Source organism: Mobula hypostoma, chromosome 9, assembly GCF_963921235.1.
Source record: "Mobula hypostoma chromosome 9, sMobHyp1.1, whole genome shotgun sequence".
In the NCBI taxonomy this organism is placed as follows: Eukaryota; Metazoa; Chordata; class Chondrichthyes; order Myliobatiformes; family Myliobatidae; genus Mobula; species Mobula hypostoma.
Window position 1 is genome coordinate 112,116,225 of NC_086105.1, and position 144,179 is coordinate 112,260,403.

Here is a 144,179-nt window from a genome sequence, read left to right on the forward strand (position 1 = left end):
CCGTAAGGACTGTTTAATTACAGGGTAGAGATTTAAATCTGGAATTTTAGCAAGTTGTAAAGGTAATGAAGCTCCTAATAATGAGGTTAAATGAAATTGTTTGATAGCTTTTAATTCCAAATCAATCCAAGCTGGTTTTTGGCTCTTATCAAGCTAATATGGCCAAAAATGTAATTGTCAAATATTAACAGCCCAATAATACAATCTTAAATTAGGTAGTTCAAGTCCACCATCTTTTTTAGATTTTTGTAAATGATACTTATTAATTCTTGGTTTTGTATTATTCCAAATAAAGGACAAAATAATAGAATCAATTTGATCAAAATTTTTTTAGTTAAAAAGATAGGTATATTTTGAAAAATACATAAAAATCTAGGTAAAATAATCATTTTCACGGCATGAATACGACCTATTAAAGAAAGTGTAAGTGGGTTCCATCTAGAAAATAATTGTTTCATAGAGTCCATTAAAGGAACTACATTAGCTTTATAAAGATCTTTATATTTTTTAGTAATGATAATACCTAAATATTTAAAAGAATTCACGATTCTAAATGGAATATCGTTTATATTATAAAAACAGGAGCATTTAATGGAAACAATTCACTTTTATTTAAGTTAAGTTTATATCCTGAAAATTTTCCAAAATCATTTAATGTTTCCAAAAGATTAGGGATAGATTCTTCAGGGTTCGAAAAACCAAAAGATCACCTGTGTAAAGAGAAATCTTACATGTGGTCCCATATACAGTATAGAGATACCATGAATATTTTTAGCTTCATAGAGTATTATAGCCAAAGGCTCCAGTACAAGATTAAATAATAAAGGACTTAATAGACATCCCTGTCTAGTACCTCATGAGAGTGAAAAAAAAGGAGACCTGAAATTATTAGTAATAACAGTAGCAATTGGATTCTTATAGATCATTTGAATCCACTTATTAAAATTATTACCAAAGCTTAGTTTCTCTAATACATTAAACAGATATGTCCATTCAACTCTATCAAATGCCTTTTCTGCATCAAGAGAAATAACACTTTGGGGGTATCTTGGATAGTGATGAGAATATAATGTTCATCAAATCTCCAAACATTGGAGAAAGAGTAATGGCCTTTAATTAAGCCGGTTTGATCCATAGAGATGATTTTAGTTAAAATATTTTCCAAACGGTTAGCCATTATCTTAGAAAGAATTTTTGCATCCACATTTAATAGCGAAATAGGTCTATATGATAAACATTCAGTACGATCTTTATCTTTCTTAAGGATTAAGGAAACAGAAGTTTCATAAAAAGGAGGTAAATTACCTTTCTCAAAAGATTCATGAAATATTTCCAGAAGATATGGAGAAAGAAATTTTTCAAATTTTTTGTAAAATCCTACCGAATAACCATCAAGTCCAGGAGCTTTACCTGATTGCATTGACAACACAGTTTTCTGAATTTCATGCTCAGTAATTGGAGCATCAAGGATCTGTTGATCTTCAACAGTAATTTGAGGAAATTTAATCTTATGTAAAAAAGCCTTCATTTTGGAGGAGTCTGCAGGAAATTAAGATTTATAAAGATCAGAATAAAAATCCTGAAAAATATTATTAATGTCTTCATGATTACTTGCTATATCTCCATTATCTTTACGAATCCTTAAAATTTGTCTTTTCGCTCTAGCTGCCCTTAATTGGGAAGCTAAGAGCCTATTATTTTTATCCCCAAAAATATAAAACTGACTTTCTGCTATTCTGCTGCAATCCCTGCTAGTGTTCCCTTCCAATCAACTTTGGCCAGCTCCTCTCTCATGCTTTTTCAGCTTCCCAAATACCTCTACTCCACTGAAACACTGATATATCCAATTTTAGCTTCTCCATCTTAAACTGCAGAGTGAATTCTAACATATTATGATTACTGCTACTTAACGGTTCCTTTACCTTAAGCTCCCTAATCAAATCTGGGCCACTACATAACATCCAACCCAGAACTGTTGTTCCCCTAGTGGGCCCAATTGTTCTTAAAATGCCATGTCATAAGCATTCTACAAATTCCCTTTCTTGGGATCCAGCACCAAACTGATTTTCCCAGTCTACCTATATATTGAAATCCCCCATAATTATTGCAACTTTGCACTTTTTACATGCCTTTTCTATCTCTCTTTGTAATTTGTAGCCTACATGCTTGCTACTGTTCGGAAATATAGCATCTTATAAGCAGCATTCACAGGACAAACAAAAATTAATCATAAACTATACAAAACTTTACATGAAAACAAAAAAGAACCAAAAATAGTCCATTTTAGTGCAAGATGGTCAAAGAGGTCATAATGTTGCAAAACTGTAGCGATTAGGGCTTTGCTGGTTGGTTCAAGAACCGAATGGTTGAAGGCAAGTTGCTGTTTTTGAACCTCGTAGTCTGGGACTTCAGGCTTTTGTAACTCTTACCTGTTGGTAGATATGTTTAGATGGCATGGTCCAGGTGATGGAGATCTTTGATGCTAGATGTTGCCTTCTTGAAGCAGCACCTCCTGTAGATAATGCCAATGGTGGGAAAGGATATTCCTGTGATGTGTTGGGCAGAGTTCATTACTCTCAGCATGCTCTTGCGTTCCTGTGCATTCCAATCTCCGTACCAGACCATAGAGTCATAGAACACTTCAACGCAGAAACAGGCCTCGGCCCAACTAGTCCAGGTCAAACTATTACTCTGCCTAGTCCCATCAACTTAAGTTGGCAGCTCATTCCACACTCTCAACGCCTTCTGAGGGAAGAAGTTCCCTTTAAACATAGAAACATAGAAAATAGGTGCAGGAGTAGGCCATTCGGCCCTTCGAGCCTGCACCGCCATTTATTATGATCATGGCTGATCATCCAACTCAGAACCCAGCCTTCCCTCCATACCCCCTGACCCCTGTAGCCACAAGGGCCATATCTAACTTCCTTTTAAACATAGCTAATGAACTGGCCTCAACAGTTTGTTGTGGCAGAGAATTCCACAGATAAATTCCACATTTCACCTTTCACCCTTAACCCATGCCCTCTAGTTCTGGTCTCACCCTATCTCAGTGGAAAAAGCCTGCTTGCATTTACCCTGTCTATACCCCACATAATTTTGTATACCTCGATCAAATCTCCCCACATTCTCTTTTGTGACGTGAAATTTCAGAATCAGAATCAGGTATATTATCACCAGCATGCGACGTGAAATTTGTTAATTTAGCAGCAGCATTCAATGCAATACATAATCTAGCAGAGAAAAAAAATAATAAAGTAAAAATAATAGAAATAATAAACAAGTATATCAATTACATATTTTGAATAGATTACTAAAAAAAGTGCAAAAACAGAAATACCATATATTAAAGAAAAAAGTGAGGTAGTGTCCAAGATTCAAAGTCCATTTAGGAATCTGATGGCAGAGGGGAAGAAGCTGTTCCTGAATCGCTGAGGATGTGCCGTCAGGCTTCTGTACCTCCTCCCTGATGCTAACAGTGAGAAAAGGCCATGCCCTGGGTGCTGGAGGTCCTGAATAATGGAAGCTGCCTTTCTGAGACACTGCTCCCTAAATATGTCCTGGGTACTTTGTAGGCTGGTACCCAAGATGGAGCTGACTAGATTTATAACCTTCTGCAGCTTCTTTCGGTCCTGTGCAGTAGTCCCTCCATACCAGACAGTGATGCAGCCTGTCAGAATGCTCTCCACGATACAGCTATAGAAGTTTTTGAGTGTATTTGTTGACATGGCAAATCTCCTCAAATAAAGTATAGTCGCTGTCCTGCCTTCTTTATAACTACATCGATATGTTGGGACCAGGCTAGGTCCTCAGAGATCTTGACACCCAGCAACTTGAAGCGGCTCACTCTCTCCACTTCTGATCCCTCTATGAGGATTGGTATGTGTTTCTTCGTCTTACCCTTCTTGGAGTCCACAATCAGCTCTTTCGTCTTACTGATGTTGAGTGCCAGGTTGTTGCTGCAGCACCACTCCACTAGTTGGCATATCTCACTCCTGTATGCCCGCTCGTCACCACCTGAGATTCTACCAACAACAACAGGGAATATGGGAATAAGGTCTAACCTGTTCAACCTTTCCATATAACTCAGGTCCTCAAGTCCCAGCAACATCCCTGTAAATTCTCTCTGCACTTTTTCAATCTTATTGATGTCTTTCCTGTAGGTAGGTGACCAGAACTGCACACAATACCCCAAATTAGGACTCACCAACATCTTATACAACTTCAACATATCATCCCATGATACAACCAGTAAGGTTACTTTCAACAGTACATCTGTAGTTCATTAGAGTGTTTGATTATAAGCTGAACCTTTTCAACCTCCTAAGAAAATAAAGACGCAAATATGCTTTCCTTATGATTGCATCTATGTGTTGGGCCCAGGACTGGTCATCTATTATGTTAACACCCAGGAATTAAAATCTGCTAGCTCTCTCCACTGCAGATACCCCAATGTACATCAGTGCATGCTTACCCTCCTTCCCTTCCTGAAGTCAACAATCAGCTCTTTGTTTTGCTGGCATTGTGTGAGAGATTGTTGTTGCAGCACCACTTGTACAGATGACTTACCTCACTCCAGTGTGCTACTCCTCATCATTTGTGTCGTCCAACGACAGTAGTGTTGTTGGTAAATTTGTAGATGCCATTGCAGCTGTACTTAGACACACGTTCATGTGTACTCAGAGAGTAGAGCAGGGTACAAGTTGCGTTGCTGATCAGCAAAGAGATGTTGTTACCAATCCTCACGATGGAATGACTTGCTTGTCCATTTGATTTAATTACATTAGGTCTAGGGTCACAGCCAGAAGGATAGTAGATTTGCAAAGGGATATGGATTGAGTGAGTGGCAAAAGACTGTCAAATGAAAATTAATGTGGGGAAATGTTAAAGCATACACTTCAGTAAGGGAAATCACAAGGCAGATTATTATCTTAATGGAAGAACACTGAAAGTGAGCGAAGTGCTCAATGCCAGTAACATCATCCTATATCCACTCTTCCTAAGAGTTCAAGGGTTGTGATATACTGACAATGATCACCTGCATGAATGAATTTTAATAGCAGTCTTTTACACAAGCTACTGATTGCAGCGCATATAGTCTGTCCAAAACCAATTGCATTCTTACATCAGTATAATGAAACTATGGACCTGCAGGTAGGAGTCAATTTTAGAAAACCTAGCACACTTATTTCTCAACATAGTCCCCTCCTACATTTACACACTTAGCCCAGCTGTCATGGAGCATACGGGTCCCTTCTTTGTAGAAGTGGTCTACAGCAGGGGTGATTAATAAGTTCGTGGCCTAGGGTAGACGGCGATGAGTTATATATCTCTCATTAGTTACATGCATGTGCAGTTCAACTCTGAGTGAAAATGCAGAAAGTTTGAAGTTAATAACTCATCTCCTTCTACCTTAGGCCACAAACTTATCAATCACTTGTGGACCACTTTCTGGAGGTCCAAGACGCCGACTTCTACAAAGGAGGGATCTGTATGCTCCACGACCGCCGGACTAAGTGTATAAATGTAGGAAAAATAAATGTGCTAGATTTTCTAAAATTGACTCCTTCTACCTCAGGCCACGAACTTATCAATCACCCCTCGTATATTAAGGACTTAGATGAAAGGACCAAACATATTGTTGCAAAACAAAAGCTAAAGATGCTGGAAATCCCAAACTACAGCATATGTCATAAGTCAGGCAGTATGTGTAATGAGAGAAACAGAGTTTTCAGGTTGATGCATGAAGAAAACCCATTAATCCGAAATGGATGTAGCAGAGCATCTTTAACTTGTTAATGATTTAGATACCCAAAGACTGATCTGAGTAGCCACTAATTATTTCCATAATTTATTAATTCTTACATTTCCAGACATATTTCTGAACATTGAACATGAATCAGAAAATTTGTGGATGACACAAGATTGGGAGTGTGGTAGAGTGAAAACAATCAAAGCTTGCAGCAGGATCTGGGCCAGCTGGAATTTAATAGACAAGGTGTCGCACTTTGGAGAACTGAGTGATAGGGTGATCTGGGACTGCAGATCAATAATTCCTTGTGAGTCATCACTCGCAGATAGGGTCATAAAAAGGGCTTCTGCCACATTGACCTTCCTTTATCAAAATAGGGAGTACAAGAGCTAGGATGCTATAGTGGTACAGTTTATTGATGAGGCATAATAGTATTGTGTTCAGTTCTGGCCACCCACCCACAGGAGAGCAGAGAAAATTCCAAGGATGTTTCCAGGACTGGAGGACCCAAGTTGTAGAAAAGATTCAAAACAGAATATGGGAGATTTGATAATACACTTAATTCTGTGGGGGTATGGGTGATGCAAATGCAGTAAGTTTTTCCCCCACTGAGATTGGGTAGGACTAGAACTAGATGTGATGGGTGAAAGGTGAGAGTTGAGGATGAACTTCATCTTGAGGCTGGTTAAGTGTTAAACAAGCTGCCATAAGATTTGCTGGATGTAGGTTAAATTTCAACATTTAAACAGAAGTTTGGATTAAGTATATGGAGGAGTATGGTCCAGGTGTAAGTCAATGGCATGGACTGGACAGTTCATCGTGGACCAGATGGGCCCTAAGGGCCTATTTCTGGGCTGTATAATGGATGATCATAATTCACACAAATCTAAAGGGTAAGGTGCATGGAAATAAAGGTGAAGATAAATGAAAAAAACCTGCTAAACTAGTGTAATAACTGAAAACATCGCTATTAAACTATGCTTTAGTGCACTTTGATTCATTGATTTATTTTTAATATGCTTACATTTTCCCCAACTTACCATGCTCTGAAACAGGCAATTAGAGAGATAGTGACATTTGTACACTTTTGTAATAGGTGAAAGTTTTAAAAAGCTTCTTGACCACAGGGAAGAAATAACCAGTTAATCTAATTAATTCTTAACTTTTACACTGTTTAGTTAGCATTTGCTAACTAAAACAATATTTCTGAATGAAATGGCAATTGATATTCTGTAATTAGGCCGTTTACTATGGGTCCATTAATTGGGAGTTAGAATTCTGCTTCTTAATCCCAATGATCTAAGGCCCAAACTTGCCTAGATCTTCAGGTGGGAAAAATACCAAGCCTTCAATGCTTGGAGAATTTAAAAAAATGCCTGGAGAAGTTGGTCAATTCAGCAGCAGCTGAACTCATTCCCCCTTCGAGAGGACCACAACCTTGACATTCAGTTAAACAAACCCCCAAACACTATGACCCAGTGAGTCAGGACCTTGTTTTAGCTCTTGGTAGGGGCACCCACACCAAACAGGTCAGAAGACAGACAAGAAGTCGTCCTCCAGGTTCAGCTCAGCTAACATTGACTGGTCAAAAGCAATTGTTACAGAAAGAGCAAGAACGTTTGTTACTGCCTTTCCGTAAGGAAGCTCATTCCCACGAAAGAACACTGCAGTGGAAACAATTACTGTGAAATCTAAATATTAAGACAGCATTGCCTTTTCACTCTTTTGACCATTAGTAAGAAGAAAGAAGTCACCCCTTTGGGGTAAAGCCCCACGTGAAGAATGATGCATCTTCTACTCTATTGCCACAGAAGGGCACAGCAATAGTACAACTTAATATGGAACAAAGTAGATTAAATAGACCAGCCTGCAAACAAACCTGCATAAGGAATTCAAGTCAACACAATAAGACAGTTGTCTTAAAAAACTGCACAAAACTATTTTCCATTTAAACATGTGCACTTTATTGTATTAGTCAGTGTAGGTCCCACAATCTGGCATCAAGTTTTAAATGGTTTGTTTTGTGCCCAGGGATGTAAACCTCACTTGTGTTGTATAAAGGTAAAGCTTTTGCATACCAAAATCAAAGAGGACCGAAAATTTAAGGCGGAAGAGTACAAAACGGGACATTTTTTCGGTTACATAATTTACATATAAGCAATACTACACACAAGGTTAAGTATTTGCTCCCACTTTTGGGCAGCCTTCACAGAGGCTTTATAACCTTAAGACAATGCAATCCTTTACATCAATATTTGGAATGCCTAATGTACAATTCAGTCCTTGAAACTCATCGCAGAACTTCTGGGATGCTTGTTGCCAAAAATACCACCAACACTTTCACTGTTCCAGTTTTTATTCCTGAGACAAGCACTAAAGCCATGCCAATTCATCTCGCGCAATCATTTGTGACAGTTACAGTCCACTTAAAAGCATTTACGGTGGACAATGGAAGGTCCAGACTCATCATACTCTTGTTTGCTAATCCACATCTGCTGGAAGGTAGACAGGGAAGCCAAGATAGAACCTCCAATCCAGACTGAGTATTTGCGCTCAGGTGGAGCAATGATCTAGAAACAAAAAAATTCATTAGTACACTTTGTTAATGGCTGACATCAGACAAGCTTTTCACAGCCATAAATTTTAACCAACACTATACATTTCCTCATGACTACACAAGATTCACAAGCCTATAATTACCTTGATTTTCATGGTGCTTGGAGCTAAAGCAGTGATTTCCTTCTGCATTCTGTCTGCAATACCAGGGTACATGGTGGTACCACCAGACAGGACAGTATTGGCATACAGGTCCTTCCTGATATCTACATCACATTTCATGATGGAGTTAAAAGTGGTCTCATGAATACCACAGGATTCCATACCTGTTGGAACAAATCATTTTAATTAGCAAATTAAACACCCAGCATCTTAATCAGCAGTACCCAACCACTAGGACATTTACTGCTTGTGTCAGTTCATTCACATACCCAAGAAAGATGGTTGAAAGAGCGCCTCAGGGCATCTGAATCGCTCATTGCCAATGGTGATCACTTGACCATCAGGCAACTCATAGCTCTTCTCCAGAGAAGATGATGAAGCAGCAGTGGCCATCTCTTGTTCAAAGTCCAGTGCAACATAGCAGAGTTTCTCCTTGATGTCACGGACAATTTCTCTCTCAGCTGTAGTGGTGAAAGAGTAGCCTCTTTCTGTCAGAATCTTCATGAGGTAGTCTGTCAAATCACGACCAGCCAAATCCAGACGCAAAATAGCATGGGGCAGGGCGTAACCCTCATAGATGGGCACAGTGTGGGTTACACCATCACCAGAGTCCATCACGATACCAGTGGTTCTACCAGAGGCATACAGAGACAGCACAGCCTGGATGGCAACATACATTGCAGGGGTATTGAAGGTCTCAAACATGATCTGTAAAAGATAGTGTGATGGTTATTGGCCAAAATTTCAAATGGAATACCAAAGAATTAGGGGCATCAACATGCTAAACTTTGAGACAGTGGTAGAGCAGAATCAGAAGTTAAGCATGCAATGATTTATAGCAAAATTACTACTCTAGATAAAGAGCTAGTCAAGACTCTTGCAATTATTTACAAGGACTTAAATCCCTCCTCCCTGAACTCCTGAAATAATGGAAACTAATTAAAGTCAATAAATACCCAAATTCAACCTGTTATACCAACAGTATGCAATTGAAGATTAGAATAGCACACAAAACATGCATAAGTTAATGGAACTCAAAAGTGAGAAAGCAAATGAAACCTTGCAATTTCCAGGAAAGAATGTCATCTTTGAAAGATTCCCTGTGAACAAGGATAGGAAAGAATGAAAGGGAGTTTTCAGAAAGAAAAGTAGAGGGCAACAAGGTGGTATAATGTGGTCATTTTCAATTTCAGTACCTGTGTCATCTTTTCTCTGTTGGCTTTGGGATTCAGGGGAGCTTCTGTAAGCAGGACTGGGTGTTCTTCAGGCGCAACTCTCAATTCATTGTAGAAAGTATGATGCCAAATTTTCTCCATGTCATCCCAATTGGTTACAATGCCATGTTCAATGGGGTACTTCAAAGTCAGGATTCCTCTTTTGCTCTGGGCTTCATCACCAACATAGCTATCTTTCTGTCCCATTCCAACCATCACACCCTAAAAAGAACACAGGGACATCTCATTAGTAACTAGTCGTCAAAGAAATTGTACCTTGAATGCAAGCAGTCATTCCTGTACCTGATGTCTTGGGCGACCAACAATGGAAGGAAAGACAGCACGTGGGGCATCATCTCCAGCAAAACCAGCCTTGCACATACCAGAGCCATTATCAACTACGAGTGCTGCAATTTCATCATCCATGGCTGTTTATTACCTATAAAAGGAATGTACAATGCTCAACGTTCCAATTCATAAAAACACAGGGAATATGCAGGGAGAAATTAATTTCTAGGTCTGAAAGATGTGCAATTGTTGCTCGATACTAAGTCAATCAGTGCCAGAGATGTAATGGTTACAAGAGTTCCTTCCCCACCCGAGTCCTCTTCGGAGTGTCTCCGCCCGGACGCATGCGCGCACGAACACTAGAGGGCGCTAGCACTGCAGCGCCAACGTTTAGCCGGCAGACAAAGGAACGCCGCCGACTGCCCCTCCTGTTGCCATAAAAGGCAATGCTTGTACCACTAGAAGAAAGCAGTGGATAAGATCCAACACAACCTGCTGCCACTCCCTAAACGGAACAAAGTCCTCGCACCACGGAGTACGCTGCCGATACTCAACGCCAACTCTCCCAAGTTAGAGAGAGATGATGCCGGAGAGCTAGAAGATTCCACGCCACCCCGCCCCCGCCTGGCCCGCTGAGGTATGTAGTTTTACCGGTTTGACGCATGCGCCGAACGCAAGGTTGCCGCCCGCCAAGCAGAGGTACCGTGATCTGTGCTACAGCAGCCGCCCGGCTAAGGGACGCACTGGTACGGAATGTTGACGCTTCGACCCGGTCGGGAGTCCAACCACCCCGCCGCAAGTCCTGAGGGAGAACCACGCCCAGACGTGCTCCGAGTGGGAACCGGCAGATGCATCTCACCGCCCGGCATATTACACCCATCCCGGTGGCAGCCGCCGCTGGATGGGCCAACCGGCAGCGGGCATTTAAACACCTCTTCCCCCCCCACACACACATCTTTCCGGCGCACAGCAGGCCGGATACCGTCACCAGTCGGTCACTCGCTCCGTGGCACAGACTCCCAGTGGCTGGCGCTTCCAGAAAGATCCATCATCCCGCCCCTCAGCCACTCTATCCGCCCGTCCCACCATCCCATATAATCCACACTTCAACGCCATTGTCAATGTTTTTCCCTCTCGTTAAGACTTCCATTATTCCCAGACTCCAGCTTTAATTCGTCCCCGTTAACGCAGCGCTTAGTTAATACCCACCTCCAATAACCCCTCCCGGGAACGAAATACTCCATGATACTCCCCTGGAATCTCTCCTTCTCCCCTCCCCACTATGTTTGTTCCTGCAATCCCACAAACCTTTTTTTCTAAAAAATGATCTTATTGATGGGATCTTTCTGTTGCATTTTGAATCCTTACCGTTGGTTTCCCTTCACAGGTGCAAGCCTGGCTTCGCAATCAGCCGGTGAGTTCAAACAAGCCTCAGAGTGCTGCGAGCCGGCGTGTCCGTCCCTCTTATACCGGCTCCGCGCGAGGGTCCCGCCCACACCCTTCTGTAACCATAAAAGGGAAGGTTTGCGAAAGCGCAGCATCTATTGGCTGAGCGTCACCACCTTTCCCCCTCCCCACCGGCAACTCCCTCTCTCACTCTAACTCCCTCCCTCCACCCCCACTCCTTCCCACCAGTGACCGGGCCGGGATCATTGCCCTTCTTCATGGCCACCCGCCTGCGATATCCAAGGCTCCTATTGCCACCCAATAGATACATACAAAATGGGAAGGGTCGGTTTTGCCCCTCCTTTTGTTGGTGCTTTTATTGTCATGTAGTTGCCTAATATGCAAATAGGTGGAAGCAGGATGCGTTAGAGTTTTAGCGAAGGTCAGTGCATAAATAATTGAGGGATGTAAAAACAAAGGAATCCCAAAGAAAGGGCGGTGTGAAACTGAACTTTTTTATTTCAGTATTGCAGACACGATGGACCAAATAATCTTACGGTGCAGTTCTCCCATTCCACGTTTGATAATCACAGATCACTGCGCCGCACTTGAGGAACTGAACAATCAGTCGGGGCTTATTGTAAAACATGGTAGTTTACTGAAATGGGAAACCGGTAATACGTAGTAAAATATTACTGTTTAGTCTCTTAACATTATTTACCTAAGGATAGTTTATAATCAGTGTAACAGGATAAGATTAACCCACTATTATATGTTTAATATTAAACTACTTATGATTCTTAATGCAATGTTTCTGTGGGGAAGATAAGCCACTACTTTATGCACTCTAGAATTGTGAATCTGTTAACCACTTGTCCTGTTGCAAAAGAGGAAATTGAGGGTAATTGTGACAACGATAAAACATTAGATATAATACATTAAATATATATTTGCTGAGTATCTGATCAGCAAAAGACCCTCAAATTTCGAATGAAGTGCAATCAAAAATACCTTGGCAATTGTTCGTTGTCACATCAAAATAGTGGGTGTGAAATTTTTAAAAATATTTTAATTATTATTAACATAGATGAGCGCTACTATCAATATTTAGATTAAAAAGTATTTGTGAGATAGCTGCCCACTTAAACTACTTGTAAGCAAGTATGCACAAAGATTTTTCAACAAGCTAATACTATCTAGTATTTATAACATTAGAGCAACCTAAAACATCAAATCCGGCATTGGCTTGGGTTCTATCTCCAATAATTATAGAGAAGTCAGTTGAAATAATTGTCAATTAAGAGAACCACTTGATTTATCAATACCAGGATGGACCATTTTCACTTCTACGCTAACTATGGACTTGGGTTTCTCAGCAAGAAAGTATGTTACAGATAATTGTGTAATCTGAAGCGTCTTTCTTGTCCTCAGGATGTTCCAGTGGAGTGCAGAAAGATAACTATCCCAAAGTTATTTGCAATCCATGTACAGTACATAAAGGGCAGATTGTAGTGTATCCATATTTGTTGACAATGCAAAGCTTGTTGGGAAAGTGAAATAGATTTGCTAGAAATATTTAGAAGGTCATGGAGCGTCCATGGGGAGAGGAACAGGGTTAATATTTCATGTTGTTGGCCTGTAATTTTATCTCATAATTACAATGATACAGAAAGAAGCCATTTAGCCCTTGCTGGCATCAAGAGGAGGCATCCTATTAGTTGCATCTTGCTTCTAATTTCCCTGAACCCCTACAAATGATTTTCTCAAACATGCGCTTTAGCTTCCCTTTTGCTTCATTTCGCCATTAAGTTTCACAAATAAGTGATTTGCTTGAGCCAGTTTACCATATAAGAGGAAACCAAAGCACCAAAAGGAAACCCACATGGCCACAGAGAGAACTTGCAAACAATGTGTAGACAAAATTGAACCACTATACCCAGATCTGAGGCACTGTGCCAATTATTGGAAAGCGAGCTGAAAGAAGACACGGTTTACAGAGAAGTGAAAAGTGGTCAATACCATAGTAGATGGAGCTTAAATAGGGAAAGGTGAAGAATAGGTAATAAACTAGTAAGTGTGGTGTACAAAGAAATCTGGGTTTGCAGGTATATAAAATGTAGAAAGTCAGCATCCAGGTACAGCAAATTATTAGGAAGGCAAATGGTAATATTAGGTCTTATTGTAAGGGTATTGAAGTACTAGTGTAAATAAACCATGGTGAAATTATAAGGGAATTTATTGAGATTACAATTGGACTGATATTTTATGTGGCCGAAGAAAGCTATTACGTCTGAGGCAAAGAAGGGTAGATGCACCAGGTTCATTCCTGAAGAGAAGGGGTGCTTCTGTAAGGGTAAATTGTGTGAGATGAGTCAATTAAATTTAAAGGAATGAGCGATAATCTTACTGAAGCATGAGATACTGTTAGGGACTGACTGGTAAATGCTGAGAGACTGCGTTTCTTCTCCCTGAAGTGTTTAGATCCAGGAATTGTTGGCTTAAGCAATGTCTTACTATATTTTAGTGATGTTTAAATGGTATCATTTATTGCCTAAGTGTTGTTTTCTAAAATCCCACAAAGACAATGATCTTCAGTTGCAAATGTTTTACACCAGTCTTGTTTACCTGTGCAATACTATCCTGTGTTATTTTTCATTCCTTGTTAGGCTGTGAACAGACACGCTTCTATAGTAGTTTCCACTCTACAATGAGCATACTTTATGCTACTGGGACAGGCTTCTGCATAAAGAATGATGATGCACTAATGGGAATCAGAAGTTTGAGAGAGTGCTCCTAATGCTTAGAATAACCTGGACAGGCTGGTAAAACAGTGCAAAGAGGCACAGAGAGTTGTCAGGCACTCAACCATTTTAGATAATTACAGTCAATGGCTGCCTGCAATTCCTATGCTGCTGTGTGCAAAAAGAAAAATAGACAAAGTCTTCTTTGCTTAGAAATGTAGTTCAGGTGATCTATCTGATGCAGGAATAAGAAGCCTTCTGTCAGATTTGCTAGAGATCAGCGCAGTGGTCTGGAATGATACTTAAGCTCAAAAGCTGAGAGTAGCAAAACATTGACCTCCATAGGAAAAGCATTTCAGATCCATGTGTGATCTTGCATTTCAGATTTATGAGGCTACAGATCTCAGGATGGATAAACAATGCAGTTTTTAACACTGGCCCTTTAGCATGGTTTCGGAGAAACAAGTTTGGTGAAAGCTGTTTGTTTTGTGGGTAAACAAAAAGTTATTTTTCAGAAAACCCTCCAGTGGTAGTGTCATATTACGTAGATTTCTCAGCCTCAGCGCCTGGTGGGAAATATGAACTTTGTTTTTTCAATCAGAACTTTCATTAGCATTAGAAACATCTCCTATAAACTCCCACAAATGAATTCAACAATAATGTAATAATGAAAATTTGTCCCCAACCTCACTTATAAGTTCACAAGTCTAACTGATAAGTAAATGTTATTCATCTATTTGAAAGATTAATACACCTGGGACGCAGTACTTAGTACTTTGCATTAATGTCTTGAGGCTAGAATGTTTCACTTCAATAACACAACCACATTCCTTTGGTTGGGGAATGTTTTCTCATCGCCCATTATCTACAGTTTTACTAGGTCTCCATGATGACACACTCAGTCATTTTCTGCTCTGATGGTAGGGATGGCCATGTAATTTCTCCTGAGGAATTTGGCACTTTGGTCCATGTTTGGATTGGATTGAAGTCTAGAGTCAAGTGGTCCTTTCAGATCCTAGCTAAGCAGAGGTGTGTAAGTTATCGGAAGTAAGTACTACACATCATATAGATTAGAACTTTGATGATTCAGAGTAATTAGCTGGATTGGATTTGTTGTACATTTTATGGATAGGGCATGTTGGACAATTTACCATATTGTTAGGGAGATGCCAGTGTTGTAATGACTGGCAGCTTAGTGCTGGACAGAAGTCTGGATGTTGTATATATAGTCACATAGTATGTGCCATATTCTGGGCATAGTGATTTCTCTCACTTGAAGATAATTGATCGAAGACTGGTTTATGTGATGGTGATGATTTCACAAGAAAGCTGAAAATGTTCAATGTTCAACGTAAAATTTATTATCAGAGTACATACATGTCGCCACATACAACCCTGAGATTCTTTTTCTGTGGGCATACTTAGTAAATCTATAGAACAGAAACTGTGAACATCAGGAACTGTAAACAAACTGCAAATGCAGGTATTAATAATAAATAGCAATAAATAATGAGCATGAAATAACAATATAACCGGGTCCTTAAATGAGTCCATGAATGAGTGTAGCTCTCCCCTTTTGTTCAAGAGCGTGATGGTTGAGTGGTAGTAACTGTTCTTGAACCTGGTGGTGTTGGTCCTGAGGCACCTGTACCTTCTTCCTGATGGCAACAGCGAGAAAAGAACATGGCCTGGTTGGTGAGGATCTTTGATGATGGATGCTGCTTTTCTATGGCAACATTTCATGTAAATGTGCTCAATGGTTGGGAGGGTTTTACCTGCGATGTACTGGGCTGAATCCACTACCTTTTGTAGGATTTTCTACTCAAAAGCATTGGTGTTCCCATACCAGGTCATAATGCAGCCAGTTAGCACACTTTCCAGTACACATCTATATATGTTTGCAGTGGATCATTTATTTGGTACTTGTAGTTGAAGAAGATTGAAGACACTTCAGCTTTTTCATAGGTCATGTGCTGAGACCCACTACCATTGAGGATGTAGATGTTATAGAATCTCCGTAAGTCATAAGCTATTTAGCTGTTCACTACTATTGATGACTAGATTTGGAAAGGCCACGGAACTTCTATCTAATCTGTTTGTGGATTATTTAACTATGTCTGTTGCATGCAGTATTTGTTATTGAGCATATGTGTTGTCTTCTGTGCCAGTTTCACCGGCTGGGATCTCACTTTTAAATATATTTGGCACTACTCCCAGCGTGCGCTTCTGATACATTATAGAAAAAGGATTTGTCCCTGGTTTGAAAGTAATGGGTATCATTCTGTTGTTGATCTAATCTCTAGTATAACCAATTTAGACAGCAGTGTGCAGATGTATATGAGGAGCACTTTCGAAGGTCATCTGGACAGGAGTTAATTTTTGATTTTTGTTGCCTTCCGTTTGGGGGAGTTTCATGGGGAAATGCTTATGAAATTCCTGATAAAGTCAGAAATTCAATCTTGTGTTGGTGCTGGGTGGTCCATCCAGTCTCACTTTCATTCTCTTTTGAACAGCAGTTTTAAAGCAATTGGCTGTTTATATAGCATTTTATAGGATAATAAGCATCAATAGAGGGTGGATCCATGTCAGTGTTTTGTATCCATTTAATTTTCTCATTTAAATTTATCAGCCCAGACCTCTAATCTCTTTTTCCCTTGCATGCTTATGCAGCCTGCATTTAAATAGTATTTACTTCAACCATTCCTTACTTGACTGAATTTCCGACCAGATTTCTTGTTGAGTGTCATAAATTGATGGTCTCTATTTATGTCCCTTTTCAAAAGCAGAAATGCTTTCTCTGATTCCCTTCTCTGAAGCCATTCGTAATTTTGAACACCTCCTTTGGTCTTTTTCATAGAGGAGAGATCCAGTGTATCCATCCCTTCCTGATATGTTTATCCTTGTATTTCTGGTATTATCTTTGTAAATTGCACTGAATCACAAAATTATTGCAGCATGGAAGGGGGTGATCTATCCTACCAGATTATACTGGATACATGTTGATTATTTCCCCTACCTTGTCACCATATATCCCTGCAATTTCTTTTTCAAATACTTGTCCAGCTCCCTATTAAGCACTGCAATCAAATCGGCCATTTCTACCAGTCTAGGCAGTGTATTCAGACCTTTAACCATATGTGCATGCATGCATAAAATTGTATGTATCAGTTTTGGTTCTTTGTCAACACCTTCATTATACTTTCCCTGATTTTTGATCCCTTCACCAAATGAAGCACCATTCCTACTTCCAACCAATTTAAAGGCATGAAGAGTACAGACAGAATAACTTACTCTGTTCCATGAATCTATCCATAGAACTATAGTACCCTATCTCCAGAATCATTATCCTTAATCTCTTCTCTCCTCTTCATTAGATTAGATTAGATTATGAGGACACGCAGTCCTCTTTTATTGTCACTTAGTACTGCATGCATTAAGAAATGATACAATTTGTTCCTCCAGGATGATATCACAGAAACACAAGACAAACCAAGACTAAAAAAACCTGACAAAAACCACATAATTATAACATATAGTTACAACAGTGCAAGCAATATCGTAATTTGATAGAAGAACAGATCATGGGCATGGTAAAAAAAAAGTCAAAGTCTCGCGAAAGTCCCATCATCTCACGCAGATGGTTGAAGGAAGAAAACTCTTCCCGCCATTAGCTTCCAGTGCCGCAAACTTTCCGATGCAGCATCCTGGAAGCACCCGACCACAGTCTGACTCCAAGTCCGTCCAAAAACTTCGAGCCTCCGACCAGCTCTCCAACACCGAGCACCATCTCTGCCGAGCGCTTCGACCCCAACCCCAGCAACAGGCAATAGGCAAAGCCAAGGATTTGGGGCCTTCCCCTCCGGAGATTCTGGATCGCACAGTAGCAGCGGCAGCAAAGCAGGCATTTCAGAAGTTTCTCCAGGTGTTCCTCCGTGCTTCTCACGTCCGCCTCCATCAAATCAGGACTGTGCACAACCCCTATTTAACAAATACGATATCAATTTGGAGCGGCTGCGCACGCTGTGCCGCACTGCCATCTTCTCCTCTCATTTCATAACACTAAATTTCATCTACTACCTTTCAGCTAAAACCACCAGTTTGGTTATATCTCCAGTTCCATTGCTGTTCTGCTCATAGTTCATTCAATATACCTCCAAGTTCTGCAAATTTGGAAATTCTGCTCTGTGTTATTAATTTATAATAAGTATTATTAATGTATAAATCATAAATTTATATTAAGAAGACCAGTGGTCCTAGGAAACTACAATTTACTCTTGTCCAGCATGAAAAATAACCTTCAGTACTCTTATATAGCCATTCCATCTGCCCTAACACTTCTTGTTGTATGACCTTTAGTTATGATTACAGCTTATTTTGTGGCACATTAACCAACTCCTTTTTGACAAACGTATAACAAATTTCTCTCACCAATCCTCTTTGCTACTTCATTAAAAATTTAGATTTGATTAGCCTTTAAACAAACCACAGTTGGGTGATTCTGCCTTGATTATTGTTGTTAGAACTTCTCCATTGTTATGGTTAATTGATTGGTCTGCAGTTTGTTCCCTGTATTTTTTTGAACAAGGGTCTTAACATTTGAAGTTTCAGTAGTACTATCTCTGAATCTCTAGAAGAGAAGTTTAGCAAATTGCAGCCAGGGTTTTTGTAATTCCATCTCCCCACCCCCCACCCCTGCATGCCATATCACACCATACACGGCAACCTATATAGCATCTCATAAGAAGCAGGTCTAAGTACAGCTGGACTTTCTGGTAGCTCCTCCTTATCAAGTTTTATCAATTCCAGAATCTCAACCATATCTCTATCTTAACTTTAAATTGATTGACTAAATTGTCCTGCAGTATTCTTCTTGATCAATACTGCCACTTCCTCCAGTTCCCCCTTCCCAAATATCCTGTAACTAAGAATATTTACTGTATTTTTTTGCCAGCCTGTTGTTGGCATGGAATTGTGATCCCATCTGGTAAATTTTGCCTGCAACTCACCAGTCGGGTTCAGTATGCTTCTTAGGTTTGGAATATATGTACATAAATCATCTTAGATTTTCTTGTATCCTCATTATCTGATCCAATATAAAACACTAATTATCTCCTCCAATCCTTTTTGCGCCTGATTTTCATTTACCTCCTCATTATTGACTGTTATCACCTCAATTTGATATTATCTACAATTTAGAAATTATAGTTTTGATTCCACAATCTAAAGCTTCAATGTAAGTTGTGAACTACCATTTACTGTGGTTGGCTATCCACTACTCCCATGAGAACTCTATTCTGTTACTTGTCTCTTAATTCGGCATTCTGTGATCTCAATCTATTATGGAGTACCTTATCGAAGTTCCTTTTTATCCTAGATAACCGTGTTCATTAGTCATTATTAAACCTTTCTGCAAATTGTTTTATTCTGGTAAGGATTCTATTACTTATACTACTATTGAAGTTAAACTGACTGATTTTTAATTCCTTGAACATTAATCCTCTTATTCATTGAAGGTATTACATTAGCTATCCCTCAGTCATCAGGCATGACCCCTTAGACAAATTATTAAATATTTGCAGTAGTTCATCTTTTATCTCTAATCTAGATTTTTTGTAAATACATGGATGTAATCTATTTAATTCAGGGATTTTATCGTCTTTGATTTTGACCAGTAATCTGTGACTAATTATTTAATATATCCCCTCTTCCTATTAGGAATGCACTCATTTCTTCATCCAACGTCATGCCCACCTGTTCTTTCTCCATAAAGAGAGAAGAGATAAAGTTAGCATTACTTGTCACATGCACATCGAAACATACAGTGAAATGCATAATTTGCAACAATTCAAATTAGCAAGGATTGTGCTGGAAACAGCTTGCTGGTGTTGACATGGTTCTGGCACTAACACAGCATGCCCACAACTTACTAACCCTAACCATATGTCTTTGAAATCTGGGAGGAAACTAGAGTACCTGGAAGAAAGCCACGTAGTCACAGAAAGAACATATAAAGTCATTATACTCAGGGTAGGAATTAAACCTAATTTGGTGATTGCTAGCACTATAAAATGATCACATTAACCACTATGCTACCATGCCACCCCACGATAAAATAAATACCAAAACAAAATAATGACTTAATATTTCTCACATCTCCCTACCTAATATCTGTGGTATTATCCTTAATGGCCTTGTTTCTTTTTCTATCCCAACCTAATTTTTAATGTGTCAATAAAGCCATTTACTTTTTGCGTTCTGTTCCTTGATGCTTTAATTTTCTATTTACTCTTTGTCAGCCCATTATTTTCTTCTTACTTTTTTCTTCCTCACTTCATATTTTCTTTGAAGCCAAATTTGTCCTCGCGATGTCTTATACAACTTCAACATAACATCACAACTGCTGCACTCAGCACTTAAGATTTATGAAGGCCAATGTGCCAAAAGCTCTCTTTACGACCTTATCTACCTGTGAAACCACTTACAAGGAATTATGGATCTGTATTTCCTGATCTCTTTGTTTCACCATACTTTGTTCCATAATACTCTGCCATTCACTGTGAATTTCCTATGCTGGTTTGTCCTCTCAAAGTGCAACACCTCACACTCGTCTGCATTAAATGCCTTTGCCATTTTAGCAGCTTGTGCAGATCCTGCTGCAAGCCTTGATAGTCTCCCTTGCTGCTTACTGCAGCTCCAATCTTGGTATCATCCAAAAATTTGCTGATCCTGTTTACTACATTATCATGCAGATCATTGACATAGGTGACAAGCAGCAATAGACCCAGAACAGATCCCTGTGGCACACCACTAGTCATGGGTCTCCAGTCAGAGAGACAACCATCTACTACTATTCTTTGGCTTCTCCTGCTAAGTCAATGTTGAATCCAATTTACCACTTCATCCCTAATGTCAAGCTAGTGAACTTTCTTGACCAGTCTCCCACGTGGGACTTGGCCAAAGGCCTTGCTAAAATGCATGTAGACAATGTCCATTGCCTTTCATTTATCAACTTTCCTGGTAACCTGCTTGAAAAACTATAAGCCTGGTTAGAAATTTAATTGCACATTTTACTAAAGAGTTGAGTTGAAAGTTTACACTTCCACAGTGGAACACAAAATTGTGCCTTCAGATGAATACACTCCAATATTTAACCACTATGTTACGTATCCATTAATATTTGTAGCATCTATCTTTTGCCATCTTGTTACAGTTGAATTGAGTTATTTAATAAATAGGTTATTTCTGGTAAATTGTGTTTGTTAGTTGCGCTCAATAAGGAGTTGAAATATTAATTTCTTGCTCAACAATGTGTTGGATCAAACAGGGAGAATATCAACAGCTGCAGATTCAGATTTATTTATCACATGTACATCAAAACAGACAGTGAAATGCGCTGTTTGCGTTAACAGCCAACACTACTTAAGGACGTGCATGGGGTCAGTCTGCAAATGTCACTACACATACCAGCACCAACATAACATGCTCACAGTATTCAGCAGAACAACATAAGCAACATCAACAACAGCAGAACAAGCTACTTTCCCCACCACCCACCACCCCCCCCCCGCACTTGCACACACTGATAGGCTTCCAACCCTGGACAGGCCCCCTCTAGACCTCCGACCTCCAGTTGCTGGCTTGGATTTGCAGACATCAGACCCCTGATATCTGACAAGCCAATGCAGAGAAATTGACATTCGGGCTTCGACTTCCATACTTGAGGCCTCTGGACTTCGTGATCCTCTGGATATTGACTCCAGGACTTGATCGTGGCACTTTGACCTTTGGGCCTCAACCACCAGATTCACACGACCCTTGGACCCTGGAATTCACCGATCTGCGGGATGTTCAGCCCTCGTGCCATCTGCTTGCACGGATCTCCAACTGCAGGACTTGTTGACCTAAGGCAGTCACTGACTCTTGATTTCAGGACCTACCGACCTCACTCCTTGACCACATGGATCACTGTTCTTCATCCTCAGCATCTGCCGACCAAACCTCCACCCTCGGGGACTGCTGACCTTCAAATGGTCACTCTGACCTCGAGGGCCTGCCCCTGACTCTACATTTACTGTTCCTGACCTCTAACTTTCTCTCATCCCCGTCTCTAAACCTTAACCTAACACCCAAAATCGTCCTTACAAATCTAAAAAACAATTAAGTCTGAGTCACTACCTCCATTGACATCACAACTCAACGCCATCTTAATTGGAAACCATCCACTGCTGTCACTGTGCGGAGTTTTGACTCTGAGAAGAGAGTTTTTCACTCAAGACTATCCACTCATTAGGGACCAAAGTGACCTGAGGACCTAACTTATTTCTGGCCCTTGCAACTTCCTTCCACAACAGGAAAACATGCTTTTTGGTGGCTGTTAAGGTGATAATCATTATTTTACCACTGAAACATCCCAGGGTGCAACTCTAGAAAGCTTATATCATGCAGTCAGCAATATGTAAGCGTACCAAGAGGGATCATTCCAAGGAGTCATTTTGATTTTTAATGAGTGCCAACAGTGAAGGTGAAACACCAATAGCTGGCAACTCTGTGTAGAATGCTGCTGATTGCAATCATGGACAGCTGGCCTTTTGAATGGCAAGTTTCGTTCACTACCAATCCCATCTCATGGTATATATCTTCCAGAGGGATATCATCATCAAAGGTAACTTCATTTTGATTGAGTAATAACAGTCAGAATGACCCTGAGAGTCTACCCATATGTAATTGACTGAAGTAGCTGTGTTCTGCAGTTGCCTTGACTTGTAATTGCCTGTGGTTCACTAAGGGGTACAAGTGAAAAACAATTACTCTGTTCTAATGAGTCTCCAGTTTCTCTATACAGAATCTAAATTGCCTGCTTTTTTATTTCCCACTTATTTCCATCACCATCCACATGTAGGCCACAATGTTGGTGCTTCCTTTTGCTACATAGAGAGTTTTAGGTGGCAAAGAGGTGAGTTTATATTTTCAGCTTCTACATGCAATGTGTATGAAAAAGTTAATCACTTAAGTATTATTTGAAGAAGTGATATTAAGCAGTTAAGTGGTAATTGAAAGAGCAAGTGGAAAGTAAGTGCTGTAAGTAGAAACAATGAAGGTAGTGAACAGATAGATAGAAGTGTGTACGATGGATTCCAGTTGAGCCAGCGGTTAATTAGGGAAACCACTTATTTGGGACAACTCTTAAAGAACAAAAATTAATAATGAAAATAGCCAGAATTCCCTTTGTTTATTTGGGCCATTATGCTGCTTAATTGGGGCAAGAGACTGTTACCGAACAATCTCTAACTAGCATCAGACAAACGCACTTGTGTGGCCAATAGACACTACACAGTGCTTTGAGCGAACAGTGTTTAAATAGTGACAGATGTGTGTGCTTGTGTTCAAAAAACAATGATTTTTTTATCACCGATAGTCATGAGAAATAAGCAGTAAGACAATTCAGAAATGTTTTGCTCACTGTGATTTCAAGCATTCAAGTTTGTAGCTGTCAAAAACAGCCTGGAGTGAAAATGAAATGATCTCACTATTTCAACAAGTTAGGAACTATGAAGAATTTGATGTTATTGATAGTCATCTTGAATATTACAATGAAAATGAAGATTTGGAGGATGTAATTGTCGAAAGCATTGTCTGAAGGCAGTCCGTTATCTGCACTGACTTTGTTCATTTACAGTCAATCAAAAGTATTCGCCAGTGTACGCTGGATGAATCCCTCCATCAATAACTACTAGAAACTAATAAAGTCTAATAGTACTATAACAGTATTGATGGTGTTCTAATTTGTCCTGTATTTCATTTAAATACGTCATTTTTTTTCTTCAGTTAAATGGCAGTTTGACTTTTTTTATACTTTTTAAACTATTTCCATGAAACTTCAGCTAATTGGAGCAGCAACTTAATTTGGCCAAAATATTCTGGCACTGTATCTCAAATGGATGCAAGACGTAGCATAGAGTTCACTTGTGGTAAGATTGCTTATAGTTGACAAAGATAATGTACTAACCAGTTTCAATGACACTTACAAAGAACAATTATTTCCATGGGTGATGTGAGGTCATTGAGGCTCTATACTTAGAATCCAGATCTTTCGTGGGATTGATGCCCCTTTCACTTGTTTCCTAAGCCATTTGAAATTATGCACATTTAAAGAAACCAGTAACATCCTTCTATGTATAAGGAAGGCCTCTCCTTTTTTTCTCACCTTTGGCTGTAACACCTTCAGAGAGAGGCAACTTCAATTCCTCATTGCAGCCAAGTTCACAATCTGGCATTAAGAAGAATTGCAGCTGGAAAGAGCAATAAACCCTTTCAGTGGTTGCATATGCCTCTTAGCTGCTTTAGTTATTTACAAAAAGGTGTGCAAAGTGTCACCTTTGAACAAAAGCTCCAAAGCACCAATCAAATCCCCGATGTCTGCCATTCAAGAACACAGGCATATGGGGACACAGTCATCTACTAAATCCCTTACATGTCACACACCATCCTGAATCGGAAATAAATCGCTACTTATTCATCATTACTGGTCTAAACCTTGGAATTTCTATCATCATTCTAAGCATGCCCAAGGAATGGCTGCATTACTTCAAGAAGTTGACTCACCAATACTGTAAGGGCCATCGGGGAGGGGTAAATAGTCTTGCCAACAAAGCTGCAACCTGAATAATGAATAGAAGCAAATTCCAGCAAATCCCAAGAAAAGTATTCTTCTTGCCAAAACTTAATAAAAACCACAAAATTTGGGGGAGAGGTTTCCAGCAGTTCTTTTAAAGTGAATGATACACACAAAAGCCATGAAGCCTCTTTAGTATTCTATGTGTGATTGCTGGTCAGCTGACAGCAAAATACTTGCAAACTGATTCTGGCGGGTAAATGAATGCACCATTTCTAAAGCTTTTGTTGCTAAACATCGAAATGAGTGGCTGACAAAAATTCCTCTTCGCTCATGTTCACTCCATGTGGCAGCCTCAGCAAAACTAAAAGCAAGCATTGATGTGTATACTTTGAGAATTGAAAATACTGTATGTTGTCAGACAGAGGAGAAGGACAGATGATCACCAAGCATTCATGGTAGCCAAAGCATCATGACTTGACAATTCCTCCCACCCACAATCTTAAACCCGCCCACCCATGTGACCTCCCTGGCTAAGGCCAAATCCAAAGAAAAAGCAAGTACCAAGGGAAATAATTCTCTGGAAAATTCCCCTAGGCGATCAAAATTAGTTTAGAAGATCACGTGGACAATGTGATTTCTGTTAATTCTGCAAGAGTACTATAACCACTAGCAGAACTGTATTCCACAATCTACAGTGTCAGTACTGGATATAAACCAATTTGCTTACAGGCTTCCAGTGCTCAGTTTTACTAATACAATAATAGAAAAATTGCAGCAAGATTTGAATGTTCCCTAGATGCATACTGCAACTGTAAGAGAGGTGAGTGTTCAGTGAGTGATGAAAAAAACATTTAATATATAAAATCAATAAAATTCATCTGTCTGTTTTTCAAAGTAATTCAAAACTGGCTTCATGTTGCTCAGGAATTTAAACTAATTGACATCAAAGCCCTAACATGGAAATGCACAAATACAGGATATGAACTGGAGACACTGGTGAAACTCTTTCTTTATATGGACTTTTTTAAAAGTTGTTTTCTTTTGAAAAAGAGGCGGTGGTGTGAAGTACATCGGCCAATCAATATCATCAAAGAACCAGAAGTTCTTTCAAGCAGAAACTCACATCCTGTGGTAATGAAATTTTCAGCTCAGGCAGGGATACAATATCCTCTCATGATCTCTTGGAGAATGGAAACCTTAACTTGCTATTGTGCCTCTTATTTCTAAATTTTGTTTTAATTACGGCTTTATAAGAATTGGGCTTTTTAAAATATTATTGCACATGTTACTAGAAATAGCCTATAAAATGAGAGAATCACTCAGTCTTGTTGCAGGGGCATATAAATACCAATGCTCACAAATTGTTCAAAGGGCAATTAATTTATAAGTGATCAACATTGAAAGTAACTATAAATAATAACTGGAAAGTGCCGTTATTTAAACCTATTTCATAAAGCATTCCAGCTCTGTTTTTTTTAATTTTTGAAATAAACTATTTTGATTTTCTATAATTTTATATTTGCAAAGCTTGTCTTGTAAAATTGCAATCTTTTGCATGAATTTTACAAATGTCTAATAAGATTATGCATGTTTAAACCACTTCCACTGTATTTAATAGGTTAGTACTTTAATGCTTTTTACATTGTGCAGCTCAGCTGTTTCCTTTGTATTTGTGTTAAAAGAACAAAGTTCAAAGTAAATTTATTATCCAAGTACATGTATATTACCATATACAACCCTAAGATTTGTTTCAACACACTCAAAATACTGGAGGAACTCAGCAGGTCACACATCATCTATGGAATTAATAAACAGTCGACATTTCAGGCTGAGACCCTTCTTCAGAACTGGAAAGGAAGGAATCTGATATGGGAGGAGAGTGGACCATAGGAGAACGGGAAGAAGGAAGGAATCCAGAAGGAGGTGGCAGGCAAGTGAGAAGATGTAACAAGCCAGATTGGGGAATAGAAGAAAAGGGGAGGGTGAGGGAGATTTTTTTTACTGGAAGGAGAAATGGATATTCGTTCCATCGAATTGGAGGTTACCCAGACAAAATATAAGGTGTTGCTCCTGCTCTCCGAGGGTGGTGTCATCTTGGCACAAGAGGAGGCCATGGACCAATGTGTTAGAACAGGCGGAGGAGAGATTTGTTTTCTTGTGGGCATACTTAGTAAATCCAAGAACCATAATAGAATCAATGAAAGACGGCACTCAACAGGACAGATAAGCAATCAATATGCAAAAGACAACAGACTGCAAATACAAAAGACAGTAAAGATAAGCAATAAATATTGAGATCTTGAGGTGAAGTGTTCTTGAAAGTGAGTCCATAGGCTATGGGAACAGTTCAGTGATAGCGCATATGAAGTTGAGAGATATACCTGTTCCTGAACCTCGTGGTGTGAGTCCTGAGGCTCCTGTCCCTTTTACATAATTGGCAGCAGTGAGAAGAGAGCATGACCTGAGTGGTGCGGTCTCTCATAATGGAGGCTGTTTTCTGCAACAGTGCTGCATGTACTCATGATAGACTGAGTCGTATCCACTACTTGTAGGATTTTCCATTCAAGGGCATTGGTGTTTCCATACCAGGCCATGATGCAACCAGTCAATATACTCTCCACCACACATCTATAGACGTTTGTCAAAGTTTTTGATGTCATGCAGAATCTTTGCAAACTTCTAAGGATGTAGAGGTACTGCCAAGCACTGTTCGTAATTCTCCTTACCCAGGACAGATCTGCTGAGAAAAAATAACAGTGGAATTTAAAATTGCTGACCCTCTCCACCTTTGATTCCTCCAATGAGGACTGGCTCATGGAGCCTCCAGTTTCGACCTCCTAAAGTCAATAATCAGCTCTTTGGTCTTGCTGACATTGAGAGGTTGTGGTTGCAGCACCACTCAGCCAGATTTTCAGTCTACCTTCTTTCTGTATGCTGATTCGTCACCACATTTGATTCGGCCTATTACAGTGGTGACATCAACACTCAGATACAACATTGGGGTTGTGTTTAGCCACAAAGTCATAAGTGTGAAGTGAGCAGAGCGGGATGCTAAGTACACAGACTTGTGGTGCACCTGTGCTGATGGAGATTGTGGAGGAGATGTCGCTGCAAATCCAAACTGATTGGGGTCATCAAGTGAGGAAATCAAGAATCCAATTGCACTTATTGAGGCCAAGGTCTTGAACCTTGTTCATTTTTTTTGAGGGGATGATAGTGTTGAATGCTCCTGATGTAGCATTCTTTGCCGTCCTGGTGTTTCAGGGTTGAGTGAAGAAGTGCTGAAATGGCTTCTGCCGTGGGCCTTTTGTGCCAGTAGGCAAATTGGAGTGGATCCAAGTCGTTTCTCAGGCAGGGTTGCTATGTTTCATCACCAACCTCTCAAAACACCTCATCACAGCAGATGTAAGTGCTACTGGACGATGATTATAGAGGCAAGTTACCACACTCTTCTTAGACACTGTTATAATTGAAGCAGGTGGGTACTGCTGAAGCAAGAGGTTAAAGATGTTGATGAACACTCCAGCCAGTTGACTCCTTTAGTGTTTGGCCCAGTGCTTTCTATGGGTTCACCCTCCTGAAAGGTGCTGCCATGTCGGCCTCAGAGACTGAATTCACAGGGTCATCGGGGGCTGTGGGAGTTTATGAAGGTTCCTCCATGTTTTGTCGGTCAAAGCAAGCATAGAAGACATTAAGTTCATCTGGAAGCAAAGCAGTATATGTTATTTTAACCATAAACATGTTTTTCAACATTATTTTCATTCACTAAGAAAGTATGTTATTTTTGCATACCTGCACTCATACATATGTTGTATAGACACAAAAACACAGCAGTGATGAAGGATATTAGCTCCAAGGACTCTGGTGTAGAATTTGTCTGGGTGGAGCTAAGGAGCACCAGGGGTACAGAAAATGTTAGTTTGTATATTGATCCTGGAACAGTTGCTGTAATGTAGGAGATAGCATTAAACAAGATAAGTGTGCAATTGTAATTATCAGTGACTACCATCTACATAAATGTTATGCAAACTAAATACAGCAATAAAATTGTAGATAAGGAACTTCTGGTTTGTATTTGTAATGGCCTTTTGAACCAATATATTGAGGAATCAACCAAATAAAGGACCTTCTAAGAGTGGGTACTCTGGAAGAGGAAAAGATTAATAAACAGACTTATTATGCAGTGTCCTTTGGGGAAGAGCAATAGAAAGATGATATATTTCTTCAGTAAGATGGAGAGTGAGACTAGGGACCTGAATCTAAAAGAAAACTGTGAAAGTATCAAGTGGAATTCCCTATGATCATCGGGGAAATGTTACATAAAGGATTAACACTATGAGGGGTGATTGATAGGTTCAGTAGAAGGAGATGAGTTATTAAATTCAAACTTTCTGTATATTCACTCAAAGAGTTGTATTGCATGTGCATGTAACAAGAGCTGTATAACTCATCTCCTTCTACCTTAGGCCACGAACTTATCAACCACCCCTGCTGTGGACCACTTCTGGAGGTCCAAGAGGCCAACTTCTACAAAGAAGGATCCGTATGCTCCACGACCGCTGGACTAAGTGTGTAAATGTAGTAGGGGACTTCGTTGGGAAAATAAATGTGCTAGGTTTTCTAACATTGACTCCTTCTACCTTAGGCCCCAGACTTATCAATCACCCATCGTAGATAGTCAATGGCAAGTAGGGATGTATAAAGGTATGCACGGATGAATTATAATTCTTCACTGCTGTCCGGCATAAAACCAAAAAAATAGCAAAGCATAGCTGAACTGTTTTTCCATACTTCATTTGACGTGCAAGGAAACTATTCAGCCCATCAAGCCAATTCTGGCTCACAGAAAAATCCTATGCCCCACTAATTAAACCGTACTTTACCACTTTCCTATCAATTCTATCATCGATCTACACCAAGGAAATTATAGAGGCCAAGTAACCCATCAACTGACTAGTCTTTGGGAATTGGGAGGAAACATTAGCACCCAGGAGAAACCTAGATGGTCACAGGAAGTCCAGTCCAACCGGAGGTTAGGATTGAACCCAAATCACTAGAGCTTTGTGAGGCAGCACCTGTACTAGCTACGCCTTTGATTTTAAAATAAATTAGTAATAACATTAGTTCCAAGAGGAGAAAAGCAAAAAGGCTAGGACAAGTAGTAAACCTGAGGCTTAGGTGCAGTTTAGGATTCAGCAAAGGAGGGCTATATGATTGAATAGAAACAGGAATATACAGCATAAAAGTAAAATTACTGAAATCATGAAAACTGTAGATATATGAAGAGAAAAAACACCAGTGAAGACAAATGCATGTTCTGTAAATCAGAAATGGAAGTTTAATTGGGAACAAAGAAATGTAGATCAATAAAATACGTATACTTTGGTTTAGTTTTCACAAAGCACTGTACAAAGAATGTTCAAGTCACAGAGCAGTACAGCATGGATGCAGGTCCTTTGGCCCAATGAGTCCATGCTGGCCTTGATATAAAGTCTTGTCCCGAAAAGTCAACTGCTTATTCCTCTCCGTAGATGCTGCCTGCCTTGGTTTCTTAAAGTTGTCATAGCTGGTGTGTGGGTGGGGGGGGGAGGGTTGATGGGGGTAAGCTCCCACCATCTATTAAATGCTCCCAATGACAAGTCTCAAATAGCCTCTGACAACCGTCCATTTCCTGGCCTTCACATGTGGCTTAGCTAGTAAGCCCAGCAGAACCATTTCTGCTGACAGGAGAACGGGCAAAGGCAGGTTACTGGCACTTTAAAATCAGTCGCACTGGGCACATGGGGCTTGTCAGTCACGGCTGCCAGGTCATCTAGGAGAAGGGAAAATCTGATCTCAAACCTTCACTGCCTTGCGACTATACCCATTCATGAAGGAGGCTTCAGGAGTAAACTCCGAGGGGAAAAATCCAGAGCTGGAGTCCCTAATCCAGTCGTACGTGGAATTCAATGATCACTGGCAACTCCTGCGATGCCACTGGTGCCAAACTCTATCGATCTCTGCCATTCATTAGGATTCATCAGCTGCATGGAGAGGGGGAGCCTGCAGCATGGGCAACAGCTTGCTCTCCATATCAAATTGACTCAGCTTCCGAGATAGGATGCAAGATCCATGATCAACCCCTACCAACAGAGGTCTCAGAAGTTGCTGCCTGAACTGCTGAGTTCCTCCAGCATTTTGTGTGTGTTCTGGATTTACAACATCTGAAGAACTTCTTGTGTTTGTGACCTTGATGCCCACCTGTCTAGTCCTAATTTTTCATGTGCAGCCCATATCCCTCCAAGCCCAGCCCCCCCTACCTATCCAAGTGCTTCTTAAATATACTACAGGTGCACATTCCTTTATCCGAAATTCTGAAATCCAAAAAGCTCCAAAAACCGAAGATTTTTTCGCCAGCAGCTGATGTCACTCAGGTGTGGCGTGGCAGCACTAGCAGAGGCCACCAGACGTCAGTTGTGGCTCAGCGCTCATATTGGTTACCCGTGCATTTGCTGTTCGCTGATATTTTGTGTTCACTGTTGACTTTGTGTTTAGTTTCACTGTGAAAATGTCAAAAAGAGCTGCAGATATCCCTATGGGTAACAATGAGAAAAAGAGAAGGAAGCATCTGTTTCATTATCAATAATGCAGGAAGTGGAGTTATTGCAGAAGCTTGATCGTGGTGTGGCCGTGCGGCATCTTACTAAAGAAAATAGTATCGGAACTACCACTGTATATGATTTAAATAAACAGAAAGACAAGTTACTGAAGTTTTATAGTGACAGTGACATTCTACATTTATTCCAATAAGTCATTTACCATGTGTTTAATTCGGTTCATTTGAAGCTGTATATTTTTACGTTTTATTGAATGTTTTTGTTGGAAATAACTTTTTTCTTGTCATTATTTCCTAAACAATACAGTATAACAACTATTTACATAGCATTTACATTGTATTAGGTATTATAAGCAATCTAAAGATGATTTAAAGTGTACGGGAGGATGTGCGTAGGTTTGGTGTGCCACCAGGTCCTAAAATCCACCGCACTGAGTCAGGTTAAATAAGGGACTTAAGCATACGTGATTTTTTGGTATCTGGAGGGGCGGGGGGGGGGGGTCTGAAACCTAAAAAATTCTGAATTCCGAAATGCAACTGGCCCCAAGGATTTTGGATAAGGGATTGTGGACCTGTATTACACTTGCCTCAACCACTTCTTGTTTCATACATTCAATATCTTCTGCATGAAAAAGTTGCCCCTTGGGTTCCTTCTAAACCTTTTGCTTCTCACATTAAATCTATGCCCCTAGTTTTGATCTCCCTCACCCCAGGGAAAGGACTGATACCATCCACCTTACCTAGCTGGCATACTAAACACCTTTTTCACTCGCCTTTCTATCTGTGACATTGCATTCAATGAACTTTGTACTTGTACACCTTGGGCCCTTTGTTCCATTACACTCCCTAGTGCCCTGCCATTTGTAGTACATCCTAAGTGGGTTTGACTTTCTAAAATGCATCACTTCACACTTAGTCTGTACTGAAGTCCATTTGCTATTCCTCAGCCTACTTCCCTAACTGATCAAGATTAACGTTGGGGAGTACAGAGTCATGTGAGAAATAAATTAAGAGAAATCACAATTAGAAGGGGAATTATGTTACAGATACCAAAGGAATTAAAGATCAATAAATCCCCAAAGTCCAATAGTCTACATCCGAGAGTATTTGAGGAAGTGTCTCTGTAAATAGTGGATGCTTTGTGGTCATCTTCCAAAACTCTTTCAGTCTGGAATATTTCCACTGATTGGGTGGTAGTTAGTGTAAACCCAATATTAAAAAAAAGAAATTGAGAGAAAACAGTTAATTGTAGCCATCAGTGGTGGGGAAAATGCTAGAGTCCTTTTATAATAAGATATAATAGTAGAGCACTTGGAGAAGAGTAGCAGGATTGGACAAATCCTGGAAGACGATTCTCAGGGTTGTATACTGTGTATATAGTTTGATAATAAATGTACTTTGAATCTTTGAAAACCGACATGGATATGCAAAATTAGGGATTTTCTAAAGATGTAACCAGAATAGAAGAGGGAGAACTGGTAGATGTGGTATTAGGCATTGTTATAAAGAACTGGGTGGCTAACAGGAAGGACACAATAGGAATAAACATTTTTTTTAAATTTTGGAGTAACAGGCAGTGGCTAATGGGCTATTACAGGATTAGTACTGGGAGTCAAGGTACTTACAATATGCAGATGAGGGAATTAAATGTATTAACTCCAGGTTTGTGAAGGGCACAATACTGGAGGGAGAGTGAGCCTTGAGTTGGATGCAGAGTAGCTCCAGATTGATTTGAACAAATTGAGTGAATGGGCAGATACAGTATATGGCAGATGGCAGAAGAACATGGATAAATGTGAGGTTAACCACTTCGGAGTCAATAATAAAGAGGCAGATTATTACATCCATGGTAATAGATTGGGAAAGAGTATCTTGCAGCAAGACCTTGGCGTCCTTGTATATTAGTCACTGAAATTAAATGTGTACAATGAAGAGGGCAAATAATAAGTTGGTCTTCATAGCAATAGATTTCAAGTACAAGAACAGAGTTGTCTTTCTGTAATTGTACAGGGCCTTGGTGAGATTGCACCTTAAGTTTTGTGTGTAGTTTTGGTCTTACATAAAGAAGGATGTTCTTGCTATGAAGGAGGTTCAGTCATTGCACACATGGCTATTTCTTGGGATAATACGATTGATGTATGCAGAGAGATGGGGGATCAATTAGGCTTATAATCAATGGAGTTTACAAGAATGAGAACAAATCACATTAATTCCTATAAAATTCTAAAAGGACTGGATGCAGGAAGGATGGTCCCAATATTGGGGAATTCCAGTACCATAGTCTGCAGACTTAAGGATAGAAAGTAAGTCATATAAGACTGAGATTAAGAGAAGTATCTTCTTCCAGAAAAGAAAGCTTTGGAATTCTCCATAGCATTCAAAATAATTAGGGGTAGTTTTACAGAAGAAACTAATGAGGCACCATTCTATTAGATACCACAAATGCTTCAGTAAGAATGTACGCTAGGATAAGAGACCAAAATACGTCTGCAAGAGACATAAGATGGCTAACTTTACAATAAAAGATAAGAGCTAAATTTTAGATATTGAACAAAAAGTACTGAGTTTCAGTGTTGAAATGAGAGTGACTAAACCTAACTTCAAGACAGTATTGACCATGCAGCTTCAAGAAGCCCTAGCAAAACTGAGAATTTGAGAATCAAAGTTTGCACCTGGTGACGCCCTTCTTTGCATAAATGAAGATAGTTTGTGGTTTTTGGAGGTCATTAAAGAGATGGTGCAATGTTCTAGGCCCAACCAGCTCCACAGCCTTGTTAATAGAGTAGTAAGTAGCAACGTGTACTGATTTCAATTCCATTTTTAACTTAGCATATAGTGAAGCAATCCATGCCTACATGCAGCAAGAATTGGATAATATTTTCGTCGTGGGCTGATAAGTGGCAAGTAACATTTATACCACATGTGTGCTATAATAATTATCACCTTCAAATGAAAAAAAAAGAAACCCCTCAGCTTGATATTCAAGGGCCTCATCTTTGTCACATGTCCACTATCAGTATCCTGGGGGTTGGGGGAGGCGGGGTGCAGAATGGGAGGACGATGCAGGTAGGGAGGGATTAACATTGACAGAAACTGAAATGGAATACCCATAGCTATAAAATAATATCACATGCTGTCTATGAGTTAATTTATATCCTGATTCCCATGTCCTTCCTCCATCTACAAAGAGCAATTCAAGGCTGTGATGGAATACCCTGAATTCACCTGGTTGAATGTAGCTCCAACAATCCCAAAGAAGTTGGACATCACCTAAGCCAAAGCAGTGTCCTTAATTGGCACCCAATCCAGCAACATACAGTAATATTTCCTCCAATATAGGCATCTATCTAAGGTGTAGTAAAGTCAGTTGCCTAGTTTCCTGGCATTTTTGGAGTGGATGCACAAATGTTGATGTGGAATTTTCAGTCAAAAAGTTTGGGAACCCACTGCCTTCAATAAACGGAGAAAAAGTAAAACAGCATCATCTCAACAGCACCACAATTGTCTGCAAGGGTAGGAACAAGAAGTCCACAAGAATGTTCCTTGCACATTTTCCCTCTCAATTACTACCACTGTTATTTGGCTGACGTTGAAATATATTGACATTATCTGGTTGTTCTTTGGTCTAATTCCTAAATCCTAGAATCCTTCCAACCGGAATAATTGGAGTATCTTCAACGGTTGGATTGCAAAGATTCAGGATGTTAGCTCAATACCACCTTCTCAAGGCTACGTGGATCAGTAATAAATACTGCCCTCAATCTAAAAGCTAGTAGTTGCAACCCAGTGATATGCTAGCCCCACAAAGAGGGCAGCAAAGATTACGAGAGGCTTTAATAATATTGAGACAATATAATCACAAAGTTCACAATAAATGTTAAAATAGATATCTGCCCTGTTAATCGTCCTAATTTTAGAGCTGTCATATTGCCCTGGGAATTCCAGGGTAGTTCCAGGTTTTTTAAAGGAACAGCCCACAATGTCATCTGGCATTGTACACTGTACATTGTACCCAAAGTACACTGGTGTGCTTTGTCGCTGCTCTCGGAGAGGCCTCTGGTTCAAGTCATTTCCCTCGGAGAGGCTGTTGGTCCCAATGCTGTCAGAGATGTTATCGAAATTCTAAGAGTTATGGATTGGACTGTAGTTTATTTTGACCTCTTTCAGTTCTATGTTTTTTTCATGTTCTCACCCATTCTTTCTTGTTGCTGATCGGGTGGGAGGTTTGGGTGATCTGCTAGTTTTTGTGTGAGGGAGTGGTTGGAGGGGGGATTGGGGTTTGCGAGTTTTTGTTTCTTTTTCTTTTCGCGCAGGAGTGCGTTGATGTTTTTCTTTCAACTACTTATATGGTTTTCTGTATTTTATGGCTATCTGGAGAAGACAAATCTCAATAGTTGTATTCTGCATACCTATTTTGATTATAAAATGAACCTTCGAACCTTTGAAAAAGTTGGGAACCAGTGCACTAAATGAATGTAAAAAATGTCTTTGGGAACTGCAGCCGCCTCCCCCAACCCCCAGGATACTGATAGTGGACATGTGACAAAGATGAGGCCCTTGAATATCAAGCTGAGGGGTTTCTTTTTTTTTTCATTTGAAGGTGATAATTATTATAGCACACATGTGGTATAAATGTTACTTGCCACTTATCAGCCCACGACGAAAATATTATCCAATTCTTGCTGCATGTAGGCATGGATTGCTTCACTATATGCTAAGTTAAAAATGGAATTGAAATCAGTACACGTTGCTACTTACTACTCTATTAACAAGGCTGTGGAGCTGGTTGGGCCTAGAACATTGCACCATCTCTTTAATGACCTCCAAAAACCACAAACTATCTTCATTTATGCAAAGAAGGGCGTCACCAGGTGCAAACTTTGATTCTCAAATTCTCAGTTTTGCTAGGGCTTCTTGAAGCTGCATGGTCAATACTGTCTTGAAGTTAGGTTTAGTCACTCTCATTTCAACACTGAAACTCAGTACTTTTTGTTCAATATCTAAAATTTAGCTCTTATCTTTTATTGTAAAGTTAGCCATCTTATGTCTCTTGCAGACGTATTTTGGTCTCTTATCCTAGCGTACATTCTTACTGAAGCATTTGTGGTATCTAATAGAATGGTGCCTCATTAGTTTCTTCTGTAAAACTACCCCTAATTATTTTGAATGCTATGGAGAATTCCAAAGCTTTCTTTTCTGGAAGAAGATACTTCTCTTAATCTCAGTCTTATATGACTTACTCTCTATCCTTAAGTCTGCAGACTATGGTACTGGAATTCCCCAATATTGGGACCATCCTTCCTGCATCCAGTCCTTTTAGAATTTTATAGGAATTAATGTGATTTGTTCTCATTCTTGTAAACTCCATTGATTATAAGCCTAATTGATCCCCCATCTCTCTGCATACATCAATCGTATTATCCCAAGAAATAGCCATGTGTGCAATGACTGAACCTCCTTCATAGCAAGAACATCCTTCTTTATGTAAGACCAAAACTACACACAAAACTTAAGGTGCAATCTCACCAAGGCCCTGTACAATTACAGAAAGACAACTCTGTTCTTGTACTTGAAATCTATTGCTATGAAGACCAACTTATTATTTGCCCTCTTCATTGTACACATTTAATTTCAGTGACTAATACACAAGGACGCCAAGGTCTTGCTGCAAGATACTCTTTCCCAATCTATTACCATGGATGTAATAATCTGCCTCCCTATTATTGACTCCGAAGTGGTTAACCTCACATTTATCCATGTTCTTCTGCATCTGCCATATACTGTATCTGCCCATTCGCTCAATTTGTTCAAATCAATCTGGAGCTACTCTGCATCCAACTCAAGGCTCACTCTCCCTCCAGTATTGTGCCCTTCACAAACCTGGAGTTAATACATTTAATTCCCTCATCTGCATATTGTAAGTACCTTGACTCCCAGTACTAATCCTGTAATAGCCCATTAGCCACTGCCTGTTACTCCAAAATCTAAAAAAAATGTTTATTCCTATTGTGTCCTTCCTGTTAGCCACCCAGTTCTTTATAACAATGCCTAATACCATATGCTTTAATTTGGCATGCTAATCTGCCACAAGGACTCTTTTCAAAAGCCTTAGGAGTGTTCAAATGCACTACATCTACCAGTTCTCCCTCTTCTATTCTGGTTACATCTTTAGAAAATCCCTAATTTTGCATATCCATGTCGGTTTTCAAAGATTCAAAGTACATTTATTATCAAACTATATACGCAGTATACAACCCTGAGAATCGTCTTCCAGGATTTGTCCAATCCTGCTACTCTTCTCCAAGTGCTCTACTATTATATCTTATTATAAAAGGACTCTAGCATTTTCCCCACCACTGATGGCTACAATTAACTGTTTTCTCTCAATTTCTTTTTTTTAATATTGGGTTTACACTAACTACCACCCAATCAGTGGAAATATTCCAGACTGAAAGAGTTTTGGAAGATGACCACAAAGCATCCACTATTTATAGAGACACTTCCTCAAATACTCTCGGATGTAGACTATTGGACTTTGGGGATTTATTGATCTTTAATTCCTTTGGTATCTTGCAGTTGTACAAGGCCTTGGTGAGACCACACCTAGAATATTGTGTGCAGTTTTGGTGCCCTAATCTGAGGAAAGACATTCTTGCCATAGAGGGAGTACAAAGAAGGTTCACCAGCTTGATTCCTGGGATGGCAGGACTTTCATATGATGAAAGACTGGATCGGATAGGCTTATACTCTGGAATTTAGAAGATTGAGGGGGGATCTTATTGAAACGTATAAAATTCTAAAGGGATTGGACAGGCTAGATGTAGGAAGATTGTTCCCAATGTTGGGGAAGTCCAGAACGAGGGGTCACAGTTTGAGGATAAAGGGGGAGCCTTTTAGGACCAAGATGAGGAAAAACTTCTTCACACAGAGAGCGGTGAATCTGTGGAATTCTCTGCCACAGGAAACAGTTGAGGCCAGTTCATTGGCTATATTTAAGAGGGAGTTAGATATGCTCCTTGTGGCTAGAGGGATCAGGGGGTATGGAGAGAAGGCAGGTACAGGGTTCTGAGTTGGATGATCAGCCATGATCGTACTGAATGGCGGTGCAGGCTCAAAGGGCCGAATGGCCTACTCCTGCACCTATTTTCTATGTTTGTATGTTTCTATGAGACATTAAATTCCTGTACACATCATGGTATAAGAAGATAATGTAAAAAAAAAAGGTATATCAGCAGACAATGTAAAGAGATTCAAACATAAATGGTTTAGGTAAACTAGAGGATTGGACTATGCATAAAATTTAAAAGAATTGTAGAAAAAAGCCTAATTAAAATGGCTGGGGCACATAGTATTTGGGTATTATAAATGTAATAGAACCTTGGTGAGAATAGAAGGCAGTGAGTGTGATGCTGTTGTATCTTGGTGTGTTCCGGAGTTCAGAATTTAATTCTGGCACCATTTGTAAGGAGTTTGTACATTCTCCTTCTGACCATGGGAATTTCCTCCGGGTTCTCTAGTTTCCTCCCACAGTCCAAAGGCATACAGGTTAGTAGGTTAATTGGCCATTGTAAATTGTCCTGTGATTAGGCTAGGGTTAAATAGGTGGTTTGCTGGGCGGTGCGGCTTCTTAGGCCTGAAGAGCCTGTTCGCATTTTATCTCTAAATAAATATATCAAAGCATTGATATGGGTAAATTGTATTTAATATGAGAGTTAGCTCAGGAAAGGTACAACATTACACAGGAGAAACCGAGGGCCTGAGATTTCTGATGTTTGAAAAGAGCTATTAGTACTCAGAAATCAGAACATTGGGGTTCAGGACCTGGCAGATCAAAAGGTTAAGTCAGCAGGGTCTGTGCTTAGGCTGATCAAGGAGTGACTTCAGAGGGGATGGGAGGATGGGAAAGCTTCAAGGGCAAACAATGAGTATGACATGAAGAACTAGACCTGTGCTGCACCAGTAAAACACAGTTGTCTCGGAAGTACCTGATGATGGCCACTCCCAAGATAATTTGGAATAATAATACACTTCAAATAGAATTTTGCATGATGATATACTGTCTGTCAGACTTTAAAATCACCTAAATTCACTGTAAAAGTAATCAGTCCAATAATCCAGATTGAGAAATTAGTCAGGTATTGTTATCATGTTTCTCGTTTCATTCAATCATTTCCGTTCACATTGCATTTAATTAAGCAGTATTGCTCTAATCCGAAGATTGTATTTCTCTAGGATCCAGGTACAAGAAGTCAGTTATTTTGTGCTGGTTGGAGGGTTACAGAAAATTGGCAAGAAAAATAAAATAATTCTTGATTTAAAAACTTTATTACATGAGACATGCACATATGGAAAATTACAATGGACTCCTATTTGTTTTTATTCAAGGTGGTGTTTTATTTGTGATGTCAAGGGACTGTCATTATTTCCACAGATCTACACCTTCAGAACTGTCATAAGTATTTGTTTCAGTCCCTTGGCTCCTGTTGTGGTGATGATGCTGCAATAACAAAGTGAACAGTCAAATGACATTTTGCTCTTAAGTTTCCTTGTTAGACATTTCCCATTACGTTTAGAGAGCAGGAAAATCTAATCCCACTAAACAGGGGAGTAATTAGATCAATGTTATTGTGTTCCTAGGAGGTAGAAGGGCACTAGATAGTGCATAGCACTGGTTCTTCATGACTCTGAATGTATGACAAATAATATATCTTATACTCCAAGATAGTTGATTTGGCAATCCAGTGGCTGAAAAATGTGGGAACTTAATTACTGTGTCTGAGGATTTTCATCTCAATGCACACAGACATATCCGAGGTCAATCATAACTTTTTGTTACTTGAATGTACAGAGATCACGCAACTGGGCACTGGGCTGCAATTGAGCCATACTCTCATGGACCAAAGCATGCTGCATAAAATATTTAATATATAATTCCCCTTTGGACAATCCATCATCTGACAATCATGGAAATACCAAGCCACATGAAAATTTACATTCCAAACTGGTGAGCAGTTAGCACAGAGGGATTAACAAAACAAATAATTGGACTGCAATTTAAACAAATGGCAGTTTAAAGTATGAGATGAAATTTTTTAAAAATCTGTAGATGCTGTAAATCTGAAATTTAAAAAAGAAAAGAAAATGCTGAAATCATTCTGCTTGTCAAATCGAATTTGTGGAAAGAGAAACAGAGTTAATGACATTGAAGGGTTTTGACCTGAAAAGACTGTTTACTCTTTTCCATAGATGCTGCCTGGCCTTCTGAGTTCCTCCAGCATTTTGTGTGTGTTGGTTGAACAGAGTTAATGTTTCAGGTCGATAACCCCTCATTAGATTGCTCTGACAAGGGATCATTCACTTGAAACATTAACGGTTTCTCTTTCAATAGATACTGTCTATCCTAAATGTTTCCCGATTTTCCTAGCTTTAAGTATGAGATGTACTGGGTTCATAAATTCATTTTATTTTAATGGCTTGTTGTGTGAAGAAGAAAATAAGTAGCTGCTATAGTCCTGAAAGATAATTTAAGGTGTAATGTTGTCGAAAGCATTAGCCAAAATGCCTTCAATATCTGACTTAAGATTAGGGAATCATTCTCTTGAGACTTGACTGTCCAGATCGGTAATTGGGGAGGAACATGGTGCAGGATCTTAGGCTCTCTTTATAGATAACCTTCAAAATGTGTGTTTTGTTCATAGAAGCCCAGAAAAATGCAGAGGTAGTTGGAACACTCCTTCCTGCCTCAGTATTCAATTCACCTTGCCCTTTGTGGAGTCTTCAGAAATTACAGGGCATTGAAAAGGACTGGATCCTTGACTTTCTGTTCCTTGCAGGATACATTCCCTATGCCTGAATGGAATAGTCAGACAGGAGATGCCCATGAATGAGGCTCATTAGCATCAAGCTGGTAGGCCATGTGAAGAACCTGTCAGTAAAGCTGCTGATGTGGTGAAGAACAATAAAGAAGCCAAAGGTAGTGGAGGTTCAGTGAGGGACAGATGATTTCTGACAATGGGAAGAGATAAGACATAAACATAGGATATAGTGGAAGTTGAGGGTTGGGATTATCAAAAACCCAGTCAGGAAGGTCCAGGGACCTATTTTCTTCAAATGTGGTATCAGGAAGATTGCTGCTGCTTCTCCTGGTTCCACATACAGATATGCATATTTCAAAACATACTATATCGATAAGGTTCTAAAAACATCTTCAAGATAATCCATGGGCCTCAAGTACGTGCTAATGCCCTTTGTTATATATTTGAAAAATGGACACTGTATATTGATTTATTTTCCCTTTTCTGACATTGTGTGTAGCACACTTCTGGCCATTGTGGCTTGCAAACATTCCCTGCAATGCAAACTGTGGACTTAAATCTACCTGATTGTTGCAATGTAGCCTTAACTGCTCATGGTGCCAGATACTAAACTCTGCATCTTCCTATAATGGGAAAATATATACTGAGAAGGAATCCATATGTTAATAGGAATGAACTGACAACAAATTCTTGATGATGCATCTAGTTCAGGGATTGTTTGTGCCTTGTTTTATGGCATCATAGCCATATCTACCCTTTCAGAAAATGTTCTTTTTTAACAAACTGTCAATAACTTAAGTCTTCACAGGCCTGTAAAAGCTGAGGTTAAGAGAGTCTTAAAGTCATTACTATGTCAAGTTCCAAGATGATAACCATAGAAAGAAGAAAATACAGGTAAGCTCCTGAAGCTTGGTGATCAAAGGATCTACCCTTAACTACTTCCTCAGCTGAGAATTCTGAAATAGCTAAACTGAAGTGACTTATCTGCATTCCACAAAATAGAGTGGGTTTGCAATTCAACAAAGTTAACATTTTTTCTATTTTCTCCAATTTCCTGTTTTTTTGCTAAGTATTATTTCTAAATGGAACTTATTTACTTTGTTCAACTGGTCAGGCTTCATGCATGGGCCTAAAAGAGTAAAGGATTATTCTAAGAACATACTATACTACTAAATGAGTGCTATGTTATGGGATGTAATATTTCTAATTGAAACATGGCCTCTTCAGCCTTGTCAGGCAGAGGGAGAAGATCCTGCTGCATTATCTCAATGAAGAGTTAGGCAGCTATTCCCATTGTCATTCCCACTGTTTAGCTATCCATGAATCATTGTCACTTTGCATTTTATGTTAGCCCACTCTGAAGCTTGGTCATCCTTTTTTGACATTACAAGAATGACTTAATGTTTGAAGCATTTAATTGGCTGGAAAGTGCTTTGGGATGTCTTGAGGTTGTAAAATGCCTTCTGGAAAGGAAAGTCTACTTTCATTTATCATGGCCAAGATGTTTTAGGCTAATTGTAGCACTCACTGCCTCTTCTTAGTTAAGATCAATATCAGTAGAGCCTAATGTTTGAGAGTGCTAGCTTAGAAAAAAGCTTAAAAATTTGCAACAGTGTGAGGGAGATTAGAATGCCCACTGTTGCCTACTAGGTGATAGATTGGGAACTCTCTAAAATAAGCCTCATACTTAACTGTGATCCATTATCAACAAGCAATCAAGTCCTTGTCAAATGCAGCAGAAGAAAGCAGCAATTGGATTTGGATTAAAAGGAAAGACAACAACTGGGCTGCAAGATGAAGATAGGAGAGTATGGAACTGAGGGGGGTGTATCTGGGACGCCAGGTAGCACCGTTGAGCCCTCTGGAGACGTCGTGGGCTGATCAACGAAACGTCAAAGAAGGAGAGTACCCACCTGATGACCCCGATGACGTACCTACCCTCTCTCCTTGTCACCACTCCAAGTCCACTGCCAACATCGAGAGTGCCAACTTACCAAAGGGATTGAAACATCAAGTCCTAGTAGCTCTACTGAATTCCCTCAGTCACTCATCACAAGCACTATTGTTTTTAGTTCCACAAGGGCCAAATCACGATTCTTAGAGCTTCCAACACAACAATAGTACTGTCCCATCAACTACACTAGTAATAATTCTAGTAAGGCTCAAACTCTTACTCCTTGTATTAGACGCTCCTCCTTCATCCCTTCCCAGCTATATACCTTCTTGCTGACCAAATCCCCAGATCATAATCCTTGGTCTATAGCTACCAGCCCTTACCCACATCAACCACTTTATTCTCCCTCGTAGGCCGCTAAATCTCGCCTCAGTCCTGGATAGCTCATTTTCCACTGATATAAAATGCAACAGCCATAGGCTGTGGGGCCATCATTAGGGTATATAGGGCTCAATTTCAAAACATATTCCCTTAACATTTGCTTGCAGTTCTGCCTTGGGTAAGTACCCCCTCTTTTAGCAAAGTGAATTCAGGCTCCATGTAGACCAGAATGTAAAAAAGGAGAAGACATATTATATCTATTACTCATACCTCAAGCATTCACAGTGATTCATTAAGCATGAAGCTGCAGTTTTTATTGTCTGGTTCTAGCTGCTGCAGTGCATAATGACTATCCCTCTGTGTGAACTTCTGCTTTGTGCGAATTGATTATGTTCTACTCATTCTGAACCAGCAACAGACCATGAATATCTGAAGTCAGGATGCTGTGTGTCTCAGAAGAAACTTGTTCCCATGATTTTGTTCTTAGTGGTAATTGTATTTGAAATGGGAAGTGTATTGGAACCAGCTTTTCAGTGCATTTTGCAGCTACAGCGTGCTGATAGAGAGTAGAATATCAAATCCACTGACAAGAATCATATTTTAGGTAGAGACCAATAGTTGCCTGGGACCTCTGCCTCAGTACGATGGTGGCATGTTCGATCACAGTGGCTTCTACGGGTCTACCATTGGTGTTATTGTCTTTTTTAAATGAATTTTTTTACAATAGCAAGACCCTGCTGGCCATTAAGACTTAAAGTACTGCAGGTCTACCCCATCAGTGAATTGCTTGTTGGCAGAGAAAGTGAAGAAGCTGGACTTGGTGCAGACCATGATGCTGCCTGCATCAGAAAGACGTAGGAGAAATTGGTGCGTGAAGGTGGCGTGCAGTCTAGCAGCGAGTGATTGTCTTGGTCGCTTTTCTTGTGATCACAATACCCTGTTCAACATTGTTAACGTGGAATGCTACAAGTCCAATTCCCTAATTTACTTGCGAACATAGGAGCGGACGGCGAGGGAGCTGCGTGGCCCCAACTGTAGCGAGAACTGGGCCTCATGCCTCAGTGTCGCCTGTTTACAGCCAATCAAGAGAGAGGCATCAAAGTCGGTGCGCTCCACCGAAGGAGGTGTGGCACAGCATCCAGGCTGGAGTCAGTGTTGCCCCCAGTGTTCACTCGGCAGAGTACAAGCTATATTGTGTTCCACTGCAGACTGCTGCAACATTCATGGACTCAGGGTCTTAGGCTATATATTATTTTTGTGTGACTGTATTTTACTCCATTCTTATATGTGCTTGCTATTTTATATGTGCTAAATGTGTCTTGTGCTGTGTATGACTGCTAGTAAAGTGTTGTGTATCTTGGCCCCAGAGTATTGCTGTTTTGTTTAGCTGTATTCATGGGTATTCATGCATGGTTGAATGACTATTAAGCTTGAACTTCAATTTAAGTGGAACCTCTTAAATGTTAAAATAACTATAATTTCATTGAAATTATGCATATTTCATTCAAGTTTTAATGCACCGCAGAATGATAAACAGACTGAGGGAGTCAGAAAGTGAGCTACTTATTAGAATTCTAATTTGTCTTAGATTCATGGAGAAACAGGCCCTTTAAGCCACTAAGTCCACTCTAACCAGAAGCACTTATTTACCGTACGTCCCATTTTGTTTTCCCCACATTCCCATCAACTTCTCTTAGATTCCACTATTCACTCACACATTAGGGGCAACTGACAATGATCAATTAACCTATCAACCTTCACAGTTTTGAGATGTAGGAGGGAACTAGAGCACCTAGGGAAGTCCGCCTAATCACAAAGGGAAGAACAAACTCCACAGAGATAGCATTAGACTCAAGCTTGAATTGGCTTTGCTGGAGGTATCCTGTTATGTTGATAATATTGGCTAACATAAACTTCATCATGTTAATTCCCCAAAATTCCTACATTGAAAACTTGGTGGTAGTGTTTTAAGGAGATAACATGTTGTTTTCTTTTTGGAGATAATCATTCCAGATACTTGTGCACTCTGACCATTTCCTGATACTTGCTAACTTTATCTTGATGGTTCCATTATTGCAGAGTTTATGAGTTGTCTGGAGCATAGAACAGAATTGTCAACCAACATCTCAATCTTTTAGTGACTGATGTGTTTCAACTGCTATGAATGGCTTCAAACAACCAATACATTGTTTCAGTTATGTCTTGAGCCACCAGAGGCTTTTACCCTTTGAAACCCAGAGAGCTTGGTCTTTCTAGGGTTCTTTGATGGCATACTGAGATGGCTACCATGCTGATGTTGAAGACAAGAGATTTCAATTCTGACAATCAGCCTTTGTGTTTATATCTAAATCATTGCACTATAAGATTTGAAGCTGAGTGGTTTTGTTGAATCTGAACAGTGTCTTCTTAAGAAGTAGGAAATAAGTGCTGTTCCATTATTGATGATCTTAATCATTGCTTTTCTGATGACGGGAAAGAGGTTAATGGGGAAAGTTATGTAGTCCTATCGCATTACAGGAGTTTATTTTTAATTTAAGTCAAGGCCCTTCCTGCCTACACAAATGGACATTATTTGAAGGAAAGCACTTATCTCTCCCATTGTTTTGAATCAATGTTCATATCTCTATTAATCGTAAAAGAAACAATTAATTGCCAAAGACCTTTTATAGCATATGGTATTATGGGATATTGCTGTGCAATAATGTGTCACATTTTGCTTGAAAGCATTGGTGTCACATAAATAGTGGACTTGCTTTAGAAGCCATTGAAATCCTCAGTGGTTATGAAATGATACTAAAAAAGTACACTTTTGCTTTGGTACTAATGGTATAATCATCTGAGCCACTGGAGGATTAGCACAGCACGAGTGTAACATGGGATGAATTTCCAATAATTTCTACTATTCCCTTTCCATACTACTGATTCAGTGGCAACTCAGTTTGCATGTTTACACCATATTTCACTGAAGTAACATGGAATGGAACTGCCTTAAGGTGCGATAAACATGCAAGTTCTTCCTGAATTTAACAGGAGAGCTACCAGGAAATTTGTGAAAGCATACACCTTGACAACATTTTAACAGCATCCTTTGTGTACCTGACTTTAAGCCGGTGCCTATTGATTTAGCATCTATTCAGAAACTAAATGCATTCACTCCGTATGTTTGAATTTCTGCCATGTCTCTAGTTCAAATAATCATTAATTAATTTTGATTTTTTTCTTTTCCCTCACTATTTGAACCCCTTCAGTTAGAAGATCCCTCCACAAGGACCACAACCTTGTTGTGGTTTGGAGGCTGGCATGCCTCAATGACACAGAGGGCTACGTTCGCTGGAGTCAGGGCTTTAAGCCTTGGTTCTTGGTAGGGTCACTATGCCAAAGAGGTCAAAGGGTAGAGGCTAGACTAAGAGTGGTCCACTGATCCTCCAGGTTCAGGGATTCAGCTCGGGGCTAACAATCCTGACTGGTCAAACAAAACTGTTACAAAAACAGCAATGAAGAACCCTTCTACATCTCTGTGCGATGCTATTCCTGAGTCTCCACCTGGGACTTGCATGACTGACAGTAAACCAAGAGGAACCTACTGACATAATGAAGGAAGCCTTGAAATCCGCCAGAGATGGATGATTTGCTGCCCTAAATGCCAGTGGTGTAATGGGCAAAAGAAATGAAAGTTTGAAGATCAGATCATGATACGAATGAATACCCACTATGAAGCCTGTACTCTGATATCTTTCCCATGCTTCATTCATTGATTATATTTATTCAATATTGTGCCACACTGCCAAAACACACACAATTTACGACAGCAACTGAGGAAGAGCCTTACAAACTCCAAAGGGATTTTGTATCAAATTCTGATAGCCTTCAAATGTGTAGCTGATAGATTTAAGTTAATTGTTCTTCCTGTATTCTGGAAATAGCATCTAGAACAAGGAATCAGAGCAGTTATTGCCTTTGAATGCTAAAATTATAACTTTGCACTTTATCAATAACCATAGGATGAAAGAAGGACACTGCTATTGGTGGAAATAGGCACATGGCAAAGTTTATATTGCTGAGGATCCTACAGATAATTCCACTCATTGGAACCATTTACATGAGAGCGGAATTCTAATTTGTCAATTTGGTTCAAACTAGTCAGCATTACAGGTGTAGCAGTTTAAGTCATTTGTAATCAATTACAAGATTTATTGGAATATATGATTTCTAGAATCAGCCAGCATTTGGTGTGCAGGTAAAGTTTTTTTTTAAAAAAACTTCCTAGTCTTCCAATAGAAACAGAATTGCCACAGTTCTAGAATTCATGCACACTGAAAATCCACAAAGTTGGTTTCTCAGTTATTGTCACAGATTTTGATGAGGGCACAAGTGAACAAACCTGTGCATCCACATTAATGTATGTATATATCAATCAACTACAAGCAGATACAAAGCTGTACCTTTTCTGAGTTAAGACCACTGGTGTTAAAAATCTAACAATATAATTTGAATTTGGGGAGTGTTTATTTATTGCATAGCCTGAAATTTTGACTGTGTTACAGTAGTCTACATAGTTCACTGTCATGTGTTTTAAAATGATATATCCTTCAGTGAGTTGTGATAACAACCCTTCAAGGCTTGTTTTGCATCACTTCAGAAATATTTGGAACATAACTGGGGAAGTTAGAGGACATCATTCTGAGAAGTGACCATTGCTGTTCACCTGTATAACAACGAGCTTTCACTAACACGGCACTTCATTGAGTCCACTTAGGATAACACTTCACCCCTCCACCCCCATCCTACACCTCCACATCAGGAATTGGTAATGCTGGTGATAAGAGTGAGAGCATTGGTGATAGAGGAGAGGTCTGCAGTTCCGGATTGGTGGTGGAGGCCTGCAACCTCTGCACAAGAATGAGAAGTGTAGTGTTAGAACTGGTACAATTATATAAATAATCTGTCAAGGTGGGAAAGCAACGTGTTGGCTAGCTATAGCTGGAGGTGCATTGATGTGATGGTGTATCTGATCTAGTTAGGGTATCAGTGGATTGGTGGGGGGTGAGGTATTGTCAGGAGATCAAGTGTGGTGGTACTGAAAATCCTGCAGTGTACAGTGATGTTCAACATCTGTTCTATATTAATGGAGACCACAGTCATAACCAGAGTCATAATCCCCATTCATTACTTACCAAACACATGCAATTAAAAAAAACAGGGACTTCAAACTTCATGTGGTAAGTTCCCAACTCTCTTGTCTTCCTTTATTACTTGACACACAAAACACTTTGGTGGCCTTGTGGAGTTTGAAGTACAGATGCCTCATCAGCCCACTCTGATACCATCCTCACAATAATATGATTAACCGAAAGAGTTTGATTATGTGTATCAGAGCATGGGCTGAGAGAAACTTTAATTTTCTTACTCTCTTTTTCTGTGTTCACTGGCATTGTTTTCAGTGTAGTCTTGATATTAATACTCACAACACGCTGGAGGAACTCAGCAGATCGGGCAGCATCTGTGGAAAAGATTGGTCGACGTTTCGGGCCGGAACCCTTCGTCAGGACTTGATATTAATAGTTGGGAATACAGTTGGTATTCTGCTCAAGTACTAGTGCAGTAGCACATTAGCTGAAGGTACTAGTAGAAATTAGATCTGCTGAAAGGTTGCTTTATCACAGCTGCTTTGGTTCAGCATAAGCATGATGCCAATGTTTTATAATTGCTATAGCACCACTAGATGGCAGAATGATTTCTCTTCTCATTTTGACCACATAGTGGCTTTCAAAGCAAGAGAGACTTCCTTAAATGAAAATGAAATTTATCTTAGATGTGAAGATTCATAAGCGAAATTTATCTTAGACGTGAAGATTCATAAGCAACACACAAAAGTACATTTGGAATCAAACCCTCAAAAAGATCACAGGGACAGGCCAGGTTCTGGCAGAGTGGCCAGTAGCTAACGTTGTTTCAAATATTTAAGAAAGGAAATGGGGTTAATCCTGGAAATTATTGACCGGTGAGTCTCATGTTGGTGGTAGAGAAGTTACTGGAGAGGATTATGATGGATAGGTTTCATGAACAATTGGAAAACCATGGCCTAGTTAGGACATTCAGCATGGCTTTGTGGTGGTGGTGGAGGGGAAACAAGTTGTAACTTACAGACTGCTGACTGCAGGAAGAAGAAGTCAGAGGTCTGTGAGCCAGTCTTCCTTGGAGGAATGTAAGTGGAGAAGTTCAGTAACTTTAAATTTCTTGGCATTAACATATCAGAGGATCTGTCCTGGGAGAAGCATGTTTAGTGTCACCACAAAGAAGGGATGACAGCGCCTCTACTTTCTTAGAAGTTGCAGTCACCAAAAACTTTGACCATCTTCTATAAATGCACAATGGAGAGTATACTAACTAGTTGCATCATAGATCACGGTCTGGAATGGAAACACCAATATCCAGGAACGGAAAAGGCTAGAGAAAGTGGTGGACACAGCCCAGTCTATCACAGCAAAACCCTCCCACCATTGAATACATTTACATGGAGCGCTGCCACAAGAAAGCAACATCAATCATCAAAGTCATCGGCACTATTACCATCGGGCAGGAGGCACAGAAGCCTTAGGTCCCACATCACCAGGTTCAGGGACATTTATTACCCAACAACCATCAGGCTTCTGAACTGTTGCGGATAACTTCAATCACTACTACTCTGAACTGATTTTACAACCTACCAGTCTCTTTACAACTCACCTTCTCAGTATTATTTATTATTTACACTGTCTTCTTTTGCACAATGTCAGTCTTTGCTTATATAGTTTTTCATAAATCCTATTGCATTCCTTTTTTCCCTTAAATATGTACAAGAAAATGAATTGCAAAATAGTATATGGTAACATATAACTACTATAATAAATTTATTTTGTGATTTTGGTTGAGTTTTTTGAAGAGTTGACAAAGGTGATTAATGAAAATAGGGGTGTAGATATTGTCTACATGGATTTTAGTAAGATATTTGAGAAGGCCCTCATGGAAGACTCATCCAGAAGATTGAGATGCATTGGAATCATGGAGAATTCATGGTTTGGTTGAGAATTGGTTTGCCATCGAAGACAGGGTCGTGGTAAATGGGATTTATTCTGGCTGGAGGTCTTTGACTAGTGGCATGCCAAGGAATCCATATTGGGACTTAATACTGTTTGTGATATACAGTATATTAATGACCTGAATGAAAATGTACATGGGTGGGTTAGTAAATTTGCAGACAATGTGAAGATCGATGGTATTGTGGATAGCACAGTATACTGGCAAAGGGTACAGTGAGATGTAGATCATAGGTGTTTGAAGTTGAGAGGGTTGAGAGCTTCAAATTCCTATGAGCAAACATCAATAGTCTCTCCTGGTCCAATCACTTAGAAGCAACCACCGAGAAAGCTCACCATCACCTTTACCTTTACTCCCCAAGGAGGCTAAAGAAATTTGGCATGTCCTTGTTGACCTTTACCAAATTTTATCAGAGCACCAAAGAAAGCACCATGACTGGATGCATAACAGCTTGGTATGGCAACTGCTCTGCACAGGACTGCAAGAAACTGCAGAAAGTTGTGGACACAGCTCAGAACATCACAGAAACCAGCTTCCCCTCTATGTTCTCTGTCTACGATTCTTACTGTCTCAGTAAAGCAGCCAACATAGTCAAAAACCCCACCTACACTGAACATTTTCTCCTCTCCCCATTCCATAAGGCAAAAGACACAAAAACCCAAAAGCACGTACCACCAGACCCCAAGGGCATTTTTTCCTCTTCTGTATAAAACAGTTCCTTACAATAAGATAAAATAAGATTCTTGACCTCACAAAGAACTTAATTATGATCTTGCCCCTTAATGTTTACTTGCACTACACACTTTCATGTTGTGGCTACATTTCATTCTGTATTCTGTTACTGATTTTACCTTGTTTTAATGCACTGTGTAATGTTTTGATCTGTATGCACAACATGGAACTCATCATACCTTGGTACATATGACAATAATAAACCAATTCCAACCAAGTCCAATTCAGATTGCAGATATGGGTGGTGAAATGGCAGATGGAATTTAGCACAGAGATCTGATAGAGGTTCACAAAATCTCAAGAGGCATAGATAGACAGCTGGTATCTTTTTCCCATGGTTGTAATATCTTATAGCAGAGGGCATGTGTTAAAGGTGAGAGGGAATAAGTTTAAAAGAGATATGCAGGGCAGTTATTTTAAACAGAGGTGTGTGCTTGGTAAGTGCTGTGTGGAGAGGTGGAGGAAGATCCACCTTGCCCTCAAATTTAATTGAACATAAACCATAGAATAGTACAGTACAGGCCCTTTGGCATATAATGTGCCAACATTTTAAGCTACTCAAAGATCATAATCTAACCGTTCCATTTTTCTTTCATCCAGGTGTCTCTCTATGTGTCCCTGATGTATTCATCTCGACTACCACTGCTGGCAGTGCATTCCACAAGCCAGCCACTCTCTATGTGAAAAAAACCTACCTCTGACATCCCCCTCTAATTCTTCAAATCACCTAAGGTAGAAGGAGATGAGTTATACGGCTCTCGTTACTTGCACGTGCAGTTCAACTCTTTGCGTGATTATGCAGAAAGTTTGAAGTTAATAACTCATCCCCTTCCACCTTAGGCCACAAACTTATCAATCACCCCTGCCTTGGACCACTTCTGGAGGTCCAAGACGCCGACTCCTACAAAGAAGGGATCCGTATGCTCCACAACCGCTGGGCTAAGTGCGTAAATGTAGGAGGGGGCTAGGTTGAAAAATAAATGTGCTAGGTTTTCTAAAATTGACTCCTTCTACCTTAGGCCATGAACTTATCATTCACCCCTCATATATGTAAAGCAGGATCCTACTGCTCCTCAGGAGATACGACCTACACTGTGCAGTTTCCTAGTTGCTTTTTATTGTTCCACTATAGCTCAGTCAAACAGGTGAGTAAATAGGCTGCCAAAGTAGGTCTTGGTGCTGGTTAAAAAGAGCAAACTATGATTGCTGCTGTCAATCTCAACTGTTATTTAATGATTCCTGTTCGAGAATGACCTCCAAGAGAACCACAACCTTGAGGCTTTGTGTGCTTCAATGACAGGAGAGCTATAGTATGTTGGCTGGAGTCAGGGATCTATGCTTTGTCTCTTGGTAGGGTTACTCATGCCAAACAGGTCAAAGGGTAGAGGCCAGACTAAGAGTGGTCCACTAGTTCTCCAGGTTCGAAGGTTCGAAGCTTCAACTCACGGCTAACAACCCTGACTGGGAAAACAAAATTGTTATGAAAACAGCAATAAAGAATCTTTCTACTTCTGAGTGCAATGGTATTCCTGAGTCTCCACCCGGGACTAGCATGACTGACAGTAGTGAAAACTAAGAGGAGGCTACTGACATGATGAAGGAAGCCCTGAACACTACTAGAGATGGAGGACCTTCGTTACTGCCCGAAATGCAACGGCATAAAGGGCAGTAACACACATTGGAGAATGAACTTCACCAGAAAAAGGTGAGAAGAGAATCAAGCCGTGTCAGGCTAATAAATTGGTATACTTCGGTTGTCTGTCACAAATGACATTGATCACTTCATTAATATTCATAGAACTAGCTAGAAGTTTGCTATTTTTATATTAACTATTGCTATGGCCTTGGCTGGAATATTATGTTCAAATCTGAATCAGACACTTGAGGAAAGTCGCTTGGGCAGAATGCCGTAGATATTTATCAGAAAGGTGCATTCTTCTTAAGCTGTCCCTGGGGATCAAAAATGATTTGCAATAATGGTACCAATGGTGAAAGGCTTCAGGGTTGTTCTCTGCAGAACAGAGAGGTAAAGTTAATAGTAATATTCTAAATTAAGATAGTGTCTTTACAAAGTGAACATTTCTTTGATTTTCATTTCCAAGTGAGAGACAAAGGGTTGATTGGTTTAGGTGCAGTCTTCCTGATCTCAGTTGACTTGATGTAGGAAAAATGAAAAAATAAAAACACTGATGCAGGAAATCTAAAATGAAATCAATAAATACTGCAAATGCTCAGAAGGCCAATCAGCATCTGTAGAACAGGAAATATATTTCAGGATCAGAGTCAGGTTTATTATCACTGACATGTCATAAAGTTTATTGTTTTGCAGCAGCAATACTGTGTAAGACATAAAATTTGCTGTATGTTACAAAAATACGTAAACTGTGCGTAAGAGGGATATCAAGGAGGTATTCATGGGTTCTTGGACCATTCAGAAATCTGAATGCGGAAGGAGAGAAGCTATCCTAAAACACTGAACAACACACATGAAAGTTGCTGGTGAACGCAGCAGGCCAGGCAGCATCTCTAGGAAGAGGTACAGTTGAAGTTTCGGGCCAAGACCCTCTGTCAGGACTAACTGAAAGAAGAGTTAGTAAGAGATTTGAAAGTGGGAGGGGGAGGCGGAGATCTGAAATGATAGGAGAAGACAGGAGGGGGAGGGATGGAGCCAAGAGCTGGACAGGTGATTGGCAAAATGGATATGAGAGAATCATGGGACAGGAGGCCCAGGGAGAAAGAAAGGGGGAGGGGTGAAGCCCAGGGCATGGGCAAGGAGTACAGTGAGAGGGACTGAGGGAGAAAAAGGAGAGAGGGGAAAAGAGTATATATATATATACATACAATAAATAACGGATGGGGTACGGGGGGGAGGAGGGGCATTAACGGAAGTTAGAGAAGTCAATGTTCATGCCATCAGGTTGGAGGCTACCCAGACAGAATATAAGGCCTCCCCCTCCCACTTTCAAATCTCTTACTAGCTCTTCTTTCAGTTAATCCTGACGAAGGGTCTCGGCCCGAAACGTTGACTGTACCTCCTCCTAGAGATGCCGCCTGACCTGCTGCGTTCACCAGCAACTTTTATGTGTGTTGCTTGAAATTCCAGCATCTGCAGATTTCCTCGTGTCTGCCTAAAACATTGAGTGTGGGTTTTCAAGCTCATGTACCTCCTCGATGGTAGTAATGAGAAAGGACATGCCCTGGATCATGAGGGTCCTTAATGGTGGATGCTGCCTTCTTGAGGCAATGCCTTTTTAAGTTACAGAGCAACCCACACAAAATGCTGAAGGAACTCAGCAGGTTAGGCAACATATATGGAGGGTAATAATCGATGGTTCAGGCTGCGACCCTGCATCAATGCTACTTTAAGATGTCCTTGATGGTGGGGAGGGTTATGATAGTGGTACAACCCTCTGCAGCCTCTGATGATCCTGTGCCTTGGAGCCTCTATACCAGGCTGTGATGCAACCAAACAGACTGCCCTTCATCTGTAGAAATTTGCAAGAGTCTTTGGTGACATACCAAATCTCCTAAGACTCTAATGTGGGGAGCCTGGGTACTGTCCAACTATGAAATTATATGTCTCCATCCAAAAGTAAAGTAACAATGATGCTGAAAATCTGAAACAAAAACAATAATATTGGAAATACTCCACTGGTCATGGTCTATTATGAAAGGTCATTAGCCTAAAACATTAAGTTCATTCTTTCCAGATGCTACTTGGCTTTGTTTCAGACTTTGTGGACAGCTGGATTTTGCAGAATGGACAGCTAGCTTGTTCCTTGCTTTCTTTTGTGGCTGGTATAAAGAAAAACACTCAGCTTGCTGAAAAAAAGAGTCTTTGAAATTAAGCCAAAATGACAAGAGGGTATTATAAGGCATTTGTTTTGGGGGAAAATGGTACACTTCCCAAGTCTAACTTTAGGTTTTGATCAATGGTCTGAAGTAATTAAGGAAAATTTTCACATCTATCCTGTCAAGCTACTCAGAAAGAATACTGCATATTTATCTGATTTTAAAAGGCATATTTTTATTCAGATCGTATAGTTGTTGGGTTGAATTTTATTTTTGTGTGTTTTGATGTAATAGCAGCTTATTGCCTGTAGATGCCATGGTAGAGTTATTTCAGGAATGTAACCCCTTCAATCAGTACCAGCAATTTCATTTTGTGCATGTTGCATTAGGTTCATAGAACATAGAATAGTACAGCACAGTACAGGCCCTTCAGCCCACAATGTTGTGCCGACCCTCAAACCCTGCCTCCCATATAAGCCCCCACCTTAGATTCCTCCATATACCTGTCCAGTAGTCTCTTAAACTTCACTAGTGTATCTGCCTCCACCACTGACTCAGGCAGTGCATTCCACGCACCAACCACTCCCTGAGTAAAAAACCTTCCCCTAATATCCCCCTTGAACTTCCCACCCCTTACCTTAAAGCCATGTCCTCTTGTATTGAGCAGTGGTGCCCTGGGGAAGAGGCGCTGGCTATCCACTCTATCTATTCCTCTTATTATCTTGTACACCTCTATCATGTCTCCTCTCATCCTCCTTCTCTCCAAAGAGTAAAGCCCTAGCTCCCTTAATCTCTGATCATAATGCATACTCTCTAAACCAGGCAGCATCCTGGTAAATCTCCTCCGTACCCTTTCCAATGCTTCCACATCCTTCCTATAGTGAGGTGACCAGAACTGGACACAGTACTCCAAGTGTGGCCTAACCAGACTTTTATAGAGCTGCATCATTACATCGCGACTCTTAAACTCTATCCCTCGACTTATGAAAGCTAACACCCCATAAGCTTTCTTAACTACCCTATCCACCTGTGAGGCAACTTTCAGGGATCTGTGGACATGTACCCCGAGATCCCTGTGCTCCTCCACACTACCAAGTATCCTGCCATTTACTTTGTACTCTGCCTTGGAGTTTGTCCTTCCAAAGTGTACCACCTCACACTTCTCCGGGTTGAACTCCATCTGCCACTTCTCAGCCCACTTCTGCATCCTATCAATGTCTCTCTGCAATCTTTGACAATCCTCTGCACTATCTACAACACCACCAACCTTTCTGTCGTCTGCAAACTTGCCAACCCACCCTTCTACCCCCACATGCAGGTCGTTAATAAAAATCACGAAAAGTAGAGGTCCCAGAACAGATCCTTGTGAGACACCACTAGTCACAATCTTCCAATCCGAATGTACTCCCTCCACCACTACCCTCTGCCTTCTGCAGGCAAGCCAATTCTGAATCCACCTGGCCAAACTTCCCTGGATCCCATGCCTTCTAACTTTCTGAATAAGCCTACCGTGTGGAACCTTGTCAAATGCCTTACTAAAATCCATATGGATCACATCCACTGCACTACCCTCATCTATATGCCTGGTCACCTCCTCAAAGAGCTCTATCAGGCTTGTTAGACACGATCTGCCCTTCACAAAGCCATGCACAGAGACTTTAGATGAAAAGTAGTGAGGTATAATGTTCATTGTCCATTCAGAAATCTGGTGGCGGAGAGGAAGAATTATTCCTAAACTGTTGACTGTCTACCTTCAGGCTCTTGTACCTTCTACTTCATTGTAGCAATGAGAAAAGGGCATGTCCTGGGTGAAGGTGGTCCTTAAAGATGGATGCCGCCTTTTTGACCCATCACCTTTTGAAGATGTTCTCAATGCATGGACTGGTGCCCATGATGGAGATGGCTAATCTTGCAACTTTCTGCAGCTTTATCTGATCCTCTGCAGTTGCCCCTCCATACCAGACAGTGACACAACCAGTTGGAATGCTCTCCACAGTGCTTCTGTAGAGATTTGCCAGAGCCTTTGGTGACATACCAAGTCTCCTCAAACTCCGAATGAAATATAGCCGCGGTTGTGCCTTCGCTGTAATTGCATCAATATGTTGGGTCCAGCATAGATCTTCAGAGATGATGACACCGAGGAACTTGAAACTGCTCACAGTTTCCACTGCTGATCCCTGAATGAGGATTGGTGTGTGTTCTCTCAACTTCAACTTCCCCTTCCCGAAGTCCACAATCGATTTCTTGGTTTTACTGACACGGAAGCAAGGTTGTTGCTGCAACACAAAACCAGCCAATCTATCTCAGTCCTGTATGGCTCCTCATCACCATCTGAAATTCTGCCAACAATAGTTGTGTTGTGGCAAATTTGTAGATGGCGTTTGAGTTGTGCCAAGCTACACAGTCATGGGTGCAGAGAGAGTAGAACAGTGGGCAAAACACGCACCCTTGAGGTGTGCCATTGTTGTTTGTCAGGTGGGGTTTTATTTCCAATTTGCTTTAATTGTGGTCTCCCAATGAGGAAGTCAAAAATCCAGTTGCAGAGGGAATACGGAGGCCCAGGTTTTGGAGCTTATTGAATAGTACTGAGGGTTTGTTGGTGTTGAATGCTAATCTGAAATCAATAAACAGCAGCCTGACGTAGGTATTGCTATAGTGCAGGTGATCCAAGACTGAATGGAGAGCCAGTGAGATTGCATCCGCTGTAGGCCTATTGTGACGATAGGCAAAGTGCTGTCAGATACTTCTTATATTTGGAGTCTCAGTACCACCCTTGAAGTGATTGCACAGGGGACGAAACTGTCAATATTTCCTTTTGGACTGTTCATTTGCCAGGAATATCCAGAAAGAAATGCTGTGGTCATTACTGAGGTCCAGACATACAGCTATGTAACACATAACTTTAGACTCAATGAGCTATTCCTGGTGATGTATGCATAGTAAGCACTGACAGCTGCTGTAAGATCCCCAAGTGGGCAGAAGATGCCCTTCAGTCTGACTGAAACTTGCTCATCTTATAATGCAAGGAATGTTACATTCTGGCGCTTTCCCAGAAATGAGAGCATACTGATGCCTGAAGCAACGATTGCAGAAATGGGGAACGGTCCTCCCGCTGCTGCATGCTGAGAAGATGGAACTAGAATAAGCACCTCTTCTACTGTTTGGTCCTAGAACATACATAAAGGAAAAATTGATGTCATGCTGTTTATGAGTGCAGTAATAGAAATTATACTATGAATGGTGGCTTATGAATGTACTATATGTTTGCAAACTCTAAGAATGAAGCATAGATTTTGGAAAAAAAAGTCCTGCCAATGAAGTGAATGATTAGAACCTGAATGAAAAGGAGGATGGAAGCTAATTCTATAAAATTTTTGCAAAGGAATTTAGAATTTGAAAGGTGTAATTAACAGAACTGTAGGTAAAGTAGGGAAGTGTGTGTAAACACAAGAGATTCTGCAGGTGCTGGAAATCTAGGGCGACACACACAAGATACTTGAGGAACTCGGCAGGTGAGACAGCATCTATGGAGAAGAATAAGTAGGTGATGTTTTGGGCTGAGACCGCTCATCAGAACTAGAAAAGATGAGGAAAGAAGCCAGAATAAGAAGATGGAGGGAGGTGAAGGAGTATAAACTGGCAGGTGATAGGTGAAACCAGATGAGAGGGGAAATGGGTGGGGAGAGGAGATGAAGTGAGAAACTGGGAGGCAATAGATGAGAATCGATCTCCTTTTGTGCTGTATGATTTTGTACCGAATGAAGAAAAGACAGCCAAGTTGTTCTGTTATAGGAGGGGTTATTGATAAGTTCGTGGCCTAAGGTAGAAGAGTCAATTTTAGAAAACCTAGCACTTTTATTTTTCCTACATTTACACACTTAGTCCGGCGGTCATGGAGCATACAGATCTCTTCTTTGTAAAAGTCGGCGTCTTGGACCTCCAGAAAGTGGTCCACAACAGGGGTGATTGATAAGTTTGTGGCCTAAGGTAGAAGAGTCAATTTTAGAAAACCTAGCACTTTTATTGAGTTACTAACTTCAAACTTTCTGCACTTTCACTCAAAGAGTTGAACTGCATGTGCATGTAACGAGAGCTATATAACTCATCTCATTCTACTATAGGCCACGAACTTATCAATCACCCCTGCTGTGGACCACCTGGAGGTCCAAGATGCTCTCATTACATGCAAATCAAACAGGTCATCAACGACAGGCAATTCAAAGAACTTCTAGTGGAACCAGAAAAAAATCACATACCATCTTCAAGGATGTTGCTGAAAAGTTTCTTGGCAATCTCAGAGCACCAGATTATGTGCAGCTGGTTGACAACATGTTTCAAGTATACAAAACTTTTTACCGTCTTGTCGGAAGAACAAATAGGGCCAGGTTACTAGGGAGAGTACCCCTGTTCTCTTCCAAAATAGGGCCATGGAATTTTTCTTTACATCCATCTGAAAGAATAGATGCAACTTCTGTTTAACATCTCATTCAAAAGAAAGATATGAACTGTACCCAGTAGTGTTTAATGGTGGACAGACACAGGGTAGGTGTGAAATGAAGTGGGAAGGTTCAGTTAAGGTAACACCGGACAGCAATTTTTTTGGGGGGAAAGTGTTACTTACTCAGATTTTTTAAAATCAGAGACCACTTGAAGCTGAACACATATTAATTCAGATGACTTGTATCATGTAGGAATTTGGAGAAACAAGAAAATTATTTTCTTATTAAATATATTGTGTTTAATTGCATAACCATACTGATGCTTTGCAATAGTTCGACTAAACTAAAATGTTTTCTTGATGATTTTTGTTTGTACTAGTGTCTGATTCTTGGTTAAATGTCCAACAATAATCAGCCAGCATTGATGGATTCCAGTTGCCCTGATATTGTTTCTCCATGATCACAATGCCCTGGTGAAACCTTTCACCATGCTCGTCACTGACAGCACCAAGATTTATAGGGAAGACGTCTAAATGGGAAAGCAGAAAATGAATCTTCAGTGACGAGTTGCACTTCATGGTTTTGTATACTTGAAACATGTTGTCAACCAGCTGCACATAATCTGGTGCTCTGAGATTGCCAAGAAATTTTTCAGCAACATCCTTGAAGATGTCGATGTGATTTTTTTCTGGTTCCACTAGAACTTCTTTGAATTGCCTGTCATTGATGACCTGTTTGATTTGTGGACCAACAAAAATGCCTTCCTTAATCTTGGCATCAGTTATTCTGGGAAACATCTGTCTCAAATATTGAAATCATTTGCAGAAAAAATGTTGTGCCTGGTGACAGCAGATTCCATCGTTGCAGTCTTGAAGCCAGTATTTCTGCTTTTGCCTTTGACAAACCCAATTCCCTGAGCAGGTCATTTAACTCAGATTGAGCTATTAGATAAGGCTCATAGGACGTAAAGGGTTCAAAATCCGTACTGTGTTGTTTTCCATTTCTGGCTTGTACATCATAGTATCTTTGTCTCTTGTAAACTTCATGTCTCCAGTGGCTTTGATACTGGAAGATGATCGTCTTGGCTGAAGAGAGACTGGGATATTCAATGGATTTCTTGTTTTTAGCAGAGAACCCAGACACACTGGTCAGACAGAAGTAGCAGTCTGTCACATTATCCTTCTGCTCTCGCCATATCACTGGAACGGCAATGGCATTGACTTCTGAGTACCTCTGAGCTGTGCTCTAAGATCGACAGTGTATGTTGCACAACAAATGTGAGAAGCCCAGGCTTTGTCTTGGTCACCAATTTTACACCAGAAGTAGAGATGGCTTCTTAACAAGAGAAGTCATGCTCCATCTCTGAGATTTAAGTTTATACTCGCCACAAGTACAACAGAAAGTATCATGGCTGTTGCAACACTGGTGAGACATTCTGCTATTACAAATACTCCTGAAAATACAATTGCTTTATTATAATGAGTACACACAGTATGCTGTGCATGTAGAGCATGCGCATCAAAGTGATCGCAAACCAATATATGCATAGAACGGTGTGTGTGTGTGATGCTTTTCTAGCCTTTCTAAAACCATTCCTACCATGCAGCATCCACCTTGCTTAAGCATGCCAAGGCATGTCTGAACAAGGTAGAAAACTTCCCAGTTTACATTGTGGGCAATATTTTAGTTGACTTAAATTATGAATAGAAATAACAAATATTAAATTAAATTAAAAACAATTATTTAATTAGATTTTTAAAAATGGTGTGTGATAGGGAAATTTCATGGTGATTTTCATGATCAGCAGTCCAAAATCCATAAAGTACACCCAAGAGCGAAATCTTTGTTGTCCAATGTAATTGAAGGAGGTAGATTATAGCTCAACCATGGCAGATGCTTCCCCTCCCCCTTGCATTGATTGTCACCATTGCCAAAAAGCGTATTTGTATCAGTTCCAGTGGGGAAGTAATGAGATGTTGAAATTTCCATTGATGAAGGCCAGCTGCATCAACTGAGTGCTGGAGTAAACTACAGAAAGCATTCTGCTGATTTACTTTTTGGCACAATGATTGCAATTCATTGTATTTTGGCACAACTTGCATGTAAAGGTTTTATCTATTATTTCTTAAATAATTTCTGAAAAGAATCCAGTGACTAGGGTGCATTGCAAAGAGGAAGTGTTGTGAATAACATACTAGGAAAGCTGTTCAACTTGTAAACCATTTTGACTCATTCAAGATCTACTTCCTCAGGATAGCATTTCTCCAGTTCGTATTTGCGTTTCTGCCAATATGTCGTTTGGTTGAAAATGAATCAGTTGTGCTCAGTTTGTATACAGTGCAATATCAGGCTGTGGAGAGCAGGATGTTCCTAGCCAGGATGGAGTAAATGGATTTAGCCATTGCTAATGCGCAAGGCGCAATTGATCCCAGCCATCAAAACATTCCTTATGCAAAATGTCAAAGACCCAGTGTTCGTTGACATCATGGTGGAGGGGGAAGGAGGCTGCTGTGAGATGAAATATGAGGATACTACATTTTAAAAATCTAATTTTTTTTAAAGAATATAATAGGAAATTAAACTTGAAAGATTTTACTGTGTTTTGATATTTTAAGTGAGAATTTATTTTGCTTTTCTGTTGATGTCATGAAGGCACTAGAATCAGCAGGAATAAAGGATAATGTTAGACATGCCTACTGATAAATTGGCAAATTGCATCATTAAATTTTTGACAAGATAATAATTCAGTGTGTTTTTGCGATCTTGGGATGAAGGTTTAAAGTAGCTTTCAAAAGGGAATTGACAGGAAAGTATTTACTATTATGGGATTTAATCGATAGTACCTTCAAAGAGTCACCACAAGCAAAATAAACTGAATGGACTGTTGTATCAATCTGCAACTCTATGATTCAATTTTCTACTTAGAAGCGTTGCTATTCTGGTCTGTAAGGGAGCATGGCTTAGTGAATTAATGCCATAATGTTCTCTCCCTACTCTAGACGGTCTCTCTTATAGCACTTCTATATGCTGGGAACACAAAATCAGTAAACTTTCTCCTGCACACAATTCAAAACACAAGAGTTCAGCTGCTGCCACTACTGCTGTTTGGAAAGATGTATATTTAAATTTGACTAATCAACATTTATTCAAATTTGGGGAAAAGTTAATAGCTTCATCATCAGTTAATAATAGCACTGGAAGTTATTATTGGCATTAGCTACCACATCATTTCCATATATTGATGAAAATTTCATCCAATAGCAATTTTATGATTAATTACTTTGAAAGTACGTTTGTATATAATAGGAGAGACCACAGTGATTAATTGAAGAGAATTATTTAGTGCTTGTTATGGGTACAGAATGTTGAAAGGTTGAAGATGAAGTGGCAAATTATGCTCAGCAAGATCCTACAAAAAGCAGTGTTGAATGAGAGGTAAGTATTGGCCATTACCCAGGGAGAATACTCTGCTCTTCTTAAAAATGCAACCTGAGAGGTTGGACTCTTGGTTTAAAAAGGAGCACCTTTGGGAATACATCACATACTTGGTTCTGGATTGTCTACCTGCCCATTAGCTGAACAATCTAAGAAACCCCAAGATACTGATGGACACATATTCTTTATTATTTAAACACATATTCATATACAAACATTCTTCTCTTCCTCCATTTTTAGCCTCATCTCCTCTCTTGTCAACTCCTCTTTGTCAGCTTTTGTCAAAACAACCATGGAAGAGCTCAAACATCTAGGGTGTGGCTTCATACAAAACTTGATTCTCACCATATGCAGTGTCTGCAATCAATGAGCGGGGACAGAAATCACTGCTAAGTTTTCCTCTCCCTCATCAAGGGCACTATGATCATTTGATCATCTTTCTGCTACCCAGTTTAAATCAAGGAATATATCTCAGGTTGGCCTAGTTTATATGACTCAGTTGTTCCAGGCTTTCATCACTGAGGCAACTTGATAATATTAAGTTTTGTAATGCTAGGGCAAAACAAGTGAATGCAAGACTGGGTTGGAGTGTTCACATTCAACTAGAAGTATCAAGTGTCAAGTAGATGATCCATCCTGTCCTCCCCTGACTTCTGTATATTTAATTCATTCCACATGCTATCAAACATGCCTGACAGCTCAAGATACAGCACAGGAAAGGAAATGAGAAGACATCAAGACGCAGTACTGAACACCAGTGCTGTGGAACCAGCAGCATCTTTATCCATGCTGTACAGTTACAACACTGGCATCTATCAGCATTATGGAAAATTGCTAGGTGTGCCCTGTTGGCAAAATGCAAGATAAATCCAGTCCAGCTAATTTGCCTCCCATCAATCTACTTCAAAGACAAAATTGAGGTTATCGTAATATGCACAGGTGCAATTAAAAACTTGTTTGTAGCAGCATCGCAGGCAAATAGCATATAAGCAGCATAAGAAAAACTTAAATTATTCATAAATTACACAAAAATTTTACAAGATTGCACAATTAGAACCAAAAAAAAAAGTATTTCGGTGCAAGGTGGTCCAAGTGTTGCTAAACTGTAGTGATTAGGGTTTTGGCAGTTAGTTTGAGAACCAAATGGTTGCAGGGTAGTGGTAGCTGAGAAAAAAATGATTGATAGCAGCATTTCTCACCAATAACCATAAAACCATAAGATATAGGAGCAGAAGTAGGCCACTTGGCCTATCGAGTCTGCTCCGCCATTCAATCATGGGCTGATCCGACTCTTCCAGTCATCCCCACTCCCCTGCTTTCACCCCATACCCTTTGATGCCCAGGCTAGTCAAGAACCTATCTATCTCTGCCTTAAATGCACCTAATAACTTGACCTCCACAGCCACTTGTGGCACCAAATTCCACAGATTTACCACCCTCGGACTAAAGTAATTTCTCTGCATCTCTGTTCTAAATGGACACCCTTCAATCTTGAAGTCGTGCCCTCTTGTCCTAGACTCACATACCATGGGAAATAACTTTGCCATATCTAATCCATTCAAACCTTTTAATATGCAGAATGTTTCTATGAGATACCTCCTTACTCTCCTGAACTCCAGGGAATACAGCCCAAGAGCTGCCAGTCGTTCCTCATACGGTAAACCTTTCATTCCTGGAATCATCTTTGTGAATCTTCTCTGAACCCTCTCCAATGTCAGTATATCCCTTTTCAAATAAGGAGCCCAAAACAGCACACAATACTCCAAGTGTGGTCTCACAAGTGCCTTGTAGAGCTTCAACATCACATCCCTGCTTATATTCGATATTTCTAGAAATGAATGCCAACATTGCATTCACCTTCTTCACCACCGACTCAACATGGAGGTTAACTTTTAGGGCCCTGCGCAAGGACTCCCAAGTCCCTTTGAATTTCTACATTTTGAGTTCTCTCCCCATCTAAATAATAGTCTGCCCATTTATTTCTTCCACCAAAGTGCATGACCATACACTTTCCAACATTGCATTTCATTTCTCACTTCTTTGCCCGGCGGTCCCCAACCACCGGGCTGCAGAGCATGCGCTACCAGGCCGCAAGGGAACGATATGATTTGGCGATGTGAGTCAGCTGCACCTTTCCTCATTCCCTGTCACGCCCACTGTTGAGCCATTACGCATGTGTCGTCCATGTCAGCACGGGAAGGAGATCAACTCCTCGAGCTTGCAAATGACGGCGGGCTGAAAAGTATGTTTGACATAACATCTCTGCCGGCATTCTGGATCAAAGTCAAGGCTCAATATCCTGAGATAGCCACAGAAGCACTGAAATCGTTGCTTCCATTTCCAACATATCTCTACGATGAATGTAACAAAAACTAAATTGCGGAATAGACTGGACATAAGGAACCCCGTTCGAGTATCGCTGTCTCCAATCACCCCTCAATAGGCCCGTCTTGTTGCAGGAAAACAAGCCCAGGGCTCCCACTGATTCAGCGATATTGGTGTGTTGCAATAATTTTATATGTTCATATGGGGAAAATATGTGCTGTGTGTTTAATATCCAAATGTTACTTAAAATGTTATGATGCTATTGACTTATATAACCATGTAACAATTACAGCATGGAAACAGGCCATCTCTGCCCTTCTAGTCCGTGCCAAACGCTACTCTCACCTAATCGCACCGACCTGCACTCAGCCCATAACCCTCCATTCCTTTCCTGTCCATATACCTATCCAATTTAACTTTAAATGAAAATATTGAACCTGCCTCTACCACTTCTACTGGAAGTTCATTCAACATTTACTTCAAGCTCTCCTGTCCTCCCCTGATAATTGACTTATTGTTATATTCATGCGAGGAAAATATGCGGTGTGTTTAATATTAAATTCGTTAGATAAACCCTTCTAGAAACGAAATTGAGTGTATTAGCCACTTCTCACCTATATTTTGGTAGAGATTAACCCCCCCCCCCCACCGAACAGAATCGCCAAAAACGATTTGTAGAAAAATTTTCGGCGCGTGCACACATGCACAAGTCACACATGCGCACTGGTGCCTGCGCAAGGCTTCATGGTCATTGTAGTCTTTCTCTGGGTAAACACAACGTATTTGACTGCTACCCTTGTCTGTTGGCAACCCCACGCCCCGCCCCTGGTCGGCCGGTCCGCAAGAATATTGTCAATATGAAACCGGTCCGCAGTGCAAAAAAGGTTGGGGACCCCTGGTATACATCTCCCTGACATTAAATTTGACCTTTGAACCTTTGAAAGGGAACATTTGATATAGGCCTTTAGTTAGTTACTACCTCACTATCAAGGTTTGGCTTTTCAAGTAGGGGTTTGACAGCTGCAGTTTTGAAGGTATCTGAAAAAACTCTAGCTTCAACGGAGATGTTAATAATTTTTCTAACAGAATTGAGACCACTATTAAAAGAGTCCGTAAAAAGTGTGGTAGGAACAGGGTCGAGACAGCAAGTAGACAGTTTACTCTTTATTACAATCTTATACAGTTCTGAATCAGAAATACTTGTATATATTGACATGGTTGCTGTCTTTTTAAGAGGTTGGCTGTAGAGGTTACCGGTATCTATAGCTTTACTCCCAAAGTAAAGTCAAAGTAAAGTTTATTATCAAGGTACATATATGTCACCACATGCAATCATGAGATTCATTTTCCTGCAGGCATACTCAGTAAATCTATAGAAAAGTAACTATAACAGGATTGATGAAAGGTCAAGTAGAGTGCAGGTGACAACAAACTATGTAAATGCAAATATAAATAAATAGCAATGATGAGAACATGAAATAACAAGCTAAAGAGCCCTTAATATGAGATCATTAGTTGTGGGAACACCTCAATGGATGGGCAAGTGAGTGTAGTATTCCCGTTTGTTCAGGAGCCTGATGGTTGAGGGGTAGTAACTGTTCTTGAACCTGGTGGTGCGAATCCTGAGGCTCTTGTACTTTCTACCTGAAGGCAGCAGTGAAAAAAGAGCATGGCCTGGGTGGTGAGATTCTCTGATGATGGATGCTGCTTTCCTATGTCAGCATTTCATGTAGATGTACTCAATGGTTGGGAGGGCTTTACCCATGATGTACTGAGCTGAATCCACTACCTTTTGTAGGATTATCCATTCCAAGGCATTGGTGTTGCCATACCAGACTGTGATGCAGCCTGTAATACACTCTCCACTACACATCTATAGAAGTTTGTCAAAGTTTTAGATGTCATGGCAAATCCCCACAGATTACTAAGGAAGTTGAGGAGCTGCCGTGCTTTCTTCACGATTGCACATATGTGTTGGATCCAGGACAGATCCTCTTCCCTAATGGAAATAATTTTGTTGATAAAAAAATATATTGCAAATTTCTCACATTTTGTGACAGTTGCTTAACAAAGGACATGATAGGTTGGGTCAGGGATCAACGGTCGGGTTCATAGTTGAGAATAATATTCTTGACTCACAGTTATTTTCTATAATAATCTTGGAAAAATGGGCTTTTCTTGCAGAGCCGATAGCAGCAATAAAGGAGCCTTGTTTTTCCTTGAAAACACTATGGTGGACTTCTAAGAAACACGTGCAAAATGCTGGAGGAACTCAGCAGGCCAGGCAGCGTCTATGGAATAAAATACAATCAATGTTTTGGGCTGAGACCCTTCAGCATAACACTGTACGTCGACAGTATTTTATTCCATAGGTGCTGCCTGGCCTTCTGAGTTCCTCCAGCATTTTGTGTGTGTTGCTTGGATTTCCAACATCTGCAGATTTTCTCTTCTTGATGGTGGACTTCCAGTTAGTTTTCCTCCATTTTCTCTCAGCTGTTCTGCATTATCTATTGACTTCAAGGACAGAATTGTTTAACCATTGTGACGTTTTACTAAGTGATCCCTTTTTAACCCATAGATAGGTACCCCATCAATTCTGGAGTCAGGCACAGTTACCCACTCTCTCCTGTCTTGTTTGTGTGCTGTATAGAACCCAAAGGTCACTCAAAGTGCACCTAAAGAAAATAACAAATAAAGTTCAAAATACTATAGTTCCTGATAGGCTTGCCAATGAAGAAACATTTCTCAGGATAGAATCAAATTCCATCATGTCTTTCCAATTAACAATTTGTTTAGGATGTTGGAAAGTTTCACTTGTAGCATACATTAATTATTTTTGATTAGAACAATAAAAAGAAGAATGAACAAGGAGTTGTGTTGTCTGAGGGATATCTTGATCAGTCCCTGGTTTACATGTGATCATTAATCAGATTTGTCAGAACTTTTTTAATAACTTCTACAATTGTTGGCTCACAGATCTGTAATTGCCAGGTTTTTCCCTGCTGCCTTTCTTGAAAATGGAAACCATTCTCCAGTCTCATCTTCATCTTCTACTTCGCTGAGCTCTACAATGACAAAGTCCTTTTCCTTCATGAATACTGATGAAAAGTATTCATTTAGATCATCACCTATATCTTCTGTACGAAAATGTGAGGTGTGAGTTTAATGCATTGAATCTATAGAGGAAAAGAAGATCGAAGATTCTCTGATCTCCACATGGCAGTTCTCTGGGCATAACATGGCACTGGACTCTTCTATCGAGATTCAAAATGTACGTCACAGGCTCCAAAAGTTTCCATAGCACATACAAGACAAAAATAGCAAGCAGCATGTGTAGAAAAAGTGAAATAAGTGGAAAGATTTACTATCTGGAAGATGTCACCCAAGGAATCACCTGAGGACTGGGAGAAATTCAGAGTTCAGCAGAGGAGGACAAAGGGCTTAATTAGGAAGGGGAAAAAAGATTATGAGAAAAAACTGGCAGGGAACATAAAAACGGACTGTAAAAGCTTTTATAGATATGTAAAAAGGAAAAGACTGGTAAAGACAAATGTAGGTCCCCTGCAGACAGAAACAGGTGAATTGATTATGGGGAGCAAGGAAATGGCAGACCAACTGAATAATTACTTTGATTCTGTCTTCACTAAGGAGAACATAAATAATCTTCCAGAAATAGTAGGGGACAGAGGGTCCAGTGAGATGGAGGAACTGAGCGAAATACATGTTAGTAGGGAAGTGGTGTTAGGTAAATTGAAGGGATTGAAGGCAGATAAATCCCCAGGGCCAGATGGTCTGCATCCTAGAGTGCTTAAGGAAGTAGCCCAAGAAATAGTGGATGCATTAGTGATAATTTTTCAAAACTCGTTAGATTCTGGACTAGTTCCTGAGGATTGGAGGGTGGCTAATGTAACCTCACTTTTTTAGAAAAGGAGGGAGAGAGAAACCGGGGAATTATAGACCAGTTAGCCTAACGTCGGTGGTGGGGAAACTGCTGGAGTCAGTTATCAAGGATGTGATAACAGCACATTTGGAAAGCGGTGAAATCATCGGACAAAGTCAGCATGGATTTGTGAAAGGAAAATCATGTCTGACGAATCTCATAGGAGGATGTAACTAGTAGAGTGGATAGGGGAGAACCAGTGGATGTGGTATGTTTGGATTTTCAAAAGGCTTTTGACAAGATCCCACACAGGAGATTAGTGTGCAAACTTAAAGCACACGGTATTGGGGGTATGGTATTGATGTGGATGGAGAATTGGTTAGCAGACAGGAAGCAAAGAGTGGGAATAAACGGGACCTTTTCAGAATGGCAGGCGGTGACTAGTGGGGTACCGCAAGGCTCAGTGCTGGGACCCCAGTTGTTTACAATATATATTAATGACTTGGATGAGGGAATTAAATGCAGCATCTCCAAGTTTGCAGATGACACGAAGCTGGGTGGCAGTGTTAGCTGTGAGGAGGATGCTCAGAGGATGCAGGGTGACTTGGATAGGTTGGGTGAGTGGGCAAATTCATGGCAGATGCAATTTAATGTGGATAAATGTGAAGTTATCCACTTTGGTGGCAAAAATAGGAAAACAGATTATTATCTGAATGGTGGCCGATTAGGAAAAGGGGAGGTGCAATGAGACCTGGGTGTCATTATACACCAGTCATTGAAAGTGGGCATGCAGGTACAGCAGGCGGTGAAAAAGGCGAATGGTATGCTGGCATTTATAGCAAGAGGATTCGAGTACAGGAGCAGGGAGGTACTACTGCAGTTGTACAAGGCCTTGGTGAGACCGCACCTGGAGTATTGTGTGCAGTTTTGGTCCCCTAATCTGAGGAAAGACATCCTTGCCATAGAGGGAGTACAAAGAAGGTTCACCAGATTGATTCCTGGGATGGCAGGACTTTCATATGAAGAAAGACTGGATGAACTCGGCTTGTACTCGTTGGAATTTAGAAGATTGAGGGGGGATCTGATTGAAACGTATAAAATCCTAAAGGGATTGGACAGGCTAGATGCAGGAAGATTGTTCCCGATGTTGGGGAAGTCCAGAATGAGGGGCCACAGTTAGAGGATAGAGGGGAAGCCTTTTAGGACCGAGATTAGGAAAAACTTCTTCACACAGAGAGTGGTGAATCTGTCGAATTCTCTGCCACAGGAAACTGTTGAGGCTGGTTCATTGGCTATGTTTAAGAGGGAGTTAGATATGGCCCTTGTGGCTACGGGGGTCGGGGGTATGGAGGGAAGGCTGGGGCGGGGTTCTGAGTTGAATGATCAGCCATGATCATAATAAATGGCGGTGCAGGCTCGAAGGGCTGAATGGCCTACTCCTGCACCTATTTTCTATGTTTCTATGAATCATTGTCCGCTGGTGTCATCTTGACCAGAATTAAACCCAGCATGAGTTGGATATTGGAGCTTTCTCTGACTGTCTGACAACCTGAGTGGTTGATATCTGCTCTGACCTGTGCCTTGTTGTGATGTGAATTTGAATAGAAACACACCCAGAAGATATGTCTCAACTTCTTGTGAAAGACATAAAAAAGCCACAACTTTAGAGCACGTACAAACACAACCTCTGGAGTTATGCAACCTGTCTGCAGGAAGTGAGACATTCATGACTTGATTCATGGCATGAATCAACTCCTGTCTTAGAGGTGTTCCGGATCCACTCCAATTTACCTTCTGCTACAACAGGTCACCAGCTGATGCGATTTCTCTGGCTGTCACTCTTATGATCTGGACAACAGGAACTCATGTAGGCTGTTGTTGAATGACTACAGTTTGGCATTCAGCACCATCATCACATCTGAACTCATTGACTAGCTTCAGGGCCTGAGCTTCTGGATCTCCCTCTGCAAATCAATACTCAATTTCCTCATCGGCAGACCTCATTCAATGAGAAATGGTAACATCTCCTCCACGCTGACCATCAACACAGGTGCTCTTCAAGGCTGTGTGCTTAGCCCTCTGCTGGATTCTCTATGTACATAATTGTGTGGCTAAACACAGCTCTAATGCCATCTTCAAATTTGCTGATGGTACTACTTTTGTTGGGTGAATCAAAGGAGGCAATAAGTTAACTTACCAGAGTGAGATAGGATACCTAGCTGAGTGGTGCTGCAAGAACAACCTCTCAGTCAATGTTAGCAAAACTAAAGAGCTGATTGTTGAATTCAGGAAAGGGAAGGATGGTGACTGTCCATGTTGGGGGATCAGTCTTGGAGTCAGCAGCTTCAAGTTCCTGGGCATTAACATATCAGATGCCCTGTCCTGAGCCCAGCACATAGATGCAATCACAAGGAAAACACGTCAGCATCTTTCTTAGAAGGTTAAGGAGATTTGTCGTGTCACCAAGCACTCTAACAAGCTTTACAGACTAACCATTCAAAGTATCCTGACTCGTTACAGCAATTAGAATGTGGAAGAACTGAAGAAATTTGCAGAGAGCAAGCCAGTACAGCATGGACACATTCCTCCCCACATTTGGTGATGTCTACAGAAGATGATGCCTCAAGAGGCAACATCTATCATCAAAGATCTCCACCATAAGAGCTGGACTGTTATGATGAGGTTGTATAGGGCATAGGTGAGGCCGAATCTGGAGTATTGTGTTCAGTTTTGGTCACCAAATTACAGGAAGGATATTAATAAGGTTGAAAGAGTGCAGAGAAGGTTTACAAGGATGTTGCCGGGACTTGAGAAACTGAGTTACAGAGAAAGGTTGAATAGTTAGGACTTTATTCCCTGGAGCGTAGAAGAATGAGGGGAGATTTGATAGAGGTATATAAAATTATGATGGGTGTAGATAGAGTGAATGCAAGCAGGCTTTTTCCACTGAGGCAAGGGGAGAAAAAAACCAGAGGACATGGGTTAAGGATGAAGGGGGAAAAGTTTAAAGGGAACATTGGGAGGGCTTCTTCACACAGAGAGTGGTGGGAGTATGGAATGAGCTGCCAGACGAGGTGGTAAATGCGGGTTCTTTTTTAATATTTAAGAATATATTGGACAGATACATGGATGGGAGGTGTATGGAGGGATACGGTCCGTGTGCAGGTCAGTGGGACTAGGCAGAAAATGGTTCGGCACAGCCAAGAAGGGCCAAAGGGCCTGTTTCTGTGCTGAAGTTTCTATGGTTCTATGGTTCTCTGGTTTCATCTGAGCCATGCTATCTTTTCACAGCTACCTTTGAGTAGGAAGTACAGAAGCCTGAAATCCCACACCACCAAGTTCAAGAACAGCTGTTTCCCTTAAACCATTCAGTTCTTGAACCAACTGGCAAAACTCTAATCACTACATCAATGCAGCAACACTATGATCACTTTAACCACTTTTTGCCAAAATGGACCTTGCTGTTTTAAAATTGTGTTTGTTATGTTTATGTTTGCTTGTGAACACTGCTTTTATCTTGTTATGTGTCTGTGATGCTGTTGCAAGTAAGATTTTCATTATACCTGTGTATTCAATCACTTGTGCACATGCCAGTAAGCTTGACTTTGACTTTGATGCATCCCCAACAACCGTGGTGTGTGCATCAAGATGCACAATCATTTCACAGCATGATACAATAGCATAATATTTCACCTGCTAATTTGACAGTAATCATGTTTTACATCCTGGTGAAGTTTCTCAATAAGACATGAACATATGAATTAGGAGCTGAAGTAGGCCATTTGGTCCCCAGAGTCTGGCTGCCATGCAAGAAAATCAAAGTTGATCTTATGATAATCTCAATTCCACATTAACCTTTTTTACTCCATGCCCACACTTACCAAGAATGTTATCAAGTCAAGTTTATTGTCATTTAACTACATACAGTGAGGTCGGAGATGGTATTAAACAGGAAATTAGAAATGTGTGCAATAAAGGAACAGCAGTTATAATGGGTGACTTCAATCTACATGTAGACTGGGTGAACCAAATTGGTAAAGGTGCTGAGGAAGAGGATTTCTTGGAATGTATGCGGGATGGTTTTTTGAACCAACATGTCGAGGAACCAACTAGAGAGCAGGCTATTCTGGACTGGGTTTTGAGCAATGAGGAAGGGTTAATTAGCGATCTTGTCGTGAGAGGCCCCTTGGGTAAGAGTGACCATAATATGGTGGAATTCTTCATTAACATGGAGAGTGACATAGTTAATTCAGAAACAAAGGTTCTGAACTTAAAGAGGGGTAACTTTGAAGGTATGGGACGTGAATTAGCTAAGATAGACTGGCAAATGACACTTAAAGGATTGATGGTGGATATGCAATGGCAAGCATTTAAAGGTTGCATGGATGAACTACAACAATTGTTCATCCCAGTTTGGCAAAAGAATAAATCAAGGAAGGTAGTGCACCCGTGGCTGACAAGAGAAATTAGGGATAGTATCAATTCCAAAGAAGTAGCATACAAATTAGCCAGAGAAAGTGGCTCACCTGAGGACTGGGAGAAATTCAGAGTTCAGCAGAGGAGGACAAAGGGCTTAATTAGGAAGGGGAAAAAAGATTATGAGAGAAAACTGGCAGAGAACATAAAAACGGACTGTAAAAGCTTTTATAGATATGTAAAAAGGAAAAGACTGATAAAGACAAATGTAGGTCCCCTGCAGACAGAAACAGGTGAATTGATTATGGGGAGCAAGGACATGGCAGACCAATTGAATAATTACTTTGGTTCTGTCTTCACTAAGGAGGACATAAATAATCTTCCAGAAATAGTAAGGGACAGAGGGTCCAGTGAGATGGAGGAACTGAGTGAAATACATGTTAGTAGGGAAGTGGTGTTAGGTAAATTGAAGGGATTGAAGGCAGATAAATCCCCAGGGCCAGATGGTCTGCATCCCAGAGTGCTTAAGGAAGTAGCCCAAGAAATAGTGGATGCATTAGTGATAATTTTTCAAAACTCGTTAGATTCTGGACTAGTTCCTGAGGATTGGAGGGTGGCTAATGTAACCCCACTTTTTAAAAAAGGAGGGAGAGAGAAACCGGGGAATTATAGGCCGGTTAGCCTAACGTCGGTGGTGGGGAAACTGCTGGAGTCAGTTATCAAGGATGTGATAACAGCACATTTGGAAAGCGGTGAAATCATCGGACAAAGTCAGCATGGATTTGTGAAAGGAAAATCATGTCTGACGAATCTCATAGGAGGATGTAACTAGTAGAGTGGATAGGGGAGAACCAGTGGATGTGGTATATTTGGATTTTCAAAAGGCTTTTGACAAGGTCCCACACAGGAGATTAGTGTGCAAACTTAAAGCACACGGTATTGGGGGTAAGGTATTGGTGTGGGTGGAGAATTGGTTAGCAGACAGGAAGCAAAGAGTGGGAATAAACGGGACCTTTTCAGAATGGCAGGCGGTGACTAGTGGGGTACCGCAAGGCTCAGTGCTGGGACCCCAGTTGTTTACAATATATATTAATGACTTGGATGAGGGAATTAAATGCAGCATCTCCAAGTTTGCGGATGACACGAAGCTGGGTGGCAGTGTTAGCAGTGAGGAGGATGCTAAGAGGATGCAGGGTGACTTGGATAGGTTGGGTGAGTGGGCAAACTCATGGCAGATGCAATTTAATGTGGATAAATGTCAAGTTATCCACTTTGGTGGCAAAAGTAGGAAAACAGATTATTATCTGAATGGTGGCCGATTAGGAAAAGGGGAGGTGAAACGAGACCTGGGTGTCATTATACACCAGTCATTGAAAGTGGGCATGCAGGTACAGCAGGCGGTGAAAAAGGCGAACGGTATGCTGGCATTTATAGCGAGAGGATTCGAGTACAGGAGCAGGGAGGTACTACTGCAGTTGTACAAGGCCTTGGTGAGACCACACCTGGAGTATTGTGTGCAGTTTTGGTCCCCTAATCTGAGGAAAGACATCTTTGCCATAGAGGGAGTACAAAGAAGGTTCATCAGATTGATTCCTGGGATGGCAGGTCTTTCATATGAAGAAAGACTGGATGAACTGGGCTTGTACTCGTTGGAATTTAGAAGATTGAGGGGGGATCTGATTGAAACGTATAAGATCCTAAAGGGATTGGATAGGCTAGATGCGGGAAGATTGTTCCCAATGTTGGGGAGGTCCAGAACGAGGGGTCACAGTTTGAGGATAGAGGGGAAGCCTTTTAGGACCGAGATTAGGAAAAACATCTTCACACAGAGAGTGGTGAATCTGTGGAATTCTCTGCCACAGCAAACTGTTGAGGCCAGTTCATTGGCTATGTTTAAGAGGGAGTTAGATATGGCCCTTGTGGCTACAGGGGTCAGGGGGTATGGAGGAAAGGCTGGGTTCTGAGTTGGATGATCAGCCATGATCATAATAAACGGCGGTGCAGGCTCGAAGGGCCGAATGGCCTACTCCTGCACCTATTTTCTATGTTTCTATGTTTCTATGTTTATATGTATATTGTCAAATAAGACAAAAGTTTCTCCAGACCAGGGTGTAAAGCAATGTAGTATGCACAACACACAATACGCATGATTACTTATGAAATTAAGGATGAAATCTGGAGATGAATTACATATAAATAAACAAACGAAAGTGCATAAATTAAATATTGCAAAGTACAGTACAGATTAACAAGTGACACTTTGAATACGATGTGTCAGGGAGTTCAGAAACCGAATGGCCTGAGGGAAGAAACTCTTTCCCATCCTGACAGTTTCTATGCATTGGAGTCTTCTGCTGATGGTAGAAAGTCAAAGAAGATGCTGGATGGATGGGTGTGATCCTTAATAATACTAAAGCCCCTGCATATGCAGCACTCCTAAGAAATGTCCCTGAATGGTAGTGAGGGAGGAAGTTTAGGGGCTGGTGTGGCACTTGTTCCGATGGCAAGGATAAGTAACTGGAGAGAGATCAGTGGGGAGGGATGAATAGGGAATCACGTAGGGAGTGATCCATGCGGAAAGTTGTGGGGGGGGGGAAGATGTTCTTGGTGGTGGGATTCCGTTGGAGATGGCGGACATTATGGAGAATTATTTGCCAAGCGCAGCAGCTGGTGTGTTTTTATCATAAACTCACAATTCCAGCAGTGAATCCTCTTATTTTTACCCCTAATTTATGCAACATCTATCCTCGCCCTCTCCTTTACTTCATCAATATACCAACCCCTGCCAATGCACTGAGTTGGATGATCAGCCATCATCATACTGAATGGCGGTGCAGGCTTGAAGGGCCAAATGGCCTACTCCTGCACCTATTTTCTATGTTTCTATGTTTCTTTCCCGAGATTGAGTTCATGTTCCATACATGAACTGATGATATTCTGCCTCAACTATCCATCTTCTTTCATCATCCCTGTAAATCTCTCTGCTGTCAGACTGCTGATCTCGCACTTTGTTTTGAAAACACAAAATTTCCTCTGGGCTTAATAACCTTTTACCATGATGCTATGGTAAAATCTTGGGATGTTTTTGTTTCAAATATGCATATTCCAGCTTAAATCACCACAGCAATGTTTTCATTTTGATTAGATGGCAGCAGCTTCAGAGTTGTGAACCAGCATCCTGAGAGTTTATCATGCTGCCATCATTAATCCTCTCCCTGGGAATTTTAGACTTCCACAGGTTTGGACTGGAAATATGCAGTAAGCTTCTTGACTTGTATGACAGATCCTGAGTTATTAGGCTTTGGCAAATCTGCTGAAGCTACTTATTTACCTAATTCCTGGTTTAGGGTGTTTTTCTGGAAAGGGAAGGAATATCCGAGGTTACAATAGGAAAGGAAAGGTACGTCGCATCCGGAGTTTCTCCGGTTAGCAGACAATTTCCCTCCACGCCTCTCTGACATAGTGGGGAACCGCGTACAAGGCAAGTTACAGCAGTGGTTTGCCATTGACTTCTGCCGGGTGAGTTTCCAAAGAGATCACCAGCTTGTAACCCAGCATGGATGAGAGAGGTTACAATAGCTCACCAAAAAAATGTGTCCTCACATTTTGGACTGTATGTGAATCAACCAACAAAATTAACATTTAGTAGACGGAGTTATGCCACCTCACAATCAACAGATCACGTATAAACTCTGCAGTCATGCAACACCTAATTAGAAATGTTAATGGATAATTTAATATTATAAAGAGGTGGAGGCTCCAAGAAAATCCCTATCCCCAGTAATGGCAAGGCCCAGCATATGAATACTAAAGAGAAAGCTGAAACATTTGCAGCTGTGTTCAGCCAGGGGAGCTGAGCATATGATCCATCTCGGCTTCCTCCTGAAATCTTCTCTGTCACTGAAGTCAAACTTAAGCCAAATTTGACTTGCTCCATGTGATACCGAGAATGACTAACAGTAAAGGCTACATAACCAGATAATATCTAACTTGCACTCCTGACCCAGCATCTCTAACAAGGCTGTTGCAATACAGTTACAATGCAGCATCCACCTGACAAAGTGATACCTGTCAAGTATGACCTGTCCTCAGAAAATGGAATATATGCAATTCAGCTAATTAGTGCACAATATCAATTAATAGTAAAATAATCAAAGGTGTTGTTAAGATGTATTCTGGGGTTATGAAATATAGCAGGTATTATTTTCAACAGCAACCAGTCTTCAGATGTGAATGTGGATTGTAGATTGAATTTAAAATGAAGCTCAGAACAATAGTCTTCTTGGAGCTGTAGAATGGGGTCAATTGTAAACGAGGAAACACCCCATTGACCTGAGATGTCTGCATATGCATGAATGCAACTGAGATAGCAGGGATTAACATTAATTTAGGGTGTCTGCAGTGTTGGTGTGAAGATCTAGGTAACTCAAAGGATGCATTGTGGATGCATTATAACTATAGAATTGTCCTGCCATTACCTATAAAGGGGAGGGAACGTCAACTCAGACCATGAGAGGCCTGCGTCAGGCACTTTCATGCCTTACAAGGCACAGTGGGTGAGAGAGACTCTACCAAGTCTGTCTCCATGAGAATGCCTCCTTGTTGTACTAAATAAATACTTCTATATCACCAGCTTTACTATTTCTCCAGTGACTTCGATCACAGTCACGACAGTGTGATTAACAATCACCTTTTCCCCAATGCCTTGGCCAAAAGCACTTGGCTTCAGAACACACCAACATCTAGGTCCAAGCATTGATCAAAGGACTGAATTCCGGTGGTGATGTGAGCATGATTTGCCCCAGACTTCAAGGTAGCATTTGACAAAATGTGGCCTTAAGGATTCATGGTAAAACTGAGTAAATGGAAATCAAAAGAATAATGCTCCAATGATTAGATTCATACCTGACAAATAGGAAGATGGTCATGATTGTCGGACCCCTAGGACCCCATAGGTAATGTCTGAGGCCTGGCCATCTTCACTTGCTTCATCAGTGAACTTCTTATGTTTGGACAGAAATACCTACGTTAGCTAATGAATGCATAATGTTCAAAAATCTCATTCAAACTTCACTGCTAATAAAGCAGTCCCTACCTACATTAAACAGCTATGTGACAACATTCAGGCTGATACGTGGTAAAATTAGGAACTATCCTTTACTAAGCTCAACGCCATCTAGGACAAAACAGACTGCATGGTATCACTCTAAGTCAGGGGTTCCCAACATGGGGTCAACAGACCCCTCAGTTAATGGTAAGGCTCCATGACAATATCTGTAGTGTGTACCATCGACAAAATGCATTGCAATTAATTGCCTTGGTTACTTCTACACCACCTTTCAAAGCTGCAACCACTATCTACCACCAAGAACATGGGCAATAAGTGCATGAGAATACCATTCAAGTCACAGACCATACCGTACTGAAAATCCCTTCATGATCATTAGGTGTAAATCTAGGAACTCCATTGCGAACATGGATCTACCTTCAGCGAAGGATTGTAGTGGTTCAAGAAGGTGGCTCACCACACTTTACAATAAATACATGCCACAACAGCAAGTAAGTAACAAACAGCAACATTCGAACAGGTAAATAAACTAAAATAAGAATAAATAGGCTACCTTGGTAATGCCAAACCTGTGAATTACACCACTTGAGATGGACATGAGAATTGGCACTGTTTGTTTCTAAGTAACAGCCCATCCTGATATGGTCAGAGAATATTCCTTCAATATGATGAGACAAAATCTTGCTGCTCCCAATACAGTAGCACTATGGGAGCATCTCTACCTTACAGCTGCTGTGACTTATAAGCAACACCTTTCTTAAGAGCAAGTAACAACAGAAAACAAGTGCTAGTCATGTTGATGATGCCCAGGCTCCTAAAAGAAACATTTAAAAAATAAGTCACTGCAAGTCAGTGTTTAGAGAATAGACAAAAACACACTAGTCACTGATGTTGGGCTTTAAATTTGTTAGTTTGACTGTTAGCTAAATGATGTCATTTGAGAAAGCCTTGGTGAGTAGGGTAAAGGAAAACCCCAAGGCATTCTTCAATTATGTGAAGAACAAAAGGATGATGGGACTGAAGGTAGGACCGATTAGAGATAAAGGTGGGAAGAAGTGCCTGGAGGCTGCAGAAGTGAGCGAGGTCCTCAATGAATACTTCTGTTCAGTATTCACCAATGAGAGGGAACTTGATGATGGTGAGGACAATATGAGTGAGGTTGATGTTCTGGAGCATGTTGATATTAAGGCAGAGGAGGTGTTGGAGTTGTTAAAATACATTAGGACGGATAAGTCCCCGAGGCCTGACGAAATATTCCCCAGGCTGCTCCACGAGGTGAGGGAAGAGATTGCTGAGCCTCTGGCTAGAATCTTTATGTCCTCGTTGTCTACAGGAATGGTACCAGAGGACTGGAGGGAGGTGAATGTTGTCCCCTTGTTCAAAAAAGGAAGTAGGGATAGTCCAAGTAATTACAGACCAGTGAGCCTTACGTCTGTGGTGGGAAAGCTGTTGGAAAAGATTCTTAGAGATAGGATCTGTGGGCATTTAGAGAATCATGGTCTGATCAGGGACAGTCAGCATGGCTTTATGAAGGGCAGATCGTGTCTAACAAGCCTAATAAAGTTCTTTGAGGAGGTGACCTGGCACATAGATGAGGGTAGTGCAGTGGATGTGATCTACATGGATTTTAGTAAGGCATTTGACAAGGTTCCACACAGTAGGCTTATTCAGAAAGTCAGAAGGCATGGGATCCAGGGATGTTTGGCCAGGTGGATTCAGAATTGGCTTGCCTGCAGAAGGCAGAGGGTCGTGGTGGAGGGAGTACATTCGGATTGGAGGGTTGTGACTAGTGGTGTCCCACAAGGATTGGTTCTGGGACCTCTACTTTTCGTGATTTTTATTAACGACTTGGATGTGGAGTAGATGGGTGGGTTGGCACGTTCGCAGACGAGTCAAAGGTTGGTGGTGTTGTAGATAGTGTAGAGGATTGTCGAAAATTGCAGAGAGACATTGATAGGATTCAGAAGTGGGCTGAGAAGTGGCAGATGGAGTTCAACCCGGAGAAGTGTGAGGTGGTACACTTTGGAAGGATAACCTCCAAGGCAGAGTACAAAGTAAATGGCAGGATACTTAGTAGTGTGGAGGAGCAGAGGGATCTGGGGGTACATGTCCACAGATCCCTGAAAGTTGCCTCACAGGAAGAAAGGGTAATTAAGAAAGCTTATGGGGTGTTAGCTTTCATAAGTCGAGGGATAGAGTTTAAGAGTCGCGAGGTAATGATGCAGCTCTATAAAACTCCGGTTAGGCCACACTTGGAGTACTGTGTCCAGTTCTGGTCGCCTCACTATAGGAAGGATGTGGCAGTATTGGAAAGGATACAGAGGAGATCTACCAGGATGCTGTCTGGTTTAGAGAGTATGCATTATGATCAGAGATTAAGGGAGCTAGGGCTTTACTCTTTGGAAAGGAGAATGAGAGGAGGCATGATAGAGGTATACAAGATATTAAGAGGAATAGGTAGAGTGGATAGCCAGTGCCTCTTCCCCAGGGCACCACTGCTCAATACAAGAGGACATGACTTTAAGGTAAGGGGTAGGAAGTTCAAGAGGGATGTTAGAGGAAGGTTTTTTACTCAGAGAGTGGTTGGTGCATGGAATGCACTGCCTGAGTCAGTGGTGGAGGCAGATACACTAGTGAAGTTTAAGAGACTACTAGACAGGTATATGGAGGAATTTAAGGTGGGGGGTTATATGGGAGGCAGGGTTTGAGGGTCGGCACAACATTGTGGGCTGAAGGGCCTGTACTGTGCTGTACTATCCTATGTTTCTGTTTAACTCCTTTCATTATATTCCACTCCAGGTAAATGGTTAACAGGTTTTTCATTCCAAAGTGTTGTATTTGATGTACTTGGACAGGGGCAAACTAATTTTCACTAAATGTTATCGGAAACAACTTCCACATTTGGTACTATTTGGGAAAAGAAGGGGAAAAAAATTGGTGTCAGTTATGACTTTTCTTCATGTGTACTTGAGATTTCCATAAGGAGCTTATTCAGCACAAAGAAACCATTTGGTTTCACTTACTGTTAAAGATTTAAGACTTCCTGTGGAAGTCGATGATTCAGATCACAACTATGTTTAGACTGCACAAAAGAAAAAATTTCTCTGTGTATTTTCTAAAGGCACTTTTAGGTTTTATATAGTCTCCACTATATTTATAACATGGACGTACATGTTTATCTTTTTTAAAAGTTATTTATATCTCATAATGCATCAAGGAAGGAATGTAGAAATTACTGTGATTACTTTTTAGGTGAAACTGGGCACTTAACATACACTTTTTTTTTCTTTTGTCTACTTTCGGCTTGTGCTCAGGTACTTAACATGGATGTGGTTCTAAAGGATACTAGGAGCCCTCCACTTTCTATCCAAGGCAGCGTTCCAAACTCTCTGCTGGGTGAACATTTCTAAAGATGGGGAATCCAATACAGCACGGCACCATGGCACAGCTAATGAAGCTGCAGCTGCCTCATAACTTCTGCAACCCAAGGACAACCCTGGCCTTTGGTGCTGTGTGTTTGTGGAGTTGCCATGTCTGCATGGGTTTCCTCTGGGTGACCTGTGTGGGTTGTTGAATTTACCTTCAGATGAATGGTAGAATCTAGGGGATGTTACTAAGAATGTAAGGAGAATAAAGTGGGATCGGTGTAAAACTGGTGCTTGACCTTCAGCATGGACTTGATGGGTCAAAGGGCGTGATTATATCCTATAAGTTCTATGATTTATGGGATTAAACAATTTGTAGACACTGTTTTATGTAGCTAAATGAAAAAGTTCTGTAATTAGAAAATACTAACAAAGAAATCTGCAAAATGATTTGAGAGCCACTATAGTTACTTCCTCAAGAGATCATTTTAATGCCTGTGGTTCAGATTGGATTTTAAAAATTGCATTGACTGAAGGATTTTTTCAGAGCACTGTTCAGGGTCTGTGAGATGCAGTGGTTGCATTCTTGCCCCTAAATGCTCATTAATAAAATTAATGGTGGCTCAATGGCATCAGCGCCGGACTCTGGAGCGAAGGCTCCCGATTTCAAATCCAAGTCAGGCCACCCCCCCGAGCATGCTTTCCATCTGTGCTGAGTTGAGCGTCGAGCTAGCCACTCGGCCTTGTAAAAAAAAAGGGTCGAATCAGGAATGTTCATATCATGACTCCACGCGCCAGACAAGAATGGCTGACTGTCTGGTGCGACACGCTAAAAAAAAATTAATAAAATCAAGGGTAATGGACAGAAGAGATACATTTTTATCTCTTGACCAGTTTAACTTGAAAACAAATTATTTTGTTGTTTGTGAAGGTTTGCTGTGCCTCAGCGATCATACTTCAAAAACGGTTTGCTTCCAAATGCCTTGGAACATCCAAAGATTTTAAAAGATTTTAAAAGTCTTTTTTTCTGTATCCACACAAACAGTACTGCAGTTCTGGAAAAAGCCTACCTCAGGAAGGATATAGCTGTATATAAAAGATGCAAAAAGGGGCTATAATAATGAGCCAAGTAAAGAACAATGCATACTGCAGTAGGATATGACTCAAACATGAGTGAGATTCAGAGATTTGGATGATCACTTGGTGCCTTCAGGTTACATGTAAAAGAGGAAGGGTGAAACTCAAGCTGATTTGCATGAGGAATAATATCGGTTATTCTGTTCGAAGTCCAATTAATATCAATGACTGACATGTCACAATTATCAAGTAGGCCTGCTGGAATATTCTGGTTGTAGATGGTAGGCCTGTTTCTAGAATTAATACGTACTTTGAAGTCTAATTTCAAAACAAAAGGTGGTCCAAATGATCAACTATTCCTTTCCCTCCATTAATGTTGCCTGACTCAGTGAGTTCCTCCAGCACCTTTGGTGTTGTTCACTGCATCTGCAATCTCTTGTGGCTCCTTTTTTGAAGTTCTATTGTTGGTCAAGGATAGAGCTGGTTTGCACATGCAACAACTCTCTGAACGATTTTAGCTGTGAAAGACCAAAGGGATGTTTTAAGATTGCATTGAATCATATTTTTGTTTAGTTATGAATTTTATTGACAGAACAATATTACTATACACTTTGTTTGCAATGGGTCTGCTTGTGATGCCCAGAGCCACGTCTGGGGTCCACCTACAGTATGTCATCCTTTCTTGAAGACTCCTTGCATCTCATAGCGCAGCAATGTAGACTGGATGACAAGTAGCTGTAAACTGCAAAGTATGGGGGCCCTGCTCCTGAAATATCCCGGTAGAATTAGGGCGGGCCTTGCCTGCTTTGACATCTGTAAGTGATTTTAATGGTTTTCCAAATGTCCCTGACATTCAGGGATATTATAAAAACCATTAAAGTTGAAGTAAATAATAAAAAATAGGATGCACTCCTGAAACAGTTTTAAAATGATTTAAAAACTGAAGCACATAAAACTACTCACAAATAATTATAGTTATTAACAAAAGCAAAACAATGTTTTGACAGTGAGGATAGGAATAAAATGAGGTGGCAGATAAATGTGTGGCTGAATATTTGCAGCAGGGGGCAGGGATACAGTTTTCTGAATCACCGGGACCTCTCCTGGAGCAGGTGTGACCTATACAAAAAGGATGGGTTGCACTTGAATCCGAGGAGGACCAATATCCTTGTGGACAGGTTTGCTAAAGCTTTTTGGTGTGGTTTAAACTAATATGGCAGGGGGATGGGAACCAGTATGATGGAGCTGAGGATGAGCTAGAAGGTTTAGAAGTAGATGATGGGTGTAATATGAATGTTAGGAAGGCCAAGCCAATGATTGGGTACAAATACAGAAAGTGCAAAGAGTTAAGTCGTACCACAGAGGCAAAATTCAAAAGGGTGAAGAACGTAGGACGGAAGGTGCTATACTTAAATGCACATAGTATTCAGTGTAAGGTGGATGAACTAGTGGTGTGATTGAAGATTGGTTGGTATGATGTGGGCATCATTGAGTCATGGCTGAAAGAAGTTCATTGGTGGTAGCTTAATATCAAAGGATATACTTTGTATCAGAAAGACAAGCAGGAAGGCATAAGTGGTGATGTGGCTCTGTTGGTAAAAGAAGGAATTACATCGTTCAAAAGAGGTGATGTAGGGTCAGAGGATGTTGAATCTTTGTGAGTGGAGTTAAGAAACTGCAAGGGGAAGAAACATTATGAGAATCATATATAGGCCTCCAAACAGTAGCCAAGATGTGGGGTTAAGATTGCAAAGGGAGCTGGAAAAGGCATATATTCCGTTTGAGTGGCCCCCAACCTGTTGACATGAACATCGAATTCTCAAATTTCTGGTAATGCCCCAACCTCCCCCACTTCACCATTTCCTATCCCCTTTTCCCTCTTCCACCTTATCTCCTTGCCCGCCCATCACCTCCCTCTGGTGCTGCTCCCTCCTTTCTTCCATGGCTTTCTCTCTCTTTCACCAATCAACTTCCCAGCTCTTTACTTCATCCTTTCCCCTCCAGGTTTCACCTATCACCTTGTGTTTCTCTCTCCCCTCCCTTCACCTGTTAAATCTACTCCTCAGCTTTTTCTTTCCAGTCCTTCCAAAGGTTTTTGGCCTGAAACATTGACTCTCTTCCATAGTTGCTGCCTGGCTTGCTGTTCCTCCAGCATTTTGTGTGTGTTGCTCAGAAGTCTATTATTAAGGATGAAGTTTCGGGCTACTTGGAAATTAATGATAAAATAAGTCAAAGTCAGTGTGGTTTCTGTAAAGGGAAATTTTGTTTGGCAAATCTGTTAAGAGTTCTTCGAGGAAGCTAACAAGCAGGGTGGACAAAGAAGACACAGTGGTTGCTATTTACTTGGATTTTCAGAAGGCAATTGATAAGGTGCCACACGTGATGCTGCTTTACAAGATAAACTCCCATGGCATTACAGGAAAGATACTGGATTAGATAGCGGAATGGCTGACAGCCAGGAGGCAGTGAGTGGGAATAAAGGACCTTTTCTGGTTGGCTGCCAGTGACTAGTGGTGTTCCTCAGGGTTCAGTATTGGGACGGCTACTTTTCACGTTGTTTTTCAGTGATATAGATCATGGAATTAATGGCTGTGTGGTAAAGTTTGCAGATGATACGAAGATGGAGGGGTAGGTAATGCTGAGAAAATAATGCGATTGCAGAAGGACAAGTTGGAAGAGTGGGCAAAAAAGTGGCAGATGGAATACAGTGTTGGGAAATGTATGATAATGCATTTTGGTAAAAAGAATCAAAAGTGCAGACTATTACCTAAATGGGGAGAAAATACAAACATCAGAGGTGCAAAGGTCCTCGTGCAGGACTCCCAGAAGGTTAATTTACATGTTGAGTCTGTGGTAAAGAGGAAAATGCAATATTGGCATTCATTTCAAGGGGAGTAGAATATAAAAACATGCTGAGGCTTTATAAGACACTAGTCAGGCCACACTTAGAGTATTGTCAACATTTTTCAGCCCCGTATCTCAGAAAGGATGTGTTGTCATTGGAGAGAGTTCAGAGAAGGTTCACGAGGATGATTCCAGGAATGAAGAGGTTAACATATGAGGAACACTTGGCAGCTCCGGGCCTGTATGCACTGGAATTTAGAAGAATGCATGGGGATCTCATTAAAACCTACCAAATGTTGAAAGGACTAGATAAGGTGGTTGTGGAGAGGATGTTTCCTATAGTGGAGGTGTCTTGAACTAGAGGGCACAGCCTCAGAATTGAGAGGGTGACCCTTTTGATGATGATGATGGATGATGGAATAAATGGCTGATGATGGGATGATTTAGATGATGGAATAGATGGTTTTGTCACCAAGTTTGCAGATGATACAAAGATTGGTGGAGGGGCAGGTAGTATTGAGGAAACACAAAGGCTGCAGAAGGACTTAGGCAGATTAGGAGAATGGACAAGAAAGTGGCAAATTAAATACAATGTTGGAAAATGCATGGTCATGCACTTTGGTAGTGAAGAAGAAAGCCCTTAACCCCGAGTGGAGTCACTGGGACGCCGTCATGATGGCATTTTTTTTGGCAGGCTTTCTTATTTTTATGAGGCCGAGTTGCTAGCTCGACACTCAACCCAGCACGGATGGAAAGTGTGCAAGGGAGCCGGCTGGATTCGAACTTGGGCACCTTCACTCCGAAGTCCGGCACTGATGCCACTACGCCACCATGCACTTTGGTAGTAGAAATAAATGTGCAGACTATTTGCTAAATGGGGAGAAAATCCAAAAATCTGAGATGGGTTAACTTGTGATAAAGGTTAAGTTGCAGGTTGAGTCAGTGGTGAGGAAAGCAAATGCGATGTTTAGCATTCATCTCAAGAGGTCTTGAATACAAGAACAGAGATGTGATGCTGAGGCTTTATAAGGCACTGGTGAGTCCTCACCTTGAGTATTGTGAACAGTTTTGGGCTCCTCATCTAAGAAAAGATATGCTGGCATTGGAGAGGGTCCAGAGGAGGTTCACAAGGGTGATTCCGGGAATGATATCATTGTTATCATACAAGGAACGTTTGATCAGTCTGTGCTTGCTGGAATCTAGAAGGATGAGGGGGGAATTTCATTGAAATCTTTTGAATGTTGAAAGGCCTAAACAGTATAGATGTGGAAAGGACGTTTCCCATGATGGGGGAGTCTAGGACAAGAGGGCACAGCCTCAGGATAGATGGGTGTCCATTTAAAATAGATGAGGAGAAATTTCTTTAGCCAGAGGATGGCGAATTTGTAGAATTTGTTACCACAGGCAGCTGTGGAGGCTATGTCGTTGGGTGTATTTAAGGCAGAAAACTGATTGGCTCTTGATTGGACATGGCATCAAAGATTATGGGGAGAAGGCCAGAGAATGGGGTTGAGGAGGGGTAAAAAGGACCAGCCATGATTGGAGGCGGAGCAGACTCGATGGGGCAAATGGCCTAATTCTGCTCCTATGTTTTATGGTCTTATTATAGTCTTTATAACAGAAATAAGGAGGAATTGTTTTACACAGAGAGTGTTAAATCTGTGAAATGCTTTGCTACAGACAGCTGTGGAGGCTAAGACCCTGGGTATATTTAAAGCAAAACTTGATAGTTTCCTGATTGGTCAGGGCATCAAAGGTTATAGTGAGAAGGTAGTTTTATGGGGTTGAGTGAGATCTGGGATCAGCCATGATGGAATGGTGGAGCAGACTCAATGGGCTGAATAGCCTAATTCTGCTCCTATGTCTTATGGTTTTTTTGTCTAATGTTAAAATTACCCAGGTATGGCCTCTTCAATAAAGCAGGGCAAATCTAATTAGTCTACTCCTAATCAGCAGCAAAGTGTTGGAAACTCTCATCCAACATGTATCAAGTAGTACTGACTCACCAATAGGTCGCTCACCGTTGTCCAAACTGGGGTTCACCAGAACCTCTCCATTCCAGACGTCATCACAACCTTGATCCAAATATGGATGAGACAGCTGGATTTCAGATTGGCACTTCACCCAATGCCCAAAACATTTATTTCGTCCATTTCTGGGGCATAGTGGTTGTAATGCAAACCATCTGCAAAATGCACTACAGTTACTTGCACAGGTTATTTCAGCAGCATCTGCCATACCATAACCTGCACCACCATAAGGACAAGAGCACCAGGGGTGCTGCAGCAGTTCCAGAAAGTGGTTCATACCTTCAGCACTGAAGACTATACGTATTCAGTTAGTCAATGTCCTCTACCTCTTGCCAATGTATTCTTACAAGGACTTATACTGTGACTGTACCAAGTGTCATTACAGCTCATTTTTTTCTTTGGTATACAAGCAGAAAATACGGTAGAGAGCAGACATGTTCAAACAGAGAAATAAAACAGCTAACATTTTGGATGTGGACCCTTGGTCAGAACAAATTACTAAATGAAGACCTCCATTTAAATAAGACTTATCTGACTTAGATTGTTCCAAACTAGCATTAATGAAATGCTGTGACTATTGTAAGATCAGTCTGGATTTTCCCTTTTGATCTTCAAGCCTTCTGTGTTCTATTTTAAAAACTATTTCCATTTGATTTTGGATTTTTTAATCATTTTCTAAAACTCATAGTTAATATTATTCAAGTATACAGTGAGACTTGAATTTATTCCTTGGTCAAGGATGTCACAGCCTATGATTCATAGTGTATAATTTATCTGTGTAGATATAGTCTTAAAACATTAAGACACTCATTTTACTATAACAGTAACAACACTGTACATGTTGTTAGTATTCAAGGCACTTCACGGGGGAATTATCAAAGGAAATTTGACCCTGAATAACTTGAGGTAATAGGAAAGATGTTGGAAGGCTGAAGCAATATTCTAAAGAATTATAGAAAGTTGGAACACTTTAATGGAGAAATTGCAAATCTTGGAGCCAATACATTTAAAATTATGATGAGAAAAAAAATACTGGGAATTCCCGGAAGATCAGAATTGGCAAGAGCTTGAAGGGCTCACAAGATAAACAGACGTCTAGCACAGTTACGTATATAATAGAAGGATATGAGAACAAAGAGAATCTTGAAGCATTACAGGAGAGCTAGTTAATGCAGGTTAGTCTCAGTGCAAGTTGGAACATGAGCAGCAGAGATTTAGCTGAGTTCAGATTTATGGGTGTTGTGAGGTTAGGGCTGGGCTTAGTGAACACTGTAAAATCCAAGTCTAGAAGTAACTAGGGTAGAAATGATGGTTCCAGCAGCAGAAAATCTAGAGTATACAGTAGATAAAAACTAGAGGAGGGCCAAGGATAGTTGCTTGGAGGACACAGAGATACTTGCGAGGGAATGAGAAAACAAACCATTACTAAAGAATCTCTGTCCAAGACTGGATAAATAAGAATGAAAGTCAAGAACGACTATATATTCAAACATATTAAGTCTTGCAGACCAGCACAGAAATGCAAACTGATTATCATGTTCTCAGTCACTTTGACCTTAAGTAAGTCTCATTGTGTTTTGATTCATGTTTCAGTTATTAAAATGATACATTGAAGTTAAGACAAATTTCTTTAATACTTAGCGTACCACAGTCTTCAACAACAGTAAATACTTCTAGACCAAACCCTTATGAAATCACAGCAACAGCCAAGAATGTTCAAAAAGCAATTAAGCCAGATGTAGTTGATGATTGCTTTAAATATCTTTTGTATGAATGAGTGTACTATAGTGCAGAGAGAGGGCTTTAATTAGAGCTTTGAGCTCTGCTTTAGCATGGCAGGCAGTAAATCAGCATTGTGTGTTGAAAGCCTGTATGAAGTATCATGTGCTACAAATGTGTTCAGCTACGTTGTCACTATATTGGAGACAATTCAGCAATCAGCAGGCCCAAGTAATAGACACCACAAAACTAACATTTGCTGCCATATTCTTTATAAGAAAGCATTAATTTAAAAGATTCATTGTACTAGTACAGTGAATAGAATTAGGATTTATGATCACTTCCTATGCAACTTTATTCTTTAGCATTCTTCAATCCTGGTTGAAGAATCCTATATAACAATGGTGCATAGGAAGTGAAGGCAAATCTGAAATTCAATATATAATTCTATACTCTCCTTGGTCAACAGATGGCAACTGAACTATTAGAATCTATTACTAAACAAGCCAGAAGTCTGATGTTCTGCCTCAAGAATACATGTGACGAGATTATCTTTTTTTTAAAAAAACGCTGAAAATAAAAGATTGACATTTCTATAAATCCTTCCACATCTTTGTCAGGGTCTCCCAAAGCATTTTACAGCCGATGAAACATCTTTGAAGAATAATTACTGTTTTGATATGGAAATTGAGGCAGCCAATATAAGATCATAATACTATAAGATATAGGAATAGAATTAGGCCATTTGGCCCTTCGAGGCTACTCTGCCATTTCATCATGGCTGATCCATTTTCCTCTCAGCCCTAATCTCCTGTCTTCTCCCGATATCCTTTTGTGCCCTGACCAATCAAGAATCTATCAACCTCTGCCTTAAGTATATATAAGGCCTCCATAGCTGTCTGTGGCAAAAAAATCTACAGATTCATCCCTCTCTGGCTAAAGAAATTCCTTCTCATCTCCGTTCTAAAAGGACACCCCTCTATTCTGAGGCTGTATCCTCTGGTTCTAGATTCTTCCACCATAGGAAACGTCCTCCACATCCACTCCATCAAGGACTTACACCATTCAATAGATTTCAATTAGGTCAACCCTCATTCTTCTGAATTCTACTGAATACAGGAATACAGCCATCAAACGCTCTTTATGTGACAAGCCAATCAATCCTGGAATCATTTTCATGAATCTCCTTAGAATCTTTTCCAGTTTCAGCACATGCTTTATAAGATATAAGAGTTGGCGGGAGGAGAAGATGGTGGCGCGACGCAGCTTGCAGCGGCCACTCTGGTGGTGATGTCTGTTATTTGTCAAGTAGGGTGCCGTGCACAATCCTGATTTGTTGGAGACAGATGTGAGAGCATGGAGGAACATCTGGTGAAACTTCTGAAATTCCTGCTTCGCTGCTGCTGCTACTGTGTGGTCCAGAATCTCCGGAGGAGAAGGCACGGAGTCCTTGGCTTTGCTTGTTGCTCAGCGGCCGGGGCGGGGTCGAAGCGCTCGGCAGAGGATGGTGCTCAGTGTCGGACGGGCTGGTCGGAGGCTCGAAGTTTTCGGACGGACTCAGAGTCCGCTGCAGTCGGGTGCTTCCAATGGTGCTGCATCAGCAAGTTGGCAGCACTTGGAGGTTCATGGCAGGGAGAGTTTCTCCCTTCTGCCGCCTGCATGAGATGATGAGTCTATCGGGACTTTGAGACTTTTTTTTACCGTGCCCATGGTCTGCTCTTTATCAAATTATGGTATTGCTTTGCACTGTTGTAACTATATGTTATAATTATGTGGTTTTGTCAGTTTTAGTCTTGGTTTATCCTGTGTTTTCTTGTGATATCATTCTGGAGAAACGTCATATCATTTTTTAATGCATGCATTTCTAAATGACAATAAACGAGGACTCTGTGTCCTCATAATCTAATCTAATAAAGGGCCCAAAGCTGCTCACAATACTCCAACTGAGACCTCACCAGAGCTTTATAAAGTCTCAACATTACATCCTTGCTTTATATTCTAGTCCTCTTGCAATGAATACTGTGGTAACTTCTACCTTGAAAAAGGCACACTCGATGACTTCATGCCCAAAGAAACAACTTTATCTGGAACATCAAAACCATTATGTATATACAGAGGCTTTCACGACCCATACAGGCATGGCAGGAACACTATATACAAAAGCACACCGGAAGTAAAAACCCCCATTATCCTAATTAGTATTAACTTACTTTGTAATAATTCTCACATTACAACACTTCCCCCCCTTTAAGATCCAACATTCCCCAAATGTAAAAAACTAGGAAATAAAAACAGTGTTGTTATTAATTTACGTACCCCTGAAAACTTATACTAGTACCTCAGCAACAGTTTACCAATACAAAACATCTGGAAAGCACGACAGATTCAACATTCAATTTAACAACAAAAAAAAACCATCTCGTCAAAGATTCAGTCTCTCAGGAGGTTTGTGAGTGCGCTGTGATCTGCGCACTGCCCGCGGTGACCCAGCAGGCACCACTGGTGAGGGTGTTTTGGGTAGATCTGGTTTTGGAGGCATGAGAGGGGTCTGTGTGTCTGCGTGAGAATGTCCACCCTCTTCAGGGGACCCTGACCCCTCTGCCAGCGTTCTGCCCTCTGGCAAAGTCACTGGTGGACATGCTTCCACAAGCATGGCAGACAGGGTCTTTGAATTTGCAATCATTTGCATAGTGCGTCCATCCACACCAGAAACATTCCACCCGCTTTGCCTGTTTACCAGTCTCGGTCCTGAATTGGTGCACTGCTGCCAAATGCGACCCCCCCCATGTCCTTTCTGGATATCCTTGACATTATTAGCAGCCATCTCCATGCCTTGGGCAATCTCTAAGGCTTTCTTAAAGGTCAACTGTGGGGGTCTCCCCTAACAGGCAGTGTTGTATGTCGTCATTATTAATGCCGCATACCAATCAATCATGGAGCATGTCATCCAACACCACTCCGAAATCACAATGCTCCGATAACTGCTGAAGCTCGGCCACAAAATTGGCCACAGACTGACCTGGCTTTCTGAAACAGCTGTGAAACTTACACCGTTGGACTATCACAGAAGGTTTCGGATTTTAGTGGTTCCCCACGAGCTTGACTAGTTCGTCATATGGAATGTCCCCCGGTTTCTGCGGTGTGGCTAAATTCCTTATTAACTTGTAAGTCTTTACCCCACACACACTCAGGAGAATAGAGTGCTTCTTAGCCTCCTCAGTAATTCCATTAGCACAGAAAAAGCTTCTTAACCTTTCATCATACTCCGGCCAGTCTCCTGTTAACTCCACAAATTCACCGATAGTCCCAAACATAGCCATCTGAACGTGAGGCCCTTATTGGCACTGCTGCTCCCGCTCAAAACATGCCAACACGTCCACAAAACCAGTTTACCTCATCGCCAAAAATATGTGGTAACTTCTACCTTGAAAAAGGCATACTTGACAACTTCATGCCCAAAGAAACAACTTTATCTCAAATGTCAAAACCGTTATGTATATACAGAGGCTTTCACGACCCCTACGGCATGGCAGGAACACTATATACAAAAGCACACCGGAAGTAAAAAGGATGGAAGGAAAACCCCCCATTATCCTAATTAGTATTAACTTACTTTTAATAATGCTCACATTACAACAAATACTAACATCACATTTGCCTTCCTCACCACAGACTCAACCTGCAAATTAACCTTTAGAGATTCCTGCACAAGGACTTCCAAATTCCTTTGCTCCTCTGTTTTTCGTATTTTCTCTTCATTTAGAAAATATTCAACCCTTTCATTTCTTCTACCAAAGTGCATGACCATACACTTTCTGACACTGTATTCCCTCTACCACTTCTTTACCCATTCTCCTAATCTGTCTAAGTCCTTCTATAGCTTCTCTACTTCCTCAAGAACTACCTGCTCCTCCACCTATTTACAAACTTTGCAACAAATCCATCAATTCCATCATCCAAATCACAAGTCATCTTTGGAAACAGCTCTATTTCTAACTTTAATATCTCTTTTTTCCTATTTAGGGTTCTTTTGAAGACCCTGACCTGGAGTTAAACTCTGACTTCGGTTCTTTGCAGGAATGGTACCTGCTCTCGAGGTTTCACGACTGGTCACTATTCGATATGCCAAGGACGCGGCCTAGAAGACTAGCATGCCTTCAGGATGCTGGATTTTCATGGCTCTGGAGGCAGGCGGACTCGAGGACGGTGCTGCCACCTGGTGCATTGTGGGAGACAGAAGATCGAAAGCAGCAAAGCTCTGTGCCCGAAGACCCGAGTTCTTTGGGCACAGAGCTCGGCAGAAGTGATGCAACAGACTTTTAACACCATAAACCAGTGAGTTGTTTTGTTATGTCTCCCCTCTCGCTGTGAAATGGGGACACCTCTTTTTCCCTTATTAAGGGGAGAGAGAGAGCCTGTGGTATGTCGAATTACTGGATGAACGAGTAGTCTTTGGGGTACTGCAAGTCTGTGTCTTTATTGATGCTTTGCTGCATGCTTGAGTGCTTGGTGGAGGGTGCTGATGCTTTTTTGCTGGTGGGGAGGGGGGTCGTTGCTTTGCTGCTGCTTATGCGTGGGAGGGGGAGCTGGGGGGGGCTTTGGGGTTCTAACATTTAACTGTCATTCATTCTTTGGGCTGTTTCCATGGATGTTTGTAAAGAAAAAATAATTTTAGAATGTATATTGTATACATATTTTCTGATATTAAATGTACCTATTGAATTGAAAATCCAAGTACACAACATCAACCAATTCTCCTTGTCTATCCTGCTTGTTGTTCAAAGAATTCTAACAGATTTGTCAGGCAAGGTTTTCCCTTGAGGAAACCATGCTGACTATGGCCTATTTTATCATGTAACCAAGTGCCCTGAGACCTCATCCTTAATAATCAACCCCAACATCTTCCAAACCACTGAGGTCATACTAACTGGACTATAGTTTCCTTTCTGGTGCCTCTCTCCTATCTTGAAGAACGGAGTGACATTTGCAGTTTTCCAGTCGTCTAGAATCATTCCAGAATCTAGTGATTCTTGAAAGATTATTACTAATGCCTCCATGATCTCTTCAGCCACCTCTTCCAGCACCATCTTGTCCAGGTGACTTATCTACTTTCAGGCCTTTAAGTTTCCCAAGAACGTTCTCCCTTGTAATGGTAACTTCACACACTTCATGGCACCTGGAACTTCCATCTTAATGCTGGTGTCTTCCACAGTGAAGACTGATGCAAAATACTTACTCAGTTCGTCTGCCATTTCATAGACCTCATTACTACCTTTCCAGCATCGTTTAATATCTGATATCAAGTCTTGCCTCTCTTTTTCTTTTCATGTGTCTGAATAAACTTCTGGTATCCTCTTTAATATTATTGGCTAGCTTACTTTTGTTTTCCATCTTTACCTTCTTAATGACTTTTTTTAGCTACTTTATGTTGGTTCCTAAAAGCTTCTCAATCCTCTAACTTACCTCTAATTTTTACTCTATTACATATACAGCATGCCCTCCCTTTGGCTTATATATTGGCTTTTACTTCCCTTGTTAGCCATGGCTGTATTATCTTACCTTTAAAATACTTCTTCCTCTTTGTGATGTATATATCCTGTGCCTTCCAAATTGCTTCCAAAATTTCATGCCATTGTTGCCCTACTGTCATCCTTGCCAGTGTTCTTTTCCAATCAATTCTGGACAGCTCCTCTCTCATGCCTCTGTAATCCCCTTTAATCCACTGCAGTACTGATACATCTGACTTTAGCTTCTGCTTCTCAAATTTCAGGGTGAACTTGATCATATTATGACCACTTACCCCTTAAGGATTTTTTACCGTAAGCTCTCTAATCAATTCTGGTTCATTGCACAACACCCAATCCGTGATAGCTGATCCCCTAGTGGGCTCAACCATGAGCTACTCTAAAAGCCATATGATAGTCATTTTAGAAATTCCCCCTCTTGGAATCCAGCACCAACCTGATTTTCCCAATCTACCTACATATTGAAATCCTGCATGACCATTGTAACATTGTCCTTATGGCATGCATTTTCTATCTCCCATTGTAATTTATAGGCCACATTCTTACTACTGTTTGGGAGTCTGTTTACAACTCCCATTAGGGTCTTTTTACCCTTGCAGTTCCTTAGCTCTATCCACAATGATTCAGCACCTTCTGACTCTATGTCACCTCTTTCTAAATATATATACATAGCAAGCTCTATGTCAAAGTCATGTTTATTGTTATATGTACAAGTACAGAAGTGCAGTGAGAAACGTAGTTGCAGCAATATCACAGACATAGCATCATATAAGCAGCATTCAGAACCTTATATTTCATGCAACTGTCTGCTATCTCTCTACAAATTTGCTAACTCTACTGAGCCTGATTCTGATATTACATTGCTATTCGCAGGAGTTATCAAAAACACCTACTGCTCCATTCTTCACCTGCACTTTGGTAAATCTGACCACCTCGCAGTGCTTCTACCAGCATACAGACAGAGACCGAAGAACGTGGCAGGAGCACCTGTGTAAAAGACTATGATGGACTGTACGGCAGAAGTGGGGGAGTGAATTCAGGATTGCTTTGAGTCGGTGGGCTAGAACATGATCAAGGATTCAAATCAGCAGACGTAAAGAAATACGCTGCAATCATCATGACTTCATAAGGACACGTGTAGATGCGTGTCATAAGACCATCTTGAGTCTTCCCCAGCCAAGAGATTCATTTGTGAATCCAGCTGAGGGATAGATCTGTGGCATTTAGGGCTGGCAACTCAAATTTATATTGGAAGCCAGGTACGACCTCCAGAAGGTCATTGTGAATGCAAAGAGGCCATTTCAGACTAAACTGGAATTATAGATGGACACTGTTCAGCCATGCCAGGGTTTGCATAATATAAATTCATACAAGGCAAAATTGGATAGCACAAGTAACATTGAACCATCCTTCTGAATATGCTCAATGCCTTTTATGCATGTTTTGATCGAGAAAACTATGACACACCCAGATAAAACCACAACAAGACCAGATGACCCTGTAATTTCAGTCTCTGAGGCTAACATCCGGGCAACCTTTAGGAGGGTAAATCCATGAAAGGCATCTGATCCGGATGGCTTCATACTTCATCCCCCCCCCCCCCGCCATACAATCTCACCTATCACCGCCAGCTTGTATTCCTTCCCCTCCCCCACTTTCTTATTCTGGCTTCTGCCCCCTTCCTTTCCAGTCCTGATGAAAAGTCTCAGCCTGAAATGTTGACTTTTATTCTCCACCTTAGATGCTGCCTGACCTGCTGTGTTCCTCCAGCATTTATGTATTTTGCTCAAGATTTCCCGCATCTGCAGAATCTCTTATGTTTATGTGATTACCATGTTTGTAATTTTGTCTGATAACTAAATATTGGAGGGGACACCAAGATTAACTCACATACAGATTATTGCCCTGGGTTTTTTTCCGACCACCTAATGCCCTGAGTTTAATATTTATCCAATTGATGGTAACTTCACCAGTGCAGTTCTACACCCTGTACTCTCATGACTATGTGTCCAGATTTTCCTCTAACTCCATCAAAGGCCCCACCCACTCTGGATATTTTCTCTTCTCTCCTCTTCGAGCTTGAAAGCGTGCACCTTCAGGCTTAAGGACAGCTTCTACCATGCTGTTTTAAGACTATTAAATGGTTTCCTAGTACTATAACAAGGGCTGTTGGCCACACAATCTACCTCGTGAAGAGCTTGTGAGCCATATCTCAAATAATAATGAGTCAGAGTACAGGAAGGAGTTAGAGAGCTTAGTAACAGAGTGTCATGGCAACAACCTTTCCCTCGATGTCAGCTAAACAGTAACTGGTCATTGCCTTCTAGAAAGGGACCTGAGCACATGTTCCTGTCCAAATCAATAGTGCCGGGGTTGGGAGGGTTGAAAGCTTCAGGTTCCAATGAGTGAATAGCCTTTCCTGGTCAAACCATGTAGACACACTGGCCAAGAAAGCTCACATTCCTTCTACTTTTGGCATGTCCCCATGGACCCTTACCAATTTTTATTGATGCACCATAGAAAGCCTTCTATCGGAATACATACCAGCTCGGTATGGTAACTGCTCTGTACGTGACTGCAAGAAACTGCAAAGGGATGTGGACACAGCTCAACACATCACGGAAACTAGCATCCCCTCCATGGATTCTGCCTATACTTCTTGCTGCCTGCATAGTCAAAGACCCCAGCCACTCCAGCTATATTCTCTTCTCCCCATTCCATCGAGTAGAAGATACAAACATCTGAAAACATGTACCATCAAGCTCAAGGACAACTTCTACTCCGTTGTTATGAGATTATTAAATAGTTCCCTAGTACGATAAGATGGATTCTTGACCTTGCAATCTATGTTATTAAGAGCTTTCACTTTACTGTATAGCTGCACTGCGTTTTCTCTGTAGCTGTTACACTTTATTCTGCATTGTTATTGTTTAACCCTGTTCTATCTCAGTGCCCTGTATAATGATTTGTTCTGTGCAAACAGTACGCAAGTGAAGCTTTCACTGTATTTCAGTACGTGACAATAAACCATTTCCAATTCCAGCTCCCTCATTACTGTATTAGAGTATCAGCCTGAAATATTTGAAGAGAAAGTTAGTTCCACATCCTAATTATTATGATGCTCAGACTCCACTCACCTGGGTTACTGCAGATATTACATTAATTTATAGTTGCAGAGTATCTCCATGTGAAGAAAATCAGTTAATTTTGCGAAGAGGTTAAAATGCTGAGCAGGAAATGGAGAAACTTGAAGAAAAGGGAACTAAAGGTTTGGCCTTTTTCCCTGTTGTTCTTCATTCATTCACCATTACAGAATTAATTTCCAAGCCTCTGAACACACGTTAAACTCTGCTGCAGAAAACAAACTGCTTAGGCTTAGGCTAGCCTCAGTTCCAGAAAACAATGGGATATTTTGTCAGTCACAAGGGCAACAAATTTTAAAATATCAGTCTGATTGTCCTTAACATTTTATAGCTAGTCATTATCCATTGATACTTGTTAGAAGATACGCCTATTTTCTATGAGATCAATATCAAACTTAGACCAAAGGCTTCCAGCCAGTACCTGGTGCCAATATTCCTACCCAAAGCTTGTATGGTTAAAAAAAAGTCAAAGTTATAAGCCAAACACAACATATTCATCAGACGTTAGGCTCTCACAACTTGGCATGTGTTCCTCTATCACAAAATATGGAACACTCAGAAGAAGTTTCTGATGTTGTTGGTAATTTAATGCAGCACCCATGTAACTAAAGATAATTGTGTTTCTCATTTATCATTTTAACCCCACACTGCAACCTAAACAGGAACTTCTTAGGATTTTCCTTCTTCAGTTAACCAATACATAATAAAGAACCTCAAATATAGATGGTAGAAATTAGCTGCTTAATCAAGCACTCATTGTTTTAAAGAGGAAACTAAATAAAGAATCTCTGGTGGAAAAAGTCAGCTTTGCCAAAATATGGGAAATTGAAATCAATGTAAGGTGACGGGTACATAAGAAGAATGTTTAGTCAATTGACCTTAGCATATCTTGCAAGTAGTAATGCTATTTGGAACTGAGTAAGCCTGCTTGACAAACACTGGGCTTCAATAACATATTTCCTGTGCATTTTGATTCGTGGCTACCAAATGTTATTTGCATGAAGGCCGAAAGCCTTCAATTTTAAGTCATATCATTTTGTACTTATCTGCACTGTACTGATTTCTAAGCCATCTTCCTCTTAAATGAAATTTTAAGCTAAGTATTAAATGGAAGAGAAGGAATCGGTTATAAACAAATTATTAAAATTATCTCTCTTCCTCTCCAGAAGATTTTGACTCTTTAGTCCTGGGTGTTTATGACCAGGAACGGCACATGGTAGTCAATTCATTTTTAGTCCTTGTGAAATGGTCCACGTATTTCCCCTCCACTTTCATGCTGGGGCTTAGAGGCTTAAGTTATGAGGCAGGTTGCATAAATGTAGCTTATGTTTCCTGAAGCTGAGAGACAGTTTAATGCAAGTGGTTAAAATGGCAAAAGTAATTGATGAAGCAGATCTACGGAAGCCATTTCTGCTAGTACAACATACAGTAAATTTAAAAAGACAGCCAGGCAGCCCAGGAGTGAAATCAAGGAATAGTTCTTGCCACAAAAGGTGGTGGGAAGCACTGGAACCCCGTCTATCATGAGGATGTGGGACAATTAAACCTTCCAAAACTAATGTTGACAGTTGTATGTTTGGAAACTATATTAAGGTGACAGAAGCAAAATAAATGGATATGCTTTATGCTTCAGTCAAAGTTGAACAGATTGTGTTTTATTCATCTTTCAAGATCTTGGCTTCACTGCCCCAACCAACGCTTCTCACCCATCCCTAACTGCTCCTGAATTGAGTGGCTCGTTAGGCTATTCCAGAGGTCATTTAAGAGTCGAGCACATTGCTGGTCCTGGAGACACATATATGACAGACCAGATAATAAATTTCCTTGCTTAAAGAATATTATTGAACCACGTGAGTTTTTCCAACATTTGGTAGCATTGTGGTTAAAATTACTAATGGCTAGTTTTTCAATTCTAGGTTCTTAGCTGAATTTAAATTCCATTATTGCCACAGTAAGACTTAAACTCAGATCTCTGGAATGTTAGTCCAAGCGTCTGGATTAACTGTCTGGTTATTTAACTGCTACATCATTGCAGTACCCAGCTGAGGTACCAAATGCCTGTTCATGCTTCTGTGTTGCTTGCCAAAGAAGCAGCATTTGGGATAGCATTTAGAACCTTGAATGCATAAATCAAGAGTACAAAGAAGGCCAGTGTAAATATACCACCTCAAAAACTATTCACCTACCCACTTTCAGCTCCACCTGTGGCAAAATTTGCAGATCGCACTTTGGCTTCATTAAACTATAGAAGCAACATCTCTGGGGTGAAAGAAGGTCATCCTGAGCCCTGAGGAACCATCTAAGGAAAGCAAAAGAATAAAGCTTGCAGAATTGGAACAAGGAGTTTGGATAGTCTTGGATAAGTTGCAGAATTACATCACAGTTAAATGAACCTCAATAGTATGAGGTGACATTTTTATGATGTAGCAAATGCAGAGGCAACTTCTGTTAGCAGAAGAAATTAAGATCTCTCAATAAAATCCTGAAATTAGTTGGTAGGACAATTGAAAGAGAGCTGTTTTTGTTCCCATAGCAACAAGTAAGTCCTGAGATACGTATTCACAATGGGAGCTACAAGGAATTGCCAAACCCGCACCATCTTTGCCATACTGTGTGCAGAGACGGTCTACTGAATGTGGAGGCCATCTTGCCAACAGAATAAAAACATATAATTGAGATGAAGAACAAATGCAGAGGAGGTACATGTGGGGGTGCAGGGGTGTAGTGGGGAATGTGAGCTTCAGTGTACGTGGCTACACATGACCCACAGCCGTAACAGACTCCTGTGCAGAAAATGGCCTCCATGTCAGTGTGTGCAGGATATCCAACTAGGTAAGACTCACAGGAAAACTATTGAGCAAATACTTTAACCACATCAATATATCAATCAAATTTTGACATTGAATAAACGTGAAAATCAAAACGAGTCTGGACACCCTATAATACATTTCTCATACATTGTTCCTGATTTTTTTTTTGTGTGTGTCAACGATCACTCTCTAAACATAGGAATTTTAGATGCAGATGGCAGGTGGAAGCACATCATGCAGTGACAGGGTAGTAGGAGGTGGGAAAATGAAATCAATTAGCAGTTTTGATGTACGGAACTGAGATCATTGTGATTCCTGCAATTACTTCTTTGAACTTGTATCATTGTAGCCAGGCACCAGCACTTCCATCATGCTTTGAGCATTCAGAATAGTTGTAGTGTTCCCAGGAAAGGCCTAAAAGCTGCCTAATTGCATTTTAGGGGAGTAATCAAGATTTGACATGAAATACTGAAAATGAAATTTCAAAGCAAACATAATTTTGATGTATTGGCATTCAACAAAACTAAAACAATCCTTGATCAGAACTGGAGACCAACATTTTTAGACTCTGAAGGAATTGTGGTACATCAAAATGAGGCAGGAAAGTGGATTCAGTATAAATTAGCCATTATCTTATGACTAGCTAAAATTGGGTGCTGCTGGCTCATTGGGCCATAAGGATCTGTGAACCATACTTTATCTCCAAATAAATAAACCTAACGACAATTGTGGAACATAATTTCTACCATATCTGAGATCAAGTCCTGCAATCTTTCCATGTTAGCAATCCACATACCACCATCAGCAACCAACAAATGCCTGTTTAGAATGCCTCATTGTATCATTTTTTAATGCATGCATTTCTAAATGACAATAAACGAGGACTGAGTGTCCTCATAATCTAATCTAATCTAATCTAATCTAATGTCATGTTGCTGAGTCAGCATTTTGTTATGGACTCAGATATTCTTGATCAATGCGTGGATAATAAAAAGCTACCCCATAAAAGCTTACTTTACTGAAGAAGGTAATAAATTTAAAGAGGAGAAAATTAACAAAATGCAGTTTAAGCAAAATAAATTCCCTCAAAGCTTTGCTTACACATGATATAGGGAAAAATTAATGCACAGCTAACTCACCAGTGTTGCTATAGTCTCTAGAAATTTAAGATTAAGCTTCTAGATACTGCTACAAGCAATGAAAGACAAAAATCATCAGGATATTTGAAATATACATTTTTCTTTTTAATTTCTTCAATGCATTTGTATATTAGTCATAAAGCGGCGACATACGGACAAGGACATAGGCTGGAGATTATGTGATTATATCTAAAAATACAAATATCCGCTGTTAGCAATCTCTTTCGTTCTTGTTACCTGTACATTCAACATGAATATAAAACCCTTGCATCCAAATACCTTAAAATCCGAAAGTAAGACAAAGTTATTCCAAAATGGGCCAACAATGTGAAACATGAAGAAGTTTAGACCACAATCACAACCACAAATATGTTGAAATATTACATTAAGTACTTGGAATTTCTGCAATGAGATGCATGAGATCGCAAGGAACCTCAAAAACACACTATATATGTAGCTGAATTTGTGTAAGTCCCTCCTGCGATGATGGTGATAAGCAGTATTGGTCACTAGATTCCTCTGATGTCTGGATAGGTGAGGTCCATAAGAAACCTTTTATTTATAGAAATGTGTAGTAACTCATAAAGGGATACTAATCGTTTTGCTGTTAAAGAAATGAATTCTCAGGTATACTCATATCAAGGGCAGAATCATGGTTGAGGAAATTTTCAAAGTTCCTTATTCAGCAGGCACTGATTTGTTCCACTCTTCTATTTGTGTTGGAGGTATGATTAATTTATAATAGGCACCTCAAAGCACCCGAGAAGTACCAACCCTTGTAAACTCCACCGTGTCCTCTGGCAGCATAAACCAATATCAGCATTCTCTTCTAGGCTAATAAAGTTTGAAGAATGCTTCTAAACTTCTTTCAAAAAGCACCCTCACTGTCTCATTAGAGTGTTTGACCCAAGACAACTCAAATTGACAGAGCAACATCCACTGAGTCATAAAGTCATACTGCACAGGAACGTGCTTGTCAGCCCATCATGTCTGAGCTCTGATTACAATCATGCCAACTTTGTTCTCCTCTTACTCACTTCTACTCATACACTAGAGGGGATAGTGGCAAACTAACCTGGACATTACTGCTATGTGGCAGAAAACTGAAGCACCAGAGGGAAATCCACATGGAGAACATGCAAACTCCACACAGACAATACTGAAGTCAGGATTGAACCTGAGTGTGAGAGGGCAACCCCACCAGCTGTACCACTGTGCCTCCTGTAACAAAACACCAAGCACTTTGAGTTTCTTCATTCGGAGCTTGTGGAGGCCAAGAACAAATAGTGAAGGGATGTATACCCAGCTGTCCCAGCAGACCCTCACCTTACACACCCACAGAAAACTCGTTAGTAGCCTCAGACTCCCAGAACACGTAAGGAAAAGCCTAAGAAGATGATTCCAATGAAGTATCTTAAATGTACACACAAGAAATTGTAAATGCTGGAATCTGGAAGATCTCAGCAGTTTGAGCAGTATTGATGGAAGAAATGAAGTTTTGACATTTCAGGTGAAACCCCTGCATCAGGACTGAGAGAGGAGAGCCAAGAAGGCCAACAGAGAGGGAAAGGGGAGTGTCAAGAACGCTGAAGTGATTGGTAGACTACAGAGGGGTGTAAGATGACAAGCAGGGAGTGTCATGGTCCGGTCCGTGAAGTCCGCGTTCCGGATCATGGTCTGGTCTGTGGACTCAGGACTCTGGGTCTTCCAGCTGTCCCTCATTTGACTGAGTTAAGCATGGGCACCTGATTCCCATCTTGGGGCTTGGAATATACATAGCCAAGGAGTTGAGTGTGGGCTGCTGGTTTGTCTTGTCAGTTCCCCTGGGAGCAACCTGCTGGTGGAAGGCTAGAGTGGCCACTTGTCATCTTTAGGCCGTGTTGGAGAACCATCGCTTCCTGGAGCCTTACTGTCGATAGTTGGAGCTGTTTTTGTGGTATGGATTCGGCTGTTTCCCAGGCCAGCTGAGTGGCTGCCAGCCACTCCGAGCTAGGTAGGGATCTGGCTGTTTCCGTTGACAGCTGAGGTTGCTGGCTGAACTGAGACTTGGAGCTACCCTGGAGCAGAGATGGAACTGTCTGTCGTTCTTTGGAGTTTGTCTCTTCTTGTCCTTGCCTCTGTGGGGTAAGTAAGGCTGTTTTGCTGTTGCCCTGTGGGGGCATCTGTCTTCTCTTGTCCTTGCCTCCGTGGGGTAAGTCAGGCCGTTCTGCCGTTGCCCTGTGGGGGGTCCTGTCTTGTCTTGTCCCCGCCTCTGTGGGGTAAGTCAGGCTGTTTTGCCGTTGCTCTGCGGGGGGACATGTCTTGTCTTGTCTTTGCCTCTGTTGGGTAAGTCCAGCCGTTCTGCCGCTACTCAACAGGTGGACCTGTCCCACCTTGGTGTGGAGAGGTTGAGTTCCTGCTTGTCTAAGTATAAGTCCCGACTCTATGTCTATGTACTGTCCTGTCTCATGTTGGTGTCGTGTTAACGATGAGTCCCGTCTTTTCAAAGTCGTGTTAACGATGAGTCCCGTCTTTTCGAAGGACAAGTCCCGGCTCTATGTTGATGTTCAGTTCCCAGTCGGTCTCTCAGCTCCAGCCTCCGAGTTAGCTGCCTCCACATTCCAAAAACCCAAGCCTCGGCGATCCCGCAGCCAAGCCCCAAGAACCCAAGCCTCGGCGATCCCAAGCCTAGTTCAAGATCAAGACCCCAGCCTGCAGCCACGCCTTCAAGAACAAGACCCTAGCCACGTCCTGTCCCGTAGCCATGTCATGTCCTTGCCTGGTTCTGGGGTCTGAGCCCGAGGCAAGACCCAGGTTCTGGGTCCTTGTCCAGTCTCTGGCTCAGACTCCAAGCACAGGCTTCTAGTTCATAGTTCCTTGTCCGGGTTCCCTGTCTAGTCCATGTCCTGGCCCCAGTCTGCGTTCTTGTTCCTGCTCCTTGTCTGTACCCTGTCATGTCCCTACTCTAGTCAAGTCCTGTTCCTTGTACTTCAGTGTCTGTGTCTTGCATTTGGGTCCGTTCCTAGCGCCCCTCTGTGACAGGGAGTCCCAGATAGGGGGAGATGAGAGAGTTAAAATTGGAAGTCTTCAATGAACTTGGATTTGGACATTGACTATTTCCTTCCACCAAAGCTGCTCGAATCCCTGAGTTCATCCAGCAGAGCATGTCTTTAATGGACGTAAGTTTTAATTCTTTGGAAATTGGTGCCTTTGTTAAAATCGACAATTTTCAACTTAAAACGCTCCACTTATAAAACAAAGTACATACTGTAGTATACAGTACAGGCTTTTCAGCAGACCGTATTGTGCCAACCTTTTAACCTACAAGTTCAATCTAAACCTTCCCTCCACCATAGCCCTCCAATATACAATACTGTGCAAAAGTCTTAGGCACATATTTGTATAGTACTGTATTTGTTAACATGGAGTGGAGAGTGAGTTAGTAAATCTAGCGGGAGCATTGGGAATGGTGAGGGTGGGGCACTGCAGGAAGGGTGTGGGACCACTGGCAGACAAGGAGTGCTGAGTCCAGGGGATGGTGCAGGTGCAGACGCACCCAGCCCTGAGGCGCCAGGATAGGTCATTTGATTCCATGCAATTGTTTTATTGTACATTACAGAATGTCTCTCTGGTGCTTCCCCTTCCCCTTTCCACATCTGTGATTCCCCTCTCCCTGCCCCCTTCCCACTCCCAGTCCTCAATAGAGACCCAAATCAGAATCAGGTTTATCATCACTCACATTTGTCATTAAATTTGATTTTTTTGGCTGCAGTATAGTGCAATACATAAAATTACTACAGTACTGTGCACAAGTCTTGAGCACCCTAGCTATATATATACCTAAGGCATTTGCACAGTACTGTACATGTGCCTATATAAGAGACTTGTATGGTAACTTTATGATGCTGGGTGCCCAAATTGTTTGAACGTGTACTCTCATTATAATACAAAAACTACGACAGTCAGAGTTGGCACAGTAAATTCCACAGACAGCAGGGAGGTAATGAGCAAATAATTTCTTATGCTATCTTGATTTAGGGATAATATTGTGCATGGAACAGGGAATTACTCCCTCATTCAACTTTAAAGTCCCTAGAAATCTCTTACATTCAGCCCAAGTCTTAAAATCTCTTGCAAGCGATGCCAACTCTGATGTTATAGCATTCATTCCTGGGAATTCTTCAGATTTGACCTGCAATCTGGTTCCATATGAAAAACGCTGGAGCTCCAGATCCCCATCAAGGATATACCTCACAGAGCCAGGCGTAGAACACTCAGTTTTACAGCTATGTCTGTGTCCACTCGGAAGAAACTTATTAAAAATAATTCTACAGAAGTGCAGCAGACAGCATCCTAACAAGCTGCATTACTGCATGGCATGGAAACTGCACTACAGGACAGAAACTGCACTATGGCCGATAGGAAGACTCTGCAACGGATAGTCACAACGGCCCAATGCATCACCAGCACCAGCCTACCCTCCATCAAGGATATACGTATATACAGAAAGGTGCCAGGAAAGGGCCCACCCACCCTGCTCATGGACTGTTCGTCCTACTCCCATCAAGGAGGAGGCTACGTAGCATCCATGCCAGGGATGCCAGACAGAAAAGCAGTTACTTTCCCCAAGCAATAAGGCTAATCAACACGTCCAGTTGATCAGCCTCTAGTTCATCAAGTCAAGTGAAATTCATTGTCATTTAACTACATACATATATATAATGGATATAACCATATAATGTATATAGAAACGGGATAACTTATCTCTGAACCAGAGTGTAAAGCACAGTAGTACACATAACACACGATATCTTCTGAAGGTAAGAATAAAATCCACAGATGAATCACTCATAAATAAAATAAAGTGCATTAATATTAAATATTGTAAGATACGGTTCAGATTAACCAGTGACCACATCGAATACGATGTGGCCGGAAATTCAGAAGTCTAATTGCCTGGGGGAGGAATCTACTTCTCAACCTGACCATTCTTGTTTTGATGCATTGCAGTCTCCTGCCTGATGCTAGAAAATCACAGAGGTTGCTTGGTGGATGGGTGGGATCCTTAATAATACTAAGGACCCTGCATATGCAGCATTCCTGGCAAATGTCTCCGATGGATGGTAGGGAGACCGCTATGATCCTCTCAGCTACTCTCACCGCCTTTGTAGGGACTTCAGGTCTGGTGCTCGACTGCTCCCGTGCCAGATGGAGATGCAACATGTCAGGATGCTCTCAATGGTGCGCCTGTAAAACACAGTTAAGATGGGGGTGGGGAGCCTTGTTTGCCTCAATCTTATTTGAAGTTGGAGGCGCTGCTGTGCCTTTTTGTTCAGGGAAATGATATTAAGGGACCAGGTGAGGACATCCGTGATGTGAACTCCCAGGAACTTGGTGCACTTAACACTCTCTACGGAGGAGCCATCTGTTTGCAGAGGGGAATGGTTGGTCTGCGCCATCCTGAAGTCTGCAGTGATTTCCTTTGTCTTCTCCACGCTGATGGCATGGTTTGAGCTGGATCCTGCGACACAGTCATACGTCAGCAGTGTGAACAGCAGCGGGCTGAGGACACAGCCTTGAGGAGCGCCAGCGCTCATCGTAATGGGATGAGAGATGTTGCTACCCACATGGACTGACTGTAGCCTTACTGTTAAGAAGTACAGTGTCCAATTGCAGAGGGAGGTGTGGAGACCCAAGACTAATCTCCCTTCCATACCCATAACCAGCACTACTTCATTAATCCTGGCACTGTTCATGGCATTAAAAATAAAACAGCATCAAGTATTGCAAGATAGCTCACACTCTCTCCTCTTTCTCACATACACAGCTGCAGTCTGGAACGTATTCTGGGTGAGGTTTATGAATGCATCAGGGCCACTGGGAACACAAGATTCTGCAGATGCTGGAATCTGGACAAACTGCTGGAGGAACTCAGCGGTCACTGGGCCTCCCTTCCTCCTATTCAGTCATCTGACTGCCTCTATTGTGAGGGGTAATCATCATTTCTTACATTGAACTGCCTTGTTACCATGGGAAACTGCCAGTGCCCCTCCCCCAGTACCTCAGATTGCTAGCCACCCCTGCCTGGGGATTTCTCACTAGGAGTTTTGAAATACGTATTTAGTTGCATCAAACCTTTTCATGTTCTTTTTACCTAAAATATTCCTTCTAAAAGCTCTTACTTTATAAGTTTTGATAATAATTATCATGACTGCCTATTCAGTATTTTTCCTCTGTCACAGGGGATGGCTGTAATTCAGAGCTGCTTTCATTTTGCTACATTAACTGGAGCTGTGCAACTTCAGGACAAATCCCTGTGAGATGTTACTTAGTTCATGTCATCCTGATTCATGCTGAAAGTGATCCCTTCAGGGGCCATACAATAAATGGATTGGCTGCTAACGATTGAATGGCTTTATGTTATGGCATAGAACCATGTTAATAAGATTTGACCGTGCCAGAATTATAATTCAAGGGCTGAAATTTTTAGTTTGCTAGAAGTGACAATTTGTTCTGTTATTGTCGAAATATAAGTGTCTTCCACCCCTCCCTTCTTCAATGTGAATGAAAACGTGCTCTTTGCAGCTGCCAACATAATTTGTCCTCTGATTCTTTGTTTTAATTTCTCAACAATTATTTTTCAATGGCAATTACTGGTATTTATATGGCATTTTCAACAAAGTATACCACTTAACGTGAGCATCATTGAAACACAATTGGTACATGAAGGGATTTGAGAACAAAAGTGAAAGAGTGCATTTTGTATGGAATTTTACAAGAGAAAAAAGAAGTCGAGGTAATGAGAATCAGGCCTACCATTACTGGAGTGACAAAACAGAGGATGAACAGGAGGCTGAAATTGGAGGAGAGCAGAGATCTTATTGGCTGGAGTTTTAAAATTATGTTGCAGGCTGTCTCAGGTTTCAAGTTTACTAATTACCAATTACTGGCAGATAACTCAGCCAATGTATGAAATGCTGGCTAAAAATGGCCAAGGCTTGTCAATTTCACCTTCAAATGCCCTAGCCATTGCATGATACTGTCGCATGAACTAAGTCACTGGAGAGAAGTACTGGTGCATTTCAAACAGTCTCTTTATTCAACAAAATGCACAACAGCAGGCATCATACTGACACCACTTTCAGAGGAAAAGACCTCCCTGACCCAATCCTACACAACATTATATGTGCTACAGATCAAAGGACAATTCCATATTTATAGTCCATCCACAATGCTCTCTTTGAGCGACACACAACCTTCACAGCTTCTGCTTTGCTCCCACATGGCAGACACCCATGAATTAAAATCAGCATTGTCTGGTCTTCCCATTAACTGTGATTCACGGCTCTTGTGAACCCATTGTTCAGAGCTGCATTTTAAATTTAATCTACAGTCTATATTCAGATTTGAAGACTGGTGGGTGAAGTTAGTTGCTGAAGTTATTTGCAATACGTGCTATCCCCAACTAAGCGGGCACGTGGCCAAGTGGTTAAGGCATTGGACTAGCGACCTGTAGGTCGTGAGTTCGAGCCCCAGCCGAGGCAACATGTTGTGTCCTTGAGCAAGGCACTGGGTCCTAAGCTGTATGGGTCCTAATGCCCTTCCCTTGGACAACATTGGTCTCGTGGAGAGGGGATGCTTGCAGCATAGGCAACTGCTGGTCTTCCATACAACTGCTAGAGAGTGAAGACTTTCCAGGTGCAGATCCATGGTCTTGCAAGACTAACGGATACCTTTTTTATCCCCAACAATACCCTAACATCAAATACATTATGAAACAAATCTTTCCCTTATCAGAATACCTGAAATTTCTTGGAAATTTCAAGAAAAGCTTTAGAATTTTCCTTTTTCATAGATGCATTAGTATCACATACTGTATTCCTTTCTTTCATAGAAGCAAAGAACATAGAAAACCTACAGCACAATACAGGCCCTTCAGCCCACAAATCTGTGCCGAACATGTCCTTACCTTAGAAATTACCTAGGGTTACCCATAGTCCTCTACTTTTCTAACCTCCATGTACCTGTCCAGGAGTCTCTTAAAAAGCCATATTGTATCCACCTCCACCACCGTTGCCAGCAGCCCATTCCACGCACTTACCACTCTCGGTGTAAAAAAACTTACACCTGACATCTCCTCTGTACCTACTTCCAAGCCCCTTAAAACTTTTGCTTTTTTTCTCCATCAACTCACTTTATCATAAACACAAGAGATTCTGCAGATGCTGGAAATCCAGTGGAAACACACAAAATGCTGAAGGAACTTAGAAGCTAGGCAGCATCTATGGAAATGAATACACAGTTGACGTTTCAGGATGAGACTCTTCATCAGAACTGGAAAGGAAAGGGGAAGAAGCCAGAATAAGAAGGTGGGGGTGGGGATGGGGTATAAAATAGAGAGTGATAGGTGAAGCCAGGTGAGTGGGGGAGGGGTGATGAAGTAAGAAGCTGGGAGATGATTGGTGGAATCAGATTCAGGTTTCATATCGTTGGCATATTGTTGTGAAGTTTGTAGTTTTGTGGCACCAGAACATTGCAATTTATAATGATAAAAACTACATATAATTACAATAATAAATAAATATATAAATATTTAAAAAGAATGAATTAAGTAGTGCAAAAAGAGAGGGAAGAGTACTGAGGTAGTGTCCATGGGTTCATGGTCCATTCAAAAATCTGAGAGCGGAGGGGAAGAAGCTCTTCTTGAAACGTTGAGTGCATCAGTTGAGGTTTCTGTACCTCTTCACTGATGCTAGCAATGAGAAAAGGGCATGACCTGGATGATGGGGTCCCTAATGATTGATGCCACATTTTGAGGCATTGCCTTTTGAAGGTGTCCTCGAAGCTGACGAGGCTATTGCTCATGATGGAGTTGGCCAAGTTTACAACTTTCTGCACCTTTTTCTAATCCTGTGAGGTGGCCCCTCCACACCAGATTGTGATACAACCAGTTAGACAGCTCTGGAAGGTACATCTGTAGAAATTCGCAAGTGTCTTTGGCAAAATGCAGATTCTCCTCAAACACCAAATGAAATATAGCTGCTGTTGTGCATTTTTTGCAATTGCATCAAAATGTTGGGCCCAGAATAGATTCTCAGAAATGTTGACACCCAGGAAATGTAAACTGCTCAAGCTTCCCACTTCCGCTCTCCGGGTGAGGACTGGTGTGTGTTCCCATGATCTCTCCCTCCGTAAGGCCACAATCAATTCCTTGATCTTACTGACACTGAATGCAAGAGTGTTGCTGTGATACCGCACAACCAGCTGATCGATCTTGCTCCTGTACACATCCTCATCACCATCTGAAATTATGACATTAGTTGTGTCAACAGCAAATTTATAGATGGCATTTGAGTTGTGCCCAGCCATACAATTGTGGGTGTAGAGAGAGTGGCTTATCATGCACCGTCAAGGTGCACAAGTGATGATTGTCAGCGAGGAGAGGATATAATTTCCAATCCACACAGTCTCTAATCTTCCAGTGAGGAAGAGAAGGATTGAGTTGTAAAAGGAGATACAGAGGCCTAGATTTTGGAGCTTGTTGCCAGAAGAAGGAATGTGATAGATAGAATCCCTCACCACTATTCAGGGATCCAAGCAGTCCTTACAAGTGAGGCAACACTTCCCCTTTGAATCTTATGGGGTCGCCTTCTCTCCAGTGCTCCCAATGTGGCCTCCTCTACATCGATGAGATCCAGCATAGATTGGGGAGCTGCTTTGTTGAGCACCATTGCTCCATCTGCAAAAAGCAGTATTTCCAAGTGGCCAACCACATTAATTCCAATTCCAAATCCTATTCCGACATGTCGGTGCACGTCTTCCTCGACTGCCATGACGGGGGCAATCTCAGGTTGGAGGAGCAGCGTCTCATGGTCCATCTAGAAGGCCTCCAGTCTGATGGCGTACACATCAATTTCTACAGCTTCTTGTCATTTTATCCCCTTTCCGCTCCTACCTTCTTCGATTCCCCACTCTGGCCTCTCTCCTGCCTCTTCTCTTCTTCTCACTTGCCTGACTCCTCCTCCTTCTTCCTTTTCTCCCACGGTTCACTGTTCTCTACTATCAGATTCCTCGTTCTCTAGCTCTTTACCTTTCCCACCTATCTTCTCCTAGCTTCACTCGTTCTCCATCCGCCTGGCTTCACCTATCACCTTCTCTCTTATACTCCTTCCCCTCCCCCACCTTCTTATTGTGGCTTCTTCCCCCCCCCCCCCGCCCCACCTCCTGTCTTTCCAGTCCTGATGAAGCATCTTGGCCCAAAACAACGACTGTTTATTCCTCTCCATAGATGTTGCCTGGTCTGCTGAATTCCGTTAGCATTTTGTGAGTGTTACTCACCTTCTCATCCTGTGCACAGGGTGGACACACTGCCCACGAATAATCACACTAGTGTACATTGACCAGTCAGTGACCAGAAACAGCAGAAATGCAGGGTCATTGTCAACCAATCATTAAATCAGCTGGGAATTCACAACCTAAGCTGATCATGTCTTCATTTGAAGTTAGCACAGCTAGTTCTTGATAGAGAATAGGAGCATGATTCCTGCATATCAGTGAGACCCAAAGTAGACTGGGAGACTGCTCCATCGAGCACCTGTGCTCCGTCTGCCAGAAAAAGAGGGATCTTCTGATAGCCAGCCATTTCAATTCCACTTCCCATTCCCATTCCGACACATCAGTCCGTGGTCTCCGCTACTGCCGTGATGAGGCTACAGTCAGGTTGGTGGGACCATCTGGGTAGCCTCCAAATTGATGGCATCAGAATCAGAATCAGGTTTATTATCACCGGCATGTGACGTGAAATTTGTTAACTTAGCAGCAGCAGTTCAATGCAATACATAATCTAGCAGAGAGAGAGCAAATAAAATAAAACATAATAATAAATGAACAAGTAAATCAATTACGTATATTGAATAGATTTTAAACAATGTGCAAAAACAGAAATACCGCATATTTAAAAGAAGTGAGGTAGTGTCCAAAGCTTTGACGTCCATTTAGGAATCAGAAGGCAGAGGGGAAGAAGCTGTTCCCGAATCACTGAGCGTGTACCTTCAGGCTTCTGTATCTCCTACCTGATGGTAACAGTGAGAAAAGGCCATGCCCTGGGTGCTGGAGGTCCTTAATAATGGACTCTGCCTTTCTGAGACACCGCTCCCTGAAGATGTCCTGGGTACTTTGTAGGCTAGTGCCCAAGATGGAGCTGACTAGATTTACAACCCTCTGCAGCTTCTTTCGGTCCTGTGCAGTAGCCCCCCACCACCCCCACGCAGTCTGTCAGAATGCTCTCCACAGTACAACTATAGAAGTTTTTGAGTGTATTTGTTGACATGCCAAATCTCTTCAAACTCCTGATAAAGTATAGCTGCTGTCTTGCCTTCTTTATGACTACATCAATATGTTGGGACCAGGTTAGGTCCTCAGAGATATTGACACCGAGGAACTTGAAGCTGCTCACTCTCTCCACATCTGATCCCTCTATGAGGATTGGTATGTGTTTCTTCGTCTTACCCTTCCTGAAGTCCACAATCCGCTCTTTCATCTTACTGACGTTGAGTGCCAGGTTGTTGCTGCAGCACCATTCCACTAGTTGGCATATCTCATTCCCATACATCACTCATGAACATCAATTTCTCAAACTTCAGGTAATTGCCCCCCTCCCCTTCACCATTCCCTATTCCTGTTTTCCTCTCTTACCTTATCTCCTTGCCTGCCATCACCTCCCACTGTTGCTCCTCCTCCTCCCATTCCTGCCATGGTCTTCTATCCTTTCCTATCAGATTCTTCCTTCTCCAGACCTTATCTCTTTCACCAATCAACTTCCCAGCTCTTTACTTCACCTCCTCTCTCTTTCCCAGTTTTGCCTATCACCTACCACCTTGAACTTCTTCCTCCCTTCCCCACACCTTCTTATTCTGACTTCTCCTCTTCCTTTCCAGTCCTAATGAAGGATCTTTACCCAAAACGTTGACTGTTTACGCTTTTCCATAGCTGCTGCCGGGCCTGCGGAGGAAAAATTTAACATGACTTCCAATTAAAAGTTTAACTTACATCAACTTTTAATGGAAGTCATGATGAACTTTTCCGGCTAGGTTCTACTTATAATCAAGTCATAAGACAATTCCATGGGTCTGACTCACCTGAGACACATAGGTTGAGTTGCTGGAGTCTGGTCAACTAGGATCTGCCCAACTCATGACACTCTTGCACAGGCTGCTTGACCAGAAGTGGCAATGGACGCTTGAGGTCATGAGGTCAGATTTGGTTTGGAGTAATAATAATTCAGAAGCAAAATACGGTGAACAATGAGAACCTGAAATAAAATTGAAAATGCAGAGAGGATAGAGTTAACATTTCAGATCAATGATCTATCTGGGTATGACTCTAAATTGCAACCAGTGATGAGGCTCTGATTGGGGACTTTCAGAGCTTTGGGGAAAGTGGAGTTACCCCTTAGTCATTCATTGCTCCCAGGGCCGCTCTGACCCAGAACGGTAGCACCTGCAAGGCTTCCTGCTCAGGATACGAGCGAAGGCCAACAGCAGATCCAGCAGGTTCAGTAACTGAACTTATCACCAAGAAGACGGATGAGCCAGGACCTCAAATGACAATGGCTATAGTATAGGCAGATGTACATTTGGGAAGAGAAATAGTGATTTCTTTAGTTCGCCCAACGAAAGGCAATAGCAAACCACCGTTGCTAGATACTAGGTTTCCTTCGCTAAGAAAACTATGGTCAAACTCACAAAATGTATTGCACAACAACAGTGTCAAGAGGATCTTCAAGACAATTCTGAATATGCTTTGCTCGGTAGGGTTGACTCTGTGCAGCAGGGGATCCCCGACCACATCAAGCTACTGCTCATAAAATTCAAGTAACACAAAAGAAAATTATTGCCGCTTGGAATGTAAGAACCCTATATCAAGCAGGAAGATTGGACAATGTGATAAATGAAATGGAAAGACTAAAGATTAACATCATAGGAATCAGCAAAGCTTGTTGGACAGGTGCTGGAGCATGTCAGAATAGAAATAAAACACTAATTTATTCCTGTGGAACATCCCATACTAAGGGAGTAGGATTTCTTATGGATGAAAACATGACAAAAAGTGTTTTAGGACTTTGGGCATCAGCAAGAGTGCTCCTTGTTAGATTCAGAGGACAACCATTTGATTTAGCAATTATACAGGTATATGCACCAACAACAGATGGAACAAATGAGGATATAGATATATTCTATGAAGAGCTTGAACAAGCAAAGAATGGATACAAATCTCAAGATATTGTGACTGTCATGGGAGATCTAAATGCTAAAGTAGGACAAGGTGCTGATGGAAATACCACAGGAAAATTTGGACTAGGGGAAAGAAATGAAAGAGGCGAGAAATGGGTAGAATGGTGGAAGATGAATGATCAGGTCACTATAAATACCTACTTTAAAAACCATTCAAGATGCTTATGGACCTAGAAAAGTCCAGATGATAACACCAGAAATCAAATTGACTTTATTACTATAAACCAGATTTAGAAACTCAGTGACTCAATGCAAAACATATCCAGGTGCAGACTGTAATAGTGACCATAACCCAGTAATTTGTCATGTAACTTAAAAAACTAAAGAAGCAAAAACCTGAACAATCCCTTGACTACTCACAATTAATTAAAGAAGAAAGCTTAAGACAAAAATTTACAATTGAAGTAAGGAATAGATTTCAAAGTCTAGAAATAGGATCTGTTGAAGATGATAGCAATCGTGTAGAAATGAAGTTTAACTCTCTAAAGGATGCCTTGGTAGAATCAGCAAAGTCAGTGATTCCTAAAAAAGAAAAAAGCACAAAGAATAAGTGGATGACAGCTGAAATTAAAAATCTAATGGAAGAAAGGAGACGTAAGAAAGCAAATCCTATAGAATATAAATCCTTAGATAAAAAAGTTAAAAGCTTATGTCAAAAAGCCAAAGAAGAGTGGTTAAACCAGGAATGTGAGCAACTAGAAAGAATCCTTATTACTGATCCAAAAAGGGTATATCAACAAATCAAGAATATCACCGGTAAAAAGCTCCTCTGTTCTTCAGGTGGATGTTTGAAAGCAAAGGACGGTACCATTATCATGGAAAAAGATGAGATTATGAACAGATGGACTGAGTATATTCAGGAATTGTTTGAAGATGATCGAGGCGAAGAACCAGAAATTAGGAAGAACATTGAAGTCCAAGTATTTTAAAATCTGAAGTTCGTAATGCAATAAATAAGATGAAGAAAGGAAAGGCAGCAGGTCCTGATGAATTAGTAATAGAACAAATTTTCACCCTTGAAGATTATGGAATTGAAAAACTCACTGATTCAATCAATGACATTTATGAGACTGGAATAATACCAGAAGAGATGAAAAAATCAGTATTTATCACTCTTCCTAAGAAACCTAGAACAATAGAATGTGAATTACATAGGACCATAAGTTTAGTGAGTCATATCACCAAGATACGTCTAAGAATTTTGATGACAAGAGCTAAAAGTAAGATAAAAGCTGAAATAAGTAAAGAACAATGTGGTTTTGTGAAAGGCAAAGGTACAAGAAATGTGATATTAATATTAAGCATACTATCAGAAAGAGCTATTCAAGTGCAAAAAGATTTGTTTGTTTTATCGACTATACAAAAGCATTTGATAAAGTGAGGCACAATAAGTTATTTGAAATATTACAGGAAACTCTAGACCTAGATTCGAAAGACCTCCGCCTAATCAGAAATCTGTACTGGGAACAAACTACCGCTGTAAGAATAGATGGAGAAGCAAGTCAGTTTATGAAAATCAAGACAGGCATTAGACAAGGGTGTGTTTTCTCCCCTGATTTATTTAATGTGTACAGTGAAACAACATCACAAAAAATAAGAGACATCTTGGGAATCAAAGTTGGTGGTGAAAACATCAATAATTTCAGATATGCGGATGACACTGTTAATTGCAAGTACGGAGGAAGAACTACAAAACTTAATTGATACAGTTGTTAAAGAAAATGCAAAAATGGGTCTATCTCTCAATTGCAAAAAGACAGAATGTATGGTGATATCCAAAAAGAAGGAGAATCCTATCTGCAGGCTGAGAATAAATGGGGAAGACATAAAACAAATACAGAACTTTTGCTACTTAGGAAGCTGGGTGACATCAGATGGCAGGTGCGACATGGACATCAAAAGAAGAATAGAGATGGCAGAAAACACTTTTACGAGAATGAAGAGTATACTGACCAATACTAAACTAGGCATGACAACCCACCTCAGAGTACTGAAATGTTACATTTATCCAACTATGTTATATAGCTCAGAATGTTGGACAATATCTAGTAACATGAGGAAACGCAGAGGAGATGTGGTTTTTGAGGAGGATGCAAAGAATATCATGGACGAAATGAATATCTAATGAAGATGTCATGAACAGAGCAAGCACAAAAAGAGAAATAATGCATAGATCATGAAAAGGCAACGTAACTTCATTAGATATGTGATTAGGAAAGAGGAGTTAGATTGCACAGTAATTATGGGAAAGATTAAAGGGAAGAAAGCAAGTGGAAGGCAAAGACAAATGATGATGGAGACAGCAGCCAGAGAACTGGAAATGAATACCAATGAATTGATCCACTTCACCCGAAACAGGAGTGTGTGGGCCATGGCAGGCAAAGCTCAAACTGGGCATGGCTCCTGCTCTATCTAAAATGGGAAAATTTAGAGTCAAAATTTATGTTCCAGAGAAAAGAGTAAAGTGAATAAAAGGGAAAGTCCATGATAAGTAGAGAGCAAGGAGACATTGAATGACAATAGTAATGATGACACCATTTGAATGAATGGTAAATTAAGGGTGGTGATAAACAAAATCTAAAAATACCAGAAGAGAGAAAATTATCATTTTTCTACAGATTTGTTTGGCCTGTTGCATGTTTTAACTATTCTGTGGTTAAATAATCATAACTTCGGTGCGATACAGGAGAATGATCAGAAGGTAGTGTCCTTGGAAACTGGTTCCTTGATGAGTTTTCCTTTGAGAATTTGGTAGTGAAATGGGAGGGGTGTGTTGGAAATGACTGTGGAATACTCAGGAGTAGGGGGTTAGTGTGTGACGGATTCATTCAAAGAAAAGAAAGAAAAGAAAAGCTCACTATCCTATTTAATGCCACCGTGACTATTTTTTGCTGGATTCAATCCATTTGGCCTTGTAATGATATTTTTAAGCAGTCAGCGACCTTGAGAATACTTCAATGCTAAATGATCCCTTTCCTGAATTTGCTTCAGAGAACTTGTGCTGCATTACATATTTGGTGCAGCTTAGGCAATTTGAGGAGCTCTTTTTGGTGACAAGTAACATTTTAAAATAACATATTGCTGCCTATGCAAAAGACATCTTGTGATGTAGTGATTAAGTTAAAAGCTAATGAATGTCGAATTGATCTACACAGTCAGAAGACTCGTTACACATACCAGCACATAATGGAGGACATTCAGAGTCACTTGCATAAGAATCTATTACATTAGTCCATATTATACTGTAAAGCATATTTTTCAGCTGCTTCCAAAGGCCAGAAGTATTGAAGAGCATAAAAATGCAGAAGGTAGAAAAGATTTGTCTCACCAATCACAAAATTTGCAAACTTGGATGCTGCCGTATTTTATTACAGGACATAGATGTCCATCACCTTCAACTGAGAAATGATCCTTGTCACTGAGTGAACCTCAGAGAGCCTATGTTACGACAGAAAACAGAACTGAACAGGGATATCAGAAATAAAATATATAAAAATAACAGTAACACAATATGTTGAAGTTGAAACATTGCATTTCATTTTGTGCACTGTTCACAATATGTTTCTGGTTTCATGAGAGGGAAGGGGTGGTTATCAGTTAGTTTAATCAGGAGTGTAGGCTATTGAGCATACAGTACATGAAAACTTGGTCTCGCACCATTTTAGGTTGGAGAGGCTGGTTCCTTTGGAGAGTTCTGGGTTCTGGGAATACCATCAAATGGGTCTTGCTGAGACATTAGAAGGATTATAAATAAGAATATCACATGGTAGTAGGAGTCAAGAAGTTGAAACTGTAATGGGGTGGAAGAGGAGACTTAACACATTGAACTGTGTTTGAGGCTAGATAGTCATGATTTAGGCCTTAGATAGCCTTGGATCACAAAGCATTGCTGAAAATATGCCTTTCTGCTCTTTCTTTGGGCAAATGACTTAGCCAGTTTGGATTAGCTGCAGTGAATTCTCCGATACCACCTTTTAACTTTCTCACTGCTCAGCTGAAGTCTCATCAACAGTGACGTGGCAGTATTGAATACTTTCTGTCTGGTTTTTCTTTGTTATATTTTAAATGGTCCAGAAGAAGATGGTGCCAGCGACCAAGGGCAACGTCCTCCAGAGGGTGCATGAAACCACTTACTTCACATCTTTTTCTTCAAATTTGGTTCTGCTACTGTTGGAGCCTGTGATCTACATTTTGGTAGAGAGTTTTCGGACCGATTGAATTACCTGGAGCTTGGCTGTCTCTGAGGGACTTCCATGAGGTTTCGAGCGAGGTGTGCGTCTAGAGGCCAAGAAGTCTGGGGATGTACCGGGAGCCCATAATCAAATCCCATTTCTTGCTGATCTCGCCAACTAAAGTGTCAAGGAAAATTGAAACCATCGAGGCAAGAGGGGAGGGCAAGTAGGTGTTTCTCTCCCCCTCCCTCTCTCTCTCTCTCTCTCTCTCTCCCCTCATTAAATTACAATAGTCAAATAAATCTAATTTCATAGCTGCAAAGCAAAGAGAACCCAGAGTCTCTTCCGCATACCCTTATCTAATAGAGCTTCTGATCTGTGCCCGATCAGTTTATACATCCATGCAGTACCTGCTATGGAAGAATGAGTAGGATTCCATTCACATTTTGTTGAAATGCTTACCATAAAGTACAATTTCTGTATCTGATTCCTGCATAAACAGTCAATATAGGCATTAACAACTGAGGTATCAAAATTAAATAATTCTTAAATTTAAACATAGAACATAGAAATCTACAGCACATTACAGGCCCTTCGGCCCACAATATTGTGCCAACCATGTGACCTACTCTAGAAACTGCCTAGAATTTCCATACTGCATAGCCCTCTATTTTTCTAAACTCCATGTCCCTATCTAAGAGTCTCTTAAAAGACCCTATCGTATCCTCCTCCACCACCGCCGCCAGCAACGCATTCCATGTACTGATTTAGATTAGGATCAATAATAAATCAATAACCTAGACAGAAATTTAGAAAAGAAAACATACAGAAAATATGTTTCATATACTCATATAGCAGGGTAGCTTCAGGTCAGACATTTTTAGAAGCTGCAGAATCCAATCCAGTTTTATTGTGGCAGAGAAAAGAACAGATATAGAATAGAATAGAACTTTATTGTTATTGCTCAAGCCAACAAGATTGTGGTGCTATTCCAGTCCATGCAAATCAGATATTTACAGTGCATGCGGTACAACTTAATTTAAAATAAAAATTCCCATATTTACATCCAACAAGTGACATTGATACTCCTTAACTCTCAAAGGCCATTGACAAGCCAGGGGGTAGCATTACTGAGCTGCACTACAGACTTCAGGAAGAAGTTATTTTTCAGTCTAACTCTCTTGGCTAAGATGTTTCTGTATCTCCCACCAGATGGCAGGAATTCCGAAATTTGACTGCAGAGGGGAAGAAGCAGCTCCTAAATCATTGAGTATGGGTCTACAGGCTCCTGTACCTCTTCCCCAAAGGTAGTAACCAGAAGAGGGCATGCCCCAGATGGTGAGGGTCCTGAATGTTGCCTTATTGAGGCACTGCCTCTTGAAGATTTCCTCGATGGAGGGGGAAGATTGTGCCCGTGATGGAGCTGCCTGAGTCTATAACTGCCTGCTGCTTCTTGTGATTCTGTGCACTGGAGGTTTCATACCAGGCTGTGACGCAACCTGTAACTTTATATTGGAAAAGCCACATTTGAAGCACTGTGTACAGTTCTGGTTGCCCTGCTGTTGGAAGGATGTCATTAAGCTGGAAAGGGTGCAAAAAGATTTACAAGTATGTTACTGGGATTGGACACTCTGAGCTATAAGGAGAGGCTGGAAAGCCTTGGATATTTTTTTCCCCTGGAGCATAGAAGACTAAGGGATGACCTTGTAGATGCTTATAAAATCACAAGGGGCAGAGATAAGGAGAATAGCCACAGCCTTTACCCCAGGGTAGGGGAGTACAAAACTAGAGGGCATAGGTTTATAGTGAGAGGGGAAAGACTTAAAAGGAAGCTGAGGAGAAATTTTTTTTGCACAGAGAATGGTCCATAGATGGAACATCACCCTGAGCCTGGTGGTACATGATTGCTAGATTTTGTATCTTCTGGCCGATGAGAAAGGGGAGGAGAGAAAATATTGATCATGTTGGCTTTTTACCAAGACAGCAAGAAACTGTAGGCAGAGTCCATTGAGAGAATTATGTTGACTTCTAGCCAGTAGTTGCATGGCGATCTGCCAGCTGTCTGCAATATGAACATTAGTGTGTCCTGGACAATTGCAATGTCATGTTCGCCTACACTTTGCAATGCAGAAGAATGGAATATGTTGGAGGTCAGATGTCTTTCACCATTAACTCCAGGGACATTTCAGAACCTCATCATCCTAGGGGATGCACACTCTTTATTTCTAGCCTCAATTTTATACCATGGTTGGTGCATCGAATGCGGTCCATTCATCTGAATGCAGTTGCTGACTTCCAGTAAAAAGCCTGGTTTCATTACTATTTTTGTCTATTTTTTCTATTTCACCATGGAGTTATATGCTAACTAATTAGCAGTAGTTGACTATGTTTCTAAATAGTTTAATTTTCTTTTAATTACTTAATTCAACTGCAAATGTCTATACATCTCTAATATTTAAATCCTATGTAGCAAACCTTTGACAGTAACAAATATTGAAATCAGAATTGAAGGAACTTACAGTCAAGACTGGCATGAATTCTATACTGCTTGAACTTGTTTTGATTTTCATCTATCCAGAATGTGAAAGTGATGTTCAGTCTGTTCAAAAAGTGAGATGAGATGAGGCTTAACAAGAAGACTGGAATGAGGAGAAATTGTCCCCTTATAATTACAGTGGACAAATTGGGTGAATGCCATTGAATCTATTATAAGAAGTGCAACGGATTGACATTGTTTTTTAAAAACTCTCATTAAGGTTATCTTGCTTGTCAACCTCTCGGCTTTCACACAAGGAATGACAGCTTAGACAGTACACGGAATTGTTAGTATCTTTGGAAACATTCTAAATAGAATGAGTCAGCCTATAGGACATGAGACAGTTTTAAAATAAGTAAACCCAAAAGATCATTAGTTAAGCTTAGAGAATTCATTAGGTAGCAAATGAAACCATTTATAGGAACAGGAATATAGCCTTCAGGGCCATGAGCCTGTTGATAATTCTGAGACCTTAGCTGATGTGCATCATGGCTCCATCCATCCTATTTTGTTCTCTATTCCTTAATGTTCTCTACCAGCAAAAACTTATTGGACTTGGTTTTCTAATTTTCATTTGATACCGTCACCAGCTTTTTTTTTAATATGAGAATTAGGACTCCTGAAACCACAGTGCGGAAACAACTGAAGAAACCAGAAAACAGGAGCAAGAATAGGCCGTCGGGTCCTTAGAATCTGCCTTATCCCTTAATATGATCTAACTGGCCTCAACCCCTCTTCTCTGGCATTTCTCTGTGCTCGTCTATTCCTCAGACTATCAAAGATTCATCCCCCTCCACTTTAAATACTTCTAATGAACCAGCTTCCACCACCCACTAGGGTAGGGAATGTGCAGAATCATAGTCTCTGTGAAAATAAATATGCCTCAGTCTTAAATAACTAGCCCCTAATCTTTGCTTCAGATTCTACCATAAGTGAATACATCCCAACATCCACCCTATCAAACTCTCTTGGGATTGTGTGTGTTTGTATAAGGTCACCCCTCATTCTTTTAAATTCCAAGGAATAGCCAGGCAGCCTGATTACTATGCCACAGCCCTTAATGGGGATACGTTGTGAAGAAATTGGATGAGACCAGATCTCGTCTTCTGCGATCGCTCTTTCACTGATGAGAATTGCAGTACTCGGCTAATAAGGCCACATGAATGGTGGTTCTTTGATTCAAGCAGCAGTAGAACCATTCACAACTAAGAGCAGTTTTCATGAAAAGCCGTGAATCTGTGAGGCAGTAGTAGGGTCAACAGGAATTTTAAGCATTTTACCTACTATGCTTCATCAGAAATCTGAGGGGATTTTGTACATGACCGAAGACTAACAAATTTCCACAGATGTGAGGTGGAGAGCATTGTGGCTGGTTGCATCACTGTCTAATACAGAGGCTCCAAAGTGCAGGATCGAAAGGGTCTGCAGAGGCTGTAGACCTAGCCAACTTCAACACAGGACAACCTTCCTACTAAATGAGAATATTTTCAAATGGTGGTTCCTCAAGAAGGCGGCATCCATAATTAAACACTCACTGAGACATGCCTTCTTCTCATTTCTGCCACTGGGAAGGAAGTACAGAAATCTGAAGACTCACACTCAAGATCTTAGGAATAGCATCTTCCTCTCCACCATCAGAGTTCTGAATAGTTCATGAACACTATCTCGCTGTTTCTCTTTCGCACTTTATTTATTGTAACTTACAGTAACTTTGTGTACTGCTGTTGCAAAGCAACAAATTTCACAACATATTTTAGTGATGATAAACTTGATTCTGATTCTATATACTGTATTCATATGTATATATAGATATATGTGTGAATGGCCTGTCCTCCAAAGATGGCCAAAGTAGCACGGTAGCATAGTGGATAGCACAGCGCTTTACAGTACAGACGATCCAGGTTCAACTCCCACCGCTGCCTGAAAGGAGTTTGTACATTGTCCCCGTAACTGCATGGGTTTCTTCCGGGTGCTCCAGTTTTGTCCCACAATCCAAAGACATACCAGTTGGTTAGTTAGGATAGGATTAGGCTAGGGAGACTGCTGGGTGGCATTGCTCAAAGGGCTGGGAGGATCTATTTCATGCTTTATCTCAATAAATAAATAAAAATTTAAAAAACTCTTGTCCAAAAGGTGGGAGAGTGAGGTGGAGAACATTACGAAAGATAAATTACTGCCAAGTGTATTATGTATTACTTCAATTTCTCCCCCACTTTCCTGTTGAAACTGAAATTATATTCTACAAACCTACCTTGGAGGAAACATTGACTGCCACAGGAACCAACAATGCCGGATATTTAGATGGGATGAGCGCTATCCCGTATATTAAATCAACAAGTTTTTAAATATTTACAAACCTGTAATAAATAAAAGATAACAGGTCACTGCTTGTTAGTGAAAAACCACTAACTATAATTAAACTATGGTTCAAACTGGTTAAGAAAAAGAAATACAAAATCCAGTTCAGGTGCACCACTATTTTCCAGCAGACAACACTGTTACTATCTATCATAATTTGCTATCGATTCAACAATTAAAGCCATTTGCTGTCTTTGCACAAAAACTTATTGAATCATAAATATCTATGGATCAGTCCTCTGAGACCTCCTGAGGTTTGAAAATTAAATTCCATGTTCCAGGATTCAGTAATAACATATTCAGACAGGCACCCAGTTAGAAGCACAGCCGACAGTGCCTAGGTGTATTATGACTTGCCTGCTAACTGCCGTGGACAACGTGACAACATGCACATTCTCTCACCCAGCTGGTTTTGTGTAAAGATAGAAAAGAAGGCTTGATGTTTTCATTACACTATAACCTTGGTCATTGTTTTCTTTAATGTGCATAAAAAATGAGCCAAATCTTAACATGTGATGGTCTCCACTCCGGAGATTTGAGCGAATGACTCTGCTAACACTTCAGTGCTGTACTGAGGCTGATGTTCTCTGCTGAAGATAGTATTTTCTGAATGAGGTATTAAATTGGGCCTCAGCTACTGTCTAGGCCCCTTTCCTATTCACAGAACAATGGAGTAATTCCAGTTCCCAGTCTTTAACCTGTCAACCATTATCTCACTCTTGTTTCTCAAATCTTGCTCTGGGAAAAAAACATAGTTTTCCCCATTATAACAGTAATAAGCCTTCAAGTGCACTCAATTGCCTAAGAAGTCCTCTGGCAGGTCTCAGGAGTAAGAAAATTTGGTGAATCCAAGCCTTTCTTTAGTTATGTAAACGTAACTTTAACAGATTTCAGCTGGAGTGCAGCCGCTATAGTTGGCCGGAGCCAAGAGGAAATTTGGCCAGCGAACCCTGTTCCTGACCACCTCACAGGATGTGTATGTGTGCAGTTGCTAATTGAGGGCAGGATTGGGTTTGACTTTGATTTCCTCTGCAGCCATCTAGTTTGCTGACATTCAGCAACCAGCCTCACACAGGAAGACCAGGGAGCTGGGTGGGGAACTTGATGGTGCTGACTGCCTTTCCAACCACAGCCCTATGTTTTCAAGGTGAACTTGAAATTTTAAACAATCAAAGAATCTTCATTCATACAATTGCTCAAAAGAGACTGTATGACAGTTATTTAATGAACCTAATACCCTGTACAGCTCAGAGTAGCACAATGGCTACTGGGAGGAGGTGCTTGAGAAGGACTCTGGCAATAACTTAAAATGATGCAGGCAATAGAGACTCCATTCAATGGTCAATTTGTGTCCTCAGTTGAAGATGTTAATGATAATGGTATTCCTCCGGTTTGCTGGCATGTTTTCCACATCTCAGATGAGAGAAGATTGCTAATTTGTCTCTGAATGACTCCATTGCCAGGATTTAGAAGCTCAGCAATCCACTCCACAGCTCTCATCAGATCACGTTTCTTGCAAGCATCTTACCCGCTGCCCCTAGCCGCCACCACCAGATGTTTTTCGTGATCACCTCCTTTCCTCATCTTCCCCACACTCAGTCCACTGCCCAATACATTTATCATCTGTTACTTGTAATGATGCACTGAAGGAAATGAGTGTAAATTTATAAAAGACCCTTGGAAGCCTATAAATCCCAAGAACCTAATGAAGTGAAGTTACTTCTCGCAAGCAAAGGCAAGTCTTTGAAATGCTGAACCCCAGAGGGTTGTAGAGCTTCAGCTGTTGAGTTTATTCAGATCAGGGATTGATAGCTTTCCGGATATCTAGGGAACAAAAATATGGGGCAGTGCAAAAAGTGGTACTGAAGTAGAGGATTTGCTATGATCTTGATGAATGGTGGAGAAGTCTCAAAAGGCTGCACAGTCTACTCCTGTTCCTATTTCTTAAATGTTCTTATCAGCTAATTACTTTGAATTATAATTTCCGTTTGCCACTCACATGCTTGCATTACTGTTAGACTGATAATTTAATATTTTTGCATACCATATTTAGGCAAAATTCATATTAGCTCAACAGCCAACTTTGACAGTTATGTTTTATAAATTATGATGCAGAGTGACTGCTTCCTTCCTTCATGATATTTTTGGCATCCCAATCCTGCCCTTTTTTCCTGTCCAAGTTTGACTGTGGAATCGGAAAGAGGCTGGGATGAAAATTATTTGACGATAACAGGTCCCGACTTCCTACACTGAAATTTTAAATAATCTATCCAATGCTGAACTCACTCAATCCTCATGATCAACATGGGCTAGGGTCTGATAGAATGCAAATCCTTGAAAATGTGTGATTGGTGTTGGAGGAGTAGGGTACAAACACTCCAGTTGTCCAAAGCAAAAGTAAGAACAATCTGCAAATCCGTCAATATGTTTAAGCTAACTTTGCAGCATTTGGTGGATTGAAAACAATTATCAATTTAATTATTAAATAGTAGTATTGTTTTATGTATACTATGCAGTTGGATTGTTCAATGCCATTTTCTTTGTAGGAGCGCACCCTAGTTAATTGCTAGTACTGGATCTGAAAAGCCACAAACCTCTTGAAAGAGGTGACTGGCAAGGGACCAACAGAAAATGTTGATTTAAGACCAGAATCAGGCCATTCAGCCCATCAATTCTGCCCTGCCATTTGATCATGGCTGATTTATTTTCCCTCTCAATCACATTCTCCTTTCTTCTCCCCGTAATCTTCAATGTCCTTACTAATCAAGAACTTTTCAATCTCTGCTTCTCTGCTTTAAATATACTCAATGACCCCCACAGCTGTCTGTGGCAATGAATTCCACAGATTTACCACTCTCTGGCTAAAGAAGTTCTCATCTCTTGCTCTGAAGGGATGTCCTTCCATTCTGATGTTGTACCTTCTAGTCCTAGACCCTCCCACTATTGGAATCATTCTCTCCAAATCCACTCTAAATCGGCCTTTCGATATCTGGTAGGTTTCAATGAGATCTCCCCTCATTTTTGAAACTCTGGTAAGTACAGGCCCAGTGCCATCAAATGCTCCTCATACATTTACCCTTTTATTCCCTGGATGGAGGATTCCCTTCCATAGAATCCTCCTCCTCTTGACAAAATTCTTGAGATATAGACTTGTAATTAACATCCTGTGTTTTCAGAAAGACAAATAGAAGGCAACATGGTGACACCCTCAGTGCAGGCACTGGCATCTGATAAGTATGTAGCTTCCTGAGTAAGTCATTGGAAGAATGTATTTGTCATCAGTGCCATGACAGGTGTTAATGACTGCCTGATCATTACCTAATCTGTTCTGCCTAATTTCCATCAACTTTGCCTCAAAACAACAGAAATGGTGCTACATACAGGAAAAAAAATCAATTGTCAAGGGCCCCATAAAAACTGATCTCAGTTCAGCACCTCGCAGACAGCCTGGTAACTTCCAAGCAACAGGGTCCCTGTTGTCCCCATGGTGCCTAACTGGCTCTGAAGTCCACCATAACTAACGGCTCCAGGGAGACTCTTGGTGTCTCCACCAGAGGAGACCAGGAGAGCCAGAAGCTAATTAACATACCTATACACAGGGACATCAAATGCTGCTGTCTGATCATCAGCTTAGACACCTTTGGTCTTCCAGGACATTGTGATGTCCACAGAAGAATGCTGCCAACTTGCGCGTTGCAGGCTGTAGGAGAACATGCTGAGGGACACATTGGAGCTCGATGTATGATGCTGTTGGGTTTACTGTCCGCAAAACCCTAAACTCAACAGGTGAATTTAAGCCCGATCCGATATAAATATCTACGGGTACCCTCACTATAGGGAGGTTATACTGTATCCACCTACTCTTCAAAGACTACCTTACTTCCCTGTCTAATCTCAATAGTGAAGTCTAGCTTCCAGTACTCACTTTTTAAGCGGTAGCTTCCCCTTCAAAGTTCGAAGTACAATTATTATCGAAGTATGTATCCTATATACAACCTTGAGCTTAGTCTCCTTACGGGCAGCCACAAAACAAAGAAACCCAATAGAACACATCTGAAAAAAGACCGTCAAAAACCCAAAGTGCAGAGGGAGAAAAAACAAATTGTACAAACAATAAAAGTAAGCAAATAACATTCAGAACTGAAAGTCATGAAAGTGAGCCCACAGCCATGAAGCTGGTCATCATCGCTGATCCAAGAGCAGGCCACAGCCTCAGTTCAGTGCAGAGATGAGTGAACATTGTGGAGCAGTGAGCTAAACACCCGCCATCCCTCTCCTCCAGCCCCGACACCCTGACCTTTTCAATCTGCCCTGGCGCTTGAATCGGCCAAACAGTGGGTCATTCCTCACTCTCGCACAGCCACTTGGATATTCGCTTGGGCCTGGGGCTCACTGCCACAATTCAGCCCAGCACTTAAATTGCTCAAGCCTCAGACTTCCCTACCAAAGAGGAGATACTTTCAGCTAACAGAGTAGATTATGCTTCGTTTATTTTGTTTTTAATGATACACATTTAAATTCAGATAATAGTTCTTTACATACTGTACATTTAAATCTCTCTGAATTATAAAAGATTTCTGAATTCCGTAAGACTTATAAACTACAAAGGATTTTAAAACATAGTTACAATTCTTGTTGACTAAAAGAACATACCAATGAGTTGTAGATGCACAAGTTGTCTGTTGCAGAAACCAAAGGTTGAGGAATGAACTGTAATTTTTCTCCCTGTCACCCCATCTTTCTGTCATTCTCCTTGTCATTCTTAACAATCCCTAAACCTTTCTAACATTTATACTGCTTTGCTGCTATTGTTTGCTATTATATGATACTATGTGCCTATGATGTTTTTCAGATAACTTTGCTGGGACAAAGTAATTCACGCAGATGATCTAAAAGTTTCTGGGGACAGAGATTGTGGAATCCCAAAATTAATGCTGGGAGTTTTGGCTCTCTGTGTATACAAATGGTCAATATTATTGATCATACTTGTGACCACGTTTGATGTGCTAGGTAACAAAATAAGTCTGGTCTGGAAGCTTGCTTGATTTCTATGAAGTAACTTTGCTGTAGTTGCTTGGATTGATACATACCTCATTGTCTCACATTTAGCTGATGCAGACCAAAATGTCTCATGGTCATTTCACTTTATAAACCACATCTCTTCTGCAGCCAGTTGCCTGCTGTGGGCCAGCAGTCTGAGCACTGTAGACAGTGCTGCTTGTTTGCAAAGCTCCCCTTATCACTTCAGTCTGATTATTGCTTACAATTTACTTTAATAGCTGATGAATGGTTCCTGTTTACATCAAGAAGTTGAACAAGGAATATTGGTTAAAAACTTAAGTTTGTCACAAACAACTATAACCCTTTGGAAAGGTCATGCTACTGTGTTAGAAAGCTGAGGTTAGCAATAAGCTTCTCGGGCCCTGGAAAATGAATATCCATCACATGCAGCTACCATAAAGGCTTAGTGGGAAAGGAGCACACTATAGGGTTCTTCTACTACTTACTGGACAGGGAGGGTGTAGATTGAGTGGGGAAGTCCTCAATTATTGTAGTAGTATATCACCCAGAAGACCACACGAATGACAACAAACCTATTAATCTGAAGGAATTAATAAAGCTCTACTTAAAGCATTGACTATGAATGTAAGAAAGAAAAGGCATTGTATGGTTATTCTTGTAAATAAATAAAAATATATATATTTATTCTGAATAAAGTTAATTTTGATATATAAAAAAACAACAAACACAGGGTCTCATTGGTTTGAAAATTCCATCTTGCCTCAAAGGGAGCAAAGACATATCAACAGGGACCCATAGGCCAAGGGTCAACAAAACCCCATTGCAAAGAAGAGGTGTGGTGTGGGCAAAGTGCAAGAGATTCAGTAATGCACTGATTATCATCAGATACCTGGATTCTTCACGGACAAAACACGGACAGCCCAAAGCACTATAAGCAAACCTATCAAGCTCAAGGAGTTCCCGTGGGAAGGAGCACTTCAAAGAACCAAACTGTTCCCTTGACCCAGTCTCACAACATACTATCTTGTTCAGCCTTCTGCTCACACAAGAGGTGGTAAAGACCATATATCAACTGAAAATTAACAAGGTTTCTAGGGCAGACAGCATCTCTGCTAAGCTTCCAAGTCCTGGCAATGGAGTCATTCAGAGACAAATTAGCAATCTTCTCTCATATGAGACGTGGAAAACATGCCAGCAAACCGAAGGAATACCATTATCATTAACATCTTCAACTGAGGACACAAATTGACCATTGAATGGAGTCTCTATTGCCTGCATCATTTTAAGTTATTGCCAGAGTCCTTCTCAAGCACCTCCTCCCAGTAGCCAGTGTGCTACTCTGAGCTGTACTGTGATTCTGCTAAGAAAAAGCATAACAGACACCATCCTCACTGTGCAACAAATCAAAGAAAAATTCAGGAAGCAGTAACAATTATTGTACTTTCCTCAGCTCCATAAAATCCTTCAACTCAGTCAGTTAAGAGGTATGGTGAAGAATGCTTCCCATCCAAGGAAGGCACTTTTATTTCTCCAGCCCCCTCTTCAATCTTCTTCACTCCAATTTTGCTCTCTCCCCAACAAGCACCCTATGGGAGTGGAGTTAATCTGCAGGACAAACAGGAAAACATTCAACCAGTCTCTGTCACCTCTACTCCAGAACCAAAGTTACTCAGACATCAACCATTGAGGTACAATGTGTCGCTGGTATGAGCACACTTGGAGATCGCGGTCCTAGTCACCACTGACTTGTTTACTGAAGTGTGTATGCGTGTAAATGGATCGTACTCGAAACATTGGTAAACCAAAGGTGTCCAGTGAGGGCTTCACTGTATTGGCAGCTGCCTCCGCCTTCTTCCATCGCCCTAGCTTCTCTTCCTCTTTCTCTTCAGCACCAGGCTAGGTCAGTGTTTTCCTCAAAGCCAGATAGTGAAAGAGGCAGCAGAAGATGATAAAGAGAGAAGCTGATACCTTCTGTGATGAGTCTTGCAAGTGGTCCAAAATTCACACCTTGAAGATTCTGACAGCACTTTCCATTACTTCCCTGCAGCTATGGTTGTAGATTCATTCCCCAACTCACCTGAGCCACACTGTTGTGAGATGCTAAAGACAGAGAATAGCTATTGGCTCCAAGGGCTATCCACCTTGTGACGGACCATCGCTCATCCTGAGGCTGGTTTTGATGGAGTTTTAGCAGGAGAATGATTTTAAAAAGTGTAAAAAATAAAGTTTACATCCAAACTTATCTTAGATGTCCTGTGGACTACAGTTTCAAAATTCCAGTGAGCTCGGTATTACAAGCCATAAAGTAACTGATGATTCCTTTAAAACGTGTGAACGCAGGACTTATTCCTGCTTTTCTGTGTACTGACCACACAACTATGAATCAGCTTCGCAGGAGAGCTTCACAGGGAGTACCCGACAGGAGGCGGAAATATCTCTGGGGTACGTGTGCATGACTCACAAGAAAAGTGCAACCGAAAGATTTATTATGTGTGAATTGTACTGTAAGGTAATGAATGCACTTTGCATTTGAGTTACATTACAACTCGATCCTCTTGTACCGTAGAGGCAGGGCAGTGACTCACTCCCAGCAGTCTGGGTTCAATCCTGACGTCTAGTTCTGCTATCCCAAAGACATCCAAGTTGGTAGGTTAATTAACTACTGTAAATTGCCCCTTATGTGTAGAGGCTGGTAGAATCTGAGGGTAGGGGGGTGGGGATAGTTAATGGGAATGCGAGGAGAATAAAGCAGGTCTACTGTAAAAGGGCCTGTTGGAAGACTTTTATGATCTAAAATACATATACAATGCATAATCATAAACATGAGAAAGTCTGCCGATGCTGAACAGCCAAAGCCACACACACAGAATGCTGGAGAAACTCAGCAGGTCAGGCAGCGTCTATGGAAATGAATATCCTCCAGCATTTTGTGTGTGTGACATACACAATGCAATTCAAAATCTGGGACATAAAGCCTATTTGATGACTGAATTGCTGAACATCATTCCTCTTTCAAAATTGCCAATCCAACTCCAAAAAAAATAAAAACAGAAAATGCTGGAAGTACACAGCAGGACAGACTGCATCGTAGAAATAGGAACAGACTTAATGATTCAGGTAAATGATCCTTCATCAGAACCATTAACTCTGTTTCTCTTTCCACTGATGCAGCTGGACAGAGCGTATTTTCTGCTTTTAGTTTCAGATTTCCTACATCAGCAGCTTTCTGACTTTTTCACACTAAGAGACACTAGAAAACAATAGTGTCTAGTCATCATAGGAATTTTTTTTAAATCACAGTAAAATATCAAGCAATCTAAGATCATCTAATAAAAAAAATTGAATAGGGCCTTCTGGTATTGCCATACCGGACCATAATGCAACAGGCTTGCAGCAAGGCATAGAGTCAAATAGCACTACAGCACAGAAAGAGGCCCTTCGGTCCATCTAAACAAGTTTTATGAGAAGCTGAACCTCGTTAATCTCCTAAGAAAGGAAAGATGCTCGGTCCAGGACAGGTCATCTGATAAGTTAATACCCAGGAATTTAAAGCTGCTGACTCCCTCCACCACTGATCCCCCAGTGTCGGCTGGCACATCTTCTCCCTCCTTCCTCTTCCTGAAATCAACAATCAGCACTTCAGTTTTCCTAACTCTGAGCAAGAGTTGCTTTTACACCGCCACTCAACCAGATGCCCCATCTCGTTGACTCATTACTAACTGTGATTCATCCAACAACAGTAGCGTTGTCAATGAACCTGAGGATTGCATTGGAGCTGTGCTTAGTCACACAGTCATGTATGTGTAGAGAATAGGGCAGGGGGCTAAGCGTTCAGCCTTGAGGTGTACCTTGAGATGGTCAGCAAAGGGGAAGTCAAACCTGATTGAGGCCTGCTGATGGAGAAGGGAGGACAGAGACTTGATGAGTTTGGAAGGGATGATTATGTTGAACACCAAGCTGTAATTGACAGCAGCCTCACGTATGAGGTCCTGTTGTCCAGATAGTCCAGAGCAGGGTCACATTTGTTGCTGACCTGTTGTGGTGGCAGGCAGGCAGATTGGAGCGGGTCCAGGCGATCTCTGAGGAAAATGTTGATTCATATCATAACCAGCCTCTTGCAACACTTCATTACAGTTGATGTAAGTGCTACTGGATAGTAGTCATTGACGCAAGTCACCACATTCTCCCTGGCACCAGTATAACAGCTGCCATTTTGAAACAGGTGAGAACCTCAGAACCACATGAGCCAGAGGTTGAGTATGTCTGTAAAACTTCCAGCCAGTTGGTCCCTCAGATCTTCAGTTACTCAGCCAGGTATACTGTCTGGACCAAGTTCAAGCGGAAAGCAAATTTATTATCAAAGTACGTACAGTGGATTCCAAATAATTAGGGCAGCCATTTACTTGGAATAAATCTTAAAGAGCAAAAACTAATTGAGAAAATAGCCAGAATTCCCTTTGTTTATTTGGGACACTATGCCACTTAATTGGGGCAGGAAACTGTTGCCAAATAGCTTCTAACTAGCATCAGTCACATGCACTTGCAGGGGTATTAGACACTACACAGTGCTTAGAGTGAACAGTTTTTAAATAGCCTCAGTAACGTGTGTTAGTGTTCAAAAAGCAGTGATTGTTGACAATGATAGTTGGCGAGAAATAACCAGTTAGACAACTCAGAACTGTTTTGCTCGCTGCGTTTTCAGGCATTCAGGTTTGGATTTGCAAGAAACAGCCGGGAGTGAAATGAAGCGATTTCACTAATTCAACAAGTTAGGAATTAGAAAGAATTTTAAGGTATCAACAATCATCTTGAATATTACAATGAAAATTAATATTTAAAGGATTCAGTTGTGGAAAAGATTGAATGAAAGCTGTCCGTCACCTGGGGTCTGCACTGATTTTGTTCATTTCCAGTCAATCAAAAGAACATGGCAGCGTACACTGGATGAACTCCTCTCTCAATAACTATCAGGAACTAACATTCAGATTTATAGTGGTGTAGTAGTATTGATAGTGTTCTAACTTGTTCTGTATTTAATTTAAATTGGGGCATAATTTGTTACTCGGTTAAATGGTAGTTTGTCTTTTTATACCCTTTTAACTATTTCCCGTGGCTAATAGGGCAAAACTGTACTGGTCCCAATGTGTCCCAATTAACCGGAATCCACTCTATCTGTTGTCATATACTACTTTGAGATTTATTTTCTTACAGGGATTCACCGGAAAAAAGATATACAATGGAATTTTATTTAAAGAACTATACAGAAACAAAGACTGACAAACACCAATGGTAAAAGGTACAGTATTTGTCAACGTGGAATGCAGAGCAAGTCTGTAAATCTGGCAAGAGCAAAGGATGTTGGGAATGGTGAGGGTGGACTGTCATGGGAGGGGTATGGGACAGGTGGCAGAGAAGGAGTGCCAGGGACGGGGAGTGGGGGTGTTGAGTGGCTGCAGACACATCCAGCTCTGAGACAGCAGGAAAGGTTGTTTGATTCCAAACAATTGGTTTATTGATGAGAATGTCACTCTGGTACTTCCTGCTCCCCCCCGCTTCCCCTTTTCCCAACCATGATTCCCATCTCCCTGCCCCCTTCCCACTCTCAGTCCACAGCAGAGACCCATATCAGAATCAGGTTTATCATCACTCACATATGTCATAAAATTAGTTGTTAACTTTGCAGCAGTACAGTGCAATACATAAAATTACTACAGTATTCTGTGAAAAAAAAAGTTTTAGGCACACTAGCTAAAACTTTTGCACAGTACAGTAGAACACGATACAGGTAGGATGCACGAACATCTATATCCAGGAAGCAGCACTGAGTCCTGAAACAACTGTGTAACGTGGGGAACTGATGGGCCTGATATTGTTCAAGCCCAGACTCTCAGGTTTGTGCTGACCTTTGCTGGTGTATTCAGCTAGGCTCCATTCACTTGAACTGCCAACTTAGATAGAAAAAGTAAAAGGCAAATGTTTTAATTTATTATTCTCATAAGTTAATTTTGCTTGTAAGTTATTTTTAAAGTTTTAAACATCTTTTAAACATATTTCAACTATTGCTAAATGTCTCAATACCACTTGCAAGCTGCGAGTGGTACATTTCATGGGATGTCTACAGCAGCAAGGACACTGGGACATGGAGTGCCATGTAGGTTCCGAAAATAGGTGGGACTGCAATGTTCCTGTGATATGAGCTGGTTTGAGCATCATTGGGACAATTACTCCCACTAATTGTTGCAAGGACGTGGCTGGGGACGAACCCCAGTGCAGGACACAGGCGCTGAGGCAGAGTCGTGAGGTGTTAGCACTGCCGTGAACGGGGAGCTGGTATCCAGGAGTGTCTCTACACAGAGACAAGGGTCACGTAGAGTATCCAGGAAACGATGCGGAACTTAGGACTGACAGTTCTCAGGAATCAGGTTTACTCACAGTAGAGTCAACCAACGAACTGGCAGCTCCTTTTTGTGATCACAGGGTCTTTATCCTGCATTTCCTGATGGAAAGCAGGTGCGTGTAGTTAGTGGAACCTGGGAACGAGGGGATTGAGGCCCAATTCCTAAGGTAACTAGTAAGATGGGGGATTGCCAGAAGGGACCATGATACTAATATCCCACTGTGTATCTCCCACTAATGTTCTAAAATGCTTAACATGCAATAAAGTATTTTGAGGCATGGCAATAAGAGAATTTTTATAGCACCGTCGACATAGAGAATCACAAGGTGCGTCCACAGAGTTATAAACAAACAAAAAATACACAGGCCTATAGGTGTCCTCTTTTTTTTACTTGCAAACTGTTGGGGTTATGTAGCCGATGCAAGGGGAGTGACAGAATGGAAGATATAAAGAAATTAATGCTGCCTAGAAATTCAATTGCACAATGTTTTTTTGTATCCTTATGCAATTGAAGATTAATTCTTCTCCTGAGCGAAACTTGGGTGAAACATTTCACCAGGTCTTCTTGGTGTTTTTCAAATATACCACAATTTTGAAACCCTCAGGTGCCATTCTCTCTGAAATGACCTTTGCAAAAGGATGCTTGGACCATGTATCAGATGGGAGGCTTATGGGCACCTATCAAGGACCAACATTACCTGACGGGATTCCTGTAGGTAAACAAATCATGTACATTTATTCTTGGGCACTACCACCCATCGGCATGAACACCACCACCCCCCCATCTGTATTTGTCCAACCATCTCTTGCTCTGTAAGCACTGATTCCAGAACCTCAATCTGTGATTTCTCCCAAGGTGAGCAGCCAGAGTTGATTTTGCCCCACTATTCCTGAGCTCCACACAGAGCTGCCGTTCCTGATTCCAGAACACACGTGCATGTTGCTTTCTGGCTGGTTCCACTAACCCCACCTCTTCCCCCTCCATCTACCTCAGAGTTCGTGTTCAAAGTTGAAAGTACATTTATTATCGAAGTATGTATACACTATACAACCCTGAGATTCACCTCCTCACAGGCAGTTACAAAACAAGAAACCCAAAAGAACCCATTTATAAAAAAATGATAAACACCTAATGTGCAGAGAGAGAAGAAGAATCAAATCGTGCAAACAATAAGAGTAAGCAAGTAGCATTTAGAATGAAAGTGAGTCCACAGACGCGAAGCCTGGAGCGACGGGAGCTGGCCCACGGACTCAGCCTCAGTGCAGTGAAGAGCAGCGAGCAGAACCAGCCCAACCCTTGCCTCTGGTCCCCACACCCTGGTAGTTGCTCCTCACTGCCAACACCAACTGCTATTCTCACATTCCTGACTTCTAGTTCCCAAGCTCCACCACCTAACACCAGCTCCTGCTGATCCCACATTCTGGAATCTGTCTAACCTGGAAGGAAGTACTAAGCTGCCATTTTGCCATGGAAATGTGCAATGTCCAATCTACTGCCTAGAGTTAAAATACCAAAAAGAGGGTCAATAATCCAAGTGGCTTTCTATTGCATCCTAAAGAGTGCATGAGAATTCTTCTGCACAAATATAAGGAAGCTGGTTAAGTGCAAAATCTGAGCAATTTTCCAGAATCTGGGAACAGGAGTTGCAATTCAGACTCTCGACCTAGCTCCGCAATTTAGCTTGATCAGTTTTATTATTCATTGTCACTCTATTGTAATACTTCCTAACCACTGGGCAATGGAAACAAGAATCTGCTTCACACATCACAGGGAGGAACCTCTCCCTTTCTCTCTCTCACATGCATTCAGATTCTATGATCTAACACATTTCCTAACTTAAAAAAACACTAATATCTCAACAGATCAAAAAAGAGCACGATCATATTCAAGATACTCACAAGGATAATTATAGTTTTAATTTTTCCTTTCTATTCAACAGCTAAATTCAGCCTTCTAGCTGACGGCTAGATCAGCCACAAGCTCAGTCCTGATCCTTGTATGTTGACAGCACATGATGCACAGGGATGATGGATTAGGTGAAAACTCAATTTAGTTAGTCTTGATGCCCTCACCTTGGTGGTTTAGCCTGGCAAAGTAATTCATGTCTGTCAGTAACCTTATGTGCCAGTCTGGATAAAATTAAGTGTTAATGGAGTGAAATAGTATGAAATTGAGAGAAAGGAGCTTGTTATGGGGAACCATTTTCACAAATGAGCTCATGGAAATTCAAGCAACACACATCAAAGTTGCTGGTGAACGCAGCAGGCCAGGCAGCATCTCTAGGAAGAGGTGCAGTCGACGTTTCAGGCCGAGACCCTTCGTCAGGACTAACTTCGTCATGGAAAAGCATTCCTATTTATAAATGACATGTGATAGGATAAATGTGAAGAAAGACCTGCTTTGCATCTGATAACATTGTTTTTTTTATATATATATATATATATATATATATAAAAGATCTGCCTTTCCTGTGCTTTAGCCATGCATTGATGGTAAAGAAAAGCTTGTGAAGGACTCCTGTGAAGGCAACAGCTTAAGCGTACACTGTAACACAAATCCACACCAGGGACATTTTTGGGTATTTTTCCTGGGTGTTTCCCCGGAAAATTGATATGACCTGGCCAGGGAGGAAGACGCAACAGTGTGTCTGAATTTCCAGGATATTCCTGCAACAGACCAAGCATGTAACACACCTGTCAAAATGAAATGTCAGTGAGCTTCGGGTGTCTGGTATAGTTCTGGGCCATGGATTGAATTACATGGGCAGCAGAGGTTATCTTGTCTAGTACTTTGGGTTTCAACTTGTTTATGCTTTACAAATATTTTATACTGTTTAGCCAGCTATCTGGTTTCCCTCATAGCTGAGATAGACCCTATTGCACTGCTGGAAAACAAGTATTATCAACATCTCAGGAATGGTTTAACCACCTGGGTCCTGCTCCAAGCAATATGGAAAGAAAATAATAGAGGCAAACCATTTTAAGACTCCAGTTTGGTATTTTCATCTACTGGATAAGGACCAGGGCTGATCAAGCTATGAAAGGCCCGTTCAGTTTTCACTTGGTTTGGGGAAGTATCACATTGCAAAAATGGACGTTAGGTTGGAAGTGACACATTCTCCAAAAGTAAACTCAGCCAAATTAACTAGTTGACCTGAAACTGATCCCCAGTAAATTGGACCGGGGCAAGGGGCCAGAGGGCTGATCTCAACCATGACAAATGGAAAAATTAAGCTTCAAGCTGGAGGTACTTCAGAGAGACAGCACTCATCATTCAACCAGAGATTTGAAGTGTTGGGATTTGCCTGAAAACTAGAGGACTACCCCATGGGACATAGCTAGATAAACATACAGACATGTTTAGGGAACTCTTTCACAAAACACGAATGAAGTTCCCTTGTCCTGTGTCCAGGTGCTCTCGAGCCTTCTCCACTTCAGCGCTGTTACAGATGGGTTCCATTCTACATCAGCCACTAAACTAACAATGCTTGGCAAGGTTATGCTTAAGGCAACATGACACTTTCTGACTGGTGTACTCATGGAAGAAGTAGGGCTGCCCAGCTGATGGACTATGCAAATTTTCATCGCCTGAACGTAGCAGCAAAGCACACCTGTTTTAGATCTGTTACAAATAACTGCTTGTCTGTGCTAACAGGCTGAACCCAGCTGGTACCCTCCTGTTCCTGAGCTAAGGTAAGAAGAAACTCCCCAGCTACTGAAACGTCTGTAGGCGCTCTCTTTCTGAGACAGGACAGAAAAATATCTGCTTGTCTTGTCCTTATACTATCTTGGACTACAAGGGAGGAATATCCACTTAGTTTCAATAGGACCTTGTATGAGAATATCCACAAACTGCTAATGAAATTAACGAAAAATGCCTAGACACTGTTTGAAATCAAACATGAAGATAATCTACTTACTATTAGATCTGCTCATGAGTAGATGTCTTTTTAGTCAGGTGATATAATTGTAAAATGGCAACATTGTCTGGAAGTGCATGTGAAAAATATCCTAGTTTTGAATCTGTATATAAAAAAAGTCCTTTCATTGCAGGAACTGTGTATAAAGTCCATCGAATCATTGCCTGACATTTCATATACTGTATATCCACTTACTGTCGGCAAATAAAATACCGAGCGCCAACACACTTTTAATTCACATATAAAGAATATCCATATACAGGCCCACCTTCACTAATCCGACTACCTGTAATCCAGTTCCTTCAATAAACCGGCACTGATTATGCTTAATGTGATCCTTCTGTAATTCGGCATTTTCACTAATCCAGCACTCCTCAGGTCCCAATGGTACCGGATTAGTGAAGATCAAACTGTACTTTTCAAGATAATATATAAAATAGATTCAGTCATTGATCCTACAGATAGAGAATGTCTGGTTAATTCCTGGGATCGCATGTAAAGTATATCCATGCATTGACCTGTGTATGATGAGTGTTTGCAGATTATCTAGAACTGTATGATGACAATGTGCATGAAGAATCTGCAACTAATCTAATAATCTGTGTGTGCATATAAAGAATATCCACTCACAATCCGGTATGGTGCATGAAGAATGTTCATTCACTGTCTGATGGTGGGGGGGAGGGTGGGGGTTTGAATCTCTGGAATTCTCTATCCAGAGGGTTGTGCAGATCAATGGAAACACTTAGAGAGAAAGTCAAAGTTGAGTTTTATTGTCAAATGCACAGTGCATGTATGCACAGATGCAATGAAAAACTTACTTACAGTAGCAACGTGGGTACTTAGCATTACATAAGCTGCATTAACAAGAAATAAAGATAAACTAAACATAAATTGTGCACAATTTCATCACTATTAGAACAAAAATAAACCAAGTCCATTTTAGTGCAAAGTGGTCAAAGGGGTCATAGTGTTGCAAAACTACAGTGATCAGGGTTTTGCCAGATGGTTCAAAAACCAAATGGATGAAGGGAACTTGATGGAACTTCATCCATAAAAATAACTTGTTATGCTGTTCTTGAACCTGATGGTCAATGCCCACTCTAATTTGTAACAAACAGTGTACGCAAAAATCTTGTGCTGTACAATTTTTTTTTGCCCAGTAACAACAACATGTGTGCACTGTATATAGAGGTATTCATTTTAACAGCTAGCAAAGCACTCTCAATAAGAACTTTGATCTCCTCTGGGTTTGACCATTTTCACCCCCGTTCATCTGCACGCTCACAAAACATACATAACAGGCCTGTAAAAGGTAATGAAGGTCTTCCTTACCAGGGTTTTTGCACACCATCCATATGGGATTTGCATGCTAAATGACACTTTAAAAAAGTCAATTTTCCAAATATCACTCCACTTCTTCCCACCTGCAAATTCTCCAGCAACTTTTGCAGTGCGACAATACATGCAAGTAACACCAGTTTCAGTATTGTATATAAATATTTCTCGTAGCTGCACATTCCTGACCTCATGAGCCATCAATGTATCTGCTTTATTAAGCCATGCTGCTTTAAATGAACTAGCAGTTCTTTTGTGCTTCACGCCTTTGCTTCTTTGGAATTCGACATTGTGAATCAATAATTTCTGCAATAAAAACCGTTTGAGATCATGTGGAGACTCATGTGCTTTAAGGACTCCATGAGGTGATGCTGCTCAGAGACACCCATGTTGAACGGCTGTGGATGGGATTCCAGATGAAGATCAATCCAACCTCAGCTCCCAAACAGACAGACTCATGTCTACCCTTCCCAGGTCACACTTCAATGAGAAGAGTGAATGCCGTACGAAACAAACAAAATAAAAACAGTATAAATAAGGCAGTTCTAAAAATCTGCAGACAAATCATTGCAAGCTCCACACTGTCAACACCGTCCGCATCAGAAACCGGAAAAGGAAATTTAATTGTCTATGATTGTGAAATATACTTAACATGGCAACAAGGTAAAGGGTGACAGCCTTTGGTGTGCAGTTTAAATTCCTTTGTGCGCTAGTATCACATCGTATAGGGATCATTGCTGATGGTGTAGGACTTTATGCTTCTGTACCTCCTGTGAAATGGTAGCTATGTAAAGACGGCTTGGCTGTTTGATGGAGATCTTTGACGTCGCCTTCTTGAGGCAACACCTCCTACAGGTGCTACCAGTGGCTGGGAGGGATATGCCCGTGATAAATTTCCCAGAGTCCACTACTCTCTACACATCCTTAGTTCCTGTGCCTTCAAATTTCTGTAACAGACCACGATGCAACCAGTCAGGGTACTTTCAACAGTATGAAGTTTTGATAGAGTGATGAAAAGACAAACCTCCTTAACCTGGAGTATTAGCACAGAGAGGACTTCAGACTTGGGATAGATCAGCCGGTGAATAACCGGCAGGTCAGAAGGGCCAGATGACCATTTTCTACTCCCATTTTCCTACAAAATGTGTCTGGGGCCATATGTGAAGAATGGGTATTCATTGTCTGGAGCTGTGGTTAACTTATATCTACTCAACATCCGTCACCATATATGAAGAGGACTGACTCGCTGCTTAGGACCATGAATGAAGATTATCCACTCACTGTTTGAGTCCACCTATGAGAAAGAAATTAAGTGTATTTGAAGCCCATGAGGTCGTCCCCTGGCATAAATCAATCTGGACAGGAATAAAAGTTGAAACAAGAAGATGGCAGGGGGAGGGGTGGGGAGGGTGAAGCAGCAAGGAGAACAATCCACTCATGTTTTGATGGAAGTTTTCAGCTGCTGATCATTTTTAATGGTGTCTCATGTTTCAGACCAAGTGTGAGGCACATAAAAGGTTAAGTTAACTTAAACTGCACAGAACTTCTCTCTTAAATATGGGGCAGTGGCAATGCTCATGGCGAGGCAACAACGACAATGTCCCTTTATTTAATGCCATTAATATTGCAAAACAATTCATAGGAATACCATCAAAGAAAACAATCATACAAAGCAGCAAAAAGAGATTTGAAAACGGATAGTCAAAAGATTTGTCAAAGCTGTAGGTCTCAGGGAGTATTCTGGAGTTTCATAAATATTTTCTTCTTCATGTGCCTTGCGCGTTGCACGCTTGGGTGATCATGGCTTTCCACATCGAACGATCCCATGCAGTGTCAATGATATCTCGCACACATAGATCTGTTAGTTCTTTCACAGTGTCCATATATTTTCTTCTTTGCCTTCCTCTTCTGCGTTTCCCAGGCATACGGCCTTGTAATGTAAGGCATTCTATTTCTCTCTTTCTGATGACATGGCCCAGGAATTTAAGTTTCCTCTCATTTAATGTTCTCATTAAAGATCTTTTTGTATGGGCATGTTGGAGTATTTTCTCATTAGTTACCCTATCCCTATATGATATTTTCAGCATTCTTCTAAGAAACCACATTTCTGTTGCTTCTAAGTTTCTTTGGAGTTCTGGTGTTATAGTCCATGTTTCGGAAGCATACAGCAAGATTGACCAGACGTAACATTTTAGTAGCCTAAGCCTTGTTGTCATAGAAATGTGTCTGTTGGTAAAAATGGGTTTCATTTTTTGGAAGTTGGTTTTGGCAATGGCAATTCCTCTTTTTATTTCTACTTTACTTCTAGTATCTTGTGATATAAAGCTACCAAGGTTAATTAAAGCTGGTCTTTTGTTCAATCTCTTGGTTACCGATGTACAATTGGCAGTTGGGAGTATCCTGCTGTTTTGATATTACCATACATTTGGTTTTTTTACAGTTGACGGTTAGACCAAAATCTGCACTAGTTTGTACTACTTTGTCTAGGAGGATTTGTAGGTCTTCTACAGCACTTGCTATTAGGATGGTATCACCTGCATATCTTATATTGTTGATGTTAACACCTCCAATTTTTATCCCATCTAGGTCTTCTATTTCTCTGAGAATCATTTCACTATAGATATCAAATAATTCCGGTGAAGCAACGCATCCCTGTCTAACTACTCTTTGAATTTTAGTCCAACTGCTTATATTATCATCAACTTTTACCGCCGCCGTTTGGTTCCAATATAAATTTTGAAGCAGTTGTTGGTCCCTTCCGTCAATGTTTAGTTTAGCCAGAATTTGAAATAATTTTTCATGTTGCATTCATGAATATAGCAGATAATAATTCAAGCAAGAACAAGTGTTCAGTTCTTGATGTAGACTATACATTGCTAGCAGTAAATTGAAGTTAAAAGCACAACTTTGAAAAATGATGATTATGAATCATGTTTGCATATGCATTGGCCAA

General features: G+C 40.9%; 1 protein-coding gene and 1 long non-coding RNA gene across 2 annotated transcripts; one reads left to right on the forward strand and one right to left on the reverse strand.

Moving 5' to 3' along the window:
* Window positions 1-7,689: 7,689 nt before the first annotated feature.
* LOC134351961 (actin, cytoplasmic 2) lies at window positions 7,690-11,481 on the reverse strand. Its single transcript, XM_063058931.1, has 6 exons — window positions 11,338-11,481; window positions 9,985-10,120; window positions 9,664-9,903; window positions 8,737-9,175; window positions 8,450-8,631; window positions 7,690-8,319 (listed from the first exon to the last, which is right to left on the reverse strand). The coding sequence occupies exons 2-6, from the start codon at window positions 10,105-10,107 to the stop codon at window positions 8,176-8,178; spliced, it is 1,128 nt and encodes a 375-aa protein (XP_062915001.1). The 5' UTR covers window positions 10,108-10,120; window positions 11,338-11,481; the 3' UTR covers window positions 7,690-8,175.
* LOC134351962 (uncharacterized) lies at window positions 10,127-98,211 on the forward strand. The gene is made up of 3 exons (XR_010019319.1): window positions 10,127-10,606; window positions 93,673-93,930; window positions 95,994-98,211. It is a non-coding gene; the product is annotated as an uncharacterized LOC134351962 (long non-coding RNA).
* Window positions 98,212-144,179: the final 45,968 nt, after the last annotated feature.

Coding starts and splice junctions, on each gene's coding strand:
- LOC134351961 (XM_063058931.1), bottom strand. CDS start 10,107: ATGGATGATGAAATTGCAGCACTCGTAGTTGATAATGGCTCTGGTATG. Junction 9,904..9,984: donor TTGGTCGCCCAAGACATCAG/GTACAGGAATGA, acceptor TGTTCTTTTTAG/GGTGTGATGGTTGGAATGGG. Junction 9,176..9,663: donor ACAGAGAAAAGATGACACAG/GTACTGAAATTG, acceptor TATCTTTTACAG/ATCATGTTTGAGACCTTCAA.